Here is a 117,500-nt window from a genome sequence, read left to right on the forward strand (position 1 = left end):
GTCATCAGGTATGATGTTCCCTGACGACGTAATTTTTACATTCATCGGGAAATGAACAAACACCCGTCTCTACGGCTGGACCAACGGGATGACGTTATTTTGTAATGAATGTAACGAAAATTCCTACTTCAATATGCTAACAAAAATGTAGGACTATTACAAAAAATCAATCACTTGTCTGATCCACGCGTCTTTGACGTTAAAAAATAATTAACTTGATACCCAAACATAAAAATATTAATGTGTCATCCCGATTTGAGCGTACAGTAATCATAAGTGAATTGCACACTTATCCATCACACTACGAGGGAGGGCTGCCAAAACTTTGCCGGGCTAGTAAAAGTCCGGTAGGAATACAAGTCCTAGGAAACAAACTACTTAAAATATAAACCAGGTATGAAAGTCCAGGTAGAACTATGGTTCCTAAGAAATGGAGGTCCGATAGGACTACTATTCCTACGGACCTCGGTTCCCACGGACCTGCGTTCCTTTTACACCGTATTGATCTTGGCATAATCAAACGGTCAATAATTAATAAGTCAATGGAAACATCAGTTTGATCTATTTTCCCTGCACTAGTACGTTCGTCGTGGGACCAGCTTCCAGGGCGCGTTGGACATCAGAATGACAATGAACTATAAGTAACCGCCTCAGAGGATATAGTCAGAAAAACCTTTTGTTGAGTTCTTTCATAGCCCTACATTAATAATGTAGTATTTACTCCGTGTTTGACAAAGGTGGTTCAAAGTATATGTTACTTGGTTTTCCTCACACTGCTGCTGGTGCGGTTCGTACAGCATGACGTTTTCACCCTCGGCTCACATAGTCGTAATCTTTATGTTGAAAACATCACAAGGATTAGGTAAGTATTGTTTAAAATACTATAAATTAAGAATGTATTATCTATTATACTAACGTTATCACGACTAATAAAACCCTTAATCATTTCATTTAATTATTTATAATAATAATAATAATAATAATAATAAATAATAAATAAATAGTAAAAACCCAATAACAACAACAATAATAATAATAATAATTGCCACGACTATTAAAACTCTTAAATGTTTTATTTAATTGTTTAAATAATAATAATAATAATAATAATTATAACAATAAAAAAATACATAATAAAAAACCCAATAATAATAATAGTAATAATAATAAATAAGTAAATGAATGAATAAATAAACAGATAATTAAAAAAAAACATCCTAAAAATAATTAATTCCCCAAATCCCGCAGAATTATATAAACTGAACCCCAACCCAACACACAAAACAAATACACAAACGCCAGGGGCGTAACTACGTGTACGCAATGTACTCATTTGAGTACAAAATGTTTCTGTTTATACGCAATTTAGCTATTTCAGTACACTTTTTTTTTCCCCCAACAATCGCACTAAATTCTCAATGTTACGTATTAACGCTCCACTTTAGGGGAATCCCCAACATCATTCAAAGCTTGGGTTTCATGAATATATGACAGTCGTAATGACGTCATACGAATTTGACCAATCCAAGCGTTTGTAAGAAAATAAGTTATACAGATTGGAATTACTAGTGACTGAATGGCACGATTTTGAGTGGTTTCGCTATTTTCTTGAGTACACATTTCAAAAGTCTAGTTACGCCCCTGAACGCACAGAAATCCGCAAACCAACCTACACGTACTTTTTGTACATAATAAAAATGACTGTGTAAAAGTTTAAGAAATATATAAATTGTGTGACGATTTTATTGAATACTATTTGGACAGTAATCTCTGTGAACGATTAACGCAAACAACACTCATATTTGGTGTCGTGTTGGGGCGGGACGTGGTGCAGTGGTAAAGCGCTAGCTTAATGCGCGGTCGGTTTGGGATCGATCCCAGTCGGTGGGACCATTGGGCTATTTCTCGTTCCAGCCAGTGCGCCATTACTTGTATATCAAAGGTCGTGGTATGTGCTATCCTGTCTGTGGGATGGTGCATATAAAATATCCATTGCTACTAATGGAAAAATGTAGCGGGTTTCCTCTGTATGACTATAAGTCAAATTTATCGAATGTTTGACATCCAATAGCCAATAATTCATAAATCAGTATACTCTAGTGGTGTCGTTGAACAAAACAAACTTTTTTTGTTTTGGTGTCCTGTTGTAAGACTGTCGGTCAGTCATTTACAAAACCAGTTATTTCTTAAACTGCAATCTCGCCTAAACCATCTTCGTTTCCTAGTGCAAAATACAAATGTAACTATCTTTTATTAAATAGGTTCCTTTTCGGCTGTCGCAATGTAATATTATTACGTAACATAATACATTTCTTTCTGGGGGAGCTAGATTTTACCTGTTGTAAATGCTTAAATGATAACAAATATACTTGGGATAGCAGTTTAATCATGACTTTGGGTGTCTAAAGTAGTGTCAGCAGTTGATTTTTTTTTATAATATCAGATGGTTTATAACACGTTCCACAACCGTGACATTCTGCACACAAAAACCTTGAATCTTGCAAATTTTAACTATTTGACAAGGAAAAAAGTGGTTACTGAGATAAAAACCAGCATAAGGAAAATATTTACTAAACAAATTAGTCTAGCTAACTTATAGTAGCTTCTGTACTTGTAAAAGTCTTAGCTGGCTGAAATATTAGTTAGCAAAGAACATCAATACGTTTTATATATAATATTTATATATACTGAGCAGGAAGAGGCGGCGGTTAACAATTTCCCTTAATTTTTTTGAAAATTAGGGGATAACCCTACTGTGTTTTCCAATTTGCGGACGTATATCATTGGTTTTACTGTCACAAATTTAGTTTTATTGGCGACACGTTGGCGGAGCCAATAAAACGGTAAATTTGCGACTGTAAATTTGCAAGTCGGAAAACAGTAGGGATATCCCTATTCTGTTTGCTGTTTGATTTTGAATAGGAAATTGTCACATTTTTAGTAAGAATAAGCATATAAACGTCACCAGCTGGTGACGTCATTAGGCAGCCCATTACCAGATGATGGGTGGTCGGACAGTTAGCGGCTCGAACATAGATGTGTAATTTGAAATATTTAATCAGCTCTCGTGATTAGATAACGACTAATAAAGAATAATATGTTCATTTTTGACATAAAAACTTATCAGTATTTAACGACTTCTGTTCGTAATACGAACGTTACAGAAATTGTCTTTATGACGTCATTACAAAACAACCCTGTTCTCTGCTTAACCTATGACGTATTTCTGCCAGAAAATTTGCGACCGGTATATCGGTGATTTTACCACCTGAAATTTTTAGTAGAGATCCAATCAGATTCGTTCTTACAAATATGTTGAATTAGAATAGTATTTTAAAAGTTTAAACACAAACATTTTCAGTTTATCCTGAAGAAACCACATTCGATTACATAGGAATGATACCAGAAAACTACATCTCTAACTACGAAGCAGCGTATTTACTTCTGACATCGACACATCCAGCCAACGTTTCCATATATGTCCCATTCCTTAGAAGCGGCGCCATTGAAGAGTTCGTGTTATCGAGCAACGAGACGAGGAAGTTACAGCTGGACGTGACTCTACGGATGCCCAGCGAGTCTCTGGTGTCTCGGAGAGCGTTCCTCGTCAAATCAACAGGCGCCATCTCCGTCGTCCTCCTGGACAAACAGCTTCTCAACCTTGACGCTCTACAGTTCATGGAACTCGAGAGTCTCGGCAAAAGGTACACAGCTTTCTCCTTCTTGGATGGACTTCCGGGCTCGTTTGTGGCCATCGCCATTCCGTTCGAAGTCACTGAGATAAGAGTGAGGCTTCCCTCCGGAGTGAAGCCCATTACAGTCTCAGTGAATGGACAGAAAGTTGTCATTGACCCCGAAATAAACCTGACCCTGAACGCCTACGATGCCTTCCAGATCACAAGTCCCGATGACCTGACCGGCACGACGGTCAAGTCGGACAAGAGAGTGGCCATGTTCGCCGGACATCTGAGGACCAACAACAGAGGGGGCTGCTTGGATCACTGCTTGGCCCAGATGTACACGACCTCGGATCTTGGTTCAAAATACATAGCCTTCGGCTATAGGAAGACCGGCAACGAGGACACGATTCGAATCACTTCTGTGTACGACAAAACCTCGGTGATGGTGAACAACGAAACGGCACTGTATCTGGCCAACAGCAGCCTTTTCGAGGACGTCTATCTACCAGGCAACGCGTTCTACTACATCGACGCTGACAAACCGGTCCAGGCCGGTTGTATCGGCGTCAGTAGCAACCCAGACCCCAGCATGTGGCTCTACACGCCGCTGCCGTTCCGATGTTCGTCATACGTGTTCACCGTGCCCTCCGTGCCTGGCTACACCAGCGCCATGAAGAATGATCTTGTCCTGATAGTGGACAGCGCCGCTACAGAAGACATCTTCCTGAACGGAGAACGAGTCTCCCCGAACTGGATGAATGTAACCGGTTCCTCGTACAGCGGCAGTTACATACCGGTCTCCGGGGTTGACACCACATTCCACGTGACGCACGGGCAACACGTGCCATTCGCTGTTTACGTGTTGTCGTCCTTGCCATGTGTGAGCTATGCCTTCCGATTAGTAACATGTGACAATGGGGTAAGCATTCTTAATTTCATATCAATAAAAATTAGATATTTATAGTCCGTCCCATAGAGAACGCTTTTTTCATACTATGAAATTTACTGCTACTTGTTTATTTTTTTAGCGATTGTTTCCGAAATTGCACACACAAATAGTCTTTTTACGTCAAACCAAACTGAAATTATTTACGAAAAAAATTACTATTTCAAAGAAGATGGGACGGACTATAGTATAATTGTGTGCATGCACATATATAAGCATCTTTCGTCAGATCTTTCTTTGCTTTTCTGTATTTAAAACAAATACATTAAAACGTCACATACACTTAATGAAGAGTTACTAAGTACATGGATGTTGATGAAATGAACGGTGTGATAAGGAATAAAATCGGGTTGGTGATATGCTACTACTCTTGGATACACCAGGACGGATCTTTGACAGTCTTAGTTCTGAAAACGCATCTCCGTACTAATTGTAATATAAACCTGGTCGTGCTGCATGTGCACTGTTATATGGTAGACTGGTAAAACATGCTGCGCGAATTTACTGCACACAGTGGTATCACACCAATGACAGGCGTGATAGTGTTTAATGCGCTATTTAATGTTATGCACTTTGAACTTTGACCCGATGACACAGTCACTGGTGTACGGCTACTTAAAGAAAACAACTTAAACATGCATCTCGTATGTGTTTTATCAATAAACAGAGTGTTGTGTCAACATAGATCTGATCAACACAAGTCGGCTAATCCACGATCATGTTCTATTTTGTACAGACTCGCGAGGTGACATTCCCGGAGATCGAGCAGGACGTTCTGTCGGAGCGAGTCTACTTCCCCATCAACAATGTGGTGGTTCTCAAACGACATCTCAACTCCCGGTTTGACGCGTACTACGGCCGCAAACACTCGACGTCCGACTCCCAGGAGTGCTTGGTCATATGCCTGAAGTACGCCGACTGCTTTGGAGTGAACTTCGCGCCCGTCAGTCTCAGCGGATCTCACAACTGTGAGATTCTGCTCACAAACGAAGGCGTCTCCCTGCCATCAGAGGACTGGGACGCGCATACCATTGAGGGTAACTAGTGAAACCAAACATTAGTCTGCTGTAGGTGTGTTTAAAACATAGACAACACAATACAACGTCGTACCAGTTGGGGCGTGTTAACACACAGACTGACTAGGCCCAGGCCTAAAGCGCTATATTTTAAGGGGCGGCAACATCTTGCTTTAAAAAAATAAAATTAGAATCTGCTAGCTCTTTATGCCAGATCCCCCTCCCCCTAATGCTCATCCGCATACCCCCATATTTTCCCACTAGGTAGCCTAGTAAAATGTATTCTTCATTATGGTTTTGGAGAGGGCGCAAGAATATTAGTGACCTTGGGGCGCCAAATAATCAAATACGTCTCTGCTCATAAGAAGAACGATTTCATGAATTGTGAATGTCATTATGCGAAATGCTTGATTGGTTAGTTTAAGCATATCGAAAGTTTGGAATAAAGATCGATGATTGAGTTGTGGGATAATCAATAAAAGGTTATCGACTGTATTCTGATGAGGACGAACGAGGAATCACGCGACGGTTACTCCCATTCTTACATTCAACAGATAGAGACGATAGCCTACATCATTAGCCTGTTACTCTTTATTGGACATAAAGACTGACGTGGTGTTAAATGTATTTCTGGATGTATAAATCACATGCACATATTCGTCAAGTACTCTCTTCCCAATATTCTCAAATCTGGAAACGAGTAAACATTTTACACACATCGTGAGAGGATGTATTTCTAAACGATTCTGAATTATAAAATTCCAGTGTCCTCGAAATGAAGAAAGACAAAACAATGCCTATGAATACGTTTTGGTCTGCTGCAGGCATTGGAAGACTAATGAGAAATATTCGTAACAGGAGTATCAAGACAGTGTTTACAGGAGTATTTACCTTTCAGACCAGTTGTGAGACACACAGAAACATTCGTTTTCTTGTTATATAATTATGACTGAACAATAAGTTGTGTCACATAGTATACTATTGCTTGTGTCTTTTCTGAAAAAAACATGATACAACCCGAAAAGTTCTTTTTGAGTAAAAATAACACACTTTTAAATGTTCCTCGTAAAGCGGCCCTCACATATCGGTCGCGACGCCCGCGCGACTCCTAAAACAGGCCAAAAAGCGAACGTTAGCTACCATAAAACACTTTCCGATCATTTTAAACAGCAAGCATAAGTTAAAAATGAACAACTTTATTTTATCCTGTGCTGTGTCTCTTCTGCAAAACATTTGCAAAAATTCTATAAGAAAAGAATAAGTAAATGAAAGAAAGAAATGTTTTATTTAACGACGCACTCAACACATTTTATTTACGGTTATATGGCGTCAGACATATGGTTGAGGATCACACAGATATTGAGAGAGGAAACCCGCTGTCGCCACTTCATGGACTACTCTTTTCAATGAGCACAAGGGTTCTTTTATATGCACCATCCCACAGACATACCACGGCCTTTGATATACCAGTCATGGTGCCCTGGCTGGAAAGGGAAATAGCCCAATGGGCCCACCGACAGGGATCGATCCTAGGCCGATCGCGCATCGAGCAAGCGCTGTACCACCGCCCTGAATAAGTGAATATTTAACGACACCCCAGCACAAAGTTATATATCTCTATTAGGTGTTATATTACTGTAAGAATACATATGGAGTGTAACGATAATCTGACCATAGGAGTAAAGTCATTAAATGCAAGACTTTCAGACGGTATGCTTTATTCATCCTGTCAAAATATAGTTTGAATGTTGTGTAAAATATATTTGTAAAACTCTTTTTTGTGACATATAACGTAATGTGCACTTAAAACCAATATAAATGTTGTGTGACAACCTGTATTGTGTGAGTGATATATCATAGTTTTTGGCCCTTTTGTGAAAAACTACAGCATCAACATTTCACTCTTTTTGTAAAATAATACCATTTTTATAATGTTCATCATATCTTTTCTATTTATTGTTATAATTTATATGACCCTTTGTTTTTAAAAAGCACCCCTCCCTAGAAAACTTTAGCATCTACCCCTGTTATTTAATATGACGTTTTAAAAATTCTTTCTGTGAAATGTATAACTGGTTTTTTCTCTGACATATACACTATAAAATAATATTTAAACCGAAATAGCATTAGATCTTACACCTGCTAAGTGTTTAGTGCGACTGTTACAGCGAAACACGTTAAGCACTTGGCTACATTTGTGATTTTTAATGCTCAATGCTGTACTAGCTACAATCCTGTTGCATTTCCTAATAATTATTAATGTTATAATATTAAAATATTTCTTTTTTCTTTCTTTCGGTTTACATATTTTCGTGCATATATCCAATTAAGGATTAAGCATGCTGTTCTGAGCACACATCTCAGCTATCTGATCTGGCTGTCCAGGACAGTGGGTTAGTTGGTTAGCGGTTAATCAGTTATATGGCGTCAGACATATGGTTACGGACCACACAGATATTGAGAGAGGAAACCCGCTGTCACCACTTCATGGGCTACTCTATTCGATTAGCAGCAAGGGATCTTTTATATGCACCATCCCACAGACAGGGTAGTACATACCACGGGCTTTGTTATACCAGTCGTGGTGCACTGGCTGGAACGAGACATAGCCCAATTGTCCCACCGACGCGGATCGATCCCAGACCGACCGCGCATCGAGCGAGCGCTTTACCACTGGGCTACGTCCCGCTCCCAGCGGTTAATGAGAGAGAAGAGGGTGTAGTGGTCTTACACCTACCCACTGAGTCGTTAAAACTCGCTCTGGGTGGGAGCCAGTACCTTGCTGCGAACCCTGTACCTACCTGTGTGCCCAGGACAGTGGGTTAGTTGTTAGCGGTTAATGAGAGAGAAGCGGGTGTAGTGGTCTTACACCTACCCACTGAGTCGTTAAAACTCGCTCTGGGTGGGAGCCAGTACCGTGCTGCGAACCCTGTACCTACCTGTGTGCCCAGGACAGTGGGTTAGTTGTTAGCGGTTAATGAGAGAGAAGCGGGTGTAGTGGTCTTACACCTACCCACTGAGTCGTTAAAACTCGCTCTGGGTGGGAGCCAGTACCGTGCTGCGAACCCTGTACCTACCTGTGTGCCCAGGACAGTGGGTTAGTTGTTAGCGGTTAATGAGAGAGAAGCGGGTGTAGTGGTCTTACACCTACCCACTGAGTCGTTAAAACTCGCTCTGGGTGGGAGCCAGTACCGTGCTGCGAACCCTGTACCTACCTGTGTGCCCAGGACAGTGGGTTAGTTGTTAGCGGTCAATGAGAGAGAAGCGGGTGTAGTGGTCTTACACCTACCCACTGAGTCGTTAAAACTCGCTCTGAGTGGGAGCCAGTACCGTGCTGCGAACCCTGTACCTACCGGTCTTATGTCCACATACCACCGAGGTCGGTTAAAATATATTACTTAAAAAATGCATGGATATTTAATAAATAAATTAAAGAAAACTGAATTATTATTTGTATCGATATTGTAATTTTGTTTGTTTTGTTTTTATTCCTATTAAAGGCATAGTGTAACAGACCACTGGCCTATTTAATGGTCTAACAAAGTATTACCTGAACAAAAATAATTTGATTTGTACCTAAATGTACTTTATTCAACCATCTTCATAACCACCATAATCCATTTATTATTGATATTTTGTAAAAATAATTGAATTAGGGCAATGGGCCATAATTCAAAAACTAAAATTGCCGAGAGGGTTCACATGGATTTCACTCCATCATGGTTCAGTTAAGGTGATGCGATAGCTAGATTTGGTTTCCAACAATTAATGTAATTTGTATTTATTATCCATTTTTAGAGAAATCCGTGACAGTATGCCTTTACGTATTCTTTATTAACTTACTTTATTATAATAATACTGTTAATAGTTTCCTGTTAGCATTACTATGAAGGTTTTGTTTGGCACAAACTATCATATGCTAAGATGATATGTTGTATCTAGCCTGATATCGACCATCCTCCTTACATGGAGTGGAAATTTTAACGGAACGATTACTGTTACGCTCTTTAAAAAAGTAAATTAAAATTTGCAAGTCACAAACGTTTTATTGTTGTTTTTTATTAGGTCATTACATCAATCAGTAGCCATAGAGATGAGTGGAGCGCGCGATTGGTATAATTATACGTAAACCAATTATGACGTTTCATGCAAAACTCAACAATCGTCTTCGTGTTCGTCGGCTGCAACATTAAACAATAAACAACATATGCCACAAACAACATTACATCTCTATACAAAACCAGTTTATTGTATGGCTTATTGATGCCTCCGTTTTTTACGCAAAGATTATTTTCAAAACCATTCATCATACAAACTTAATGTAAATACGTAATACCATTGAGGACATATTTAACATCGACTGTGTGTACTGTACTGACAATGACGGTTTGCTTTGACTCGCCGTCTTCTACCACAGCCTGGACCTTTTTCCAGGATCAAATGCACGTTTTACTTCTTCGATAGCAGCTATATGGACTGTTCCACGTAACACACACACACACACACACACGTACGCACGCACGCACGCACACACACACATCCCACACACATACGCACGAACACATAAATGTATACAAATACAGAGAGAGAGAGAGAGAGAGAGAGAGAGAGAGAGAGAGAGAGAGAGAGAGAGAGAGAGAGAGAGAGAGAGAGAGAGAGAGCCATATTTTAACACTAACACATACACATGAATGAATAGTTGAATGTTTAAAAACGACATGCCAGCGCGAAAAATCATAGGCTAGAGCGAGAGAATTGAGAGAGAGAGAATTTACGAGAGCGAGAGAGAGAGAGAAGAGATACACAGAGAAAGAGAGAGAGAGATATACAAGAGAGAGAGAGAGAGAGAGAAGAGAGAGAGAGAGGAGAGAGAGAGAGAGAGAGAGAGAGAGAGAGAGAGGAGAGAGAGAGAGTGAGAGGTGAGAGAGAGAGAAGGGGAGAGAGAGAGAGATACAAAGCGAGAGAGAGAGAGAGAGAACGAGAGAGATACAAAGAAGAGGAGAGGAGAGGGAGAGATAGATACAAAAGAGAGACACAGAGAGAGAGAGATACAAAGAGAGAGAGAGAGAGAGAGAGGGAGAGAGATAGATACAAAGAGATATAGCCCAGAGAGAGAGATATACAAAGAGAGTGAGGAGAGAGATAGATACACACAGAGAGAGAGATACACAGGAGAATGGAGAGAGAGAGAGAGAGAGAGAGAGAGAGAGAGAGAGAGAGAGAACACAGGAGAAGATACAAAGAGAGAGCGGAGAGAGAGAGAGAGAGACAAAGAGCGAGAGAGAGAGGAGGTTGGAGAGGGATATACAGAGAGAGAGAGAGAGAGAGAGAGACAGAAAGACAGACAGACAGACAGAGAGAGACTAGAGAAGAGAGATACAAGAGAGAGAGAGAGAGAGATACAAAGAGAGAGAGAGAGAGAGAGAGAGAGAGAGAGAGAGACAAGAGAGAGAGAGAGAGAGAGATACAAGAGAAGAGAGAGAGAGAGAGAGACAAAGAGAAGAGAGAGAGAGACATAGAGAGACAGAGAGAGAGAGACAGAGACACAAAGGGAGAGAGCAAGAGAGAGAGAGATACAAAGAGAGAGAGAGAGAGCGAGAGATTCAAAGAGAGAGGGAGAGAGAGAGAGAGACAAAGAGAGAGAGAAAGAGGGGGGGAGAGAGAGAGAGAGAGAGAGAGAGAGAGAGATACAAAGAGAGAGAGAGAGAGCGAGATACAAAGAGAGAGAGAGAGAGAGAGAGATATACAAAGAGAGATACAAAGAGAGAGAGAGAGAGAGCGAGAGATACAAAGAGAGAGAGAGAGAGAGAGTGAGAGATAGAGAGATACAAAGAGAGAGAGAGAGAGAGAGAGAGAGAGAGAGAGAGAGAGAGAGAGAGAGAGAGAGAGACAGACAGACAGACAGACAGACAGACAGACAGACAGAGAGAGGTGTCTACAACCAATAGGCATTTGCTGTATAATGCTAGCTATACTCATTAAAGTGACATTGCTGAGTTTGCTGCACTTTTTAAGATGTTATCGACTAATAGAGACTTTTTAACGATTGTAATTACATATCAAATATATTTTTCTGCATATTATATTAGTGGCTATATACTAAACGTGTTACTTATCGTTTTAATATTTGTACTAGGTTAAATTTCATTTTATTTCCTAAAATATTTTTTTTTCGTACATACGAATACAAAATCCAGTTTGAGCTTCTTCTTAAGACGACCAGAAACACATTGAATATACAGACACTGATATTGTAAACATGAAAATATATTTAATATTTAAGTTTAATCGTAGAAATATTTTATTAGTCGGAAAAATCTTACAATGCAGACAACTCATGAATGTCCCTTTAAGTGTCGCATGACACAATATTTCACGGGATCCATCGTTCTGATCGCATAACCGTTACGCAACTGCAAATTCACGCGAACGGCAAATGGGTTACGTAGTGAACTGTTATATTTTCGTATTAAAAAATTCATAGAACAATCTGTGGCAACATAAGTAATTTAGAACACATTTTCTTATAGTAAACCCCTCCCCCCAACCCCTCCCCCACCCCCCTAAAAAAACAACACCAACAAAGAAAATAAAAATAAAAACAACAACCCAAGAACGACAAAACAACATGTTTTCATGTATATATCCAATTAAGGTTGAAACACACTAGTTGTTAATTGTTAGTGGTTAGTGACAGAGAGAGAAGAGGATATAGTGGCCTTAAACCTCCTTATAAAACCTTAAAAGTCGTTAAAACTCGGTCTAGGTAGGAGCCGGTTCTGGTTTGCGAACCCTGTACCTACCAGCCATATGTCCGATGGCTTAACCACGACACCACCGAAGCCGGTAGTGAACACACGTGGTATTCCGGAAGCAAACCAGAAGATCTTGCATGAGTAAAGTTAACAACAGCTGGGTTGGGTTAATGTCCTTAAACGTCAATGAATACTTCTTAATTATTTCATTAAACTAAGTAGACGTCTATGACTCTAATCTGGCTGAGTGCATGTTTACTTACATTGTGTTTTCCTGTTCTTTATTTCCCAGTCTTTGTTGACCCTTCTCTGACTGTCTGCTTTATCGTTTGTATACTTACCGACTAGCCCAGCCACTTAAGCGCCAGTCATGTGCCACGTTTTGGGCACACCGTTGTGTCCCGTTTCTGTTCCCCACGTTCGCCACGCTGCAACCATGTTCGGATAAAACCCGGATGGCCAAACCATTGCTGATTTGACTGCCGAGGGAGATACATCTACATTCTACAACTTACCATAAGCATACCTAGAAGGAAACGGACTGCCGCCAAAGGGTCCAGTAGCAAGGAGGGGGTGGGGCCCCCTCTACCCCAGGCACCCCAGAAAGATGAGCCAGAAGAAGAGGAAGAAGAGGGTGGTGCAGCCGCAGCAGCCCAAGCAGCCCCCATCAGAGGTAGAGGCCGTGGCAAGGGCCGTGGAGCCGTGAGAGGGGCAGTCAGGAACAAGCTAGTGAACAAGACCAGCCGTGGGAGGGTCCACCACCACCCCATGCACCAGCCATGAGGGAGACGTCTGCCCCCATAGTGCTGTCCGAGACCCAGGATGACGACCTGGTGGAGTGGATACAGGCAAACGAATGCCTGTACAACATGGGTGAGTCTATATGTATTTTTCTTTTTATTAAATTGTAATTTTTATTTTTTATTATTTATATTTTATTTTTGTTTTGAGTAGATTATTGGCAGTGTACAGTACAGTAGAATACAGTAGAGTACAGTACAGTACAGTACAGCACAGCATAATGTAGCATTTGGTTTTTTACATTTCCATATTTAGAGCTTTCCTTTTCATACTTTGTTATTGATAGATTTCAAGATTTTCATATTTATGTAGAATATTTTGGCAAAATGTAATTATTTCTGGGAATAATCAACTTCTTTTTCATGTTTTATTAGGTGTAAAATTTGTAAACCTAATTTTTGTTTTTTTAACAGGTGTGCATTCAAATTTTATAAATATATTTGAAGAATGTTTTCCTGTTTTATATCATTGTAGGTCACCCCAAGTACAAGGACAGTGGGCACAAGTTTCAAAGCTACTGAGTTGGACATCACGCCGAGAGAGAGGAGAGACACCAGTGGGGCGCGTCGATGTCCTCGAGTATGCAGCAGGGAGAGACACCAGTGGGGCGCGTCGATGTCCTCGTGTATGCAGCAGGGAGAGACACCAGTGGGGCGCGTCGATGTCCTCGTGTATGCAGCAGGAAGAGACACCAGTGGGGCGCGTCGATGTCCTCGTCCATGCAGCAGGAAGACACCAGTGGGGCGCGTCGATGTCCTCGTCCATGCCGCAGGGAGAGACACCAGTGGGGCGCGTCGATGTCCTCGTCCATGCCGCAGGAAGAGACACCAGTGGGGCGCGTCGATGTCCTCGTCCATGCAGCAGGAAGAGACACCAGTGGGGCGCGTCGATGTCCTCGTCCATGCCGCAGGGAGAGACACCAGTGGGGCGCGTCGATGTCCTCGTCCATGCAGCAGGGAGAGACACCAGTGGGGCGCGTCGATGTCCTCGTCCATGCAGCAGGGACAGACACCAGTGGGGCGCGTCGATGTCCTCGTCCATGCAACAGGGAGAGACACCAGTGGGGCGCGTCGATGTCCTCGTCCATGCAACAGGGAGAGACACCAGTGGGGCGCGTCGATGTCCTCGTCCATGCAACAGGGAGAGACACCAGTGGGGCGAGTCGATGTCCTCGTCCATGCAACAGGGAGAGACACCAGTGGGGCGCGTCGATGTCCTCGTCCATGCAACAGGGAGAGACACCAGTGGGGCGAGTCGATGTCCTCGTCCATGCAACAGGGAGAGACACCAGTGGGGCGCGTCGATGTCCTCGTCCATGCAACAGGGAGAGACACCAGTGGGGCGCGTCGATGTCCTCGTCCATGCAGCAGGAAGACACAAGTGGGGCGCGTCGATGTCCTCGTCCATGCAGCAGGAAGAGACACCAGTGGGGCGCGTCGATGCCCTCGTCCATGCCGCAGGGAGAGACACCAGTGGGGCGCGTCGATGTCCTCGTCCATGCCGCAGAAAGAGACACCAGTGGGGCGCGTCGATGTCCTCGTCCATGCAGCAGGGAGAGACACCAGTGGGGCGCGTCGATGTCCTCGTCCATGCAGCAGGGAGAGACACCAGTGGGGCGCGTCGATGTCCTCGTCCATGCAGCAGGGAGAGACACCAGTGGGGCGCGTCGATGTCCTCGTCCATGCAGCAGGGAGAGACACCAGTGGGGCGCGTCGATGTCCTCGTCCATGCAGCAGGGAGAGACACCAGTGGGGCGCGTCGATGTCCTCGTCCATGCCGCAGGGAGAGACACCAGTGGGGCGCGTCGATGTCCTCGTGCATGCAGCAGGGAGAGACACCAGTGGGGCGCGTCGATGTCCTCGTGTATGCAGCAGGGAGAGACACCAGTGGGGCGCGTCGATGTCCTCGCCCATGCAGCAGGAAGACACCAGTGGGGCGCGTCGATGTCCTCGTGTATGCAGCAGGGAGAGACACCAGTGGGGCGCGTCGATGTCCTCGTCCATGCAGCAGGAAGACACCAGTGGGGCGCGTCGATGTCCTCGTGTATGCAGCAGGGAGAGACACCAGTGGGGCGCGTCGATGTCCTCGTGTATGCAGCAGGGAGAGACACCAGTGGGGCGCGTCGACGTCCTCGTCCATGCAGCAGGAAGAGACACCAGTGGGGCGCGTCGATGTCCTCGTCCATGCAGCAGGAAGACACCAGTGGGGCGCGTCGAAGTCCTCGTCCATGCAGCAGGAAGAGACACCAGTGGGGCGCGTCGATGTCCTCGTCCATGCCGCAGGAAGAGACACCAGTGGGGCGCGTCGATGTCCTCGTGCATGCAGCAGGGAGAGACACCAGTGGGGCGCGTCGATGTCCTCGTCCATGCAGCAGGGAGAGACACCAGTGGGGCGCGTCGATGTCCTCGTCCATGCAGCAGGGAGAGACACCAGTGGGGCGCGTCGATGTCCTCGTCCATGCAGCAGGGAGAGACACCAGTGGGGCGCGTCGATGTCCTCGTCCATGCAACAGGGAGAGACACCAGTGGGGCGCGTCGATGTCCTCGTCCATGTAACAGGGAGAGACACCAGTGGGGCGCGTCGATGTCCTCGTCCATGCAGCAGGAAGACACAAGTGGGGCGCGTCGATGTCCTCGTCCATGCAGCAGGAAGAGACACCAGTGGGGCGCGTCGATGTCCTCGTCCATGCCGCAGGGAGAGACACCAGTGGGGCGCGTCGATGTCCTCGTCCATGCCGCAGGAAGAGACACCAGTGGGGCGCGTCGATGTCCTCGTGTATGCAGCAGGGAGAGACACCAGTGGGGCGCGTCGATGTCCTCGTCCATGCAGCAGGGAGAGACACCAGTGGGGCGCGTCGATGTCCTCGTGCATGCAGCAGGGAGAGACACCAGTGGGGCGCGTCGATGTCCTCGTCCAGGCAGCAGGGAGAGACACCAGTGGGGCGCGTCGATGTCCTCGTCCATGCCGCAGGGAGAGACACCAGTGGGGCGCGTCGATGTCCTCGTGTATGCAGCAGGGAGAGACACCAGTGGGGCGCGTCGATGTCCTCGTGTATGCAGCAGGGAGAGACACCAGTGGGGCGCGTCGACGTCCTCGTCCATGCAGCAGGAAGAGACACCAGTGGGGCGCGTCGATGTCCTCGTCACTGCAGCAGGAAGACACCAGTGGGGCGCGTCGATGTCCTCGTCCATGCCGCAGGGAGAGACACCAGTGGGGCGCGTCGATGTCCTCGTCCATGCAGCAGGGAGAGACACCAGTGGGGCGCGTCGATGTCCTCGTCCATGCAACAGGGAGAGACACCAGTGGGGCGCGTCGATGTCCTCGTCCATGCAACAGGGAGAGACACCAGTGGGGCGAGTCGATGTCCTCGTCCATGCAACAGGGAGAGACACCAGTGGGGCGCGTCGATGTCCTCGTCCATGCAACAGGGAGAGACACCAGTGGGGCGCGTCGATGTCCTCGTCCATGCAGCAGGAAGACACAAGTGGGGCGCGTCGATGTCCTCGTCCATGCAGCAGGAAGAGACACCAGTGGGGCGCGTCGATGTCCTCGTCCATGCCGCAGGGAGAGACACCAGTGGGGCGCGTCGATGTCCTCGTCCATGCCGCAGGAAGAGACACCAGTGGGGCGCGTCGATGTCCTCGTCCATGCAGCAGGGAGAGACACCAGTGGGGCGCGTCGATGTCCTCGTCCATGCAGCAGGGAGAGACACCAGTGGGGCGCGTCGATGTCCTCGTCCATGCAGCAGGGAGAGACACCAGTGGGGCGCGTCGATGTCCTCGTCCATGCAGCAGGGAGAGACACCAGTGGGGCGCGTCGATGTCCTCGTCCATGCAGCAGGGAGAGACACCAGTGGGGCGCGTCGATGTCCTCGTCCATGCCGCAGGGAGAGACACCAGTGGGGCGCGTCGATGTCCTCGTGCATGCAGCAGGGAGAGACACCAGTGGGGCGCGTCGATGTCCTCGTGTATGCAGCAGGGAGAGACACCAGTGGGGCGCGTCGATGTCCTCGCCCATGCAGCAGGAAGACACCAGTGGGGCGCGTCGATGTCCTCGTGTATGCAGCAGGGAGAGACACCAGTGGGGCGCGTCGATGTCCTCGTCCATGCAGCAGGAAGACACCAGTGGGGCGCGTCGATGTCCTCGTGTATGCAGCAGGGAGAGACACCAGTGGGGCGCGTCGATGTCCTCGTGTATGCAGCAGGGAGAGACACCAGTGGGGCGCGTCGACGTCCTCGTCCATGCAGCAGGAAGAGACACCAGTGGGGCGCGTCGATGTCCTCGTCCATGCAGCAGGAAGACACCAGTGGGGCGCGTCGAAGTCCTCGTCCATGCAGCAGGAAGAGACACCAGTGGGGCGCGTCGATGTCCTCGTCCATGCCGCAGGAAGAGACACCAGTGGGGCGCGTCGATGTCCTCGTGCATGCAGCAGGGAGAGACACCAGTGGGGCGCGTCGATGTCCTCGTCCATGCAGCAGGGAGAGACACCAGTGGGGCGCGTCGACGTCCTCGTCCATGCAGCAGGAAGAGACACCAGTGGGGCGCGTCGATGTCCTCGTCACTGCAGCAGGAAGACACCAGTGGGGCGCGTCGATGTCCTCGTCCATGCCGCAGGGAGAGACACCAGTGGGGCGCGTCGATGTCCTCGTCCATACCGCAGGAAAAGACACCAGTGGGGCGCGTCGATGTCCTCGTCCATGCAGCAGGAAGACACCAGTGGGGCGCGTCGATGTCCTCGTCCATGCCGCAGGAAGAGACACCAGTGGGGCGCGTCGATGTCCTCGTCCATGCAGCAGGAAGAGACACAAGTGGGGCGCGTCGATGTCCTCGTCCATGCCGCAGGAAGAGACACCAGTGGGGCGCGTCGATGTCCTCGTGCATGCAGCAGGGAGAGACACCAGTGGGGCACGTCGATGTCTTCGTCCATGCAACAGGGAGAGACACCAGTGGGGCGCGTCGATGTCGTCGTCCATGCAACAGGGAGAGACACCAGTGGGGCGCGTCGATGTCCTCGTCCATGCAACAGGGAGAGACACCAGTGGGGCGCGTCGATGTCCTCGTCCATGCAACAGGGAGAGACACCAGTGGGGCGCGTCGATGTCCTCGTCCATGCAGCAGGAAGACACAAGTGGGGCGCGTCGATGTCCTCGTCCATGCAGCAGGAAGAGACACCAGTGGGGCGCGTCGATGTCCTCGTCCATGCCGCAGGGAGAGACACAAGTGGGGCGCGTCGATGTCCTCGTCCATGCAGCAGGAAGAGACACCAGTGGGGCGCGTCGATGTCCTCGTCCATGCCGCAGGGAGAGACACCAGTGGGGCGCGTCGATGTCCTCGTCCATGCCGCAGGAAGAGACACCAGTGGGGCGCGTCGATGTCCTCGTGTATGCAGCAGGGAGAGACACCAGTGGGGCGTGTCGATGTCCTCGTCCATGCAGCAGGGAGAGACACCAGTGGGGCGCGTCGATGTCCTCGTGCATGCAGCAGGGAGAGACACCAGTGGGGCGCGTCGATGTCCTCGTCCATGCAGCAGGGAGAGACACCAGTGGGGCGCGTCGATGTCCTCGTGTATGCAGCAGGAAGACACCAGTGGGGCGCGTCGATGTACTCGTGTATGCAGCAGGGAGAGACACCAGTGGGGCGCGTCGATGTCCTCGTCCATGCAGCAGGAAGACACCAGTGGGGCGCGTCGATGTCCTCGTGTATGCAGCAGGGAGAGACACCAGTGGGGCGCGTCGATGTCCTCGTGTGTGCAGCAGGGAGAGACACCAGTGGGGCGCGTCGATGTCCTCGTCCATGCAGCAGGAAGACACCAGTGGGGCGCGTCGATGTCGTCGTCCATGCAACAGGGAGAGACACCAGTGGGGCGCGTCGATGTCCTCGTCCATGCAACAGGGAGAGACACCAGTGGGGCGCGTCGATGTCCTCGTCCATGCAACAGGGAGAGACACCAGTGGGGCGCGTCGATGTCCTCGTCCATGCAGCAGGAAGACACAAGTGGGGCGCGTCGATGTCCTCGTCCATGCAGCAGGAAGAGACACCAGTGGGGCGCGTCGATGTCCTCGTCCATGCCGCAGGGAGAGACACCAGTGGGGCGCGTCGATGTCCTCGTCCATGCCGCAGGAAGAGACACCAGTGGGGCGCGTCGATGTCCTCGTGTATGCAGCAGGGAGAGACACCAGTGGGGCGTGTCGATGTCCTCGTCCATGCAGCAGGGAGAGACACCAGTGGGGCGTGTCGATGTCCTCGTCCATGCAGCAGGGAGAGACACCAGTGGGGCGCGTCGATGTCCTCGTGCATGCAGCAGGGAGAGACACCAGTGGGGCGCGTCGATGTCCTCGTCCATGCAGCAGGGAGAGACACCAGTGGGGCGCGTCGATGTCCTCGTGTATGCAGCAGGAAGACACCAGTGGGGCGCGTCGATGTACTCGTGTATGCAGCAGGGAGAGACACCAGTGGGGCGCGTCGATGTCCTCGTCCATGCAGCAGGAAGACACCAGTGGGGCGCGTCGATGTCCTCGTGTATGCAGCAGGGAGAGACACCAGTGGGGCGCGTCGATGTCCTCGTGTATGCAGCAGGGAGAGACACCAGTGGGGCGCGTCGATGTCCTCGTCCATGCAGCAGGAAGACACCAGTGGGGCGCGTCGATGTCCTCGTCCATGCCGCAGGGAGAGACACCAGTGGGGCGCGTCGATGTCCTCGTCCATGCCGCAGGGAGAGACACCAGTGGGGCGCGTCGATGTCCTCGTCCATGCCGCAGGAAGAGACACCAGTGGGGCGCGTCGATGTCCTCGTCCATGCCGCAGGAAGAGACACCAGTGGGGCGCGTCGATGTCCTCGTCCATGCAGCAGGGAGAGACACCAGTGGGGCGCGTCGATGTCCTCGTCCATGCAGCAGGGAGAGACACCAGTGGGGCTCGTCGATGTCCTCGTCCATGCAGCAGGGAGAGACACCGGTGGGGCGCGTCGATGTCCTCGTCCATGCAACAGGGAGAGACACCGGTGGGGCGCGTCGATATCCTCGTGCATGCAGCAGGGAGAGACACCGGTGGGGCGCGTCGATGTCCTCGTGCATGCAGCAGGGAGAGACACCGGTGGGGCGCGTCGATGTCCTCGTCCATGCCGCAGGAAGAGACACCAGTGGGGCGCGTCGATGTCCTCGTCCATGCAGCAGGGAGAGACACCAGTGGGGCGCGTCGATGTCCTCGTCCATGCAGCAGGGAGAGACACCAGTGGGGCTCGTCGATGTCCTCGTCCATGCAGCAGGGAGAGACACCGGTGGGGCGCGTCGATGTCCTCGTCCATGCAACAGGGAGAGACACCGGTGGGGCGCGTCGATATCCTCGTGCATGCAGCAGGGAGAGACACCGGTGGGGCGCGTCGATGTCCTCGTGCATGCAGCAGGGAGAGACACCGGTGGGGCGCGTCGATGTCCTCGTCCATGCAGCAGGAAGACACCAGTGGGGCGCGTCGATGTCCTCGTGTATGCAGCAGGGAGAGACACCAGTGGGGCGCGACGATGTCCTCGTCCATGCAGCAGGGAGAGACACCAGTGGGGCGCGTCGATGTCCTCGTCCATGCAGCAGGGAGAGACACCAGTGGGGCGCGTCGATGTCCTCGTGCATGCAGCAGGGAGAGACACCAGTGGGGCGCGTCGATGTCCTCGTGCATGCAGCAGGGAGAGACACCAGTGGGGCGCGTCGATGTCCTCGTCCATGCAGCAGATTCCCGACAGTCACTGGTCAAGGTGGCTTCAAACTGGGTTCAAATAAACTTTATTTAGTCTTTTCTTTTCTTTCCTCTACCTATCTTTCCTCTATCTTTCCTAAACCTTTCCTATACCTTTCTTTGCATTTTTGTCCTTATTGTACACAGTACAGTGTACATGGCAGTACAGTACAGTACAGTACAGTACAGTACAGTACAGTACAGTACAGTACAGTACAGTACAGTACAGTACAGAACAGTACAGGTACAGTATAGTACAGTACAGTACAATACAATGCAGTACATACATTATACAGTACAGTATTTGTTTTCAGAATTATCACAATTATTTCATGTTTTCAAATTTTTTGTTAATAAATGTTCCGATAGTCTAATAAATGTGTTTCTTTATACAGCTCATGCAAGACAGTATGCACTTGGCGAGTGACTACAGGGTCCGAAGTCAAGACAGTATGCACTTGGCGAGTGACTACAGGGTCAGAAGTCAAGACAGTATGCACTTGGCGAGTGACTACAGGGTCAGAAGTCAAGACAGTATGCACTTGGCGAGTGACTACAGGGTCAGAAGTCAAGACAGTATGCACTTGGCGAGTGACTACAGGGTCAGAAGACAAGCCCTGCGGGAGAGGTCCACGCAGCAGCAGTAGGTCCACGCAGCAGAGGGTGGATATCCACTTTTTTTTTTTTTTTTTTTTTTTTTTTTTAGTTCTATGTATTTTTCTTTATTGTACACAGTACAGTGTACAGTGTACAGTACAGTACAGTACAGTACAGTACAGTACAGTACATTACAGTACAGTACAGTACAGTACAGTACAGTACAGTACAGTACATACACTGCAGTATGAATTTGTATGAAAATGTGTTTAATTTAACAAAATATTATATATGTATTCTGTTGTGTAATTTCAGTTTGGAGGGCCGAGCCAGGTTCAGCAGTGTGGAACACCTTGCTCAGTACAGCAGTCCTTCTGAGCAGTACCTCCCCAGCGTGGAAGCACAAGTACCAAGACCCTATCGTCAACCCCGAGCATGTTGTGGGCACGCTCACCAGACCCGCCCACCCGTAGCTCATGGCGGCCAAAACCTGGCACCATGACTGAGCCTTATTGAAGGAACATTCCTGAGTTTGCTGCAATGTAAGATATTTCCTACTAATAAAATATTTCTACGATCAAACTTTTCTCGTTTAGAATATCAGTGTCTGCATATTCAATGTGTTTCTGGTTGTCTTAATATTTGTAAGAAGCCCAAACTGGATTTTTTGTCTTCAAATAATTTCGTATTTTAGGAAATAAAATGAAATTTAACCTTGTACAAATATTAGAACGATCAGAAACACATACAACCACTAATATTTTATGCAGAAAAATATATTTGATATGTAATTACAATCGTTGAAAAGTCTCTGTTAGTCGATAACATCTTAACAATTGCAGCAAACTCAGGAATGTCCCTTTAAGGTGATAACCCTTGTTATTGGGGAAATACATTTTCATAACACTATGTAGGCATGTATTTTTGTCATTGTTTGTGTGAAACAAACAATCACTGACTTAGATTTCTGGACGATTAATAAATGTTTGCGTTGATTATGTATTGATAATATGTTTTAAAACATTAAATGTGAAATGTTTTCATTGCAGCCGTCCCCGATGACACGACCACATCACTGACGTGACCGCACCTGTGCCGCGTTCAGCCAGACCGAGTTACAGGACAGTGTCAGATGTTTTCATTGCACCCGTCCCCGATGACACGACCACATCACTGACGTGACCGCACCTGTGCCGCGTTCAGCCAGACCGAGCAGAAACACGTTCGCTAGACTGGTTTGTGCACTTCACGATAAACTGAATGGCCACGTCGGGAAACCAATCAAATAGTTGGCGAACGTTAGCGAAATGTTTGCTGACTGAACTTGGGGTTGATCTGGCAGATTGGCGGACTAATCGAGCCTATTAGAGATGAACTATTCCAGTTACTTTTTCATAATCATCCATTCCAGCTTGCAATGGGATCCATTGTTTCCATAGCCATAGTGGTATTAAATAAAAGCTTCCTTGTAAGTACAGTTCACCGCACGAACATACATAGCTTCATTAATGTCACTACTGATTGAGTTTCGTTTAGGCTAGCGGCTGACATACATCTTTAATTACTCGACATACGTGATGTCCTGCTGTCATTAACACACATATCAGCAGGGCAGAGGAAGCTGAGTTTAATGAAACAAATATCACATTACAAACGAAAGACATTTACATCTCTCCAGCATCTTAGAAATTCTAATTAAGATCAAGTTTCTTTGCACAAATGAAATAAGTTAATATTCGAACGCAACCTATGTTTTAGACAATTGATAATGTCAATGGTTTAAAGCAAAACTAGCAGAAAAACGAGGTGAAACAATAGCGACCCCCCACCCGGCCCCCTCCAATATTCTTAATGACTGTAATGATTTTACGATTCATCAGGAAGTACACCTATGCTATCATAGGGTCATAAATTACTGTTTGGTGGTGTTTTCTTTAAATTTTATATTATTATTATTACTATTATTATTATTATTATTATTATCATCAAAACAGCATCATAAATGCTTAAAATAAAACAACCAACAAAAAGTAAAAACAACTCAATGGGGTAAAGTTTGTTTTGTTTAACGACACCACTGGAGCACATTGATTAATTAATCACCGACTAGTGGAGGTCAAACATTTGGTAATTCTGACTCGTAGTCATCAGAGGAAACCCGCTACATTTTTCCTAATGCAACAAGTGATCTCTTATATGCACTTTTCCACTGACAGAAAAGCACATACCACAGCCTTTTTCCAGTTGTGGTGCATGAGGTGGTTCGCAAGCACCTGAAGCGAGAACTCAACCGACTGAGCTAAATCCCCCCAATGGGGTAAGTGTCATAACAAAACAGCAAGTAGCATTTCGCCACAGAAGAATTTGGAATGTGATGTGAATGTTATAATAGTCTGGTTGTATAACTTCAAAATGAACATATTGCGAGAAAAAAGGTAAAGGAAAATGAATTGTATATTTTTGTGAATCAGTACACCCCATAGTGTTTCACAACAAACAATCCCCATGTCTGGGGCTTGAGCAATGTTTTTAGAGCACTTTAAAATTAGATTCATCGAGATACAGGGTAGGGATTACAAACTTACGGTTTCAGTCACTTGTGTTCTTTTTATGTCAATGAATATCGGCAAGAAGTTACAACAATAATTACGCTTTACTGTTGTCTATGGAAGGACCTGATGTGATGATGTTATCATGATCAAATTCAAGATGGCTGTCATTTTGGCGGGAAAAAACACAAATATTGTTTGGTGGTCAGGACAAGTCATTCTAATTTATCAAAGGCAACTGAAGTTTTATTTATCTCTGTTACACATACTAATGATTTGGTCTGAATTTGTTAGGTTATTAGATATGTGGTGACATGGGTTCGAATCCTGAAGACGACAATAAACGTTCATAATAATTATATTCAACCTTTTCATTCACCAATTATAAAGGACTAACATTTTTTTTTTATAATAATGAAAATTAATAGAATGTTACAACAGAGTCGAATGGGTATTTGTCAAAATGGTGGTTGATTAATGCCTCGCCTCTATGAGGATAGCCACTCCGTGTACACACTCTAGTGAACAAGACATCATTTGTGCACCGCTCAGAGAGGACTGCCACTAGCAGAATAATCTTCTAAACGAAACAATAACACAGGACAGAGGTCACTGGAAACAAATATGAGTATACCACGTCACACTTCCGCCTATTGTTTACCAGATCATGTTGGATGCGGTGCTTCGGAGATTTGAACAAGACGTTTTACACACGAACGTTAATCAAAGTATTTCCTGTATCACTGACTCTCGAGGTTTGTATTATGTGAAACGTGTACGAGCCGTCGCTGTCAATATTCAATATTTCTTAAAGGGGACTGTAGGTAGCAGGTAAAATAGACTGGATTATTATACGACAGGTAAGACATCTGGATAATAAAACATATGTACAGTTCTTTAAAGTATACACGATAAATCGATAACATACAAGTGGAATTCTCGTGACCGAATTATTTTAAATTTGACAAAAACAATTAAGTACATGTTAATATTCCAAAAGCACGCGAAGACGTGTTAGAGACAATCGGGGAACTAGACCGTGTTCATGTCTGGAAAACCCTAACGCCCAACTGTGGTGAAACAAACCACTGGAAGAGGCTCCATTAAATGGGTTTAAAACTGACAACAATTATATTTCCGTTTATGCAAGTACAAACCGAATAAAAAAAAACTTTAAAAAAACTTTTAAAAACCCATACCCCCTATCTGATATGCATATTGTATAACTCCGCGTAAAGGAGATCAAAAGTGTGAACATTGTTTCAAGTTTAAGTATAAAATACAACACGATCACGGATTCAACCACTTCAAAAAATCACAATTAACAAGAATATATAATTAACCTGAATTAGATTTCAATTAAATGTTAGATAAACTAAAATAAGTAAAGCTGACTCAACATTTAATGCACAATAATGTTTAACTATTAAAACAAAAGTTGACCATTGACTTTACTAAACAAGTTTCTTTGAAATGTAAACGTATAGCCCGTTCCAACCTTTATTAAAAGTGTTTTAGTTTTTTTTCTCAAATAAAATTACATAAAATGAAAAGTGAAAGTGTTTTTGAAATAACAAAAATTACAAGATATGTGCTATTTGTCGTGTATGAAGCTAAACCAACAGTGCCAGAAGGGACTGTCCTTGACTTTACTCTAAACTTAGTCTAAATAGTTGTTTAAATGTTTTTGGTTAAAACAAATCCGTTGACGTTCAGCCAGTCAGACTGCCATATAAAAGTATAGTTTAACAACAATAAACAGGTACTTGCTGGGAAATATAATTATGCTTCATTAATCTACAACTTTGAGGCATTCTGTAATATTCCACTAACACAAATTGGTTTTCGAATGAACGATCAATTATTACTGTTTTAATGTTGCATATAGAGATTAGAGACAAGACAGGTTTTTGTTCATCGTATTTGAAAAAACAAACTGCCAAGAAACGTAATTCGATGAAAGAAATTCATAAAAAATGGAGCTAATATTTGAATTTAAAATCGTAAATTCAAAGTAAAGAGAGTTATGCATTTAGTGCAAATGAAAAGGAATTGCATAGGCTACATTAAGGGCTATATGGATACAAGAGTGTTATTTCTGTATAAGTAAAAACAGAAAATTCAGGACTGAAAACCTATATTCCTCAACAGAAAGTACCGATAACACTGACTATACCACTGTTACCTACTGTCAGCTCAAGAATTAAACACATCTGAACGACAAATGCGTTATTCATGATAACACTGACTATACCACTGTTACCTACTTTCAGCTCAAGAATTAAACACATCTGAACGACAAATGCGTTATCCATGATAACACTGACTATACCACTGTTACCTACTGTCAGCTCAAGAATTAAACACATCTGAACGACAAATGCGTTATCCATGATAACACTGACTATACATACCACTGTTACCTACTGTCAGCTCAAGAATTAAACACATCTGAACGACAAATGCGTTATCCATGATAACACTGACTATACCACTGTTACCTACTTTCAGCTCAAGAATTAAACACATCTGAACGACAAATGCGTTATCCATGATAACACTGACTATACCACTGTTACCTACTTTCAGCTCAAGAATTAAACACATCTGAACGACAAATGCGTTATCCATGATAACACTGACTATACCACTGTTACCTACTTTCAGCTCAAGAATTAAACACATATGAACGACAAATGCGTTATCCATGATAACACTGACTATACCACTGTTACCTACTTTCAGCTCAAGAATTAAACACATCTGAACGACAAATGCGTTATCCATGATCAAGACCGTATCTCTGCGCAACCGGCCTCGGTGGTGGCGTCGTGGTTAGGCCATCGGTCTACAGGCTAGTAGGTACTGGGTTCGGATCCCAGTCGAAGCATGGGATTTTTAATCCAGATACCGACTCCAAACCCTGAGTGAGTGCTCCGCAAGGCTCAATGGGTAGGTGTAAACCACTTGCACCGACCAGTGATCCATAACTGGTTCAACAAAGGCCATGGTTTGTGCTTTCCTGCCTGAGATCCCTTGCTGCCTGTCGTAAAAGAGTAACCTATGTGGCGAAAGCGGGTTTCCTCTAAAAAACAGTGTCAGAATGTTTGACCATGTTTGACGTCCAATAGCCGATGATAAGATAAAACAATCAATGTGCTCTAGTGGCGTCGGTAAATAAAACAAACTTTACTGTTTTGTATCTCTGCGCAATGAAGACTCGGACGGGCATTTGGCAAAATTCATCTAGTTACTCGTCTATAGAAGGACAGCAACTTCCGAGGAGATCCTTTACTGGACAATGCACCATTCCTGCACTGCCACAAACTATGTAGCGAACAAGCTGACTCCTTAACTTGTTTCTTAGCCTATGATAAATTATAATGCATTTTAAAATGAAGAAAAATAACAAAGATTCAGCAGCCTAAATGTGATAAATGGGGACATTTGTTTTTCAATATTTGTCAACCTATATGACTTCTAAATGAAATGTCCGTGTATATTTAAACGAATTAAAGGGGATGCTCCATATTCTGGCAAATAAAAATCGAATTGGGCTCATGCCAAATCGTTATATTAATGACAATAACATTATAAGAATATTGTATGATATTTTATTCCCAATACAGAATCGCAAACATTCCAGGAATGTTTCTCTTAAAAACAAAAAAACATTAAAAAATCCAACAACATTCAGTTTCATTTCATGAGCAGTAATGCATGATCAAGGCCGCCCAATGCAGAGGCAAATGGATTAGTTGACTGAAGATATAAAACAGGCATGGAGATCCATCATCTACTTGTGTGTTAATTACGAGGCCTGGACATTACAGCTAATAGATGCAGATCAAAGAAAAACATTTGAAGTATACCTTTTTCTATACAGTATTGTAGATATTACAGCATACTCGAACCTTCAGTTCTAACACATCTAATAGGGTTTGTGTTCTATACACTAAAACACATACACCAGTTTGTGTAGATATTACAACATACTCGAACATGCAATTCTAACACATCTAATAGGGTTTGTGTTCTATACACTAAAACACATACACCAGTGTTTGTAGACATTACAACATACTCGAACCTTCAGTTCTAACACATCTAATAGGGTTTGTGTTCTATACACTAAAACACATACATAAGTGTTTGTAGACATTACAACATACTCGAACATGCAATTCTAACACATCTAATAGGGTTTGTGTTCTATACACTAAAACACATACATCAGTGTGTGTAGATATTACAACATACTCGAACATGCAATTCTAACACATCTAATAGGGTTTGTGTTCTATACACTAAAACACATACACCAGTGTTTGTAGACATTACAACATACTCGAACCTTCAGTTCTAACACATCTAATAGGGTTTGTGTTCTATACACTAAAACACATACATCAGTGTGTGTAGACATTACAACATACTCGAACATGCAATTCTAACACATCTAATAGGGTTTGTGTTCTATACACTAAAACACATACATCAGTGTGTGTAGATATTACAACATACTCGAACATGCAATTCTAACACATCTAATAGGGTTTGTGTTCTATACACTAAAACACATACATCAGTGTGTGTAGATATTACAACATACTCGAACCTTCAGTTCTAACACATCTATTAGGGTTTGTGTTCTATACACTAAAACACATACATCAGTGTTTGTAGATATTACAACATACTCGAACCTTCAGTTCTAACACATCTAACATGGTTTGTGTTCTATACACTAAAACACATACACCAGTGTTTGTAGACAGTACAACATACTCGAACATGCAATTCTAACACATCTAACATGGTTTGTGTTCTATACACTAAAACACATACATCAGTGTGTGTAGATATTACAACATACTCGAACATGCAATTCTAACACATCTAATAGGGTTTGTGTTCTATACACTAAACCACATACATCAGTGTGTGTAGATATTACAACATACTCGAACATGCAATTCTAACACATCTAATAGGGTTTGTGTTCTATACACTAAAACACATACATCAATGTGTGTAGATATTACAACATACTCGAACCTTCAGTTCTAACACATCTAATAGGGTTTGTGTTCTATACACTAAAACACATACACCAGTGTGTGTAGATATTACAACATACTCGAACATGACATTATGGTTTGTTTTCATACACTAAAACATACATGAGTGTTTGTAGACATTACAACATGCAATTCTAACACATCTAATAGGGTTTGTGTTCTATACACTAAAACACATACATCAGTGTGTGTAGATATTACAACATACTCGAACCTTCAGTTCTAACACATCTATTAGGGTTTGTGTTCTATACACTAAAACACATACACCAGTGTGTGTAGATATTACAACATACTCGAACATGCAATTCTAACACATCTAACATGGTTTGTGTTCTATACACTAAAACACATACATCAGTGTGTGTAGATATTACAACATACTCGAACATGCAATTCTAACACATCTAATAGGGTTTGTGTTCTATACACTAAACCACATACATCAGTGTGTGTAGATATTACAACATACTCGAACATGCAATTCTAACACATCTAATAGGGTTTGTGTTCTATACACTAAAACACATACATCAGTGTTTGTAGACATTACAACATACCCGAACCTTCAGTTCTAACACATCTAATAGGGTTTGTGTTCTATACACTAAAACACATACATCAGTGTTTGTAGACATTACAACATACCCGAACCTTCAGTTCTAACACATCTAATAGGGTTTGTGTTCTATACACTAAAACACATACATCAGTGTTTGTAGACATTACAACATACCCGAACCTTCAGTTCTAACACATCTAATAGGGTTTGTGTTCTATACACTAAAACACACACAGTGTTTGTAGACATTACAAGTGAACCTCATACATCTAATATTCTATACACTAAAACACATACATCAGTGTTTGTAGACATTACAACATACCCGAACCTTCAGTTCTAACACATCTAATAGGGTTTGTGTTGTAGACGATGAAGCACACAAATCAGTGCCTATACCTATTATTGATCAGCAGTGAGACGTGACATTAGTATGTGTTGATGTATGTCTTACTAGAAAGTAACTTTTATGGAGTGATATAAGGACAGAGATGTATTTTACCAGTATTAAAATAAACATTGTTGGTCCACTATCTGTGCCACACCCACCTACCAGGCAAAATACAATTGATCGGTGTTTTTTTTTTCTCACAGGCACACACACAGGCACACACACGGGCACACACACAAATGCACTCACACATTTAAACGCACACAGATAAGTATACACGCCACATAATCTCACGATACTCACTAATGCACCTGATTATAACCGGCCTGTAGGATTGAGGCGTGACATCATATTACCGCAGTGTGGCGAGGCATCATATTACCGCAGTATGGCGTGGCATCATATTACCGCAGTGTGGCGTGGCATCATATTACCGCAGTGTGGCGAGGCATCATATTGCCGCAGTGTGGCGTGGCATCATATTACCGCAGTGTGGCGGGGCATCATATTGCCGCAGTGTGGCTTGGCATCATATTACCGCAGTGTGGCGTGGCATCATATTGACGCAGTGTGGCGTGGCATCATATTGCCGCAATATGGCGTGGCATAATTTTGCCGCGCCGCGTGTGAGATTGATGTAACATTTATTTGTAACTTAGCGCTATTGATTTCTGAGTAAAATAGATAAAGAGACATTTTCTACTGTGATCAAACAAATACGAAATGAACATATTTGTTAATTATTTTTTTCTGCCTAACCCTTTTCCCTGCTTATGAAATGAATACCATTGGCTCGTTGCAGTGTGCTATTTGAAGCCCGAACACATGGGCGTGGTAACGTCGTGCCAATCACCTTTGAGTCTGATCAGGACTGATATAAATCCCAGACAGTTCACTGTGCAGCACTGGTGCTGAATTAAACCATACTTTTTAACGGATAGTCACAGGGTTGACTTCATTTTCAATCAGACTTGCAAAACCGACGAGTATTCAGCAAATTGTGTTTTATTAGAACATTATTCGACATTGTGAAGGCACGACTTCCGATGGTGTAATATTTGCTGATTGTATTTTAACTTGCAGTGGTTAACTACATGATCCATTAATTTTTCTGAAGCAGCATTGCCAATTAATTTTGGCATAAAACAGTATTATAAATCCGGAAAGATAGCTTTAATTTCATTTGGACAGAACAAAATACTGTCATTTCATTCTGGCCAAAAATATTGTCAATTCATTTCGACAGAAATATATTGTCATTTTATTCTTTAAAAAAAGTTGCTATATCATTTTGCAGAAAAAAACCCAAGTAAACATATTGTCATTTCATTTTGACAAAAATATTATTAATTCATTTTGACAAAAAATATTAGTAATATTAAACGAACACCAGGTATTTAGAGCAGCAAAATGCGACTTTTTGTTTTCGTTGTTCTCTTGTTTGACCGGAAGCTGTCGGCCGTGACGGATTTGTTTGTGCTGGCCATGCAACCCATGACCGGCCCCTGGCCCGGCGGAGACGGAATCAGGGAAGCCGCCACAATGGCGCTGGAGGATGTTAACGGACGAGAAGATGTTCTAGCCGGCTACAACCTCAGTATGATTTGGGTGGACAGCGAGGTACGTGCAGTCTGTAGGCTTTGAAGGTTTCAGTGGAACATGAATCGGACAACCACGTTGAAATTAGCATTTCGTAATATGCGATCCTTTAACATTTGTTAATATTTTTGTTGGGTGCATTAGGCAATATGAGTTTTAAAGCTGTAGTCTCGACAATATTTTAACAATAGTACTTAAGAATATTGATATTATCTAAGCATTTGGAATATCTTTGTTTGTTTTAGATACAGTCGCTAAAGTAGATAAACTAATAATGTATCAACTCACCAAGAACACTGACGAGTTTTTTGTGAAATGCGTTAGAAAACATCAACCTATATGTTGACAGCGGTTCATGAGTGCATGTCACCACAGCTGTACTTATTTCAATGAACTCTGTCCGGTGCCAGTTTGATTTAGTAAACTAGTCTGGGAATGGCAGTCCTCTTTGTGGTTGTAAATGAGTAGATGTCCTCATATAGACGAGGCAATCAACCACCATTTTGCATAGAGAAAATTAACCACCATTTTGCCCCATGCCCATTCGACTCTGCATTGTGCAGAGATACGGCTCTGACCATGTGTTACGGTTTTGTCGTTCTGATGTATTAGCACAGTAGATAATAGTTGTATTGTGCTTTAAGGGATTGTGCTTTGAAATGGAGAAACTATCATCTGAAGAAGAGGTTGTAAACACTTCCACAATATTCAATTATTATTCATATCTCTAAGGGTCACGAGGACTCCCTGAGCAAAGTCACAATAAAGTAAGCTTCCCTTCAGTTCACCGATGCATGCACGGATGGGACACACAGGGCCTAGTGAGTTGGTTAACGTGTGTAATATCCTCCCGTGCGATACCTAAGTACGAGAGGGAGGGGTAAAGATAATCTACTATCTTCAGCTGCTATATAGCTCAACAAAACATTGCCTGGATATAGATGTATTTAAACTACACTAAAATCTACGTATTCAACTGGCTAGGTCGCCATATTACACGTTGTTTTAATATTTTGATAATATAATTGAATTATGTGTACGTAGTGATAAATAAAAACTACCTAACCCCAACGATTTACGGTGTTTGTACTGCGCGGTGGCTGTAATCCTGAGTGCGTCGTGTATTTCAAGTAATAGTCCAGGCAGTTATGTAAATTTGCTCAAGTCAGTAAACTGTATTTCTTTTTATTCTTAAGACTTTCCAGAACTAGAAATCCATTGGTAGCATTTCTTTCAGTCATTTGATAATGGAGGCCATCTTGAAATTCAAAATGGCCATAATTTTGGGATATTTTACATATATTTTGACTCCCAGTTAACATAGAAACACAATTCTTGTGTCTATTTATATTTTTGAGGTCAATGAACTCGTTGATAACATTTTATTTAGTCATTTGGGCATGACAGCCATCTTGAAATTCAAAATGGCCACCAATTAAATATTCTTATATATATATTTACTCACAGTAACAATTTAGGTATCTGTTTACATTTACGAGCCCAGTGAATGAAGTTGTGAAAACAAAAATTGTTGTCTGAGGTAAGCATCCATCTTGAAATTCAAAATGTCCACCATGTTAATATATTTTTCCATATATCTCAACTCTCGGTTAACATAGAAACACAATATGTTTTATCTATATGTACATTTATGTAGCCATGAATTTATTGATGACATTTTTATAGTCATCCAATTGTGGCAGCCATCTTGAAATTCAAAATGGCCACCATTTTAATGTATTTTTTATATATCGCAACTTCCGTTTAAGGCAGAAGCACAATTATTTTTGTCTGTACATGTTTAGGATCAATGACTTAAAGGGTGACATTTTTATAACCATCCTCCAGTCATGGAACCACGTTAAAATTAAAAATGGCAGCCATATGGATTTTTAAAAATGGCCACCAATTTTATCATTGGCAAATACTTTTCCTCCTAGTCCACATACATTTTATGTGAAATAATTAAAATATTGCATTACTAATGACTTTCATATTCTGGATTTTAAACTAATGAAATAAGAGGAACAGACCAATTGTAAACTGTAATTCACAATGACACATTAGCAGAGCTCACCCATTTAGTATCTGGCTAATAGAATGTTGTTTAAATTAACCACTTTTTAATATTTTCTAAAGAAATATCCTAAATACAAGTATCTGAAAATTGACTAAAATTAATTTATTTCCATTGTGACCCCTGATTAGGCATCTACATCGTCTGTAATGACATGTGTATTACAGAAACCATCACCACTTAGAAGGCCTGTACATTGCAGGTTGTATTCCTTACAGGTTCATCTACCGTAACACTTACTGATACCACAGTTCCATCTGATCAGTTCTATTACAGCCTCTGGTTCAGCTTGCACCTTCAACCACAGTTACAAATATATCCTCCTTGATCCAACCATGGGTATAGATCACTGGATGTAGCATGGAATACTAAGCTAGAGTATTTGCTTGGAGATATGCTCTTTGAGTATACTGCTATTAGATATTTGGCAGTGTTTTCACACTTTGGTTTGGCGATGGTGTCTTGAACTTCTATCCTCTCAGATAGCTGCATCAATTGTACAAATGACCCTTGAGCTTAGTACCATGGAGTATTGACCTCTTTGTATGATTCCTTAGTAATTCCAAGCTGGCTAAGAGCTTCAGATAAGCCAGTGGAGCTTTCCCGAATACATTCAATAACATTTGTTTGCATATACCATCAATTTGTCCTCTTGTGTCACATCCAGTTACTACATGAAACCCTGGTAATGTTGATTTTCTTTCTGAACCCAGTTCATCGTCAATTAGTTGCATGTTGATCTGGTTGCAATTTATGTCTGTACCGATAATTATTGGAATCAGTGTGTGTGATCTTCTCAGGATAAGAACTAAGTCTGTGTCTGGTGCAGAAATTCACTTCTAATCTGCCATATATGTTGTGAGTGAACAGAAGCATTTCCTGTATGCTTTGATTCATTATTAGATGGTTACATGGGTGTAAGATTTATTTTTTAACACAGTAATATTTATGAAAGATGACATCAGATATTTCCACTAACCAGGCTACAGATTTTCGAAGATATCTGAGCACTACGATATCGAAAACTATTACAGGCCATGATGTGACAATGACACATGCGAAAGCCTACTCCTATCAATGGCATCAATTAGATATACAAATGATCATCTGATAATACATCTGGCATATAAAGTTATTTACTGATGGAAAACGCTAATTATAGTCACACACAACACAATATGTACTAAAAAAACCATCCTACCACAGGTGTCATTACACAAGAAGAAGCAGACATGATCATGATTCCGCATACTCGTGAAGTAATTGGGATAGGCAATGAGGTGGATTTCTACATCAAAGGCAAAGACTGTTGGGCTTTTATCACCATTAGGTTACACAAATAATTATATGTGAATCACAACCAGATCAACCTGCAAATATTGTATAAAGAACTGTGTCCAGAGATAGACTCGGATTACCAGATGTTCATGCTGTAAATGAATATGACACAACAGGACAATTGGTGATGGTGGACATCAGTAAAGAGAATTCAAAGTATTCACGAAAGCTCCACATATAAGTAACACCAAAGTCAAGTTGGAATCAGTGATGAAGCACACAAAGAGGTCAGTGGAAAATGTGAACATTTTACTGCATGAAACCAAGCACAAGGGTCATTTCTACAACTGAAAGAAAGAAAGAAATGTTTTATTTAACGACGCACTCAACACATTTTATTTACGGTTATATGGCGTCAGACATATGGTTAAGGACCACACAGATTCTAAGAGGAAACCCGCTGTCGCCACTACATGGGCTACTCTTCCGATTAGCAGCAAGGGATCTTTTATTTGCGCTTCCCACAGGCAGGATAGCACAAACCATGGCCTTTGTTGAACCAGTTATGGATCACTGGTCAGTGCAAGTGGTTTACACCTACCCATTGAGCCTTGTGGAGCACTCACTCAGGGTTTGGAGTCGGTATCTAGATTAAAAATCCCATGCCTCGACTGGGATCCGAACCCAGTACCTACCAGCCTGTAGACTGATGACCTGCCACGACGCCACCGAGGTTTTCTACAACTGATGCAAGAAGATGAAAGAAGTTCTAGAAACCATCACCAAATCAAAGTGTGGAAACACTGCCACCTACCTCTGGGGTATGAAAACAGCATACCCAAAGAGCACATCTCGCTCCAAATGCCATGCTACATCTGGACATTCTTGATCCATGCAAACTTGGTTGGGTCAAGAGAGTTGGTATATTTGTGACTGCTGTTGGAGGTGCAAGCTGCACCAGAAGCTAGCTGTGGTAGAACTGATCAGATGCAATTGTGATGTCAGTAAGTGTTCAGATAGATGTACTGTAATTTAGTGTAAGCGACACAACCTTCAATGTACAGGGCGTTCCAAGCGTAAAACCGATGAGGACTGCTGCAATATGCATGCTATTACAATGAAGTAGATGCCTAATATGCCATTATGAATTACAATTTACAGTTGGTATGTTCCTTTATTCCATTAGTTTGTTATTAATATTGCAATATTATAATTATTTGACCTGAAAATGTACTAATGAAGACAAAAGTTGCATTTGTATGTAGATTAGGAGAAAAGGTACTTGCCAAATGATTACATTGGTGGCCATTTTGAAGTTTAAGATGTTTGCCATAATTGGATGACTATAAATCTAATGAATTGTATTCATTGACCACTGAAATATACATCTAGACAACATTGTGCTTCTCCATTAACCATGAGTTGAGATATAAGAAAAATGTATTAAAATGGCAGCCATATTGAATTTCAAGATTGTTTTCATGATTCAGTGACTATATAAATGAAAACCATCCAATGCATGGAATACAGAAATGTACATGGACAAAAAATTATGCTTCCATGTTAACCGGGAGTTGAGATATTTGATTTTTAAAAATTAAAGTGGTAGCCATTTTGAATTTCAAGATGGCTGCGAAGATCAGACAACAATTTTTCTTTTTACAAAATAATCATCTGAGCTCATAGATGTAAACTGACACCAGAAATATTTTTCTGTTTTTAATGGGAGTAAAGATAGATAAAAAAAATATAATGGAATGACGTCAATTTTGAATTTTAAGATGGTTGCCATGTAAGATGAATAATAATAAAACATATTTTAATTCACTAAAATAATATGTTTAAATAGACCCCAAAATTATGTTTCTATGTTAAATGGGAATGGAGATATATAAAGAAATTATATGAAAATAATGGCCATTTTGAATTTCAAGATGGATGACAGGATAGTGGTCAGAAAAAAATGCTACCAATGGATTTCTAGTTCAGGTAGGTCATAGGAACATATGACCAAAATTTCATTAACTTGAGAAAAAAAAAATGCAACCTTCAAAAAATTAACATAACTCCCTAGACTATAACATGTGTAACTCGTACGAGTCTGCCTGCAGTAGGTGAATATGTCTGTGGTAGTTCGACAGACATACGAACATGTGTGTGGTAGTTCGACAGACATACGAACATGTCTGTGGTAGTTCGACAGACATACGAACATGTCAGTGGTAGTTCGACAGACATACGAACATGTCAGTGGTAGTTCGACAGACATACGAACATGAGTGTGGTAGTTCGACAGACATACGAACATGTCTGTGGTAGTTCGACAGACATACGAAGATGTCAGTGGTAGTTCGACAGACATACGAACATGTGTGTGGTAGTTCGACAGACATACGAACATGTCTGTGGTAGTTCGACAGACATACGAACATGTCAGTGGTAGTTCGACAGACATACGAACATGTCAGTGGTAGTTCGACAGACATACGAACATGTCAGTGGTAGTTCGACAGACATACGAACATGTCAGTGGTAGTTCGACAGACATACGAACATGTCTGTGGTAGTTCGACAGACATACGGACATGTCTGTGGTAGTTCGACAGACATACGAACATGTGTGTGGTAGTTCGACAGACATACGGACATGTCTGTGGTAGTTCGACAGACATACGAACATGTGTGTGGTAGTTCGACAGACATACGGACATGTGTGTGGTAGTTCGACAGACATACGGACATGTCTGTGGTAGTTCGACAGACATACGGACATGTGTGTGGTAGTTCGACAGACATACGAACATGTGTGTGGTAGTTCGACAGACATACGGACATGTGTGTGGTAGTTCGACAGACATACGGACATGTGTGTGGTAGTTCGACAGACATACGAACATGTGTGTGGTAGTTCGACAGACATACGAACATGTGTGTGGTAGTTCGACAGACATACGAACATGTGTGTGGTAGTTCGACAGACATACGGACATGTGTGTGGTAGTTCGACAGACATACGAACATGTGTGTGGTAGTTCGACAGACATACGAACATGTGTGTGGTAGTTCGACAGACATACGAACATGTGTGTGGTAGTTCGACAGACATACGAACATGTGTGTGGTAGTTCGACAGACATACGAACATGTGTGTGGTAGTTCGACAGACATACGAACATGTGTGTGGTAGTTCGACAGACATACGAACATGTGTGTGGTAGTTCGACAGACATACGGACATGTGTGTGGTAGTTCGACAGACATACGAACATGTCAGTGGTAGTTCGACAGACATACGAACATGTGTGTGGTAGTTCGACAGACATACGAACATGTCAGTGGTAGTTCGACAGACATACGAACATGTGTGTGGTAGTTCGACAGACATACGAACATGTGTGTGGTAGTTCGACAGACATACGAACATGTGTGTGGTAGTTCGACAGACATAGGGACATGTCTGTGGTAGTTCGACAGACATACGGACATGTGTGTGGTAGTTCGACAGACATACGAACATGTCTGTGGTAGTTCGACAGACATACGAACATGTGTGTGGTAGTTCGACAGACATACGAACATGTGTGTGGTAGTTCGACAGACATACGAACATGTGTGTGGTAGTTCGACAGACATACGGACATGTGTGTGGTAGTTCGACAGACATACGAACATGTGTGTGGTAGTTCGACAGACATACGAACATGTCTGTGGTAGTTCGACAGACATACGAACATACGTGTGTGTAGTTCGACAGACATACGAACATGTCTGTGGTAGTTCGACGACAGACGGACATGTGTGTGGTAGTTCGACAGACATACGAACATGTCTGTGGTAGTTCGACAGACATACGAACATGTGTGTGGTAGTTCGACAGACATACGAACATGTGTGTGGTAGTTCGACAGACATACGAACATGTCTGTGGTAGTTCGACAGACATACGAACATGTGTGTGGTAGTTCGACAGACATGTGTGGTAGTTCGACAGACATACGAACATGTTTGTGGTAGTTCGACAGACATACGAACATGTGTGTGGTAGTTCGACAGACATACGGACATGTGTGTGGTAGTTCGACAGACATACGAACATGTGTGTGGTAGTTCGACAGACATACGAACATGTGTGTGGTAGTTCGACAGACATACGAACATGTGTGTGGTAGTTCGACAGACATACGAACATGTGTGTGGTAGTTCGACAGACATACGAACATGTGTGTGGTAGTTCGACAGACATACGAACATGTGTGTGGTAGTTCGACAGACATACGGACATGTGTGTGGTAGTTCGACAGACATACGGACATGTGTGTGGTAGTTCGACAGACATACGAACATGTGTGTGGTAGTTCGACAGACATACGAACATGTGTGTGGTAGTTCGACAGACATACGAACATGTCAGTGGTAGTTCGACAGACATACGAACATGTCTGTGGTAGTTCGACAGACATACGAACATGTGTGTGGTAGTTCGACAGACATACGAACATGTGTGTGGTAGTTCGACAGACATACGAACATGTGTGTGGTAGTTCGACAGACATACGAACATGTGTGTGGTAGTTCGACAGACATACGAACATGTGTGTGGTAGTTCGACAGACATACGAACATGTGTGTGGTAGTTCGACAGACATACGAACATGTGTGTGGTAGTTCGACAGACATACGAACATGTCAGTGGTAGTTCGACAGACATACGAACATGTCAGTGGTAGTTCGACAGACATACGAACATGTGTGTGGTAGTTCGACAGACATACGAACATGTGTGTGGTAGTTCGACAGACATACGAACATGTGTGTGGTAGTTCGACAGACATACGGACATGTCTGTGGTAGTTCGACAGACATACGAACATGTCTGTGGTAGTTCGACAGACATACGAACATGTCTGTGGTAGTTCGACAGACATACGAACATGTGTGTGGTAGTTCGACAGACATACGAACATGTGTGTGGTAGTTCGACAGACATACGAACATGTGTGTGGTAGTTCGACAGACATAGACATGTGTGTGGTAGTTCGACAGACATACGAACATGTGTGTGGTAGTTCGACAGACATACGAACATGTGTGTGGTAGTTCGACAGACATACGAACATGTGTGTGGTAGTTCGACAGACATACGAACATGTGTGTGGTAGTTCGACAGACATACGAACATGTGTGTGGTAGTTCGACAGACATACGAACATGTGTGTGGTAGTTCGACAGACATACGAACATGTGTGTGGTAGTTCGACAGACATACGAACATGTCTGTGGTAGTTCGACAGACATACGAACATGTGTGTGGTAGTTCGACAGACATACGAACATGTCTGTGGTAGTTCGACAGACATACGAACATGTGTGTGGTAGTTCGACAGACATACGAACATGTGTGTGGTAGTTCGACAGACATACGAACATGTGTGGTAGTTCGACAGACATACGAACATGTGTGTGGTAGTTCGACAGACATACGAACATGTGTGTGGTAGTTCGACAGACATACGAACATGTGTGTGGTAGTTCGACAGACATACGGACATGTGTGTGGTAGTTCGACAGACATACGAACATGTGTGTGGTAGTTCGACAGACATAGACATGTGTGTGGTAGTTCGACAGACATACGAACATGTGTGTGGTAGTTCGACAGACATACGAACATGTGTGTGGTAGTTCGACAGACATACGAACATGTCTGTGGTAGTTCGACAGACATACGAACATGTGTGTGGTAGTTCGACAGACATACGAACATGTGTGTGGTAGTTCGACAGACATACGAACATGTGTGTGGTAGTTCGACAGACATACGAACATGTGTGTGGTAGTTCGACAGACATACGAACATGTGTGTGGTAGTTCGACAGACATACGAACATGTGTGTGGTAGTTCGACAGACATACGAACATGTCAGTGGTAGTTCGACAGACATACGAACATGTCAGTGGTAGTTCGACAGACATACGAACATGTGTGTGGTAGTTCGACAGACATACGAACATGTGTGTGGTAGTTCGACAGACATACGAACATGTGTGTGGTAGTTCGACAGACATACGAACATGTGTGTGGTAGTTCGACAGACATACGAACATGTGTGTGGTAGTTCGACAGACATACGAACATGTGTGTGGTAGTTCGACAGACATACGAACATGTGTGTGGTAGTTCGACAGACATACGAACATGTCAGTGGTAGTTCGACAGACATACGGACATGTCAGTGGTAGTTCGACAGACATACGAACATGTCAGTGGTAGTTCGACAGACATACGAACATGTCAGTGGTAGTTCGACAGACATACGAACATGTGTGTGGTAGTTCGACAGACATACGAACATGTGTGTGGTAGTTCGACAGACATACGGACATGTGGTAGTTCGACAGACATACGAACATGTGGTGGTAGTTCGACAGACATACGAACATGTGTGTGGTAGTGGTAGTTCGACAGACATACGAACATGTGTGTGGTAGTTCGACAGACATACGAACATGTCTGTGGTAGTTCGACAGACATGTGGTAGTTCGACAGACATTCGACAGACATACAGACATACGAACATGTGTGTGGTAGTTCGACAGACATACGAACATGTGTGTGGTAGTTCGACAGACATACGAACATGTGTGTGGTAGTTCGACAGACATACGAACATGTGTGTGGTAGTTCGACAGACATACGAACATGTCAGTGGTAGTTCGACAGACATACGAACATGTCAGTGGTAGTTCGACAGACATACGAACATGTCAGTGGTAGTTCGACAGACATACGAACATGTGTGTGGTAGTTCGACAGACATACGAACATGTGTGTGGTAGTTCGACAGACATACGGACATGTGTGTGGTAGTTCGACAGACATACGAACATGTGTGTGGTAGTTCGACAGACATACGAACATGTGTGTGGTAGTTCGACAGACATACGAACATGTCAGTGGTAGTTCGACAGACATACGAACATGTCAGTGGTAGTTCGACAGACATACGAACATGTGTGTGGTAGTTCGACAGACATACGAACATGTGTGTGGTAGTTCGACAGACATACGAACATGTGGTAGTGGTAGTTCGACAGACATACGAACATGTCTGTGGTAGTTCGACAGACATACGAACATGTCTGTGGTAGTTCGACAGACATACGAACATGTGTGTGGTAGTTCGACAGACATACGAACATGTGTGTGGTAGTTCGACAGACATACGAACATGTGTGTGGTAGTTCGACAGACATACGAACACAGTGGTAGTTCGACAGACATACGAACATGTCAGTGGTAGTTCGACAGACATACGAACATGTGTGTGGTAGTTCGACAGACATACGAACATGTGTGTGGTAGTTCGACAGACATACGAACATGTGTGTGGTAGTTCGACAGACATACGAACATGTGTGTGGTAGTTCGACAGACATACGAACATGTGTGTGGTAGTTCGACAGACATACGAACATGTGTGTGGTAGTTCGACAGACATACGAACATGTGTGTGGTAGTTCGACAGACATACGAACATGTCAGTGGTAGTTCGACAGACATACGAACATGTGTGTGGTAGTTCGACAGACATACGAACATGTGTGTGGTAGTTCGACAGACATACGAACATGTGTGTGGTAGTTCGACAGACATACGAACATGTGTGTGGTAGTTCGACAGACATACGAACATGTGTGTGGTAGTTCGACAGACATACGGACATGTGTGTGGTAGTTCGATACGACATAGTTCGACGACATACGAACATGTGTGTGGTAGTTCGACAGACATACGAACATGTCAGTGGTAGTTCGACAGACATACGAACATGTCAGTGGTAGTTCGACAGACATACGAACATGTGTGTGGTAGTTCGACAGACATACGAACATCGACAGACATGTGTGGTAGTTCGACAGACATACGAACATGTGTGTGGTAGTTCGACAGACATACGAACATGTGTGTGGTAGTTCGACAGACATACGAGACATGTCATGTCTGTGGTAGTTCGACAGACATACGAACATGTCTGTGGTAGTTCGACAGACATACGAACATGTCTGTGGTAGTTCGACAGACATACGAACATGTGTGTGGTAGTTCGACAGACATACGAACATGTCAGTGGTAGTTCGACAGACATACGAACATGTGTGTGGTAGTTCGACAGACATACGAACATGTGTGTGGTAGTTCGACAGACATACGGACATGTGTGTGGTAGTTCGACAGACATACGAGTTCGACATGTCGAAGTGTGGTAGTTCGACAGACATACGAACATGTGTGTGGTAGTTCGACAGACATACGAACATGACATGTGAACATGTGGTAGTTCGACAGACAGACATGTGTGTGGTAGTTCGACAGACATACGAACATGTCTGTGGTAGTTCGAGAGACATACGAACATGTGTGTGGTAGTTCGACAGACATACGAACGAACATGTGTGGTAGTTCGACAGACATACGGACATGTGTGTGGTAGTTCGACAGACATACGAACATGTTGTGGTAGTTCGACAGACATACGAACATGTGTGTGGTAGTTCGACAGACATACGAACATGTGTGTGGTAGTTCGACAGACATACGAACATGTGTGTGGTAGTTCGACAGACATACGAACATGTGTGTGGTAGTTCGACAGACATACGAACATGTGTGTGGTAGTTCGACAGACATACGAACATGTCAGTGGTAGTTCGACAGACATACGAACATGTCAGTGGTAGTTCGACAGACATACGAACATGTGTGTGGTAGTTCGACAGACATACGGACATGTGTGTGGTAGTTCGACAGACATACGGACATGTGTGTGGTAGTTCGACAGACATACGAAGGAACATGTGTGGTAGTTCGACAGACATACGAACATGTGTGTGGTAGTTCGACAGACATACGAACATGTGTGTGGTAGTTCGACAGACATACGAACATGTGTGTGGTAGTTCGACAGACATACGAACATGTCTGTGGTAGTTCGACAGACATACGAACATGTGTGTGGTAGTTCGACAGACATACGAACATGTGTGTGGTAGTTCGACAGACATACGAACATGTGTGTGGTAGTTCGACAGACATACGAACATGTCAGTGGTAGTTCGACAGACATACGAACATGTCAGTGGTAGTTCGACAGACATACGAACATGTGTGTGGTAGTTCGACAGACATACGAACATGTGTGTGGTAGTTCGACAGACATACGAACATGTGTGTGGTAGTTCGACAGACATACGAACATGTGTGTGGTAGTTCGACAGACATACGAACATGTGTGTGGTAGTTCGACAGACATACGAACATGTCTGTGGTAGTTCGACAGACATACGAACATGTCAGTGGTAGTTCGACAGACATACGAACATGTGTGTGGTAGTTCGACAGACATACGAACATGTGTGTGGTAGTTCGACAGACATACGAACATGTGTGTGGTAGTTCGACAGACATACGAACATGTGTGTGGTAGTTCGACAGACATACGAACATGTCAGTGGTAGTTCGACAGACATACGAACATGTGTGTGGTAGTTCGACAGACATACGAACATGTGTGTGGTAGTTCGACAGACATACGAACATGTCTGTGGTAGTTCGACAGACATACGAACATGTGTGTGGTAGTTCGACAGACATACGAACATGTCTGTGGTAGTTCGACAGACATACGAACATGTCAGTGGTAGTTCGACAGACATACGAACATGTCTGTGGTAGTTCGACAGACATGTGTGTGTGGTAGTTCGACAGACATACGGACATGTGTGTGGTAGTTCGACAGACATACGAACATGTGTGTGGTAGTTCGACAGACATACGAACATGTGTGTGGTAGTTCGACAGACATACGAACATGTGTGTGGTAGTTCGACAGACATACGAACATGTGTGTGGTAGTTCGACAGACATACGAACATGTCAGTGGTAGTTCGACAGACATACGAACATGTGTGTGGTAGTTCGACAGACATACGAACATGTGTGTGGTAGTTCGACAGACATACGAACATGTCAGTGGTAGTTCGACAGACATACGAACATGTCAGTGGTAGTTCGACAGACATACGAACATGTGTGTGGTAGTTCGACAGACATACGAACATGTGTGTGGTAGTTCGACAGACATACGAACATGTGTGGTGTGGTATGTGTGTGGTAGTTGTCTTCGACAGACATACGAACATGTGTGTGGTAGTTCGACAGACATACGAACATGTGTGTGGTAGTTCGACAGACATACGAACATGTCAGTGGTAGTTCGACAGACATACGAACATGTGTGTGGTAGTTCGACAGACATACGAACATGTGTGTGGTAGTTCGACAGACATACGAACATGTGTGTGGTAGTTCGACAGACATACGAACATGTGTGTGGTAGTTCGACAGACATACGAACATGTGTGTGGTAGTTCGACAGACATACGAACATGTGTGTGGTAGTTCGACAGACATACGAACATGTGTGTGGTAGTTCGACAGACATACGAACATGTGGTAGTTCGACAGACATACGAACATGTGTGTGGTAGTTCGACAGACATACGAACATGTGTGTGGTAGTTCGACAGACATACGAACATGTGTGTGGTAGTTCGACAGACATACGAACATGTCTGTGGTAGTTCGACAGACATACGAACATGTGTGTGGTAGTTCGACAGACATACGAACATGTGTGTGGTAGTTCGACAGACATACGAACATGTGTGTGGTAGTTCGACAGACATACGAACATGTCAGTGGTAGTTCGACAGACATACGAACATGTCAGTGGTAGTTCGACAGACATACGAACATGTGTGTGGTAGTTCGACAGACATACGAACATGTCTGTGGTAGTTCGACAGACATACGAACATGTCTGTGGTAGTTCGACAGACATACGAACATGTGTGTGGTAGTTCGACAGACATACGAACATGTGTGTGGTAGTTCGACAGACATACGAACATGTGTGTGGTAGTTCGACAGACATACGAACATGTCAGTGGTAGTTCGACAGACATACGAACATGTCAGTGGTAGTTCGACAGACATACGAACATGTCAGTGGTAGTTCGACAGACATACGAACATGTCAGTGGTAGTTCGACAGACATACGAACATGTGTGTGGTAGTTCGACAGACATACGAACATGTCTGTGGTAGTTCGACAGACATACGAACATGTCAGTGGTAGTTCGACAGACATACGAACATGTCTGTGGTAGTTCGACAGACATACGAACATGTCAGTGGTAGTTCGACAGACATACGAACATGTCTGTGGTAGTTCGACAGACATACGAACATGTCAGTGGTAGTTCGACAGACATACGGACATGTGTGTGGTAGTTCGACAGACATACGAACATGTGTGTGGTAGTTCGACAGACATACGAACATGTGTGTGGTAGTTCGACAGACATACGAACATGTGTGTGGTAGTTCGACAGACATACGAACATGTGTGTGGTAGTTCGACAGACATACGAACATGGTAGTTCGACAGACATACGAACATGTGTGTGGTAGTTCGACAGACATACGAACATGTGTGTGGTAGTTCGACGACATACAGAACACAGTGGTAGTTCGACGACATAACATGTCAGTGGTAGTTCGACAGACATACGAACATGTGTGTGGTAGTTCGACAGACATACGAACATGTGTGTGGTAGTTCGACAGACATACGGACATGTCTGTGGTAGTTCGACAGACATACGAACATGTCTGTGGTAGTTCGACAGACATACGAACATGTCAGTGGTAGTTCGACAGACATACGAACATGTGTGTGGTAGTTCGACAGACATACGAACACGTGTGTGGTAGTTCGACAGACATACGAACATGTCTGTGGTAGTTCGACAGACATACGAACATGTGTGTGGTAGTTCGACAGACATACGAACATGTGTGTGGTAGTTCGACAGACATACGAACATGTGTGTGGTAGTTCGACAGACATACGAACATGTCAGTGGTAGTTCGACAGACATACGAACATGTGTGTGGTAGTTCGACAGACATACGAACATGTGTGTGGTAGTTCGACAGACATACGAACATGTCAGTGGTAGTTCGACAGACATACGAACATGTGTGTGGTAGTTCGACAGACATACGAACATGTGTGTGGTAGTTCGACAGACATACGGACATGTCTGTGGTAGTTCGACAGACATACGAACATGTCAGTGGTAGTTCGACAGACATACGACATGTGTGTGGTAGTTCGACAGACATACGAACATGTGTGTGGTAGTTCGACAGACATACGAACATGTCAGTGGTAGTTCGACAGACATACGAACATGTCAGTGGTAGTTCGACAGACATACGAACATGTGTGTGGTAGTTCGACAGACATACGAACATGTGTGTGGTAGTTCGACAGACATACGAACATGTCTGTGGTAGTTCGACAGACATACGAACATGTGTGTGGTAGTTCGACAGACATACGAACATGTGTGTGGTAGTTCGACAGACATACGAACATGTGTGTGGTAGTTCGACAGACATACGAACATGTGTGTGGTAGTTCGACAGACATACGAACATGTGTGTGGTAGTTCGACATACGACATGTGGTAGTTCGACAGACATACGAACATGTCAGTGGTAGTTCGACAGACATACGAACATGTCAGTGGTAGTTCGACAGACATACGAACATGTGTGTGGTAGTTCGACAGACATTCGACAGACATACGAACATGTCAGTGGTAGTTCGACAGACATACGAACATGTGTGTGGTAGTTCGACAGACATACGAACACAGTGGTAGTTCGACAGACATACGGACATGTCAGTGGTAGTTCGACAGACATACGAACATGTGTGTGGTAGTTGACATAGTTCGACAGACATACGAACATGTGTGGTAGTTCGACAGACATACGAACATGTGAACATGTGGTAGTTCGACAGACATACGAACATGTGTGTGGTAGTTCGACAGACATACGAAACATGTGGTAGTTCGACAGACATACGAACATGTGTGTGGTAGTTCGACAGACATACGAACATGTGTGGTAGTTCGACAGACATACGAACATGTGTGTGGTAGTTCGACAGACATACGACATGTGTGTGGTATGTACGAACTGTGGTAGTTCGACAGACATACGAACATGTGTGTGGTAGTTCGACAGACATACGAACATGTGTGTGGTAGTTCGACAGACATACGAACATGTGTGTGGTAGTTCGACAGACAGACATACGAACATGTGTGTGGTAGTTCGACAGACATACGAACATGTGTGTGGTAGTTCGACAGACATACGACATGTGTGTGGTAGTTCGACAGACATACGAACATGTGTGTGGTAGTTCGACAGACATAGAACACAGTGGTAGTTCGACAGACATACGAACATGTGTGGTAGTTCGACAGACATACGAACATGTGGTAGTTCGACAGACATACGAACATGTCTGTGGTAGTTCGACAGACATACGAGACATGTGTGTGGTAGTTCGACAGACATACGAACATGTGTGTGGTAGTTCGACAGACATACGAACATGTCAGTGGTAGTTCGACAGACATACAGACATACGAACATGTGTGTGGTAGTTCGACAGACATACGAACATGTCAGTGGTAGTTCGACAGACATACGAACATGTGTGTGGTGGTAGTACGACATGTGTGTGGACAGACATACGAACATGTGTGTGGTAGTTCGACAGACATACGAACATGTGTGTGGTAGTTCGACAGACATACGAACATGTCTGTGGTAGTTCGACAGACATACGAACATGTGTGTGGTAGTTCGACAGACATACGAACATGTGTGTGGTAGTTCGACAGACATACGAACATGTCAGTGGTAGTTCGACAGACATACGAACGTAGTTCGACAGACATACGAACATGTCAGTGGTAGTTCGACAGACATACGAACATGTGTGTGGTAGTTCGACAGACATACGAACATGTGTGTGGTAGTTCGACAGACATACGAACATGTGTGTGGTAGTTCGACAGACATACGGACATGTGTGTGGTAGTTCGACAGACATACGAACATGTGTGTGGTAGTTCGACAGACATACGAGACATGTGTGTGGTAGTTCGACAGACATACGAACATGTGTGTGGTAGTTCGACAGACATACGAACATGTCAGTGGTAGTTCGACAGACATACGAACATGTGTGTGGTAGTTCGACAGACATACGAACATGTGTGTGGTAGTTCGACAGACATACGAACATGTCTGTGGTAGTTCGACAGACATACGAACATGTCTGTGGTAGTTCGACAGACATACGAACATGTCAGTGGTAGTTCGACAGACATACGAACATGTGTGTGGTAGTTCGACAGACATACGAACATGTGTGTGGTAGTTCGACAGACATACGAACATGTCTGTGGTAGTTCGACAGACATACGAACATGTGTGTGGTAGTTCGACAGACATACGAACATGTGTGTGGTAGTTCGACAGACATACGAACATGTGTGTGGTAGTTCGACAGACATACGAACATGTGTGTGGTAGTTCGACAGACATACGAACATGTGTGTGGTAGTTCGACAGACATACGAACATGTGTGTGGTAGTTCGACAGACATACGAACATGTCAGTGGTAGTTCGACAGACATACGAACATGTGTGTGGTAGTTCGACAGACATACGAACATGTGTGTGGTAGTTCGACAGACATACGGACATGTCTGTGGTAGTGGTAGTTCGACAGACATACGAACATGTCAGTGGTAGTTCGACAGACATAGGACACATAGTTCGACAGACATACGAACATGTGTGGTAGTTCGACAGACATACGAACATGTCAGTGGTAGTTCGACAGACATACGAACATGTGTGTGGTAGTTCGACAGAACATACGAACATGTCAGTGGTAGTTCGACAGACATACGGACATGTCAGTGGTAGTTCGACAGACATACGAACATGTGTGTGGTAGTTCGACAGACATACGAACATGTGTGTGGTAGTTCGACAGACATACGAACATGTGTGTGGTAGTTCGACAGACATACGAACATGTGTGTGGTAGTTCGACAGACATACGAACATGTGTGTGGTAGTTCGACAGACATACGAACATGTCAGTGGTAGTTCGACAGACATACGAACATGTGTGTGGTAGTTCGACAGACATACGAACATGTGTGTGGTAGTTCGACAGACATACGAACATGTGTGTGGTAGTTCGACAGACATACGATGTCAGTGGTAGTTCGACAGACATACGGACATGTCAGTGGTAGTTCGACAGACATACGAACATACGACAGACATACGAACATGTCAGTGGTAGTTCGACAGACATACATGTTAGTGGTAGTTCGAAGACATACGAACATGTCAGTGGTAGTTGGTAGACATACGACATGAGTGGTAGTTCGACAGACATACGAACATGTGTGTGGTAGTTCGACAGACATACGAACATGTGTGTGGTAGTTCGACAGACATACGAACATGTCTGTGGTAGTTCGACAGACATACGAACATGTGTGTGGTAGTTCGACAGACATACGAACATGTCTGTGGTAGTTCGACAGACATACGAACATGTCAGTGGTAGTTCGACAGACATACGAACATGTGTGTGGTAGTTCGACAGACATACGAACATGTGTGTGGTAGTTCGACAGACATACGAACATGTGTGTGGTAGTTCGACAGACATACGAACATGTGTGTGGTAGTTCGACAGACATACGAACATGTGTGTGGTAGTTCGACAGACATACGGACATGTGTGTGGTAGTTCGACAGACATACGAACATGTGTGTGGTAGTTCGACAGACATACGAACATGTGTGTGGTAGTTCGACAGACATACGAACATGTGTGTGGTAGTTCGACAGACATACGAACATGTCAGTTGTAGTTCGACAGACATACGGACATGTCAGTGGTAGTTCGACAGACATACGAACATGTGTGTGGTAGTTCGACAGAAATATGAACATGTCAGTGGTAGTTCGACAGACATACTACCATGTGTGTGGTAGTTCGACAGACATACGGACATGTGTGTGGTAGTTCGACAGACATACGAACATGTGTGTGGTAGTTCGACAGACATACGAACATGTGTGTGGTAGTTCGACAGACATACGAACATGTGTGTGGTAGTTCGACAGACATACGAACATGTCAGTGGTAGTTCGACAGACATACGAACATGTGTGTGGTAGTTCGACAGACATACGAACATGTCAGTGGTAGTTCGACAGACATACGAACATGTCAGTGGTAGTTCGACAGACATACGAACATGTGTGTGGTAGTTCGACAGACATACGAACATGTCTGTACCAATACCCCAGCCCATGTATTACCAATGGTTGTTGGATACGGAACATGCGGTGATTGCGTCATTTGGTCTAAAGTTCTAAAGAATAAGTGATACTGATATTCAGTTGCTGCAATATAGCATCGTCCTTGATGTATTGTATCCGCGATCAAGACCGTGTGGACATTTGGCAAAATAGGGGTTGATTCCGTGAATCTCTATCTAGTGTCTAGTCTATAAATAGCCATTTCCGAGTAGATCCTTTACTGGAGATTTCATTCTTGCACCGCCACAAAGAGGACTACCACTACCACACCAGTTTACTAAATCAAAACCAGCACAGAACAGAGCTCATTGGAACAAGTACAGCTGTGATGACATGCACTCATGAATCACTGTCAAAACAGTAATTATATCAGATGTTCAAAAACGGTTGCACCCACCATGAGTAGCCTACTGTCACCACAGCTGTCAGGTCCCTCACTTCATGCAAAATGATAAAACAAGTGTGCAAGAGTTTTACCAAAGAGATGACAAAGTATGCACACGTTCACAGTGGCTAATGATACATCATATATAGTAGGTATAGCCCCCAAAAGTGTCCTATAACAAGGAGTTCCTGGACATTATACACTCGATGGACCAACATCTCTGCCAGAATGATATGGCGTTGTTTGAAATCTGCACACAATGAGCATGCCCTGAGGTATCTTACAAACGGTGATATGTTCACACTAAAAACTGGACGACAAGGTATATTGCTCGACATAAGGGAAAACTGAAGTCATCCATTTTGTCATACAGTTTAGTTTGGAGCCCATTGTCTCTAATCCTAACCCTGAAGCCATTAAAAAAAATTTAAACCCAGTTTTAGAAATATTATTTGTATTCGCCATTCACACGAAACAGAACATGCACGCTAATGTGTTCATCCTTGTAGTACGGTGACGAACAACACTTTCTCCAGAATGGTTTCCTCTCAGAATTCCAAGTCACTGATTTATTTTTTATATAAACAATACAATATATAAATGTGTGTGTGTGTGTGGGGGGTGTGTGTGTGTGTGTGTGTGTGTGTGTGTGTGTACATATATATATATATATATATATATATATATATATATATATATATATATATATATATATATACATAAATACATACATATTAAAGTCATATTAAAGTGTATTTTCCCAATAACAAGGGTGGGTATGGCTAGCCAGTAACTATACAAACAATAAAGTATCAGTCAGAAAAGGGTCAGCAAAATCTCGGAATTAAAGAACACAAAACACATCCCTGCACACATGCACTCAATCCGATTGTAGTAATTAACGTAATGTAAGAACATTAACCCAACCTAGATGTTGTCAGCTTTACCCGTGAAAGGTCTTCCGGTTTGCTTCCTCAATACTATGTGTGTTTAGTGACAGACTAATTCCATCTTGGAATTCTGAGACTTAATTATTATATCTAGCATGATAAAGCGAATGACCATTGATTTAGTCTCTCTCTCTCTCTCTCTCTCTCTCTCTCTCTCTCTCTCTCTCTCTCTCTCTCTCTCTCTCTCTCTCTCTCTCTCTCTCTCTCTCTCTCTCTCTCTCTCTCTCTCTCTCTCTCTCTCTCTCTCTCTCTCTCAACCCCCCTCTCAAAATAACTGCACGCCATGATTAAAGTATGTGAGATTCTTATCTGTTGTCAAGTGAAGGCCACATGAGATCAATCTTCTGATTGGTTGCGATGGGTGTAACGTTTTCCAGACGTGTCTGGCTCTTATGCAAATGTATGCAAATTAGCATCACTCATTCGCATGTTTTGATTATACTGAACATAGAAACCTCACGCTAAAGTCCAAATCAAAATTAAATTGAATCGTTTTTTCTTCTTTTGTTTTTCATTTAGTTTAGTTTTGTTATTGTCTTTATTCATGAAAGTTCCTGTAATGAAACATCACCTTCATTGAATCTGATCATTAAATTAATGATGTTTACAAAAATGTGAACCACTTCTCAAAATGAAATCATCATCTCCTCCCCCTCCCCTACAAAAGACACACACACACACACACACACACACACACACACACACACACACACTTCCCAAAACAAAACAAAAACTAACCCCACATGTATGGTGCCATAGATTCTACTCGAAATATAACATTGTCATCAACATTTATACATTTCTCATTCAAAATCCTCATAAATGCACAATTAATTTGTTAAGTTTATGCTCTGTATGATTACACAATTAACCAATGTACTGGATGTTCCCAAAATGCAGGTGCTTCCTCCCCTGATAATGAAACCATTATACTACCGTTAATTAATAATAAAAATAATAATATATTTTTATTTCAGATCAGAGATCCATAGAACATATATAAACATTACATACAAAACTGATTACATAATATACAGCAGCTTGTGCCAGCGATTTACACATACAGATTTGACGTACACAGTTGTACACCGCAGGTGGGCAAGTAGGTCGTTTGAAGTTGTTTCGATTCTGCTCCTCAGCGAATATGCTGTTGAGCGAAATAAAGCGCCAAAGCCTTTTACTCGATGACTGACAAACATGTTGCTGGCACTGTATGGTCGTCGTTGTCCGATCATTCATTAAAGGTGACCGAAATCACCGTTCGTTGCCTAGTAACAGTGTCACAGAATACTTCCTATTCTACTGGAGCTAGTCCCCCACCAGGGGATGACGTGCAGCTCGGTTCCGACTCGGTGTCACCAGGTAGAACGTGTATCGTTATGGCAATAAATTTCAAATCATGGCTACTTTGTGTCTAACATATGGCTATTTCGACGTTAGTTTTCAATCCAATTGTTGAATCATCCTATAATGTCGAGACACTAAATACAGATTCTATCTACCAAAACTATTTCAATCCTATAATGTCAAGACACTAAATACAGATTCTATCTACCACTATTTAGATAAATTCCCATTCAGCTCTACGTGGTGCAGAGATACGGTTTTGACCGTGCATAACGATATTGTCGTTCAACGCAAAAACATATTTCTAAAACCAACAGAATTATGGTCGGTTGAGCCTTAATAGAACGTATGTCAAGTTTGATCACGTTTTAGCTATGTTGTCCCACGTTTGCACACGTTGTAGAGCCACGTTCTGCCACGTTTCGCAACGTAGCTAAACATGGCGACCAAAACCTGGCACCATGACTGGGCCTTATTGAAGGGACATTCCTGAGTTTGCTGCAGTGTAAGATGTTTCCTACTAATAAAATATTTCTACGATTAAACTTGCATATTAGAAATATGTTCTCGTTTAGAATATCAGTGTCTGTATATTCAATGTCTTTCTGGTCGTCTTAATATTTGTAAAAAGCCCTAATTGGATTTTGTCTTCACATAATTTCGAACGTACGAAAACATCCTTTTTAGGAAATAAAATGAAAATATTAGAACGATCAGAAACACGTTTATTATACAGCCACTAATATTTTATGCAGAAAAATATATTTGATATGTAATTACAATCGTTAAAAAGTCTCTGTTAGTCGATAACATCTTAAAAATTGCAGCAAACTCAGGAATGTCCCTTTAATGTATCAGAGATATTCTATATATAAATTTGGAAACAATATATATGTTTCACAAATCAACAAAACAAAGCTTATTTGCGCTTCAGTGTAAGGCATGATGTTTATATATGAATGAAATACGTATGTTTATATATATATATATATGTTCAAATATATAACACTGATGGAAATAATTAAGAGAATACATGGAAATTAAATTAAATTTGTTTCGCACGGAAAATGCTTTTGTCATTCAGATTTTAGTCTTCCTTATGAATAGCGTCGGTGGGCCCATTGGGCTATTTCTCGTTCCAGCCAATGCACCACGACTGGTATATCAAAGGCTGTGGTATGTACTACCCTGTCTGTGGGATGGTGCATACAAAAGATCCTCTTGAAAAGAGTAGCCCATGAAGTGGCGACATCTGTGTGGTCCTTAACCATATATCTAACGCCATATAACCGAAACTAAAATGTGTTAAGTGCGTCATTAAATAAAACATTTCTTTCTTTCCTTATGAATAGAATGGGCACTTTGTGAATACAATACATTATTTTGAATGAAATACAGTCTTACGTTTTGACCACCAGGGCGACGTTGGGCTGTGCTTCAACCAGATGTCCGTGAGTCTGTGAGTTGTTAATGACTATTGTGTTTTGACCACACCCAGGGCGACGCCGGGCTGTGCGTCAACCGGATATACGTCAGTCTGTGAGTTGTTAATGTCTATTGTGTTTTGACCACACCCAGGGCGACGCCGGGCTGTGCGTCAACCGGATGTACGAGAGTCTGTGAGTTGTTAATGTCTATTGTGTTTTGACCATCACCAGGGCGATGCCGGGCTGTGCGTCAACCGGATGTACGAGAGTCTGTACAGACCGCTAACAAAGATCGCCATCTTCGGCGCGTCCAGGTCGCCCGTCACAGAGGCCACTGCGCGGTCGTCTCACCACTGGAACCTACTCCAGGTACAGGTCATGCCTAGCAGTGTAGTAATAGGAGGCTGTTCATATAGATGTCCAGGACAAATGGGGACTTAATTGTCCACCAGGTTATATATTGGAACAACCCTTCGAGGGGCAGAACACATTACGCACGTTTATAAAATGAGGCTTTCGTTTCTGAGGGACGAAATTAAACTTTATCGTGTATCCCCATGAAATTCCGCCAGATGCATATGGCCTGAGATCACAATTATCTTCCCATTTGGCTGACCAAAATCCAGAAATATATCCGCGCGTGTAGTTTGACTGTGATTATTAAATGACAGGCATTGAAGCGGCAACTGAAGTTGACAACGGAGGGCATGTAGTTAGCAAACGTGCGTAACTTGTTGAATTGAAGACGTTTTATGCGGTAATTTTGTGTAAAACGAGTGTACTCCGGCTAGGTTTAGTGGGTGTGTTTGTTTAAGCCAATATCCTGGGAGAAAGAGCTGGACAACAACAGGGATTGTTCTTTTCAGGGTATGTTGCCCTCAGGCAGGCAAAGGTGCATAAAAATCCATTGGCCTGCTGATATTATTAAAAGCGCTATAGCCACTAACGCTATATAGAAACACATAGGGTAAACAGTTTTAGTCCGTGACCAGATTGGAACAATCCTTTCAGGTGCATGCCAGGCTACGTCCGTTTTAAAACGAGATTTCATTTTTGAGGGCCGAAGATTAACCTTATCATTGATCCCCGTCACATTAATCAGAACGATGCAGAGCACCACTGTCTTACTTAAAACCCTAACCCTAACCCGTCACATTAATCAGAACGATGCAGAGCACCACTCTCTTACTTAAAACCCTAACCCTAACCCGTCACATTAATCAGAATGATGCAGAGCACCACTCTCTTACTTAAAACCCTAACCCTAACCCGTCACTTTAATCAGAACGATGCAAAGCACCACTCTCTTACTTAAAACCCTAACCCTAACCCGTCACATTAATCAGAACGATGCAAAGCACCACTCTCTTACTTAAAAAGAAACCGCGCATCTAATTCAATTACCAATTTCGACATTGTTATTTTATCGTACGCCACTGGACTCAAGTCTGATAGGTATTGAGTTCACACCCCGGTAGCGACTGTCACCCAGAGCGAGATTCAAACCTTCTTCGCTTCAATGGGGATACGTATGGCCATCACAATAACTTCTCTCTATATAACTACTCCTGTCGTGTACAGACAGCCCATATCGAAGAGTAATATGGCCATGACCGTGTGCTTGAACCTTAAGTGGATATATTAACGGAAATTAATTGCAATGATACAAACATATATTATATGAGACTTTCGATTCCCAGTGAGCGCGAGCGCGACAGTCCCCATGCTTTCACTTGGCTTTGGTTTCAAAGAAACGTGCTTCTAATTTCTTTGAATTTCGCCTTTGTAATATTATCGTATTCAGTTCGCAGTGAAGAAACAAATCGATATGTAGGATATAAGTTAATGTCTCACGACACACTTAATCGTGTTAAGAGGTTTGATTATTTAAGGAGTTCAACCCCTCCCCCACCCCCTCCTCGGCATTTACGGAAGGTATTTTTTTTATTCTTAGGGTTGGCAAAAAACGAGTTTGTTTATGCATATAGATCTCAAAAGAAATACATACATGGACACCTGCGGGTAGCCATACTTTAATGTGAACATGTTCGTAGTTATTATAATGAAGCAGCAATACGCGGTTCAGAAGAATTAAAAACATCTTTATTTTCATTTCAACGCATCATCTTTATGTTTGCTTTTGTGACGCAACGTTTATCTAACACCAACAGCCCAGACGTCATTAGAAAGAGATGTAAAGTCATTTCGATTTTCCTCAAAGTAAGCTTCAGATCTCCTTCACATGTCTGATGAAAAACTAAATTAAAAATAAAAACCTTTAAGGTCTCACACTAATTCTGGATTTGTACAATCAAATGTGGCATGCAGTCATTCTGCGATCGATTCCGTTTGAGTTAATGGAAAGCTCACGCCGAATAGCTCACCCGACAACAAGGTAACCCGATTGAGACCGTCAATGTCTAATTACACCACGATACATTACTTCACACTATCACGTCTAAAATATAGCACAACAGTGGAAAGCTCAGCTAGAATATCTCACGTGACAAAACGCTTTAGTGTTTAATTAATTAATGTTTTTATAATGAAGCCAGTACAAATAGACTTAACCATTACGTTATCGAACCGTTGAATAAAAACGAAATCCAAGTTTTTCGCAAAACAATTTTACGCAGGAGCGGAAGGAATAGTAGACGACAGATAAAAGTCTGAACAGTTTCGATGTTCCATAAACCTGCAAAACGGAAAGTATTTACTCTTTTATTTTCCTTTCTTTTCAGATATCTTCCATTTCATCATCACCGGCTCTCTCTGACAAAAACATCTACCCTCGTTTCTTCCGCACCAATAGTCCAGAGCTGTCGTTTAACGCTCCGCGCATGGATTTCATCAAACAGTTCGGCTGGAAGAAGATCGCCACAATGCACGGCTCAGATCACCTGTTCGCCTTGGTGAGATTAACATGTAAAACATTCATACACAATGTAAATAGAAATATTGATTTACAGACAGGCGTTCTATGTCCACCTATCGATATTCATTGTTCACTATTTTCAGCAGCATTAAAACTGTCATTTCAAATACATTTGTATTATTTGATCATTGAGAATAGACAATCCGCAATACATGTTTTACCATCGCCCATCATTCTCCGATATTCTTTGTTAATAGTCAGTAATCAACTACACTTAAAATGCAAATTCTGCCCTTTGACATTCAATAGTAGCGCATTACTCTTGTTTTGTGTTACATAGTATTAACAACACGTGTTTGACATTCAATAGTAGAACATTACTCCTGTTTTGTGTTACATAGTATTAACAACACGTGTTTGACATTCAGTAGTAGAACATTACTCCTGTTTTATGTTACATAGTATTAACAACACGTGTTTTGTGTTACATAGTATTAACAGCACGTGTTTTGTGTTACATAGTATTAACAATAAGTGTTTGACATTCAGTAGTAGAACATTACTCCTGTTTTATGTTACATAGTATTAACAACAAGTGTTTTGTGTTGCATAGTATTAACAACATGTGTTTTGTGTTACATGGTATTAACAACACGTGTTTTGTGTTACACGGTATTAACAACACGTGTTTTGTGTTACATAGTATTAACAACACGTGTTTGACATTCAATAGTAGAACATTACTCCTGTTTTATGTTACATAGTATTAACAACACGTGTTTTATGTTACATAGTATTAACAACACGTGTTTTGTGTTACACGGTATTAACAACACGTGTTTTGTGTTACACGGTATTAACAACACGTGTTTTGTGTTACACGGTATTAACAACACGTGTTTTGTGTTACACGGTATTAACAACACGTGTTTTGTGTTACACGGTATTAACAACACGTGTTTTGTGTTACACGGTATTAACAACACGTGTTTTGTGTTACATGGTATTAACAACACGTGTTTGTTGTATGAAGGACGGAAAGGAATGAAATGGTTTATTTAACGACACGCTCAACACATTTTATTTACGGTATGAAGACAAATAGCGATTACAAACATTGTTTTTAAATGAAAACTGTAGGTGTGTTTATATTAATCAATACTATCGTCTTCGTAATCATCATCATCAACATCATCATCATCATAAATACCATAAGTGTTTCGTTTCTTTGCAGCCAATTGAAAACATGATTGAACTTCTTAGAAGTAACAATATTGAAATAATTCGCTCCGAGATCATCACGAAGAACCCAACGCTACAAGTAGCAAACTTGAAGGTAAACAACATCGTTTGTTGTGTGTCTAAAGGCGACATCACACAATACCAGTGCCTCGTACAGGAATAGCCGATTGCATGGCAACTGGTGAAGTCGTAATGTTGTCTTGTCTTTGGTGAGTTTTTTTTTGCTTTTTCTAAATTCACCAGAGTTCATTTTATTAATATTATTGACCTTTCTACACATATAGAAATACACCTTACAATTTATAATAATAATGCGTAATAATAAATAAAACTTTTGGGGAAATCTTTGAAATAAATACAAGGCCTGAGCACACCGTAAACTAATAAGGATCAGAAAACCAAGCGGCACGAACATAATGGTATCGGCTATTCCTCAAGTAGATCATTCTCCATTGTGTTATAGCTGAGAGTCAGTGTTACTTTATTTTATTTTATATTTGGGGTGGGGTTTTTTTGTTTTTGTTTGGGGGCGGGGGGGGGGGGGGGGTTGTAGTTTTTGTTTTGGTTGTGGGGTGTTTATTTGAGGGTGGGTGAGGAGGTTATGTTTTGTTTATTTGTGGGTGGGTGAGGTTATGTTTTGTTTATTTGAGGGTGGGTGAGGAGGTTATGTTTTGTTTATTTGAGGGTGGGTGAGGAGGTTATGTTTTGTTTATTTGAGGGTGGGTGAGGTTATGTTTTGTTTATTTGAGGGTGGGTGAGGTTATGTTTTGTTTATTTTAGAATGGGTGAGGAGGTTATGTTTTGTTTATTTGAGGGTGGGTGAGGAGGTTATGTTTTGTTTATTTGAGGGTGGGTGAGGAGGTTATGTTTTGTTTATTTGAGGGTGGGTGAGGTTATGTTTTGTTTATTTGAGGGTGGGTGAGGAGGTTATGTTTTGTTTATTTGAGGATGGGTGAGGAGGTTATGTTTTATTTATTTGAGGGTGGGTGAGGAGGTTATGTTTTGTTTATTTGAGGGTGGGTGAGGTTATGTTTTGTTTATTTGAGGGTGGGTGAGGAGGTTATGTTTTGTTTATTTGAGGGTGGGTGAGGAGGTTATGTTTTGTTTATTTGAGGGTGGGTGAGGTTATGTTTTGTTTATTTGAGGGTGGGTGAGGAGGTTATGTTTTGTTTATTTGAGGATGGGTGAGGAGGTTATGTTTTATTTATTTGAGGGTGGGTGAGGAGGTTATGTTTTGTTTATTTGAGGGTGGGTGAGGTTATGTTTTGTTTATTTGAGGGTGGGTGAGGAGGTTATGTTTTGTTTATTTGAGGGTGGGTGAGGAGGTTATGTTTTGTTTATTTGAGGGTGGGTGAGGAGGTTATGTTTTATTTATTTGAGGGTGGGTGAGGAGGTTATGTTTTGCTTATTTGAGGGTGGCTGAGGTTATGTTTTGTTTATTTGAGGGTGGGTGAGGAGGTTATGTTTTATTTATTTGAGGGTGGGTGAGGAGGTTATGTTTTGTTTATTTGAGCGTGGGTGAGGTTATGTTTTGTTTATTTGAGGGTGGGTGAGGAGGTTATGTTTTGTTTATTTGAGGGTGGGTAAGGTTATGTTTAGTTTATTTGAGGGTGGGTGAGGAGGTTATGTTTTGTTTATTTGAGGGTGGGTGAGGAGGTTATGTTTTGTTTATTTGAGGGTGGGTGAGGTTATGTTTTGTTTATTTGAGGGTGGGTGATGTTATGTTTTGTTTATTTGAGGGTGCGTGAGGAGGTTATGTTTTGTTTATTTGAGGGTGGGTGAGGTTAATTTTTGTTTATTTGAGGGTGGTGAGGAGGTTATGTTTTGTTTATTTGAGGGTGGGTGGGGAGGTTATGTTTTGTTTATTTGAGGGTGGGTGAGGTTATGTTTTGTTTATTTGAGGGTGGGTAAGGAGGTTATGTTTTGTTTATTTGAGGGTGGGTGAGGTTATGTTTTGTTTATTTGAGGGTGGGTGAGGAGGTTATGTTTTGTTTATTTGAGGGTGGGTGTGGAGGTTATGTTTTGTTTATTTGAGGGTGGGTGAGGTTATGTTTTATTTATTTGAGGGTGGGTGAGGAGGTTATGTTTTGTTTATTTGAGGGTGGGTGAGGTTATGTTTTGTTTATTTGAGGGTGGGTGATGTTATGTTTTGTTTATTTGAGGGTGCGTGAGGAGGTTATGTTTTGTTTATTTGAGGGTGGGTGAGGTTATGTTTTGTTTATTTGAGGGTGGGTAAGGAGGTTATGTTTTGTTTATGTGAGGGTGGGTGAGGTTATGTTTTATTTATTTGAGGGTGGGTGAGGAGGTTATGTTTTGTTTATTTGAGGGTGGGTGAGGTTATGTTTTGTTTATTTGAAGGTTAGTGAGGAGATTATGTTTTGTTTATTTGAGGGTGGGTGAGGAGGTTATGTTTTGTTTATTTGAGGGTGGGTGAGGTTATGTTTTGTTTATTTGAGGGTGGGTAGGAGGTTATGTTTTGTTTATTTGAGGGTGGGTGAGGAGGTTATGTTTTGTTTATTTGAGGGTGGGTGAGGTTATGTTTTGTTTATTTGAGGGTGGGTGAGGAGGTTATGTTTTTTTTATTTGAGGGTGGGTGAGAGGTTATGTTTTGTTATGTTTATTTTGTTTAGTTTCTTTTATGTGGGTTTCTTCTTCTTCTTGAGTTACCCATTAAAATGAGGCTTACATATGGACGCATTGTATCTATTAATATATAATAGATGAAATATTCTCTTCAATGTAGACTTCAATACGAGTTGTGATATTAATATCGTGTAAGTTTTCTTTTCTTATTTCTAGCGAATGTAAATGCATCAATGTCGATTGTTGGTCATTAGTTCTAACTCTTGATTATAAATGAATCAATGTCGATTGTTGGTCATTAGTTCAAACTCTTGATTATAGTAATGTCACTCAGATCTCCCAGTAGGGTTTGTGCTTTTCTAGAGACCTTCAAGACGTCTGTACAGAACCCGTTCTCCCCGAGTCGGACGTCCATGGGTAATGGGCAATGGGCAACTATATTTACGTGCCCCTATCCACGAGGGTTCAGGCACGCCCACTTCGGGATTAGCCTCTGACTTCGCCAGTGACTGACTCCGGAGCAGGGGGGGGGGGGGGGGGGGGGGGTAAGTTTGAGGTGGGCGGAATTTGGAAAAAAGCCATTTAGTAAGCGCGGACCAAATAGCAGACACTTCATAAACTTGAAGTAACACCGAGTGGGAGCCGTGTTCTGATTGGCTGAATTTCGATTCCTCGGTGAAGCCTGTTTTTTTACCTAAGTCTACAAAGAGTACTGCATACCGATACATGTCTGGACTCTAAAATTTTAGCCAAAAATGGTTAAGACTGCTCGGCCGAAAAGTTTTAAGGTGATTTTGAGCAATTGAACGGGCGCCGAAATAAAGTGCGTTAGACTACTTATAAAAAAATAAACATAAGAATTTTGAACTGCTTCGAAAACGTTTAAAGTCTAACTAGCCCAAGAAAAAAGAGGTTACTCACGGAGGCAAAGGAGGTTGGTAGGAGGTTGGTATAACAGGACTCATGGCGAGGTGATGGACTGCCCAGGCCTGAAGTTGGGGAGTCCTTCAATCAAGACCTTGATATTCCTGTAGATGGCTGCCGGATATATATCTCTCAACACTATCTTGAGGATACGATGGATCGTAGAATTGGACATATCCGGTATCAAGAGTCCTTGCCTGAACAGTCCGTCCTGTTGTGCAGTCACGTGGATCTGGTTGCCAGTTCCTGTTGAGTGAAGTTGGTATTTTCCAGTTCCGTTGGGTAGATTTCGCCAGTTGTTTTCATTCCAAAGTCCATGGGTATAGGACGCTACTGCGTACAGTGATATATAGTCGTCATGGTCTACCCGTTAAGACGCCTGCAATACACGAAGCGACAGTTAAACTACGCTGTTTCTTTGAAGGCTCATAACATTATTTTTGACTGGTCTGATTGGCAGGTCGCGATCTAAGTAGAGACTATGTTGGTGGTTAAATGGCAGACGTCAGATCACCAGTTAAATACTTCTTACTGTAGATGTGACAATAAATATATAAACTGTATTGGTACAACGTTGAAATATGTACACGCGCACTAGCAAAGGTCGTCATTATTTAAAAGAAACTCATTGGCTCGTCATTAGCTTAAAGTGTATGCTGAAATTATTTTATAAAATGTCTCAACATTTTTAATTACTTAGGACCAATGTTTCAACAATGTTGTAATGAGAGGATCATACAACTTCTGAAATAGACCAAAGCGTCTGAAAATAAAGGTTTTCAACGATAACATTTTATCACGCGAATACTTCTGACATTACTGTGTCTTTGGTGAACTAATGCATTTTATTCATCAGTAAAGAGGTACAATAAGTGATATAGGAAAAATCCGCATTGCCGTTACGTTGTCATCAGAAGACAAGATAATACTCCATTATATAGACTGAATGGCGTATTCAATTACTTAGATGTTAATTAAACCAAACGCAGTACAAATGGCGAACAACAGTTGGCCGTATTAATGCATTTACAAAAAGCCCGCCTTTATATTCATGATATACCATTAACCTGTTATTTGTCTTAAAGTCGACAGAGACCAATGTCTACCTCCCAGTACAGGATCAGACCCAGAGTGATAGCAAACCAGACATTACCACTATCATCGTCATCATCATCATCATCACCGTCATCATCGTCGTCATCATCATCATCATCATCATCGTCGTCGTCATCAGCATCAGCAGCATCATCATCATCATCATCATTATCGTCGTCATCATCATCATCATAATCATAATAATAACGACGTCAATATCAAAGTGGTGATACTTCACTATATATAACACTGAAGTATTTTAAACGAAAATGTGACGTTACCAACGATTGAAAATATGATACGTCGCAACAGTCCAGAAGGTCTAAACTGCCCAAGATGACCCGATTCTGAAAATTATGTACCAGTGCTGCTGAGAATGTTCTAACTGTAGAGTCCAAGAGGCATTTGTCAAAATAGTGGTTGATTTAGTGCTGCCCAGAATGTTCCAACTGTAGTCCTAGAGGCATTTGTGAAAACAGTGGTTGATTCCGTGAATCTCTATCGTCTGTCTCGTCTATGCATCTGTTTATATCTTTAAAACAAATACCTGTATCAGAGCTCCTTAATTATCAAGACATTAAGTTTATGTTGATATGTAAAAAGTATATCTTGAATTTTAAATTGTATATCCATAAAAATAATAAAAAATAAACCTAATAATTCATTATTGAAACATCATAGCATCATTATAATTTGATATTCTCGAGTTAGTAATGAAATATTATATGATATTTTAATTAATGTTTGGATATTTATCACAAATAAAGGCAATAGACAAGTAAATTAAAGAGTTAATAAATACTAGACAAATATTGCGTTTGTAACCGTGATACTGCACCTTGCAGATTCCTATTATGTATGGTAATCAAATCTGCGTTATAAATAGAGTGACTTGTTGAATAATTCTATTTGTTTTTACTTTACAGAAATATGGCGCCAGAATTATAATTGCACTCTTTTACGAAAGTGTTGCAAGGCAGGTGTTTTGTGAGGTAAGACTTATTCCACAAACATATTACAGAACAGATGGGGGTGGATGAACGTGGGTATAGATTAAATGCCTAAAAATAACATACTGTAATTCCATAAAAAGAGCACATTAAAGGACTCTCAAGCCAGACAGGTGTAACAGTTTTCATGTGGTTGAAACAATAGCCACTGACCTAACAGTGTACAAGGGCGGAACGTAGACTATGGGTGAAGCGCTAGCTTGATGCGCGGTCGGTCTAGGATCGATCCCCGTCGCGCGGCCCATTTGAGATATATTGTTCTAACTAGTGCACGACGACTGGTATATTAAACACCGTGGTATGTTCTATCCTGTCTGTGGGATGGTGTATATAAAAGATCCCTTGCTACTAATGAAAAAGTGTAGCGGGTTTCCTTTCTAAGACTATATTTCAAAATTACCAAATGTGTGACATCCAATAGCCGATGGTTAACACATAAATGTTCTCTAGTGGTGTCGTTAAACAAAACAAACTTTTTTTTAACAATATACTAGATCATCATCCGATAAGCATTGCTTCTTTTTAGTTCCTTTAACCATATGTCAGCACCAGCAGGTAAGTCGGTAAACGGTACACTAACGATGGGTGCCTACCTAATCTGATTTGTCATCAGTGATAATTTTGAAGTAAAAACCTTGTAACTATTATGAACAATAAAAAAAAAAAAATTCACAAGTTGTATAGCTTTCCATCACCTTACAAACTGCACCGACACAGGAAAACATGTGTAATGAGGAACAGCTCTATTTTAGTAAATGGTGGACATAATCAGTCCTGCCTGCCAAATCTCTCTAACGTACTCTATTTTTCAGGCTTACAAAATTGGATTCTACGGACCGAAGATTGTTTGGATCATAAGCGGCTGGTACGAGTCGTCATGGTGGCAGCCTCGTTCTGGCGAAAGCCTCGACTGCACAACGGAACAAATGGGTCGAGCGGCAGAGGGCGCCGTCTCGATGAAGAGAATTCACATCAGTCCCCTGAACGAGAAGACGATCGGGGGGATAGTTCCTCGGGACTTCTTCTCGCTACTCGATAAGCGAACCAACAGTAAGAAGTTCATCGGCCACGCCTTCCTGCCGAAAACGTACGATGCCGTCTGGGCGCTCTCTCTTGCCTTGAACGCGACAATGACAAATCTTACACACTCAGGTTAGAATGCGATTTAATCTGCTTGAGATACGATTTCATTGTCCACTCCGTTCTAACGAACTCACTGTCCAGTTCGGTCTAATGATCTCACGATCCACCACGTCCTACCTGTCCAATCCGTTCTATCGATCTCATTACCCACTCCATTCTAACGATCGCACTGTCCACTCCGCTCTAACGATCTCACTGCCCACTCTATTCTAACGATCTGACGATCCACCACGTCCTAACTGTCCACTCCGTTCCAACGATCTCACTGTCCACTCTGTTCTATCGGTTCACTCCGTTCTAACGAAATCACTATCCACTCCGTGCTAACGACACCACTGTCCACCCCATTCTAGTTGTCCAGTCCGTTTTAACGATCTCACATTCCATTGTTATATATGTCCAGTCCGTTATCACTGTCCACTTCGTTATAACGATCTCACTTTCCACTGTTATATATGTCCACTCCGTTCTAACGATATCACTGTCCACTGTTATATATGTCCACTCCGTTCTAACGATCTCACTGTCCACTCCGTTCTAACGACCTCACTGTGCTTACTTGTTTATGTATCTACAGACAGATGGGTGGATGCATGCATTTGCGAGCGAGGAAAATGTTTGCGTTCGCTCGTGATTTATTTTATTTTTATTAAAAATTTTCATTTTATTTATACATGAAATAATACATACATAATATTAGTTTTATTTGTTCCACCTTTACCTTGACTAGGCAGCTCAAAGGGTTTGGAGAACTTCACGTACAGCGACCAGGACATGGCGGATCTGATTGTGGGAGAACTGAAGAATGTTCGTTTCATGGGACTTCCGGGTCTGATCACGTTTAACGAGCACCATGACGCGGTGTCGTCAGTGTTCGTACGCAGACTGCAAGGTCAGACCCATATCATCATCTTCTAAATTATTAGTAGTTTTGTTTTGTTTTGTTTCGTTTTGTTTTGTTGTTTTTTAAATTTAATTTAATAATTTAATTAAACTTACTTAAATTAAATTAAATTAAATTAATTTATTGATTTATTTGTATTACTTCTTCTTCTTCTTCTTATTATTATTATTTCAGATTTGAAAGTACTTAAGGTTGGTCTCTTTGATCCCACAATGAACGCTGGAGTGAGAATTAAATGGCAGAACCCGCAGATGCCTATCAGGTGGAAAGGTGCATGACTTACTTATGACACTTCCTTCTTAATCTGTTAGTTCGCCATTATATCAAAGCTGCTATAGGCCTACCATCGAAATCAAGTGATCAAGTTCGTGGTTTTGGTGATGTTTTCTCCGTATTTGATCATTGTTGTCTTCACATGTGAGGATAACCTAAATTTAATAACATATCTTATGTATACTATAAGTAAAAATTTGGAGAGATGACTTTGTAGTTTGATATGGTTAACAAGATGTTTTTAAAACTATGAGCAGTTAGTTGATTCTTGTAATTAAGATGAAAGTTCCTGCTGCCACTATGTACGCATGTATGATTTTACAAAATTTCGTAAAACCAGGACAAAAGTTACGATGGGGGGCATTGCCCCAATGTTCTATGAAACAATTCCTCACGTCATTCACATAGAGGGAGTACAAACTAGGAGATAGAATGTTCCCCTGCATAAGACCAATCTCATTATTTAGAAAGTCGAACAACATCCTGTTGAACTCTACACAAGTTTTAACACTGATATAAATTCTCTGGATTACCTGTAAGTGTTTTCTTCTGATGCCAGTTCTAGAGAGCTTGAACCAAAGATTCAATCTATTGACAGAGTCAAAAACCTTCTTATAATCAATAAAACAACACAATGCATTGTTATCAGAGAAAGCAGACCAGACACTGGAGTGTAACAAACATATGACATCCACCAGCATTAAGAATGTCGTTAAATATTATTTTAATATAAGGAAATAGGATCTCACAAAATTCTATGAAAAATTCATTAATAATTACATCGAGCCCCTGACGTTTTATTGCAGCAGTCAGTTCAGTATCTCTTCTGTCCTGTTCTAGTTGTTCATATAGTGTTTCAGAGTTACAGGGATTACAACTCGAATCATCTTGAAATCTATTATATGAGAAACGAAATCCTTTAAAATGCTTAAAAAATGTTTTATTAGAATTAGTGTTTCTGAGCTATTTGGGTAACAGCTCAAATGATCTTGAAATCCATTATATGAGATACCAAGTCCTTTAAAATGTTAAAAACATGTTTTATTAGAATTAGTGTTTCTGAGTTATTGGGATTACAACTGAAATCTTCTTGAAATCCATTATATGAGATACCAAGTCCTTTAAAATGTTCAAAAAACATTATTAGAATTCTTTCGGATTATGCTTTCTCATATATTCGAGTGTTACATTGTTTTCAAAGGTGTTTTTCTAAAGACAATTCTATATAGTTTTACATGTGTGTAAGTTAACGCTATTTTCAGGACATTTGATACGATTTGTCCAGATAACCCACCATGAATATTCCAAGATACAATTTGTAAACTGGTGTTCGTGTTATGGTTTGCGTTCCCCGGCGTCTCCTAGTGTCCACCAATTCCCTTATTGTTTACGTCCGGTGTATCGAAATGCGCATGCTTCACTCGTGTATTTTCCACTTTGAAAATGAACACCGTCAATTCATAATTTGTCTTTGAACATCAGCGCGCGCTTACCAGCACATGCAGCTTTGTTTCTCTATGGTGCCAGTAATCTGCGTTTCTCATTAATTTCCTTGGGATATTGTTCGGAAACAAAAACCTCTGATCCTTTTAAAACTCTTGATGCTTTTCTCACAAACTTATTGACACTCCGATATCATCAACAGTATCACTGATAAACTGCTGGCTTGTTCAGAAGATATATAGTGGTGCATTTAGTTTTAGTTTATTGACACTCCGATATCATCAACAGTATCACTGATAAACTGCTGGCTTGTTCAGAAGATATATAGTGGTGCATTTAGTTTTAGTTTATTGACACTCCGATATCATCAACAGTATCACTGATAAACTGCTGGCTTGTTCAGAAGATATATAGTGGTGCATTTTAAGCACACCAATACACATTACATAATCATGTCGTAGTCATAAACGACGGCTTTAAAATAGACTCTAGATCTTCAATAGAACATTGGTCAACCATGCGTCTGTAAAAAATAAACCAACCTGCCGGCTTATAATCGAGTATTTACGGTAGTTGATCGTAAACCCTGGTTTCCATAAAAGTTGTAATAGACGCAGACCGACGCAGACGTTCCAATAACAGGTGTGCATACTGGAACATATTTCAGCTTGCTCAATATACCCACTCCTCTCTCGAACGAAGTCCGCGTGGGGCTGTGTCTGTGGTTTGTGTCGACTTGTAACATTTGTATGAAAACCCGGCTGAAGACTTGTTTTGTTTTTCAGATGGCCGGACCCCCAAGGACTCGATGACGATCTATGAGCGCACGGAGCGACTTTCTCTCAGCAGCTACGTGACGATGTGCTGTCTGGCTGGAGCCGGCATCATCCTCAACATCGGCTTTCTCTTCTTCAACGTACACTACAGACACGCCAGGTACGATCGATTAAAGTCGCCGGTCCCAGTTCCCTATGTACGTACTTTTTTTGTTCAGTGTAAGTACTGTGAACATTAACAGAAAACAGTTATTCTGTTCAGTGTAAGTACTGTGAACATTAACAAAAAACAGTTATTCTGTTCAGTGTAAGTACTGTGAACATTAACAGAAAACAATTATTCTGTTCAGTGTTAGTACTGTGAACATTAACAGAAAACAGTTATTCTGTTCGGTGTAAGTACTGTGAACATTAACAGAAAACAGTTATTCTGTTCAGTGTAAGTACTGTGAATATTAACAGAAAACAGTTATTCTGTTCAGTGTAAATACTGTGCGAATTAACAGAAAAAAGTTATTCTGTTCAGTGTAAGTACTGTGCGAATTAACAGAAAACAGTTATTCTGTTCAGTGTAAGTACTGTGAACATTAACAGAAAACAATTATTCTGTTCAGTGTTAGTACTGTGAACATTAACAGAAAACAGTTATTCTGTTCGGTGTAAGTACTGTGAACATTAACAGAAAACAGTTATTCTGTTCAGTGTAAGTACTGTGAATATTAACAGAAAACAGTTATTCTGTTCAGTGTAAATACTGTGCGAATTAACAGAAAACAGTTATTCTGTTCGGTGTAAGTACTGTGAACATTAACAGAAAACAGTTATTCTGATGGGTGTAAGTACTGTGAACATTAACAGAAAACAGTTATTCTGTTCAGTGTAAGTACTGTGAATATTAACAGAAAACAGTTATTCTGTTCAGTGTAAGTACTGTGAACATTAACAGAAAACAGTTATTCTGGATTCGTCTAAAATAAAACTGGACACGTAGAACTGTTATTTTATTTTATTTTGTTAACATTTATTTATTTATGTATTTATTTTGATCGTCCTCAGTGCACTAGTTGTGGAGACGACTAACACACCAAAAGCCGTGATGTGTGTTGCCCTGTGTATGGAAAAGAATATATAAAACATTTCTTGATGCCTTGGTGCCTTGGTGCCTCTCTCATTATCTAGGCCAGTTGTAACATTCAAACGGTCGTAATTTTATATATGCTAAGGTATTGTTAAGCAAATGTTCCTGACATTTCCATATCTCAAGAGACGGTTTATAGTGACTGTATTAAAGGGACCTTCCTGAGTCTGCTGCAATTTTTAAGATGTTATCGACTAACAGAGACTTTTTAACGATTGTAATTACATCAAATATATTTTTCTGCATAAAATATTAGTGGCTATATATTAAACGTGTTTCTGACCGTTCTAATATTTGTACTAGGTTAAATTTCATTTTATTTCCTAAAAACTATTTTTTCGTACGTACGAAATTATTTAAAGACAAAATCCAGTTTGGACTTCTTACAAATATTGAGATGACCAGAAACACATTGATTATACAGACACTGATATTCTAAACAAGAAAATATATTTAATATGTAAGTTTAATCGTAGAAATATTTTATTAGTCGGAAACATCTTACAATGCAGCAAACTCAGGAATGTCCCTTTAATTTAGTTTCAGAATGGTGAAGATGTCGTCTCCTAGACTGAATAACTTGACGTCTGTCGGTTTATAATCCCTGTGTTTTATTTCAGAATGGTGAAGATGTCTTCTCCTAGACTGAATAACTTGACGCTTGTCGGTTTATAGTCACTGTGTTTAATTTCAGAATGGTGAATAAATTAACGTCGGTCGGTTTATAGTCACTGTGTTTAATTTCAGAATGGTAAAGATGTCGTCTCCTAGACTGAATAACTTGACGTCTGTCGGTTTATAATCCCTGTGTTTTATTTCAGAATGGTGAAGATGTCTTCTCCTAGACTGAATAACTTGACGCTTGTCGGTTTATAGTCACTGTGTTTAATTTCAGAATGGTGAATCAATTAACGTCTGTCGGTTTATAGTCACTGTGTTTAATTTCAGAATGGTAAAGATGTCGTCTCCTAGACTGAATAACTTGACGTCTGTCGGTTTATAATCCCTGTGTTTTATTTCAGAATGGTGAAGATGTCTTCTCCTAGACTGAATAACTTGACGCTTGTTGATTTATAGTCACTGTGTTTAATTTCAGAATGGTAAAGATGTCTTCTCCTAGACTGAATAACTTTACGCTTGTCGGTTTATAGTCACTGTGTTTAATTTCAGAATGGTGAAGATGTCTTCTCCTACACTGAATAACTTAACGTCTGTCGGTTTATAGTCACTGTGTTTAATTTCAGAATGGTGAATAAATTAACGTCGGTCGGTTTATAGTCACTGTGTTTAATTTCAGAATGGTAAAGATGTCGTCTCCTAGACTGAATAACTTGACGTCTGTCGGTTTATAATCCCTGTGTTTTATTTCAGAATGGTGAAGATGTCTTCTCCTAGACTGAATAACTTGACGCTTGTCGGTTTATAGTCACTGTGTTTAATTTCAGAATGGTGAATCAATTAACGTCTGTCGGTTTATAGTCACTGTGTTTAATTTCAGAATGGTAAAGATGTCGTCTCCTAGACTGAATAACTTGACGTCTGTCGGTTTATAATCCCTGTGTTTTATTTCAGAATGGTGAAGATGTCTTCTCCTAGACTGAATAACTTGACGCTTGTTGATTTATAGTCACTGTGTTTAATTTCAGAATGGTAAAGATGTCTTCTCCTAGACTGAATAACTTGACGCTTGTCGGTTTATAGTCACTGTGTTTAATTTCAGAATGGTGAAGATGTCTTCTCCTACACTGAATAACTTAACGTCTGTCGGTTTATAGTCACTGTGTTTAATTTCAGAATGGTGAATAAATTGACGTCTGTCGGTTTATAGTCACTGTGTTTAATTTCAGAATGGTAAAGATGTCGTCTCCTAGACTGAATAAATTGACGTCTGTCGGTTTATAGTCACTGTGTTTAATTTCAGAATGGTAAAGATGTCGTCTCCTAGACTGAATAACTTAACGTCTGTCGGTTTATAGTCACTGTGTTTTATTTCAGAATGGTTAAGATGTCTTCTCCTAGACTGAATAACTTGACGCTTGTCGGTTTATAGTCACTGTGTTTAATTTCAGAATGGTGAATAAATTAACGTCTGTCGGTTTATAGTCACTGTGTATAATTTCAGAATGGTAAAGATGTCGTCTCCTAGACTGAATAACTTGACGTCTGTCGGTTTATAATCCCTGTGTTTTATTTCAGAATGGTGAAGATGTCTTCTCCTAGACTGAATAAATTGACGTCTGTCGGTTTATAGTCACTGTGTTTAATTTCAGAATGGTAAAGAAGTCTTCTCCTAGACTGAATAACTTGACGCTTGTCGGTTTATAGTCACTGTGTTTAATTTCAGAATGGTGAAGATGTCTTCTCCTAGACTGAATAACTTAACGTCTGTCGGTTTATAGTCACTGTGTTTAATTTCAGAATGGTGAATAAATTGACGTCGGTCGGTTTATAGTCACTGTGTTTAATTTCAGAATGGTAAAGATGTCGTCTCCTAGACTGAATAACTTGACGTCTGTCGGTTTATAATCCCTGTGTTTTATTTCAGAATGGTGAAGATGTCTTCTCCTAGACTGAATAACTTGACGCTTGTTGGTTTATAGTCACTGTGTTTAATTTCAGAATGGTAAAGATGTCTTCTCCTAGACTGAATAACTTGACGCTTGTCGGTTTATAGTCACTGTGTTTAATTTCAGAATGGTGAAGATGTCTTCTCCTACACTGAATAACTTAACGTCTGTCGGTTTATAGTCACTGTGTTTAATTTCAGAATGGTGAATAAATTGACGTCTGTCGGTTTATAGTCACTGTGTTTAATTTCAGAATGGTAAAGATGTCGTCTCCTAGACTGAATAAATTGACGTCTGTCGGTTTATAGTCACTGTGTTTAATTTCAGAATGGTAAAGATGTCGTCTCCTAGACTGAATAACTTAACGTCTGTCGGTTTATAGTCACTGTGTTTAATTTCAGAACGGTGAATAAATTAACGTCTGTCGGTTTATAGTCACTGTGTTTAATTTCAGAATGGTAAAGATGTCGTCTCCTAGACTGAATAACTTGACGTCTGTCGGTTTATAATCCCTGTGTTTTATTTCAGAATGGTGAAGATGTCTTCTCCTAGACTGAATAACTTGACGCTTGTCGGTTTATAGTCACTGTGTTTAATTTTAGAATGGTGAATAAATTAACGTCTGTCGGTTTATAGTCACTGTGTTTAATTTCAGAATGGTAAAGATGTCGTCTCCTAGACTGAATAACTTGACGTTTGTCGGTTTATAATCCCTGTGTTTTATTTCAGAATGGTGAAGATGTCTTCTCCTAGACTGAATAACTTGACGCTTGTTGGTTTATAGTCACTGTGTTTAATTTCAGAATGGTAAAGAAGTCTTCTCCTAGACTGAATAACTTGACGCTTGTCGGTTTATAGTCACTGTGTTTAATTTCAGAATGGTGAAGATGTCTTCTCCTAGACTGAATAACTTAACGTCTGTCGGTTTATAGTCACTGTGTTTAATTTCAGAATGGTGAATAAATTGACGTCTGTCGGTTTATAGTCACTGTGTTTAATTTCAGAATGGTAAAGATGTCGTCTCCTAGACTGAATAAATTGACGTCTGTCGGTTTATAGTCACTGTGTTTAATTTCAGAATGGTGAAGATGTCTTCTCCTAGACTGAATAACTTAACGTCTGTCGGTTTATAGTCACTGTGTTTAATTTCAGAATGGTGAATAAATTGACGTCTGTCGGTTTATAGTCACTGTGTTTAATTTCAGAATGGTAAAGATGTCGTCTCCTAGACTGAATAAATTGACGTCTGTCGGTTTATAGTCACTGTGTTTAATTTCAGAATGGTAAAGATGTCGTCTCCTAGACTGAATAACTTAACGTCTGTCGGTTTATAGTCACTGTGTTTAATTTCAGAATGGTGAATAAATTGACGTCTGTCGATTTATAGTCACTGTGTTTAATTTCAGAATGGTGAAGATGTATTCTCCTAGACTGAATAACTTGACGCATGTCGGTTTATAGTCACTGTGTTTAATTTCAGAATGGTGAAGATGTCTTCTCCTAGACTGAATAACTTGACGCTGGTCGGTTTATAGTCACTGTGTTTAATTTCAGAATGGTGAAGATGTCGTCTCCTAGACTGAATAACTTGACGCTGGTCGGTTTATAGTCACTCTGTTTACTTTCAGAATGGTGAAGATGTCGTCTCCTAGACTGAATAACTTGACGCTGGTCGGTTTATAGTCACTCTGTTTAATTTCAGAATGGTGAAGATGTCGTCTCCTAGACTGAATAACTTGACGCTGGTCGGTTTATAGTCACTGTGTTTAATTTCAGAATGGTGAAGATGTCGTCTCCTAGACTAAATAACTTGACGCTTGTCGGCTGCTTCCTCCTCTATCTGGTGCCACTGCTCGGAGAGTACGCCATCACTGACTCACGAGCATTGTGCATGGTAGGTCGAATACAGGGGCGGTCGAGTACAGGGGAGGTCGAGTACAGGGGCGGTCGAGTACAGGGGAGGTCGAATACAGGGGCGGTCGAGTACAGGGGCGGTCAGGGGCGGTCGAGTAAAGGGGCGGTCGAGTACAGGGGATGTCGAATACAGCGGCGGTCGAATAAAAGGGCGGTCGAGTAATGGGGATGTCGAATACAGCGGCGGGCGAATAGAGGGGCGGTCGAATACAGGGGAAATCGAATACAGGGGAGGTCGAGTACAGGGGAGTTCGAGTACAGGGGCGGTCGAGTACAGGGGAGGTCGAATACAGGTACGGTGGAATAAAATGGTGGTAGAATACAGGGGAGGTAGAATACAGGGGCGGTCGAATACAGGGGCGGTCGAGTACAGGGGAGGTTGAATACAGCGACGGTCAAATACAGGGGCGGTCGAATACAGGGGAGGTCGAATACAGGAGCGGTCGAATACAGGGGCGGGTCTATATCAAACTTCTACCGATTGACTCCGCCTTAAGTTGAGCAATACGAACACGTACCCTTTTGACAATGGCCGATCCGGAGGGAGCCGTTTGAAATGTCCATTTTAATAACTTTTTAAAACTTCATCATCCACAACATTCAACACTAGTTTGCTCTGAAAACGCGTCGCTGGAAATATTTAGTTTTAATGTTTCCAGGGAGTATACCCCTAAACTTCCCTACATATCTAACTCCCTTTGGCGGCTCGGCTCATTTGCCTTTGTCAAACTCAAACTTTCCCTCTTCAGAGTCGTGTGGATCCGCCCTGTTTTAGTTTAAAATGTGTCCTATCTGTGTACCTGGAGATAACTATACGGCTGTGCATTGATTCTCTTTCTAACCGGCATCGGTGGCGTCGTGGTTACGCCATCAGTCTACAGGCTGGTAGGTACTGGGTTCGGATCCCAGTCGAGGCATGGGATTTTTAATCCAGATACCGACTCCAAACACCTGTTTATGTCTTGCACACGTGTAACTACACATTTACAATGTTTAAACACCTGTTTATGTCTTACACACGTGTAACTACATATATTTATAATGCTTAATCACCTGTTTATGTCTTACATACGTGTAACTATACATTTACAATGTTTAAACACCTGTTTATGTCTTACACACGTGTAACTAAAGACATTTACAATGCTTAAACACCTGTTTATGTCTTACACACGTGTAACTACACACATTTGCAATGCTTAAGCACATGTTTATGTCTTACGCACGTCTAACTACACACATTTGCAATGCTTAAACACCTGTTTATGTCTTACGCACGTCTAACTACACACATTTATAATGCTTAAACACATGTTTATGTCTTACACACGTGTAACTACATATTTACAATGTTTAAACACCTGTTTATGTCTTACACACGTGTAACTACACATTTACAATGTTTAAACACCTGTTTATGTCTTACAGACGTGTAACTACACACATTTACAATGCTTAAACACCTGTTTATGTCTTACACACGTGTAACTACACACATTTACAATGCTTAAACACCTGTTTATGTCTTACACACGTTTAACTACACACATTTACAATGTTTAAACACCTGTTTATGTCTTACACACGTGTAACTACACACATTTACAATGCTTAAACACCTGTTTATGTCTTATATGTGTGTAACTACACACATTTACAATGCTTAAACACCTGTTTATGTCTTACACACGTGCAACTACACACATTTACAATGTTTAAATACCTGTTTATGTCTTACATACGTGCAACTACATACCTTTACAATGCTTAAACACCTGTTTATGTCTTACACACGTGTAACTACATACAGTTACAATGCTTAAACACCTGTTTATGTCTTACACACGTGTAACTACACATTTACAATGCTTAATCACCTGCGTTTAAGAAAAACAGACTTCGTAAATTCGACCCTTAGAGCTTTAACAATTTAGTTGCCTATTTTGGAATATATATACAAGATAACGCCACTTTTGTTTCCTATTTTAGAATTCTAACATTTGTTGAGTTGTCTTTAGAATGTTATATTGTTCGCACATGCGCTGTGATTCTACCATTGTTTCGTATTATATTGTGTTCCACTAGTCTATTGTGTTTTATTTGGGTCACACGGAGCACGGGCTGTAACGAACACTCGCTGTGCTACCGAGCAGTATTCCAGTAGTATTAAGTAGGACGTCTTTGTGTCTCGTTTTATTGCCATATATTTAATAATAATACCCTTAAATGTTATCCTTGTGAATACCATATGAACTGTGTATAGCACAACAAAATATTCCAAAATAGGAAACTAGATTGATACTGTCGTTTATCGGAAAGCAAATTAGCATTTTCGTTTAGGAATTACTCCTGTTTAAGTGTTTAAAGTGCAGAGGACTCACAAAGCTGTTATCATTATTAAGGATGAATTCTGCGTGGTAATAAAAATCAATAACCACGCAGAACAGACAATGAAAAAAGATAAAACAACACGATTCAATCTATCATACATTACTGACAGGGACATACTAACCCTGACTACCGCTAAACTCTTTACTTGTGTTTATATATTTGGATACATAATTCGTCTTAGTCCCGAAATGACGCACTAATGAACGGATGCACAGACAATGACTGGTAATTCTTGTAGAAAACATGCTTGTCAATTTTATGAGCGCTGAGGACGAGTTCTGCGACGAACTGTGGTCGAAATGATCTTTTGATTAAAACGACAATACATCACTGTCTTGTTTATAACGGTGCATTGTTTGGAAGAAATCTGAAGAAAACCATATTACAGCATGGCATGATTAGTTGTTGGGGTTTTCTTTCATTTATGTCTCTTTAACAATAATGATCTTTTGAATACTATTAGTAGTTTCGCGGTTGAGCCTTTATTGGCAATTAAAGGGTATAGTAGTTACTTTTTGCTATTTGCATTAAAATACAGGAACGGTGCTACACATTTAAAATAATTATTGAAAATATTATTATGTTTATGTCCCTTGTGAAAGTATTTTCAATAATTGTCCCAATCTTTAACTAGTGACAGTTGGACATTATTTCACAAGCCACGTAATACACTGAGTAAAGCCGCGAACACATTTATCCGTTTTTCTCATCCGCTCCCGCCTCCGCACACGTTATCCGTCGTACGCCAAATTCGATAATATTGAAATCAACTGGCGCGAACAGACCTAGCCGCCTCGGTATCCGCACATTTACACCTTTCCGCACAAATCGTCCCGGGACCGATTTTGCCCGAATCGGATAATGGATGCCTATAAGGATTCCCACAATGTGACGTCATATTCGGGTGTTTCCTTGCCTTGGTGTACAACCCTTCATAGATAATGATATGAAATGTTTATTAGCAAGTGACTTCTATATATCACAGATGTTTGATTTTGTCCCCAATGTAAATACATTCACGGACGTAGGCATAATTTTGTAGGGGGGGGGGGGGGGCACACAAACCCCACCACATTAACTGATATCGAGGCTTTGTAAGAGGCATATTATATGTATAAAAGGTGAACTACAAAACAAGGGGAATGTGAGGGTTGGACCCGCTTTTCCTACCTCTGGTTATTCCACTGGATACATCTACACGTGAAGTCACAGTATTCAGTGGATTTCACGATGAAATGATAAGTTGTTAATATTGACCAATGGATATAAGCCATTTCTGATTAATGTGCTATAAATACGAACACGTTATTGTGTGCAGCGTCTTTAACTGGTGAGAATTATACCGTATAACCGGAAATTTTCGAGGATTTTTATTTTCGTGGGTTTCGAGGGTCAGTAGTCAGCATCGAAAATATAAATCCTTGAAAATTTTTGAAAAATCAAAAAATTCTAACTAAAATATTTATTGTGAAAACCATATCACACTGACAATTTACCGGAACATTTTATTTCCTGTCATGCGCAGTCCACCTGATACGACAAGAGAACAGTATAGTCAAAACAACAAGTTATACTTTTTTTAAAGTTATTGCGTGAATCTCACTGTTTGTAGAATATAATAAAATATTTTTAAATTTCGTATATTGTTTTTGTCAATGTCCGCCCGCACTGCATCAAAGATTCTGGGGTGGATGAATGCAGATTTCAACATTTCAAGGCGTATTTTTAATTCTGCCATAACTTTCATAATCCACCTTGCATGAATTGGTTTTATCGCCGAAGTACGCATTTCGATCTTGATGTCCGTTACAACTTCGCCGTGTTTCATAGCCAGGGAAACCCGCTTTGAATACCATGTGGTAAAATTAGACTTCATGGCGTCCTTAAGTGCTTTGTTCACACATACGTCGTAATTGGCTTTACACAAAATCAAAGACTGTGATCAGTTGTCTGTCGAATAGCATACCGGGTATCACAGGTGACTGTTCTATTGTTTAACTTTACACGTCGGTAGTATCGAACAACTGGCAGCCGAAGTGAAACTTTAATCAACAATAGCAAGTATTCTCGCAACTAGACTTGCTAAAACTCGAAAATAAAATCACTTTCAATTTAAATTTGGCAAACAATGAAAATAAGAAACCTTGAAATGTGTTTATACCCTAAACCACGAAAAATTAAGACCACGAAAATGTCCGGTTATACGGTAGTTTGGTAAGTTAGATATTTATGTAGGTTGCTGGTCTTGAACTTCAAGTAAATGCTTTCATCACAGTAATTTTGTATGTGAATATTTCCGTTAAAATGTATTATCTCATTCACCATATTAATTAGCAGTGAATCGTAAACAGACACTCTTTAATGGATGCTGGGAGGAGGTGTATAGAAACGCAAATCAGTAAACAAGAAACTCGCATTCCCTCCATCACACATATCATAGCCTTCCGTGATTGGTAAAATTCTAAATTTATTTTTGATCCTCCCCTGGTGTATTGTTAGTATAGAGCTCTTAATTGGTTAACCTTATTGGTGGTAATTTCAATGTATAAATATTTTTTATTTGGATATACCCATTAAAATGACTTGTTGTACTTCAAAGTTCAAATATTATATTGACAATTGCACTGATATGCAGGTCAGAATGAATGGCACGTTACAGACTTTTATATTTAATAAAACAAAATTAGTAATTTGAAGCAAAAAGAGAACGAGTGCCATCGTTATAATTTTTAAAAAATAATTAATTAACTAAATAAATATATAAATAAATGTACCTTATGCATATAGCAAGTCGTTCACGTGCTGATATGGCATCACCCAATTTGAGTGCTTTCTTTAGCAATGTGGGGCTCAAGTAAGTACAACATTTGTGCAAAGTCTTCTGTACTGGTGGAATCTATATTCATCCATTTGGAGTTCTTGAACAAGTCTGCAATACTCTCCGTGATCATTGTGCTTCATATTGATATGGTGTATCCACCGTCTTCTAATTAACCCCTCTATCGTCTCGTTTCCTCTTTTTCTATACCAGTACAGTAACAATACATCACCAGCATATCAGTGTTGTATCAGAGTTGTAAAAATTTCGACATGTCATATAATTATGGAGAGTTTGTTTTTATGTAGCCTATAACACACCTGGAAATAAAATATTGCATTGTGATGTTCTCGTGCGATCTTGCTTAAACACGACAGGTGTGTTCGTACAAAACACAGTTTTAAATAAACCTATTTTCATTTGTTTTAACTTCGGGTAGACCCAGTTATATTTCAGTACAGTGTATTTTAAATTAGTAAAACATGATTTTGTTTTTCAGTTGAGATTCATCATTCTCGTTGTCGGGTTCTCGTTAGCATACGGCGCCTTGTTTGTGAAAACGTGGAGAGTCTACGTAATCTTTACCAATTCAACTAAACAGAAAAATGTAAGTAAATGTGATCCTGAAATGTTTGCAATATTTTAAGATACTTTCAGAACATATTACTTTTGCATACGTTTATTTGTTGTATTACGTAGAAGAACATTTTTCAAAGGTTAAAAACTATTTTAATACTGATATTGAAACTTCACCCTACATAACTTTTTGAACTGATATTTACCTTGTTGTCAAATATTTCTTTACCCGTGTGTAATTGTATTAATGATGTTCTAGTCTTTATCATACTATAGCAGTGAAATATTCCTTGATCACTTAGGACAGCAGTGAAATATTCCTTGATCACTTAGGACAGCAGTGAAATATTCCGTTACCCTTGTTTCTGGTTTTATGGATGTTCTAGACTTGATCACTTAGGACAGCAGTGAAATATTCCGTTACCCTTGTTTCTGGTTTTATGGATGTTCGTTACCCTTGTTTCTGGTTTTATGAATGTTCTAGACTTGATCACTTAAGAGATAAAAAGCTTCGTTGGGCCCGGTAGGGGACATGTATCGTTTTAGCAGTACTCTAACAACGTTTGTTATGTTGATATGTTTGCGGTTCCAGATCGTGACTGACACGAAGCTGATCGTGATGCTGGGTCTGCTGGTTCTCTTCAACGTGCTCGTCCTGTGTGTCTGGTTCACCGTCGATCCGGTCAGGATCGTCAACACAAAACTCGTGCCGCTGGTACGTCAGTTACACAGCGCACTAAACAAGCTAGGTCTCTTAACCTGAACTGGTTACGACGACTATCAGTTCCCGCCATAAAACCTAACTTCATCAATTCAATAACACATCGCACTAAACAAGCTAGGTCTCTTAACCTGAACTGGTTACGACGACTATCAGTTCCCGCCATAAAACCTAACTTCATCAATTCAATAACACATCGCACTAAAACAAGCGAGGTCTCTTAACCTGAACTGGTTACGACGACTATCAGTTCCCGCCATAAAACCTAACTTCATCAATTCAATAACACATCGCACTAAAACAAGCGAGGTCTCTTAACCTGAACTGGTTACGACGACTATCAGTTCCCGCCATAAAACCTAACTTCATCAATTCAATAACACATCGCACTAAAACAAGCGAGGTCTCTTAACCTGAACTGGTTACGACGACTATCAGTTCCCGCCATAAAACCTAACTTCATCAATTCAATAACACATCGCACTAAACAAGCTAGGTCTCTTAACCTGAACTGGTTACGACGACTATCAGTTCCCGCCATAAAACCTAACTTCATCAATTCAATAACACATCGCACTAAACAAGCTAGGTCTCTTAACCTGAACTGGTTACGACGACTATCAGTTCCCGCCATAAAACCTAACTTCATCAATTCAATAACACATCGCACTAAAACAAGCTAGGTCTCTTAACCTGAACTGGTTACGACGACTATCAGTTCCCGCCATAAAACCTAACTTCATCAATTCAATAACACATCGCACTAAAACAAGCGAGGTCTCTTAACCTGAACTGGTTACGACGACTATCAGTTCCCGCCATAAAACCTAACTTCATCAATTCAATAACACATCGCACTAAAACAAGCTAGGTCTCTTAACCTGAACTGGTTACGACGACTATCAGTTCCCGTCATAAAACCTAACTTCATCAATTCAATAACACATCGCACTAAAACAAGCTAGGTCTCTTAACCTGAACTGGTTACGACGACTATCAGTTCCCGCCATAAAACCTAACTTCATCAATTCAATAACACATCGCACTAAAACAAGCTAGGTCTCTTAACCTGAACTGGTTACGACGACTATCAGTTCCCGCCATAAAACCTAACTTCATCAATTCAATAACACATCGCACTAAAACAAGCGAGGTCTCTTAACCTGAACTGGTTACGACGACTATCAGTTCCCGCCATAAAACCTAACTTCATCAATTCAATAACACATCGCACTAAAACAAGCGAGGTCTCTTAACCTGAACTGGTTACGACGACTATCAGTTCCCGCCATAAAACCTAACTTCATCAATTCAATAACACATCGCACTAAAACAAGCGAGGTCTCTTAACCTGAACTGGTTACGACGACTATCAGTTCCCGCCATAAAACCTAACTTCATCAATTCAATAACACATCGCACTAAAACAAGCGAGGTCTCTTAACCTGAACTGGTTACGACGACTATCAGTTCCCGCCATAAAACCTAACTTCATCAATTCAATAACACATCGCACTAAACAAGCTAGGTCTCTTAACCTGAACTGGTTACGACGACTATCAGTTCCCGCCATAAAACCTAACTTCATCAATTCAATAACACAGCGCACTAAACAAGCTAGGTCTCTTAACCTGAACTGGTTACGACGACTATCAGTTCCCGCCATAAAACCTAACTTCATCAATTCAATAACACATCGCACTAAAACAAGCTAGGTCTCTTAACCTGAACTGGTTACGACGACTATCAGTTCCCGCCATAAAACCTAACTTCATCAATTCAATAACACATCGCACTAAAACAAGCGAGGTCTCTTAACCTGAACTGGTTACGACGACTATCAGTTCCCGCCATAAAACCTAACTTCATCAATTCAATAACACATCGCACTAAAACAAGCGAGGTCTCTTAACCTGAACTGGTTACGACGACTATCAGTTCCCGCCATAAAACCTAACTTCATCAATTCAATAACACATCGCACTAAAACAAGCGAGGTCTCTTAACCTGAACTGGTTACGACGACTATCAGTTCCCGCCATAAAACCTAACTTCATCAATTCAATAACACATCGCACTAAAACAAGCGAGGTCTCTTAACCTGAACTGGTTACGACGACTATCAGTTCCCGCCATAAAACCTAACTTCATCAATTCAATAACACATCGCACTAAAACAAGCGAGGTCTCTTAACCTGAACTGGTTACGACGACTATCAGTTCCCGCCATAAAACCTAACTTCATCAATTCAATAACACATCGCACTAAAACAAGCGAGGTCTCTTAACCTGAACTGGTTACGACGACTATCAGTTCCCGCCATAAAACCTAACTTCATCAATTCAATAACACATCGCACTAAAACAAGCGAGGTCTCTTAACCTGAACTGGTTACGACGACTATCAGTTCCCGCCATAAAACCTAACTTCATCAATTCAATAACACATCGCACTAAAACAAGCGAGGTCTCTTAACCTGAACTGGTTACGACGACTATCAGTTCCCGCCATAAAACCTAACTTCATCAATTCAATAACACATCGCACTAAAACAAGCGAGGTCTCTTAACCTGAACTGGTTACGACGACTATCAGTTCCCGCCATAAAACCTAACTTCATCAATTCAATAACACAGCGCACTAAACAAGCTAGGTCTCTTAACCTGAACTGGTTACGACGACTATCAGTTCCCGCCATAAAACCTAACTTCATCAATTCAATAACACATCGCACTAAAACAAGCTAGGTCTCTTAACCTGAACTGGTTACGACGACTATCAGTTCCCGCCATAAAACCTAACTTCATCAATTCAATAACACATCGCACTAAAACAAGCGAGGTCTCTTAACCTGAACTGGTTACGACGACTATCAGTTCCCGCCATAAAACCTAACTTCATCAATTCAATAACACATCGCACTAAAACAAGCGAGGTCTCTTAACCTGAACTGGTTACGACGACTATCAGTTCCCGCCATAAAACCTAACTTCATCAATTCAATAACACATCGCACTAAAACAAGCGAGGTCTCTTAACCTGAACTGGTTACGACGACTATCAGTTCCCGCCATAAAACCTAACTTCATCAATTCAATAACACATCGCACTAAAACAAGCGAGGTCTCTTAACCTGAACTGGTTACGACGACTATCAGTTCCCGCCATAAAACCTAACTTCATCAATTCAATAACACATCGCACTAAAACAAGCGAGGTCTCTTAACCTGAACTGGTTACGACGACTATCAGTTCCCGCCATAAAACCTAACTTCATCAATTCAATAACACATCGCACTAAACAAGCTAGGTCTCTTAACCTGAACTGGTTACGACGACTATCAGTTCCCGCCATAAAACCTAACTTCATCAATTCAATAACACATCGCACTAAAACAAGCTAGGTCTCTTAACCTGAACTGGTTACGACGACTATCAGTTCCCGCCATAAAACCTAACTTCATCAATTCAATAACACATCGCACTAAAACAAGCTAGGTCTCTTAACCTGAACTGGTTACGACGACTATCAGTTCCCGCCATAAAACCTAACTTCATCAATTCAATAACACATCGCACTAAAACAAGCGAGGTCTCTTAACCTGAACTGGTTACGACGACTATCAGTTCCCGCCATAAAACCTAACTTCATCAATTCAATAACACAGCGCACTAAACAAGCTAGGTCTCTTAACCTGAACTGGTTACGACGACTATCAGTTCCCGCCATAAAACCTAACTTCATCAATTCAATAACACATCGCACTAAAACAAGCTAGGTCTCTTAACCTGAACTGGTTACGACGACTATCAGTTCCCGCCATAAAACCTAACTTCATCAATTCAATAACACATCGCACTAAAACAAGCGAGGTCTCTTAACCTGAACTGGTTACGACGACTATCAGTTCCCGCCATAAAACCTAACTTCATCAATTCAATAACACATCGCACTAAAACAAGCGAGGTCTCTTAACCTGAACTGGTTACGACGACTATCAGTTCCCGCCATAAAACCTAACTTCATCAATTCAATAACACATCGCACTAAAACAAGCGAGGTCTCTTAACCTGAACTGGTTACGACGACTATCAGTTCCCGCCATAAAACCTAACTTCATCAATTCAATAACACATCGCACTAAAACAAGCGAGGTCTCTTAACCTGAACTGGTTACGACGACTATCAGTTCCCGCCATAAAACCTAACTTCATCAATTCAATAACACATCGCACTAAAACAAGCGAGGTCTCTTAACCTGAACTGGTTACGACGACTATCAGTTCCCGCCATAAAACCTAACTTCATCAATTCAATAACACATCGCACTAAAACAAGCGAGGTCTCTTAACCTGAACTGGTTACGACGACTATCAGTTCCCGCCATAAAACCTAACTTCATCAATTCAATAACACAGCGCACTAAACAAGCTAGGTCTCTTAACCTGAACTGGTTACGACGACTATCAGTTCCCGCCATAAAACCTAACTTCATCAATTCAATAACACATCGCACTAAAACAAGCTAGGTCTCTTAACCTGAACTGGTTACGACGACTATCAGTTCCCGCCATAAAACCTAACTTCATCAATTCAATAACACATCGCACTAAAACAAGCGAGGTCTCTTAACCTGAACTGGTTACGACGACTATCAGTTCCCGCCATAAAACCTAACTTCATCAATTCAATAACACATCGCACTAAAACAAGCGAGGTCTCTTAACCTGAACTGGTTACGACGACTATCAGTTCCCGCCATAAAACCTAACTTCATCAATTCAATAACACATCGCACTAAAACAAGCGAGGTCTCTTAACCTGAACTGGTTACGACGACTATCAGTTCCCGCCATAAAACCTAACTTCATCAATTCAATAACACATCGCACTAAAACAAGCGAGGTCTCTTAACCTGAACTGGTTACGACGACTATCAGTTCCCGCCATAAAACCTAACTTCATCAATTCAATAACACATCGCACTAAAACAAGCGAGGTCTCTTAACCTGAACTGGTTACGACGACTATCAGTTCCCGCCATAAAACCTAACTTCATCAATTCAATAACACATCGCACTAAACAAGCTAGGTCTCTTAACCTGAACTGGTTACGACGACTATCAGTTCCCGCCATAAAACCTAACTTCATCAATTCAATAACACATCGCACTAAAACAAGCTAGGTCTCTTAACCTGAACTGGTTACGACGACTATCAGTTCCCGCCATAAAACCTAACTTCATCAATTCAATAACACATCGCACTAAAACAAGCTAGGTCTCTTAACCTGAACTGGTTACGACGACTATCAGTTCCCGCCATAAAACCTAACTTCATCAATTCAATAACACATCGCACTAAAACAAGCGAGGTCTCTTAACCTGAACTGGTTACGACGACTATCAGTTCCCGCCATAAAACCTAACTTCATCAATTCAATAACACAGCGCACTAAACAAGCTAGGTCTCTTAACCTGAACTGGTTACGACGACTATCAGTTCCCGCCATAAAACCTAACTTCATCAATTCAATAACACATCGCACTAAAACAAGCTAGGTCTCTTAACCTGAACTGGTTACGACGACTATCAGTTCCCGCCATAAAACCTAACTTCATCAATTCAATAACACATCGCACTAAAACAAGCGAGGTCTCTTAACCTGAACTGGTTACGACGACTATCAGTTCCCGCCATAAAACCTAACTTCATCAATTCAATAACACATCGCACTAAAACAAGCGAGGTCTCTTAACCTGAACTGGTTACGACGACTATCAGTTCCCGCCATAAAACCTAACTTCATCAATTCAATAACACATCGCACTAAAACAAGCGAGGTCTCTTAACCTGAACTGGTTACGACGACTATCAGTTCCCGCCATAAAACCTAACTTCATCAATTCAATAACACATCGCACTAAAACAAGCGAGGTCTCTTAACCTGAACTGGTTACGACGACTATCAGTTCCCGCCATAAAACCTAACTTCATCAATTCAATAACACATCGCACTAAAACAAGCGAGGTCTCTTAACCTGAACTGGTTACGACGACTATCAGTTCCCGCCATAAAACCTAACTTCATCAATTCAATAACACATCGCACTAAACAAGCTAGGTCTCTTAACCTGAACTGGTTACGACGACTATCAGTTCCCGCCATAAAACCTAACTTCATCAATTCAATAACACATCGCACTAAAACAAGCTAGGTCTCTTAACCTGAACTGGTTACGACGACTATCAGTTCCCGCCATAAAACCTAACTTCATCAATTCAATAACACATCGCACTAAAACAAGCTAGGTCTCTTAACCTGAACTGGTTACGACGACTATCAGTTCCCGCCATAAAACCTAACTTCATCAATTCAATAACACATCGCACTAAAACAAGCGAGCTCTCTTACAAAACAAAACCCACCCCAGAAAACCTTAGGGTTTAAAAATCTCAAGCATATTTTAAATATTAAGCACAGCAAATTTATCATTGTGTATACCATTACATAAATCTTATTAGTATTGTCACAGTGCTAAACTTCAACTTTATAACAATACGGATTATATCTTTATTTTTACATGTGCATTAATTAGAATTAGTTAATTGGTAATCTGACGTCTGCCATGGTATCCACTTAGAGACATGCCAATCAAACCAATTAGTGTCAAGCACTAATTAAATATGTAACGAGCAATATAATACAGTGCAATTTAATTGTTGCCACGGATATTGCAGGCGTCTGAACGAGTACACCTTGACAACTGTATATTACATAGATACGTGTTTAGTATGCGTCTTATAAATAAGGATAATTTACCGATGAAAGACAGACTTGGGGAGAACAGATACTGTTCACACGCCTTGGAGTTCTCTCACAAAGCACAAACTCTACTGGAAGATCCGAGAGACAGTTTTGTAGCATAAGCAATGTCAACTCTATCGGGAGACCTGTGTGTCATTCACCCAAAGAGCTCTGACTTGTATATTATCTGTATCACCATGTTGTTAACTTACTAATCACGTTTCATGTTTGGAAAGTACAATACAAGAAACTACATCACCAACTTGAGATTCTCTTCCTTCATTTAAATTCTGGTAAAACAAAACGAGAAAAAATACGCTGTGTTAGTATGTCCATCTCCCCGCTAAAAATATATTTTTTAAAATTATCATTGGAAAAAACCCAGGACACGCGACATATTGGACTGGTTTCATTTTGATCAAACATGCACATAATCATTTCCAATTGTAAGTTCTTAATATGTATTCCTTTAAAGAATCTTTATGCTACCTCTTCAAAAGTATTAACACTTAGAAATTCTGTAGCAAACTTCACGTGTTTTTGAGCCAAACAAATTATATGAAAATTAAGGCTCTTTAATGAGCTGTTTTAATTGGTAAATATTGAACACGTTTATATATGTACTTTAAATGTACAAGATATGGTTTTGTAGCTTTTTATAACAACCTGATTGTTATGGTTTAGATCGGTTGAACTTTAAAAATTAATGATAGGCTGTTTTGTTTTAACTGACATACATTTAAATTACCCAATCAACAAACTGACTGACTTTTAAAATGCTTTGTCATCAAAACAAATTAATTTTATTAATTTAATTTTTGATGCTTAATTAGTTACTTTTAATGTCTCGTGGTTATGTTTGCATTTTAGGTGAACGATGCCGAAGACATCGAAATCCGTGGCATCGTTAAAACCTGTGATTCCGAAAACCAGATATATTTTCTTGGCATCCTTTTCGGCATCCAGGGAATACTGATGTTACTGGGGTCTTTCTTGGCATACGAAACTCGGAAGGTATGTTTTAAAAAAAATTCTACAATCACACATCACTTTTCACTACCCACTGGCTACTATCTAGGTCACAGTAAATTGTATCATTTTGCATTTTAACATTAACAAGCGGGCGTTTTTCAATGTGTTTGTTCTAAATGCATTAAACATATTACCTATGAAGTACATTGATAATAATAGTTGATAGTGTGGTAAGACTGTTTTATTAAACTGTAATTGTGTTTATATTTTACATTAGTAAATGATATTAAAATAAGAGTAGGATATTGCAACTTTAATGCTATAGTTTGTAACAGCAACGCACATTTAAAGCCGCTGACACTAGTCTCCGATATACGTATGTTTTCCGTTTCATGTAAAATACGTTTCCAACTACTTCAAACATTACAAATTTGCCTAAACTGACAGTTAAAACACAAAGTATAAGTTAAGAGTAAAACGGTTGTGATAGCGGAAGATATTGTGCATTGCCTAACGACAAGATTCAGTGATTTAATTATAATAGGTTATTGCTAAACATAAACCAACATACCCAGCTGGGTTTTTTCTATTATTACTAAACACAAAGAGCTGTTTTTTATATTATTATTATTATTATTATTATTATTACTAAACACAAACGAGCAGTTTTTATATATCATTATTATTATTAATAAACACAAATAGCTGTTTTCTATATTATTATTATTATTATTATTATTATTACTAAACACAAACACGCTGGGGTTTTTATATTATTACCACTAAACGGAAAACCACCTGGGTTTTTGTATTATTATTATTATTATTATTACTAAACACAAACCAGCTGGGTTTTTTTATATTATTACCACTAAACAGAAAACCAGCTGGGTTTTTGTATTATTATTATTATTATTATTATTATTATTATTACTACTACTACTAATACATGAAACCCAGGTTTCAGTGCCGGGCCTGAACGACTCGAAGATGATCGGGGTGGCCATCTACAACGTGGTCGTGCTCAGCGTGCTCGGGGTGACGGTGTCGCTGGCGCTCAGACTGAAGATCGACCTCACCTACTGTCTGTCGAGCGGAATCCTCATCCTGGCCACCACCGTCACGCAGTGTCTTATCATGGTTCCCAAGGTAACCAGACGACGTTCATTTTAAGGCTCGTCCTAATTCTAGCACATCACACTTGTGTATGTATGTTTGCCACAAAGGACAACTATTCAAAAAATGTTACAAGGTAATGACTACAAATATCATAACAATTAAATACATTCTTATCATATCTATACTACTACTACTACTACTACTACTACTACTATTACTACTACTACTACTACCAGTATTACTGCTGCTGCTACCACCGCTGCTGCTGCTGCTGCTGATGATGATGTTGATGATGATAATGATGAAGATGATGATGATGATAAGGGATGTGTTAATTCATTAATTCATTCGTTCATTCTTTCTTTTATTCATATAACGTATAATTAGGTCACCTAACTCTAGAAACGTAAAATTATACAAGTATTTAACATATAATATGATTTTCATTTCAGATTGTCAACTTGACCGGTAACGCTGTCGGTTCAGTGGATGACACGGTTACACGGAACGCGACTCATGTCACCGACCTGTCGTCTCGCACCCAGGACATTACGAGACTGATCAAGTTAGAACGGGAGCTCATAGAGGTACGGGGTCCGGCGTCACTTCTAACACTACGATACATACACCATTGGTTTATGAAAACAATTACGTCACTACAAATATACTGAACAAGAATGTTATTGCCTATCTTAACATTGGTGGAACATGTACACGTAGAAAGTACCTCCCTCATTAAACTGCTAATTCAAACACGAAATCCCAATATACTAAATGCAACTTAAGAGAAACAAACACCATTTGCAAATTTGAAAAACAACAACAACCCCAAAAAAACGACAACAACGCACCAACATAAAATCACGGTACTACAGTCTTGGGATAGCAAGTTTAAATGGACTATCCTGAGTATCTGGATGAAGATTTTTGTCTAATAATTTGTACGTATGAATTTACTATTCCTTCCTCCTAGTGATGTGTGTTTATTGTGTTGTGGAGAACAACCAGAAGTCTTGCTAGTGATGTGTGTTTATTGTGTTGCGGAGAACCACCAGAAGTCTTGCTAGTGATGTGTGTTTATTGTGTTGCGGAGAACAACCAGACGTCTTGCTAGTGATGTGTGTTTATTGTGTTGCGGAGAACAACCAGAAGTCTTGTTAGTGATGTGTGTTTATTGTGTTGTAGAGAACCACCAGAAGTCTTGCTAGTGATGTGTGTTTATTGTGTTGCGGAGAACCACCAGAAGTCTAGCTAGTGATGTGTGTTTATTGTGTTGCGGAGAACAACCAGAAGTCTTGCTAGCGCTGACAACACAGGATAGTTCCTTTAAAACGGCACCCATACAATTCCACTAATATGTATTTTATGGAGAAATAATCTGTCCCAGAAACGCTCAGCGGAAAAAGTAAATTTTATTCCTCCTCCCACTATGTTAAATAAACTGCAAGTTCGGGTCACTTTGAAGATGGGGAAGGTAGTACATCCACCCATCAAACAGTTTGGATCCGCGCCTGAAAAATTTACTTCTGGTAGAAGGAACAAACGTTTTATCAATATTGAATTCTGTCTACAGAGCAATAATTGGGAGACCTATCTAATGTGATTTATTTTGTAGAATTTTGTTTATATTTTTATATTTCAGCGCGCGAATGCACTTTCAAAAAACAAATATTAATACAAATGTAAAGCATGTGAAGCCGTCCTGTTTGACATGCGTTACTTAAGCGAGCGTTAGTTGACGAGGAACTACGGTACACTGCGTAGATTTCAAGTCAATTAATACTCAAAATTTCGCTTTAAGTAGACCCATTTTCGTTTGACCGCGCCATTAAGAGTCTCTGTTTTTCATTGCAGAAAGAACGACGCATAAAGGAGTTAGAAGAGGGCCACGCTGCCAAAGATCGAATGGTTTTACTGTCGAAACAAAACACTACTTCTACCCAGTCACCGGACACATCCAGGACTGTGTTAACAAATACGACAAACAGTTCCGTATAACGACACTAGGCAACTTGTAATTAGTAAAAAACAGACTCCTCCTCCTCCCCCACCCTCCCCCGCTCCGTCCACTAGTACATATGTGGCCTTTGTTAACGAATACGTGGCTATAATGTATGCCATTCTTTGAGCTGAATTGTGAAAATTACCTTAGTCTTTAGTTGGACATTAATTTTGTTTAATGACAGCCATTATATACTAAAACAATGTTAGTGTGTTCGATGTCGTCTGTTTAACTGAGATTGGTGTTAATAAACATATCGTTTTGATGATGTAACTAATGAAATGTTAAACAGGAGAATTAAAGAGTGCAGGAAGGTACATCTGTGGTAGATATCGCATTTGTAGTGTCGAGTCACATGATCGAGTCACGTGATCGACTCTGCTCCACTCTGTTCTGTTTTAGTATTTCTTGAGCATAGATGTGTTGTCATCCTAGTTTTTATTATTATTAAAGCAAGGAAGACAACTCTTCCTATTATTGTCATAAAACGAGTTACCGACCTTCAGTATATTTGTAATCACAAGACAGCTGTATGTTTTTAAATTCCAACCGGCCTCGGTGGTGTCGCGGTTAAGCCATCGGTCATAAGGCTGGTAGGTACCGGGAAATACATAGACAAGTCTACCTGCTACTTCACCAACAGGGGTGGCATATGTATCTGTTTTATAAAGCAACACGCAAGATATGTCTCATCGTAAGTTTTAGTAACCTGTACAGCAAAGATCTTTCCAAGTGTATACTGTGTGACTTAGAATGGAGTTTGCAGCAAGGACTGGAAGATACATTAGACATGATGATCTTTCCAAGTGTATACTGTGAGACTTAGAATGGAGATTGCAGCAAAGGACTGGAAGATACATTAGACATGATGATCTTTCCAAGTGTATACTGTGTGACTTAGAATGGAGTTTGCAGCAAGGACTGGAAGATACATTACACATGATGATCTTTCCAAGTGTATACTGTGTGACTTAGAATGGAGTTTGCAGCAAGGACTGGAAGATACATTAGACATGATGATCTTTCCAAGTGTATACTGTGTGACTTAGAATGGAGTTTGCAGCAAGGACTGGAAGATACATTAGACATGATGATCTTTCCAAGTGTATACTGTGAGACTTAGAATGGAGTTTGCAGCAAGGACTGGAAGATACATTAGACATGATGATCTTTCCAAGTGTATACTGTGAGACTTAGAATGGAGTTTGCAGCAAGGACTGGAAGATACATTAGACATGATGATCTTTCCAAGTGTATACTGTGAGACTTAGAATGGAAATTGCAGCAAGGACTGGAAAATACATTAGACATGATGATCTTTCCAAGTGTATATTGTGTGACTTAGAATGGAGATTGCAGAAAGGACTGGAAGATACATTAGACATGATGATCTTTCCAAGTGTATACTGTGAGACTTAGAATGGAGTTTGCAGCAAGGACTGGAAGATACATTAGACATGATGATCTTTCCAATTGCAGCAAGGACTGGAAGATGCATTAGACATGATGATCTTTCCAAGTGTATACTGTGTGACTTAGAATGGAGTTTGCAGCAAGGACTGGAAGATGCATTAGACATGATGATCTTTCCAAGTGTATACTGTGTGACTTAGAATGGAGTTTGCAGCAAGGACTGGAAGATGCATTAGACATGATGCTCTTTCCAAGTGTATACTGTGTGACTTAGAATGGAGTTTGCAGCAAGGACTGGAAGATGCATTAGACATGATGCTCTTTCCAAGTGTATACTGTGTGACTTAGAATGGAGATTGCAGCAAGGACTGGAAGATGCATTAGACATGATGATCTTTCCAAGTGTATACTGTGTGACTTAGAATGGAGTTTGCAGCAAGGACTGGAAGATACATTAGACATGATGATCTTTCCAAGTGTATACTGTGTGACTTAGATTGGAGTTTGCAGCAAGAACTGGAAGATACATTAGACATGATGATCTTTCCAAGTGTATACTGTGTGACTTAGAATGGAAATTGCAGCAAGGACTGGAAGATACATTAGACATGATGATCTTTCCAAGTGTATACTGTGTGACTTAGAATGGAGTTTGCAGCAAGGACTGGAAGATACATTAGACATGATGATCTTTCCAAGTGTATACTGTGTGACTTAGAATGGAGTTTGCAGCAAGGACTGGAAGATACATTAGACATGATGATCTTTCCAAGTGTATACTGTGAGACTTAGAATGGAGTTTGCAGCAAGGACTGGAAGATACATTAGACATGATGATCTTTCCAAGTGTATACTGTGTGACTTAGAATGGAGATTGCAGCAAGGACTGGAAGATGCATTAGACATGATGATCTTTCCAAGTGTATACTGTGTGACTTAGAATTGGATCTTTTTGCAGCAAGGACTGGAAGATGCATTAGACATGATGATCTTTCCAAGTGTATACTGTGTGACTTAGAATGGAGTTTGCAGCAAGGACTGGAAGATGCATTAGACATGATGATCTTTCCAAGTGTATACTGTGTGACTTAGAATGGAGTTTGCAGCAAGGACTGGAAGATGCATTAGACATGATGATCTTTCCAAGTGTATACTGTGTGACTTAGAATGGAGTTTGCAGCAAGGACTGGAAGATACATTAGACATGATGATCTTTCCAAGTGTATACTGTGTGACTTAGAATGGAGTTTGCAGCAAGGACTGGAAGATACATTAGACATGATGATCTTTCCAAGTGTATACTGTGTGACTTAGAATGGAGTTTGCAGCAAGGACTGGAAGATACATTAGACATGATGATCTTTCCAAGTGTATACTGTGTGACTTAGAATGGAGTTTGCAGCAAGGACTGGAAGATACATTAGACATGATGATCTTTCCAAGTGTATACTGTGTGACTTAGAATGGAGTTTGCAGCAAGGACTGGAAGATACATTAGACATGATGATCTTTCCAAGTGTATACTGTGTGACTTAGAATGGAGTTTGCAGCAAGGACTGGAAGATACATTAGACATGATGATCTTTCCAAGTGTATACTGTGAGACTTAGAATGGAGTTTGCAGCAAGGACTGGAAGATACATTAGACATGATGATCTTTCCAAGTGTATACTGTGTGACTTAGAATGGAGTTTGCAGCAAGGACTGGAAGATACATTAGACATGATGATCTTTCCAAGTGTATACTGTGAGACTTAGAATGGAGTTTGCAGCAAGGACTGGAAGATACATTAGACATGATGATCTTTCCAAGTGTATACTGTGTGACTTAGAATGGAGTTTGCAGCAAGGACTGGAAGATACATTAGACATGATGATCTTTCCAAGTGTATACTGTGTGACTTAGAATGGAGTTTGCAGCAAGGACTGGAAGATACATTAGACATGATGATCTTTCCAAGTGTATACTGTGTGACTTAGAATGGAGTTTGCAGCAAGGACTGGAAGATACATTAGACATGATGATCTTTCCAAGTGTATACTGTGTGACTTAGAATGGAGTTTGCAGCAAGGACTGGAAGATACATTAGACATGATGATCTTTCCAAGTGTATACTGTGTGACTTAGAATGGAGTTTGCAGCAAGGACTGGAAGATACATTAGACATGATGATCTTTCCAAGTGTATACTGTGTGACTTAGAATGGAGTTTGCAGCAAGGACTGGAAGATACATTAGACATGATGATCTTTCCAAGTGTATACTGTGTGACTTAGAATGGAGTTTGCAGCAAGGACTGGAAGATACATTAGACATGATGATCTTTCCAAGTGTATACTGTGTGACTTAGAATGGAGTTTGCAGCAAGGACTGGAAGATACATTAGACATGATGATCTTTCCAAGTGTATACTGTGTGACTTAGAATGGAGTTTGCAGCAAGGACTGGAAGATACATTAGACATGATGATCTTTCCAAGTGTATACTGTGTGACTTAGAATGGAGTTTGCAGCAAGGACTGGAAGATACATTAGACATGATGATCTTTCCAAGTGTATACTGTGTGACTTAGAATGGAGTTTGCAGCAAGGACTGGAAGATACATTAGACATGATGATCTTTCCAAGTGTATATGACTTAGAATGTTTGCAGCAAGGACTGGAAGATACATTAGACATGATGATCTTTAGAATGGACTTAGAATGGAGTTTGCAGCAAGGACTGGAAGATACATTAGACATGATGATCTTTCCAAGTGTATACTGTGTGACTTAGAATGGAGTTTGCAGCAAGGACTGGAAGATACATTAGACATGATGATCTTTCCAAGTGTATACTGTGTGACTTAGAATGGAGTTTGCAGCAAGGACTGGAAGACATTAGACATGATGATCTTTCCAAGTGTATACTGTGTGACTTAGAATGGAGTTTGCAGCAAGGACTGGAAGATACATTAGACATGATGATCTTTCCAAGTGTATACTGTGTGACTTAGAATGGAGTTTGCAGCAAGGACTGGAAGATACATTAGACATGATGATCTTTCCAAGTGTATACTGTGTGACTTAGAATGGAGATTGCAGCAAGGACTGGAAGATACATTAGACATGATGATCTTTCCAAGTGTATACTGTGTGACTTAGAATGGAGTTTGCAGCAAGGACTGGAAGATACATTAGACATGATGATCTTTCCAAGTGTATACTGTGTGACTTAGAATGGAGTTTGCAGCAAGGACTGGAAGATACATTAGACATGATGATCTTTCCAAGTGTATACTGTGTGACTTAGAATGGAGTTTGCAGCAAGGACTGGAAGATACATTAGACATGATGATCTTTCCAAGTGTATACTGTGTGACTTAGAATGGAGATTGCAGCAAGGACTGGAAGATACATTAGACATGATGATCTTTCCAAGTGTATACTGTGTGACTTAGAATGGAGTTTGCAGCAAGGACTGGAAGATACATTAGACATGATGATCTTTCCAAGTGTATACTGTGTGACTTAGAATGGAGTTTGCAGCAAGGACTGGAAGATACATTAGACATGATGATCTTTCCAAGTGTATACTGTGTGACTTAGAATGGAGTTTGCAGCAAGGACTGGAAGATACATTAGACATGATGATCTTTCCAAGTGTATACTGTGTGACTTAGAATGGAGTTTGCAGCAAGGACTGGAAGATACATTAGACATGATGATCTTTCCAAGTGTATACTGTGTGACTTAGAATGGAGTTTGCAGCAAGGACTGGAAGATACATTAGACATGATGATCTTTCCAAGTGTATACTGTGTGACTTAGAATGGAGTTTGCAGCAAGGACTGGAAGATACATTAGACATGATGATCTTTCCAAGTGTATACTGTGTGACTTAGAATGGAGTTTGCAGCAAGGACTGGAAGATACATTAGACATGATGATCTTTCCAAGTGTATACTGTGTGACTTAGAATGGAGTTTGCAGCAAGGACTGGAAGATACATTAGACATGATGATCTTTCCAAGTGTATACTGTGTGACTTAGAATGGAGTTTGCAGCAAGGACTGGAAGATACATTAGACATGATGATCTTTCCAAGTGTATACTGTGTGACTTAGACATGATGATCTTTCCAAGTGTATTGCAGCAAGGACTGGAAGATACATTAGACATGATGATCTTTCCAAGTGTATACTGTGTGACTTAGAATGGAGTTTGCAGCAAGGACTGGAAGATACATTAGACATGATGATCTTTCCAAGTGTATACTGTGAGACTTAGAATGGAGTTTGCAGCAAGGACTGGAAGATACATTAGACATGATGATCTTTCCAAGTGTATACTGTGAGACTTAGAATGGAAATTGCAGCAAGGACTGGAAGATACATTAGACATGATGATCTTTCCAAGTGTATACTGTGTGACTTAGAATGGAGATTGCAGCAAGGACTGGAAGATACATTAGACATGATGATCTTTCCAAGTGTATACTGTGAGACTTAGAATGGAGTTTGCAGCAAGGACTGGAAGATACATTAGACATGATGATCTTTCCAATTGCAGCAAGGATGGAAGATGCATTAGACATGATGATCTTTCCAAGTGTATACTGTGTGACTTAGAATGGAGATTGCAGCAAGGACTGGAAGATACATTAGACATGATGATCTTTCCAAGTGTATACTGTGTGACTTAGAATGGAGTTTGCAGCAAGGACTGGAAGATACATTAGACATGATGATCTTTCCAAGTGTATACTGTGTGACTTAGAATGGAGATTGCAGCAAGGACTGGAAGATACATTAGACATGATGATCTTTCCAAGTGTATACTGTGTGACTTAGAATGGAGTTTGCAGCAAGGACTGGAAGATACATTAGACATGATGATCTTTCCAAGTGTATACTGTGTGACTTAGAATGGAGTTTGCAGCAAGGACTGGAAGATACATTAGACATGATGATCTTTCCAAGTGTATACTGTGTGACTTAGAATGGAGTTTGCAGCAAGGACTGGAAGATACATTAGACATGATGATCTTTCCAAGTGTATACTGTGTGACTTAGAATGGAGTTTGCAGCAAGAACTGGAAGATACATTAGACATGATGATCTTTCCAAGTGTATACTGTGTGACTTAGAATGGAGATTGCAGCAAGGACTGGAAGATACATTAGACATGATGATCTTTCCAAGTGTATACTGTGTGACTTAGAATGGAGTTTGCAGCAAGGACTGGAAGATACATTAGACATGATGATCTTTCCAAGTGTATACTGTGTGACTTAGAATGGAGTTTGCAGCAAGGACTGGAAGATACATTAGACATGATGATCTTTCCAAGTGTATACTGTGTGACTTAGAATGGAGATTGCAGCAAGGACTGGAAGATACATTAGACATGATGATCTTTCCAAGTGTATACTGTGTGACTTAGAATGGAGTTTGCAGCAAGGACTGGAAGATACATTAGACATGATGATCTTTCCAAGTGTATACTGTGTGACTTAGAATGGAGTTTGCAGCAAGGACTGGAAGATACATTAGACATGATGATCTTTCCAAGTGTATACTGTGAGACTTAGAATGGAGTTTGCAGCAAGGACTGGAAGATACATTAGACATGATGATCTTTCCAAGTGTATACTGTGTGACTTAGAATGGAGTTTGCAGCAAGGACTGGAAGATACATTAGACATGATGATCTTTCCAAGTGTATACTGTGTGACTTAGAATGGAGTTTGCAGCAAGGACTGGAAGATACATTAGACATGATGATCTTTCCAAGTGTATACTGTGTGACTTAGAATGGAGTTTGCAGCAAGGACTGGAAGATACATTAGACATGATGATCTTTCCAAGTGTATACTGTGTGACTTAGAATGGAGTTTGCAGCAAGGACTGGAAGATACATTAGACATGATGATCTTTCCAAGTGTATACTGTGAGACATGGAGTTTGCAGCAAGGACTGGAAGATACATTAGACATGATGATCTTTCCAAGTGTATACTGTGGACTTAGAATTTGCAGCAAGGACTGGAAGATACATTAGACATGATGATCTTTCCAAGTGTATACTGTGTGACTTAGAATGGAGTTTGCAGCAAGGACTGGAAGATACATTAGACATGATGATCTTTCCAAGTGTATACTCTGTGACTTAGAATGGAGTTTGCAGCAAGGACTGGAAGATACATTAGACATGATGATCTTTCTTTCCAATTGCAGCAAGGACTGGAAGATGCATTAGACATGATGATCTTTCCAAGTGTATACTGTGTGACTTAGAATGGAGTTTGCAGCAAGGACTGGAAGATACATTAGACATGATGATCTTTCCAAGTGTATACTGTGTGACTTAGATTGGAGTTTGCAGCAAGGACTGGAAGATACATTAGACATGATGATCTTTCCAAGTGTATACTGTGTGACTTAGAATGGAGTTTGCAGCAAGGACTGGAAGATACATTAGACATGATGATCTTTCCAAGTGTATACTGTGTGACTTAGAATGGAGATTGCAGCAAGGACTGGAAGATACATTAGACATGATGATCTTTCCAAGTGTATACTGTGTGACTTAGAATGGAGTTTGCAGCAAGGACTGGAAGATACATTAGACATGATGATCTTTCCAAGTGTATACTGTGTGACTTAGAATGGAGTTTGCAGCAAGGACTGGAAGATACATTAGACATGATGATCTTTCCAAGTGTATACTGTGTGACTTAGAATGGAGTTTGCAGCAAGGACTGGAAGATACATTAGACATGATGATCTTTCCAAGTGTATACTGTGAGACTTAGAATGGAGTTTGCAGCAAGGACTGGAAGATACATTAGACATGATGATCTTTCCAAGTGTATACTGTGTGACTTAGAATGGAGTTTGCAGCAAGGACTGGAAGATACATTAGACATGATGATCTTTCCAAGTGTATACTGTGTGACTTAGAATGGAGTTTGCAGCAAGGACTGGAAGATACATTAGACATGATGATCTTTCCAAGTGTATACTGTGTGACTTAGAATGGAGTTTGCAGCAAGGACTGGAAGATACATTAGACATGATGATCTTTCCAAGTGTATACTGTGAGACTTAGAATGGAGTTTGCAGCAAGGACTGGAAGATACATTAGACATGATGATCTTTCCAAGTGTATACTGTGAGACTTAGAATGGAGTTTGCAGCAAGGACTGGAAGATACATTAGACATGATGATCTTTCCAAGTGTATACTGTGAGACTTAGAATGGAAATTGCAGCAAGGACTGGAAGATACATTAGACATGATGATCTTTCCAAGTGTATACTGTGTGACTTAGAATGGAGATTGCAGAAAGGACTGGAAGATACATTAGACATGATGATCTTTCCAAGTGTATACTGTGAGACTTAGAATGGAGTTTGCAGCAAGGACTGGAAGATACATTAGACATGATGATCTTTCCAATTGCAGCAAGGACTGGAAGATGCATTAGACATGATGATCTTTCCAAGTGTATACTGTGTGACTTAGAATGGAGTTTGCAGCAAGGACTGGAAGATGCATTAGACATGATGATCTTTCCAAGTGTATACTGTGTGACTTAGAATGGAGTTTGCAGCAAGGACTGGAAGATACATTAGACATGATGATCTTTCCAAGTGTATACTGTGTGACTTAGAATGGAGTTTGCAGCAAGGACTGGAAGATGCATTAGACATGATGATCTTTCCAAGTGTATACTGTGTGACTTAGAATGGAGATTGCAGCAAGGACTGGAAGATGCATTAGACATGATGATCTTTCCAAGTGTATACTGTGTGACTTAGAATGGAGTTTGCAGCAAGGACTGGAAGATACATTAGACATGATGATCTTTCCAAGTGTATACTGTGTGACTTAGAATGGAGTTTGCAGCAAGGACTGGAAGATACATTAGACATGATGATCTTTCCAAGTGTATACTGTGTGACTTAGAATGGATTTTGCAGCAAGGACTGGAAGATACATTAGACATGATGATCTTTCCAAGTGTATACTGTGTGACTTAGAATGGAGTTTGCAGCAAGGACTGGAAGATACATTAGACATGATGATCTTTCCAAGTGTATACTGTGAGACTTAGAATGGAGTTTGCAGCAAGGACTGGAAGATACATTAGACATGATGATCTTTCCAAGTGTATACTGTGAGACTTAGAATGGAGTTTGCAGCAAGGACTGGAAGATACATTAGACATGATGATCTTTCCAAGTGTATACTGTGAGACTTAGAATGGAATTGCAGCAAGGACTGGAAGATACATTAGACATGATGATCTTTCCAAGTGTATACTGTGTGACTTAGAATGGAGATTGCAGCAAGGACTGGAAGATACATTAGACATGATGATCTTTCCAAGTGTATACTGTGAGACTTAGAATGGAGTTTGCAGCAAGGACTGGAAGATACATTAGACATGATGATCTTTCCAATTGCAGCAAGGACTGGAAGATGCATTAGACATGATGATCTTTCCAAGTGTATACTGTGTGACTTAGAATGGAGTTTGCAGCAAGGACTGGAAGATGCATTAGACATGATGATCTTTCCAAGTGTATACTGTGTGACTTAGAATGGAGTTTGCAGCAAGGACTGGAAGATACATTAGACATGATGATCTTTCCAAGTGTATACTGTGTGACTTAGAATGGAGTTTGCAGCAAGGACTGGAAGATACATTAGACATGATGATCTTTCCAAGTGTATACTGTGTGACTTAGAATGGAGTTTGCAGCAAGGACTGGAAGATACATTAGACATGATGATCTTTCCAAGTGTATACTGTGTGACTTAGAATGGAGTTTGCAGCAAGGACTGGAAGATACATTAGACATGATGATCTTTCCAAGTGTATACTGTGTGACTTAGAATGGAGTTTGCAGCAAGGACTGGAAGATACATTAGACATGATGATCTTTCCAAGTGTATACTGTGAGACTTAGAATGGAGTTTGCAGCAAGGACTGGAAGATACATTAGACATGATGATCTTTCCAAGTGTATACTGTGAGACTTAGAATGGAAATTGCAGCAAGGACTGGAAGATACATTAGACATGATGATCTTTCCAAGTGTATATTGTGTGACTTAGAATGGAGATTGCAGAAAGGACTGGAAGATACATTAGACATGATGATCTTTCCAAGTGTATACTGTGAGACTTAGAATGGAGTTTGCAGCAAGGACTGGAAGATACATTAGACATGATGATCTTTCCAATTGCAGCAAGGACTGGAAGATGCATTAGACATGATGATCTTTCCAAGTGTATACTGTGTGACTTAGAATGGAGATTGCAGCAAGGACTGGAAGATACATTGGACATGATGATCCTTCCAAGTGTTTACTGTGTGACTTAGAATGGAGATTGCAGCAAGGACTGGAAGATACATTAGACATGATGATCTTTCCAAGTGTATACTGTGTGACTTAGAATGGAGATTGCAGCAAGGACTGGAAGATACATTAGACATGATGATCTTTCCAAGTGTATACTGTGTGACTTAGAATGGAGTTTGCAGCAAGGACTGGAAGATACATTAGACATGATGATCTTTCCAAGTGTATACTGTGTGACTTAGAATGGAGTTTGCAGCAAGGACTGGAAGATACATTAGACATGATGATCTTTCCAAGTGTATACTGTGAGACTTAGAATGGAGTTTGCAGCAAGGACTGGAAGATACATTAGACATGATGATCTTTCCAAGTGTATACTGTGAGACTTAGAATGGAGTTTGCAGCAAGGACTGGAAGATACATTAGACATGATGATATTTCCAAGTGTATACTGTGTGACTTAGAATGGAGATTGCAGCAAGGACTGGAAGATACATTAGACATGATGATCTTTCCAAGTGTATACTGTGAGACTTAGAATGGAGTTGGCAGCAAGGACTGGAAGATACATTAGACATGATGATCTATCCAAGTGTATACTGTGAGACTTAGAATGGAGTTTGCAGCAAGGACTGGAAGATACATTAGACATGATGATCTTTCCAAGTGTATACTGTGTGACTTAGAATGGAGATTGCAGCAAGGACTGGAAGATACATTAGACATGATGATCTATCCAAGTGTATACTGTGAGACTTAGAATGGAGTTTGCAGCAAGGACTGGAAGATACATTAGACATGATGATCTTTCCAAGTGTATACTGTGTGACTTAGAATGGAGTTTGCAGCAAGGACTGGAAGATACATTAGACATGATGATCTTTCCAAGTGTATACTGTGAGACTTAGAATGGAGATTGCAGCAAGGACTGGAAGATATATTAGACATGATGATCTTTTAGATTGGTCTCACGACCGACCGCTCTTTGTAGACTGTAGTTTCCCGACTAATACGTGCCAAACAACTGGGAAAGTGCAGATACAAATATTCCCTCACTATCCCGCTCTCTTTCGCCCCTCAGTCTGTCTCTCCTTCCCTCAATGTCTGTCTCTCCGTTCCTCTGTATGTCTGTCTATCTAGCTGTCTGCCCCCCGCCCCAACCCCTCCCCCCACCCCTCTCTCTCTCTCTCTGTCTCTCTCTCTCTCTCTCTCTCTCTCTCTCTCTCTCTCTCTCTCTCTCTCTCTCTCTCTCTCTCTCTCTCTCTAAACTGCTGTTATAAACTAATAACACAAAACAAGGCTTCTTTGTTTAAATATTTTCATTCTTGAAATACATCAAAATAGACGATTTACACATGTTCATTATGAAATAGTGCATGGAGTAATATTAAGATACATACTGTTATGTGGGCTGTTCAACAATTATTATGTAACGCTCTATGGGGATATCATGGGATACATTACGATACGGGAGGCAGGGTGCTTTTCACGAGTTACGTAACGTTTTCAACACAGCCAATCATTGTTGTTCTGTTCTTTAACCGATGACTTTCTGTCTAATATTTATTAACAAACCAAACAAACCGAAATATGAACAGAAACTCTAATAATAATATTGGTCAAATGACGTCATTATGACAGTGAAGGCGTTACGTGGAAAGAGAGGAGGTAAACATATTTGCCAAATTCGGCGTTACGTAATTGTTGAACGGCCTCGTTAAAGAGTACAGCCATGTTGTAGTGTTTAATGTAAAATACCCTGCATGCACTGCTCGGGTTGCCTTCTCTTTAACTATGGCAGTTATAGTGCTGCCTACAGATTTTAGAAACAATCTGACTGAAATCAACTTACTGGCTATTAACTAGTGGTGCCAATTTTAATCAGATTGATATTCGAAGCTATCTTAGCGCTAAGACGTCGTAACATCGTCGTAAGCTATGACGCATACGATATAGTAGTGCTAAGATAGCTTCGAAACTCAGGGCCCTACACCGTGTCCAGGATAACATTCATTCGATATTAGGAACATTCGTTATATCAAATTGTGCAATATGAGCTGGATATCTCGAAGTCAAGAAGTTATTATACCACATAACTGATGTTCCGTTTTTCCTAAAATGTGTAGATGTCAGTTTGAGAAAAAGGATGCTCTATATTTCTATTGATTAATGTGTATACTGCTGGTTTAAATAAACAAGATAAAATGGTTGATTAATTTCAAGTTAACCGGTGCGCGTGCAACCTAGCATATCTATTTCACTATCAACTTGTGTGCTTATTTCCATTATCTCAAATTTCCAACTTATATAAAAATGTTTTTATTCGTGTAATTTAAAATAGTACGCTTCCGTTTTGACCAACTATTACGTTTATATCAAATCACCAATATCTCGAACTTTTTTGTTTGGTTCTTTTACCATCCAGATAACGATGTTTGTGTACAGAATGCCAACCAGTGCAACGGAATACTGGTTGTTCTAAACACGCTACAGATATATTACTTCCAGTTTTGTGGGTTATTTGAATACTACGTATAGGAACCTCAAAATGAGATGACCCCTTTTCTGTAAACTGTTTTACACATGTCCGCCAGACTGTCCCGGTGGTCGAGCGTTCACAGTCTAGTCACTAGACTGTTTTTGCGACTAATGTTAAATAATTGTGATGGTATAGGACAGAATGAAAACCAGTCAATGTTTTCGTCGTCCCGAACACCCCAGTGATTTGCAAGGACCATTAAAGAACTATTCATCACGTCATATAAAAATATAGCTTTTTGTAAAGACTTCAACAAAACCGTATGTTGTTAAGACACCTGCAGACATCGCATAGCACGAAAAGTGAATCACGAATCACATACGGTTTGTTTTGTTATTTTTATACAGTTAATGTTGAAAACGTCTATCGGAAAAAGAATGACAAACTGTTAATGGGTTTATACAAGTATCAATATTTATGGGCTATTTACAAAAACACTTTGTTTTGTGTTACATCTTCCGCATCCTAAAAGTGTCCGTCGAAAAAGCAGATTTTTGCAAGAACTATTTTTATCGACAAATTTTGTTTAATAACTGTTCGCTTACGGGCTTTAATATGGTAAAGATGCTGATAATTGTGAATATTATCTTATTATCAAATGTGACATTACAAAAGTTTTAAAACTACAAATCACTTGACTTCGGTAATCATAATTGAACTATTTAAAAATAACTATATTTCTTTTCCTAAATCGTATTAAAAATGCTTATGTTCTACAACAACAAAAAATCCAATAATATGAGACAAAGTTCCTTATAGAATACAGAATATAAACTATTAATGTATAACGGATGCGACTATAATAATTTAATAATTGTGTCAACAACATCACAATGAATTGATCATAACAACTTGTCATTAAAACAATAGTAACACAGTAGACGTTTGTTCAAGTCCACTGGGTGTGTCATGGTATTAAGTACGTCATCATGGGACATGACGCAAGTAAATCCAATATGCACATGTATAACAAAGGCTAACGAGAATACAATTAGGGCAATGACTATGACAAGAAGCAACTCAGGCTTATTTGACTTTTAGCTCAATCAAAACATGGTGGTTTATGTGAGATCCCACTACAAGGAAGTAAAGTCAATATCAGTTGGTAGTCATAATTCTTTTGGATATTAGGCTGGTTGCCATTTATAAAGTGTTTGGGACGTAACTGTACAGAAACCAGAAAGGTATTTTACGTCATGAATTAATACATTGTCTTACACGTTACCAGCTGGTCCGTACACTCATGCTGAATGTTACGATGTGTACGAGTCATTGTACACCGTGGAAATTGCAACCGCGCCTGTGTCGAACACAGATTAAAAAAAACAGGAATGAATCGTTATCACGATATACGACTTGACAATGACCATTAACATGTGTGTTAAGTCACAGCAACAAACTATACATGTATCACAATGACAACAATTAATAATGTGTTTAATAAGATGTATACGCCAAGAAACAAACAATCCCTTTCTTCACCTGTCCACATCATCTAAATATGAGTATTTTAAACTGTAAACTGCTCAACTGCTATCATGAAATAAACATATAGTTTACAAACATTGGTTCTGTTTATATAAATCTGGCTTAAAAGATAAATATATGTTTTCAGAATGGCGATAGAAGGGCCGTATCGATTGAGGAGCAAGGGTCACTTCACTCAGCCCAAAAATAGTAAATAGTTCCAGTTGTATTTAATGTGTTCATTTCAGGCTACGTGAACAAGAGCTATAATGTTGTCTCGATTCTTGTTTAACTACCCCCACCAACAAATTAGTCAGTCTAGATATGACCCTGGTCATAACAAATCTAAATCTGACATCATGAAACATCTAGCATCTACAGAATTCGGTTCAGTCCATGGGGACGTTTTGTCCTTACAGCCTGAACGATGCCCTGTTTCCAAGACAACCATCTTGTTATACCATACAAACTGATATAAAATTATAGTTCAACAACAGTATACACATTCCAATAAATAACACAATGTTAATAAAATATGTCATTTTGTACGAGGAAAGGTGTAGATAAAATTGGTAGGCAGCCAGTGTAATAGGTACTCAATGCAGTAATCTAAAGCACTGAAATAAAATAAACAAATGTCGGTAAGAGTGTTGTGGGGGTCTTGTGATAGATCAAACTTAATTTTCTATTTTCAAATACACTATGAACTCTGATATCATCATTATCATCACCATCATCATGATGAGTTAATTTAATATTCTTAGTGACAATAAGACATATTAAAAAACAAATTGTTTAAATCTGTATATGTATGGACTCGCCTTTAGCGCTCTCTCTCTCTCTCTCTCTCTCTCTCTCTCTCTCTCTCTCTCTCTCTCTCTCTCTCTCTCTCTCTCTCTCTCTCTCTCTCTCTCTCTCTCTCTTGTTTGTTTGTAACAAGAAATAATAGCAAAGCCTTAACAAGACACAACAAAAATATCAGACGGTAAGTAAAATGTACATTTAAGATTACCGTATTAGTTGTAAAAGCAATGCATAATAAAACAGAAAAAACATACGTAAACTGTACAAACGTGTTAATTGTGTAAACGTGAATCTGACAATGTGCTAATGAGTTATATATTAATGACGACTCTTGTGATGTAAGCTATATACATGGGAAACGAAGACAATCGTCTACTGAGAAAATACGAGAGCTTCCCTTTGAAACTAAATTGTTTGCTGCACCCCGGGAGCAGAGAGAAGAATTTAAATAAAGGGGTGGAAATGTTACCAAAATTACAAAATAAGGTATTTGAGATATCAGTGCGCTCAGTTTCATAAGGAGTATACAGTTTGTGTCGGGGGAAAGGGGAACAACTCTTGTACGTAGGCGTTTGTTTTCCGACTTTCTACACCACGTGAAAATAATATATATGAGACATCAAATAGTCAAAGTTTAAAACAAATTGAGGTGTCGGTTAAGTAAGCATTCCGTGTCTTGTTTAAACCATCGCAGCAAAGTATAAATTTAAATGATACTTTAGGGGACAAGGCGTAAATCATATTTATCATATGTATTATAAACTTTTAAAAAGGTTCCCCAAAATAAATATACTAATTAAACCGTAGTTTATAAAGTAACTTTCATTTCAAACGAAACTGAAAATTAAATTAAAAAAACTACAGAACCATCTACATTTGATAAAGATATTTAGTATTAACTGCTCGTTTAATCGAAATTCCTACTAAATCACGTTAGTAAAAACACAATAGCATATATATATTTACTACATACTAACGTAGAACGATAATAAACAAAATGTAAAATGGAATACATAAACAAGAGTACTAGGACGTAACTAATCGTAACTAAATATTATTTACAAATAAGTAAAGTAATAAATAAAAGTTTTTTTTAACTTGGGTGCTTACCCAAGAACACTTATTCAAATCTTAACTAGCTAGCAGTATATAAATACACTAAAAAGGTGTATGATAATAGTTTGATTTCTTCTACATATTTCGAGGTAGTCTAAAAGATGGGACGTTCGAGTTCGCAGGACCAATCGAAAAGCATCGTTAGAATGATTTTAGGTCTTCTTTAAACTAATTAGTTCAGAATTTAAAATTTCTGTGAACGTCAAACTTCACAGTCGCAAACAGGCACGTGTTCTTACAGGCGTTTGGCATTAAACAATACTGAAATTAAAATGGGAGAAATTGTTGTGTTTAAAGAAAAATAGAAAAAGCAGGCAACATGTGGTTAATCTACTGGAATCCCTGAGAGGGACGGGTTGAAGGTCAGATAGACGGCCATTTTAAAGTAGTTTCGGTGCTGCACAAAAACAGGTGGAATTTAACACAACGCGTTCATGTTATGACAATACACGAACATACACAATGTCATTTAAATACCATAAAACAACATCGTGTAAAATTTCCTTTTAATGTTAGACAAAATAATGATATTATTCGTTCTTCGTCTGACGTACATTATGCTCGTCGGTACAGCTGGTGATTTAACATGGTTTATCTTTCTTTAAGAAAGGAAGAACCTGGAAAAGTGTAGCCTTTTACTACAGGTTATACGGTCTAGGTTACAAATTTGCAAATATGCTAATGCATGCACATACATTATGTATATTACACGAAACCACGATATGTGATTGGTTTACGCCAGCACCGATTATTCATCAGAATTCTTGTCGTCAAATAATTTCTTTTTCTGCAGTCGCGATGACGTAGCAATGTTATTTTCTTAAATAATGCCACATTGAAACTGGCTTTCTCAGTGACGTCATCATTTGGTTCCAGTGTGACACTTCCGTTCCGGAAGTATTCGCTCCTACAATCACGTGACCTAGTGATGGTGTCCGGTTATCGGGCAACAATTCGGCTACAGTGATTCGAAGTTGAACAGTCTGAAAAAAAATCAATATTGATATAGATTGATATTAATACATGCTTGTTACAGAAGAAAATACACTAACTAAATTTACGTCAGAGGAAAATAAAAAGGAAAACCGTATACGACTACTTTGTTATTCTGAATGATTCTCCGACTTTAAAATTACTAGAAATCGATTTAGACGAGTTTGTGTGTGTGTGTGTGTGTGTGTGTGTGTGTGTGTGTGTGTGTGTACATGTGTGTGCATGTATGTGTGTGTGTGTGTGTGTCTCTATGTGTGTGTCTCTGTGTGTGTTTTTGTTATTATATTTTTGTTGTGTTTTATGTGTGTGTTTTTTGTTTTGTTGTTGTTGCTTGGTTTGTTTATTTCTTTTGTTTTTTGTTCAGCTGTGTTGCATTAAAACTGCATATGCATTACTAATAGAAATAAATATCGTAAACAGTTGTTTTATACTATATGCACTCTGAACGCATATGATGTTTTTCCTATGGATCATTCATTTTCCAGTAAAACTTTAAGAAACGTTTTGTAGTAAATAAAAGCAGAGACATGAGCAGAAGGCCTATCGCTCGCGGTCGCTTGGAAAACTGGTTTTTAGTGCCTAACATTAACGCGAGCTGTTGCCCTCCTAAACACGCCGGTGTTACTAGTTGATAACGTACCGGAAGTGCCGTGGCGGGAACCGAGAAGATCATGGCCTCGTTAAAGATGGGGTTCTTCTCTCCTCGTTTGACCGTCGTCTTCTTCTTGGAGATCTTCTTCCCGTTCTGCATGAGGTAGACTTTTACGAAGGGGTCTAAAAACGAAAATGACCTCGATTAATCAGTACCACGACTAATGATTCAACGTGTGTGGTCTTTGTATTCTCACTGTGAGAACTTACACACACAATGAAGAAACATCGGATCTATAGCTTCAAATATACAAGCAAGAAAACAAAACAAACAAAAATAAGGAAATGAAATGACTCGTATTAATTTGGGAAATGTATGTGTACATTAATTTTGTGGCACAGAGAATTGAACTAGAATCTGACTATATTACATGTATTAACTAAAAAGAAGGAAATGAGACATGGAATATTAAAACAGGATTACATATCGCTGTTACAAGTGATACATGTATAACAGTTGCATGCTGACATCGAAATATTAGTATATTTGATTTTTGTTTTGATAGTCGATACAAATTAAATTCCATCAAGTACGAGACTGTGAAACTATGTTAATGTATGCATATGTATAAGTGCATGTAAATACGTAAATATGGAGTATGGATATGGATATGTATGTAAATGAGTATGTTACAAACACTGTGTAAGTCGATGATTCAAGGCTCCCCATCCTTGACATTGTCACATTGATCTGGGGCAATAACAAAACGTACGGGACACAGGATATAAACACATAACCAGGACAATTTGTTCTGATTTCCCAAGTCTTACCGCCACTGTCTTTGTTTTCCCGCCATCTCAGGTTTCTCGCCTTCACTATGACGATCGTTAGGCGTTCAGCGGTGGGGAGATAACTCAGAGAAAACAATATGTCGCCATATTCGGTGGGTCTCTGGAAAACAAAGAGAAAGCTAAGTGAGTGTTTCTATATTTAGTATTCTGTAGCCCGTATCTCAGATCTTAAGGAATCCGATAATGACGATTCCAGAATTGATTGCATGGACGCGACTGACATTTTGTATACATTCAGCACTGTCTGAATCGGCGAACAGTCTGATGGTTAAACCATTTTGCAATCAATTTATATACTATACTGAACACAGAAAGAAACACGAATGCAATTTACAGAAGAAACACTAAATTTAGTTTGTTCAGAAGGGATGAAGACTTATTGAGATTCTTGAGAATCACAGGGTCATGTATTGGTCATTATATGACAGAATGGAGCATTTGCTCCTGATATTTGTTTTATAAATTTATTTTCTCTACATCTTTCGGCAATGAATGTCAAGGTTTTTGTTGCTGAAACTTACCTCGTCTGCAATGTCGCGCAAGTTGAGCCACATTTTGATTGGCTGGTGGAGGTCAACGTCACCGACCCGGATGTCCGCCTCGCCGATGACCTTCTGCCTGGCGTACTTGTCGACCCCGTACACCTGGAGTTGCAGCACACGCTTGTCGATCTCGTGCGGCTCGACCGTCAGCAGGAAGCGTTCCTTGTACACCGGATCCGTGCTGCCCTTGTTCACCTGAAACACGCGGGTAAATCTCGTCAGCGTACAGCTCGCGGTTTACTATACTGCAGACCTGTAGGGACAGGAGGGACTGTCCCCTTACACGATACAGAAAATGTATGAGTTTTATTGATTATTATTATTATTATTTATTTATTTGTCCTGCTCTATATAAATACAATCTGATTAAAATTAGCTCCGCTGATCTACCAGTAGATCTAACAGCATTGCGTGGACTCCCATGTTCAGGTGACATTTCATCTATAAATAACAATTTAAACATCGACCAATTACACTTTTATAGCGTTATTGGGGAGCATACAAATTTTAAAAATATCGGGCGATACTATTTATGCAATAGGTGAACTTGTTGGTCTAGTTTAACATTGAAAAAACAGGGGGGAAAGTGCAGTAATAAACTCTGGATTGTATACTAGTATAAACAGATTTTATGGCTATACCATCACGGGTTATTTTTCCTCTTGAAACGAATTTTATATAAAATTTATATTGAAATTAGTTTCCTGCATACTTCGTAATTCACCCGAATCATTTCGTATACCCTCGGCATAATCCCAAATGTTTTCAAATTCTTTTCAAATCACTGGCATGATTTTGCAAGTAAGGTTTTGATTGGCCGAATGAAAGGTTAACTGGACATGAGCTCCAACGGGTTGCTGTTAGATCCACATGTAATAGTGGAGCTAATTTTAATTAGATTGATATAAATAAAGATAAAAATATTGCTTGTGTCCCCCACATCAAATAAAATGTGATTCCACACTAGCGATTGTGCCCCGTTTCCTCCAAATATCGTCTCTACGGCCCCGTACCGTGAAAATACTTTCGTTCGTGGTGGCTGATTTTAAAAATAATTCTTGGACTAGCGCGGTCAACGAATTTAAGAACAAAACGAAAATATAATATAAGTATACATATAATACAAATTTATGATACGATCTATGAACTTAAGTACACATCGAAATGTGTGTTTAGCAAAATCACGAAAATTTAAGCCCACGAAAATAAAGGACTTCTCAGTATATGATGAATCGATGTCTCTACTAGTTAATACTACTGAAATTTTCTATTAATGTGGTTCATCATTTAGTGTTTTGAATTACCATAGTTTGACACTCAATAGCCGATGTATTTTTCGTGCTGAGGTGTCGTTAACATTCATTCATTCATTCATTCATTCATTCATTCATTCTACTAGTTAATAATATTTCAAATTTCACTAACACTATTCATGAAGAAGATGCAGGTGCTAGTTTGTTCTAAGGGCAGAGTGCAACGTAAATTTTAATAAAATTTCTCAGAACACCCAGCCCACCTGGATAATACTAAACCGAAATACAGCTCAACACGGGTATAGTTATTGCAGTAATCCCGGTCCTGTGCTAGTTTTCATTTAGTAAACTAGTCTGGTAGTGGCAGTCCTCTTTGTGGCGGTACAAGAGGGTGGACATCTACGGTACAGTTGACATCTACGGTACAGTATCTCCTCAGGAGTGGCAGTCCTCTTTGTGGCGGTGCAAGAGGGTGGACATCTACGGTACAGTTGACATCTACGGTACAGTATCTCCTCAGGAGTGGCAGTCCTCTTTGTGGCAGTGCAAGAGGGTTGACATCTACGGTACAGTTGACATCTACGGTACAGTATCTCCTCGGGAGTGGCTGTCCTCTTTGTGGCGGTGCAAGAGGGTTGACATCTACGGTACAGTATCTCCTCGGGAGTGGCTGTCCTCCTAAAGACGAGGCACTAGACAGAGGTTCACGGAGCCAAACACTAGTTTTCCAGATTACTAATTCGACTCTGTATTGTGCAAAGATACGGTCTGCATCGCGGATAACGGTTTTGTCGTTCAGATTAGTTCTAAAATTACTCGATTTTCAGGAAACGTCGACGTTGGAGAGCAATGCGCCCCTCCCCCTCCCCCAGTACCCTCTTCCTTAGATCCGCGCCTAAGAAGAACAAGAGTTGTTTGGCCACTGACGTTTTGTGGGCGCGAGTAACACTTATTTAATATCTGTTTCCACTTGAACACTGGTCTGTTATTGGGATTAGCGTCTGGAAAGTCCATTACAGTACATTTCATAGTTTGTTATCGATCGTCTGCCACATTAATGTTCACATTATTGATTGGTTGACTGATTTACGTCTTCGTGCTGTTTCTACGCCATTAAGGTGGACGTTCTCTCAGACAGCTATAAGTAAATAATAAAAGTGTCGACTGTCCAGACGGGATATCATTTCCAACCATATAAGTACACACGTCGGATCTGTGTGGCCATAACATCATGCTAGTTGAAACGGCACGTACGCACGCATATTCTCGCACAAACACATGTACACGCGTACACACTACCACACACAAACACACGCATATTTGCTTACATACGTACTTTCCTATGTTAATACAATACCATATAACGTACAGTGTCATATTGCGCGTATAGTTTTTTAATATTAATTAATTATTATTTTTTATTTTTTTCTTGCAAAATATTTATTATCGTTCTTATGTTTATGACAGCACAAAACATGGACACAATTACTGCCTAGACCAACATTTTGTAACCCATCTCAAACGAAATCCACAAAATAAATGACAAGACACGACATTTCTGATGACATACTAATATTTGATTATATTAACCATTGTTATTATCACTATATATTTCAGGCTAACCCGGCACTAAGGGAGAAAATATCAGTATCGTCTACATTTTAGTTACATCCTCTTACTATACTCGCTATCTGACAAATTTATGGAGATTATGGGGGCGGAGTATGTATTGTATGGACGAATAAACAGGGACACGGTTACCTTAGTATGAGTATACCATATATGGACGAATAAACAAGGGGGCAGTTACATTGGTCTGAGTATGTATTGTATGGATGAATAAACAGGGACACGGTTACCTTAGTATGAGTATACCGTATATGGACGAATAAACATGGGGGCAGTTACATTGGTCTGAGTGTACCTTGTATGGACGAATAAACAGGGATACGGTTACGTTAGTATGAGTATACCGTATATGGACGAATAGACAAAGAGGCAGTTACATTGGTCTGAGTGTACATTGTATGGACGAATAAACAGGGATACGGTTACCTTAGTATGAGTATACCGTATATGGACGAATAGACAAAGAGGCAGTTACATTGGTCTGAGTGTACCTTGTATGGACGAATAAACAGGGATACGGTTACCTTAGTACGAGTATACCATATATGGACGAATAAACAAGTGGGATGTGCATACGTCTGACTATACTGTGTATGGACTAATAAACAGGGACACAATTACCTTGGTATGAGTATACCTTGTATGGACGAATAAACAAGGGGCCATTTACCTTGGTCTGGAACTTGGCGTCCGGGTTGGGCTGTAGCACTCCGTGGATGAACGTGTCTAACGTGCCGGAATACTGGTTGGGGGCCAGGTCACGTGCCTGTATAATACTGATGATCAGCTCAGACACTTCCCTGAAACATAATCAATAAATAAAAATCAAACACAAATATATATGTCAGTGTGAGAGGAGAGGGTAGCTCAGTGAATGGTTCTTGCGCGAGTGTGTTTATGTTTATCGGTTTAATATTTTTAATTTCTCAACAAATATATTTTATAATAGATCTATATAATCAAACGAAACGCAAATTATTATGAGATATATTTCACAAATTCAATTACAATTCTTGGTTTGGCGAGAAGACAACGATAATGTTAGTCCTAAAATGACAAATCACTTACGTTTATAGTGTTGATACTGAGTGATGAAAGCTATGTCCCCATGCCCCCACTCACGCATGTCCCCAACCCACGCATGTCCCACATAATATCCCCAGTCTCATATTATCATTCCCGGATCATAGTCACGTAGTCGACCTTTCAAGAGAAGTAAAATTAACAATCACTGGCATACTTAAATATCACCGTCAAACGGGTGAATCTAGAATACATCTAGAACCAAACAGTTGTTGTTGCTGCTGATGCTGCCATTATCACTATTACTGGAAGTTAGGCCTACTATTACTGCTGTTCTTTTTGATATTAATTATGATTGTTAGTTACGCCGGTAATCTCGAGTTAACTGCTAAATTTTGTTGTTATTTTATTGTTCTCAATATTATCCATTATCATGTTGCCCGAAACGTTAGAAAGCTGCTCTGATTAGATAGCGATCGCACGTATTCCCGCCAATAATAGTACCGAGGTAAATACACGCCCGATCACTTTGTTTGCCAGAGCTATTTTGATCACGACGAAAATAATATCTAGACAATGAACCGCGAATTGATAAAGACAGAATCCAGGGTTGCGCAGTAAACTGTGGGCGAAGATAATGGCGGCAGTTATAATGACCAAAGTAGAATTATAAACATCACGTCCGTTTGTTGTTGCTGTTGTGGTTGTTTGTTGTGTTGTTGCTGTTGTTGATGTTGTCATGATGATGGATATGTATACGAATATGATGACGATGATAGTGGAAATGAGCAATGATGATAATGATGCTGATGTTAATGGTGATGTTAATGATGATGGTGATGGTGATGACATATCCAACTAAGCAGGCTGTCATGGGTACGCAACACATCTGTCCTGGACAACATCTAATGACAAATATTAAATTTTCATATTAAATGTGATGAGGATGATGATTATGATTGTGATGATGATGATAATGATGATGATGGTGGTGATGATGATGATGGTGATAATGATGATAATGATGATGTTAATGGTGATGTTAATGATGATGGTGATGATGATGATGCTGCTGATGTTAATGGTGATGTTAATGATGATGGTGATGA

The 117,500-nt window shown here is 40.6% G+C and overlaps 4 protein-coding genes across 5 annotated transcripts in view; 3 read left to right on the forward strand and 1 right to left on the reverse strand.

The window, feature by feature from the left end:
- The first annotated feature begins 793 nt into the window (after positions 1-793).
- Positions 794-7,014, forward strand: LOC121372232 (IgGFc-binding protein-like). The gene is made up of 3 exons (XM_041498523.1): positions 794-862; positions 3,362-4,599; positions 5,363-7,014. The coding sequence occupies exons 1-3, from the start codon at positions 799-801 to the stop codon at positions 5,669-5,671; spliced, it is 1,611 nt and encodes a 536-aa protein (XP_041354457.1). The 5' UTR covers positions 794-798; the 3' UTR covers positions 5,672-7,014.
- A 7,680-nt stretch (positions 7,015-14,694) lies between these two features.
- Positions 14,695-23,014, forward strand: LOC121372688. 2 transcript variants are annotated; one of them, XM_041499145.1, is made up of 4 exons: positions 14,695-20,958; positions 21,320-21,567; positions 21,837-22,063; positions 22,571-23,014. In XM_041499145.1, the coding sequence occupies exons 1-3, from the start codon at positions 14,696-14,698 to the stop codon at positions 21,992-21,994; spliced, it is 6,669 nt and encodes a 2,222-aa protein (XP_041355079.1). In that variant the 5' UTR covers position 14,695; the 3' UTR covers positions 21,995-22,063; positions 22,571-23,014. The 2 variants fall into 2 exon arrangements, with proteins under 2 accessions (XP_041355079.1, XP_041355080.1); XM_041499146.1 differs by lacking the exon at positions 22,571-23,014 and having other exon boundaries at positions 21,320-21,587; positions 21,837-22,016.
- An 8,500-nt stretch (positions 23,015-31,514) lies between these two features.
- On the forward strand, positions 31,515-92,812 carry LOC121371987 (gamma-aminobutyric acid type B receptor subunit 1-like). The gene is made up of 16 exons (XM_041498222.1): positions 31,515-31,724; positions 55,752-55,889; positions 58,262-58,432; positions 59,630-59,731; positions 65,166-65,231; positions 66,062-66,401; positions 67,123-67,284; positions 67,471-67,566; positions 69,798-69,948; positions 75,270-75,387; positions 81,116-81,223; positions 81,785-81,907; positions 89,594-89,737; positions 90,656-90,844; positions 91,267-91,401; positions 92,669-92,812. The coding sequence occupies exons 1-16, from the start codon at positions 31,515-31,517 to the stop codon at positions 92,810-92,812; spliced, it is 2,397 nt and encodes a 798-aa protein (XP_041354156.1).
- A 12,074-nt stretch (positions 92,813-104,886) lies between these two features.
- Positions 104,887-117,500, reverse strand: part of LOC121372444 (synaptotagmin-12-like) — a 54,983-nt gene continuing 42,369 nt past the window's right edge. The window contains exons 5-9 of the mRNA XM_041498749.1: positions 116,039-116,168; positions 112,466-112,681; positions 111,924-112,044; positions 111,142-111,275; positions 104,887-110,491 (exon numbers count right to left, since the gene is read on the reverse strand). Of these exons, the coding sequence (XP_041354683.1) occupies positions 110,321-110,491; positions 111,142-111,275; positions 111,924-112,044; positions 112,466-112,681; positions 116,039-116,168 (772 nt within the window). The 3' untranslated portion in view covers positions 104,887-110,320. The remainder of the gene's footprint in view (positions 110,492-111,141; positions 111,276-111,923; positions 112,045-112,465; positions 112,682-116,038; positions 116,169-117,500) is intronic.

The sequence above is a fragment of the Gigantopelta aegis genome, chromosome 4, assembly GCF_016097555.1.
Source record: "Gigantopelta aegis isolate Gae_Host chromosome 4, Gae_host_genome, whole genome shotgun sequence".
Lineage (NCBI taxonomy): Eukaryota > Metazoa > Mollusca > Gastropoda > Neomphalida > Peltospiridae > Gigantopelta > Gigantopelta aegis.

What these genes read in the sequence shown, in the direction of transcription:
- LOC121372232 (XM_041498523.1), top strand. Translation starts at nt 799, where the DNA reads ATGACGTTTTCACCCTCGGCTCACATAGTCGTAATCTTTATGTTGAAA. An exon ending in GAAAACATCACAAGGATTAG is followed by an intron (nt 863 to 3,361) that starts GTAAGTATTGTT and finishes AAACATTTTCAG; the next exon opens with TTTATCCTGAAGAAACCACA. An exon ending in TAGTAACATGTGACAATGGG is followed by an intron (nt 4,600 to 5,362) that starts GTAAGCATTCTT and finishes TATTTTGTACAG; the next exon opens with ACTCGCGAGGTGACATTCCC.
- LOC121372688 (XM_041499145.1), top strand. Translation starts at nt 14,696, where the DNA reads ATGCCGCAGAAAGAGACACCAGTGGGGCGCGTCGATGTCCTCGTCCAT. An exon ending in TCAAGGTGGCTTCAAACTGG is followed by an intron (nt 20,959 to 21,319) that starts GTTCAAATAAAC and finishes TTCTTTATACAG; the next exon opens with CTCATGCAAGACAGTATGCA. An exon ending in GAGAGGTCCACGCAGCAGCA is followed by an intron (nt 21,568 to 21,836) that starts GTAGGTCCACGC and finishes GTGTAATTTCAG; the next exon opens with TTTGGAGGGCCGAGCCAGGT.
- LOC121371987 (XM_041498222.1), top strand. Translation starts at nt 31,515, where the DNA reads ATGCGACTTTTTGTTTTCGTTGTTCTCTTGTTTGACCGGAAGCTGTCG. An exon ending in GACAAATCTTACACACTCAG is followed by an intron (nt 66,402 to 67,122) that starts GTTAGAATGCGA and finishes TACCTTGACTAG; the next exon opens with GCAGCTCAAAGGGTTTGGAG. An exon ending in GTTCGTACGCAGACTGCAAG is followed by an intron (nt 67,285 to 67,470) that starts GTCAGACCCATA and finishes TTATTATTTCAG; the next exon opens with ATTTGAAAGTACTTAAGGTT.